This window comes from Equus quagga, chromosome 11, assembly GCF_021613505.1.
Source record: "Equus quagga isolate Etosha38 chromosome 11, UCLA_HA_Equagga_1.0, whole genome shotgun sequence".
NCBI classification, from domain to species: Eukaryota; Metazoa; Chordata; class Mammalia; order Perissodactyla; family Equidae; genus Equus; species Equus quagga.
The window spans coordinates 95,965,505-96,091,796 of NC_060277.1; the positions used below are offsets into that span (position 1 = coordinate 95,965,505).

The 126,292-nt window shown below is 45.8% G+C and overlaps 3 protein-coding genes across 7 annotated transcripts; 1 reads left to right on the plus strand and 2 right to left on the minus strand.

Annotated features, from left to right (window-relative positions):
* The first annotated feature begins 1,367 nt into the window (after positions 1 to 1,367).
* Positions 1,368 to 21,801, plus strand: LOC124247320 (signal transducer and activator of transcription 5A). Of its 2 annotated transcripts, XM_046676444.1 has the most exons (20): positions 1,368 to 1,502; positions 2,299 to 2,436; positions 2,778 to 2,934; positions 4,061 to 4,150; positions 7,311 to 7,485; positions 11,879 to 12,009; positions 12,284 to 12,435; positions 12,923 to 13,078; positions 13,477 to 13,656; positions 14,820 to 14,907; positions 15,006 to 15,128; positions 15,512 to 15,604; positions 15,848 to 15,967; positions 16,442 to 16,648; positions 17,274 to 17,368; positions 17,463 to 17,593; positions 18,048 to 18,203; positions 18,876 to 18,927; positions 19,249 to 19,356; positions 20,410 to 21,801. In XM_046676444.1, the coding sequence occupies exons 2-20, from the start codon at positions 2,309 to 2,311 to the stop codon at positions 20,570 to 20,572; spliced, it is 2,505 nt and encodes an 834-aa protein (XP_046532400.1). In that variant the 5' UTR covers positions 1,368 to 1,502; positions 2,299 to 2,308; the 3' UTR covers positions 20,573 to 21,801. The 2 variants fall into 2 exon arrangements, with proteins under 2 accessions (XP_046532400.1, XP_046532401.1); XM_046676445.1 differs by lacking the exon at positions 15,848 to 15,967.
* Positions 21,802 to 23,160: 1,359 nt separating this feature from the next.
* On the minus strand, positions 23,161 to 84,290 carry STAT3 (signal transducer and activator of transcription 3). 4 transcript variants are annotated; one of them, XM_046674535.1, is made up of 24 exons: positions 84,078 to 84,290; positions 51,224 to 51,374; positions 49,925 to 50,069; positions 49,216 to 49,314; positions 42,124 to 42,219; positions 41,875 to 41,956; positions 41,567 to 41,661; positions 41,245 to 41,396; positions 39,239 to 39,397; positions 38,995 to 39,087; positions 38,111 to 38,170; positions 34,757 to 34,786; positions 34,564 to 34,657; positions 34,416 to 34,463; positions 32,452 to 32,535; positions 31,606 to 31,704; positions 31,336 to 31,471; positions 30,552 to 30,604; positions 30,220 to 30,314; positions 29,957 to 30,096; positions 29,246 to 29,455; positions 26,252 to 26,294; positions 25,863 to 25,925; positions 23,161 to 25,227 (listed from the first exon to the last, which is right to left on the minus strand). In XM_046674535.1, the coding sequence occupies exons 2-23, from the start codon at positions 51,349 to 51,351 to the stop codon at positions 25,901 to 25,903; spliced, it is 2,166 nt and encodes a 721-aa protein (XP_046530491.1). In that variant the 5' UTR covers positions 51,352 to 51,374; positions 84,078 to 84,290; the 3' UTR covers positions 23,161 to 25,227; positions 25,863 to 25,900. The 4 variants fall into 4 exon arrangements, with proteins under 4 accessions (XP_046530491.1, XP_046530489.1, XP_046530490.1 ...); XM_046674533.1 differs by having other exon boundaries at positions 25,863 to 25,975; positions 84,078 to 84,289; XM_046674534.1 differs by having other exon boundaries at positions 29,243 to 29,455; positions 84,078 to 84,289.
* A 9,908-nt stretch (positions 84,291 to 94,198) lies between these two features.
* CAVIN1 (caveolae associated protein 1) lies at positions 94,199 to 107,398 on the minus strand. The gene is made up of 2 exons (XM_046676130.1): positions 106,766 to 107,398; positions 94,199 to 96,666 (listed from the first exon to the last, which is right to left on the minus strand). The coding sequence occupies exons 1-2, from the start codon at positions 107,234 to 107,236 to the stop codon at positions 95,965 to 95,967; spliced, it is 1,173 nt and encodes a 390-aa protein (XP_046532086.1). The 5' UTR covers positions 107,237 to 107,398; the 3' UTR covers positions 94,199 to 95,964.
* Positions 107,399 to 126,292: the final 18,894 nt, after the last annotated feature.

Below are 126,292 nucleotides of genomic sequence, written 5' to 3' on the forward strand. Positions count from 1 at the left end.
GTGCTTTCTCCTCCCTAGGGCTCCCCTGCAGAACATCTAACCTTGCTAAGGAGCAAGGTTTCTCCAGTCCTTCAAGAACCCCATTGTGGTTTTCAATTCCTTTCCTCATGATCCTGCCAACTAAGGGACTGAGACCACACGTGGCAGTGTGTGTGGGACCCAGACACTCTAGCTTCTGCAGCTTTAAACTTCAGTTTTTCTCTGAAGTAAAAAGAATGAAAGTAGGGGAGGTAGTGGAGGGGCAAGAAAGTGGGGCAGTGGATTGGGGGAGGGAATGGAGAGAAAAGGGCAGATCCAAGAAGGCATTAGGGAGGGAGGGAAGAAGAAAATGATTCCCCCCCAGGACACATGGTCTTGGCCCAGCTGGGCCTTGACTGAGCAACCAGGCTGGCTCCTCTCTTGGTGCTGCCAATACCAGCTGCCAGGCAGAGGGGAGGCCCAGAGGAGAGGGAAGCTGGGCAAAGGGGATGGAAGGCTTCCAGTCTGGCCTTGCCCAACACCGCAGGCCCTGTAGGCACTCAGTGAGGGTGCTGTGACCCAGGCAAGTTTCGGGGAGGATGTTCCCTGCTCGGGCAAGGCCTGTAGGCAGTGGTGAGCTTGTGAGGATTCCAGACAGCCCTCCCTGGACCTTTGTGAGGGTAGGACCAGCCCCAAATGTGACTGGGCTAGGTGAACAGAGGGGCAGGATCATTTATGGATCATAGTCTGCCGACGAGGCCATGTGCCCACGGTGTGATTCTGGGCAAGCCCCTTCCCCTCTCTGCACTTCTGATTCTTATTTGCAAAAATTCAGGAGGTTGGGTGAGTGCGCGGTGGTGGGAGTACTGGAAGGAGCGGAGGGGAGGCCCTGGTGGTGAGCTGGCTTCTCTGGAATCCCCAGTCTTTCCCCTCCCAATGGCTTTGCCTCTGAGGTCACAAAAGCTGTGTCCCCAGCCCACATAAACACACACACGCGCGCACACACACACATTTACTTTTTCAATCTAGAGCCTCAAAAGATGACAAGCGCCAGAAGTGGAAGGCTCTCCAGCTAGTCCAGCCCTTCCCTCCTCCCTTTTTACAGATGAGAAAACTGAGGCCCTGGTTTGGGATTTCCAGAGCCTGGGATTTCCCGGCCCTTCCACCCCCGTCCTCCGGCCACTCCTGCGTCTCTGGCCCGCCACAGTCCCGCTGGGACTCCCGGGGGACCCCGCCGTCGGGGCAGCCCCACGCCCGGCGCCGCCCAGCCCGGCCGCCCCGGGGCCGGCCGCCGCGCACTCGCCGGGGAGCCAGCGACCGAGGGCGGAGGCGGGGAGGGAGCGACAGAGGCTGGGAGGGGTGTTGGCGAAAGCTCGCGCGCTGTGTATGGTCTATCGGAGGCAGCTGACCTTTGAGGAGGAAATCGCTGCTCTCTGCTCCTTCCTGTAGTAACAGCCGCCGCCGCCACCGCCAGAAGCCCGGGCCGGAGCGACAGCCGCGGGGCAGAGAGCCGGCCCCGCCGCCGGACGGCTCGGCGCCACCAGGTGGGGGGCCCGGCAGCGCGTCCCGGCGGCGCGTGCGGCTAGGGGCCCTCGATCCCGCCCCGGCTCCGCGCCCCGGGACCCGGAGCCCGACGGCCGGGCGGGGTGCAGGGAACCGTCCCGGGACCGAGAGGGAGTCTCGACGCAGCGTGCAGCGCGGACGAGGGACGAGGGACGAGGGACGCGGAGGGCGGGAGGGTGGGGGCCGAGGGTGGGCGCCGTCCTCGCCGGCGGTGGGCAGGGGGCGCTGTCGGGCTGGGCAGTGGGAGACCGTGGGGCACAGCTTGGGGGCGCAGACGAGGAGAGGGAGCGTCCGTCTTCCCAACCCTTTCTCCTTACAACCACGTGCCCTGGGGGACCGAGCCGTCCAGTGGAAGCCGTCGGTGGCGTTGCCCTAACTTTGGGCTGGGTTATCCGGCCTTCCCAGAAATTGGGGCTCGGAGTAGGGGGGATTCTTGCAGCCCTCCCCAGAGGGCCCGTGGGCCTCTGCCAGGTTTCTCTTTCAGTTTCTAGCTGTCCCCCCTCTGGGGAAGCCCCGGTGGGGCGAGGGGAGAGGAAGAGGAGGAGGGCACCTGACTTTCGAGAGCCCCTCCCCAAGCCTCAGCAGGTTCCTTGTTGGAGGGAAGGGCGGCCTTCCCCTCCTCACCGTCTTTCTTCCCGCACAGGAAAGCGTGTCTGTGGGAGGGGAGGGGCATGGCCTGACCGCGGTCCAGGGATGGATGGGCATGGCAGGGCCACGGGCAGGCCCAGGCCTCGCCTCTGCCGAGGAGGCGCCCGTTCAGCCCTCTCTTCGTCCTAGGTGAACGGACATGGCGGGCTGGATCCAGGCCCAGCAGCTGCAGGGAGATGCGCTGCGCCAGATGCAGGTGCTGTATGGGCAGCACTTCCCCATCGAGGTCCGGCATTACCTAGCGCAGTGGATCGAGAGCCAGCCATGGTAGGTGCTCCTGCCCTGTGCCTTCCTCTGCCCGTCCCTACCATCCAGGCCCCTTGGCCTTTAGGTCTCCTCTTTGTAGTTTGGTATGATTCTGGTTCTGTCTATCCTTCTCTGTCTGGAAGGGGCCGTGTCCTTGGGAAAGGGGAAGAGGAAAATGGGACCCTGGGAGGGGAGAGGGGATGTTTCTAGATTGTGATGCCTGTGGAGATGCCAAGAACAAGTCTTGTGGGCTCTGGAGCACCCTTAGTCAGGAGCCTGGGATTTCCATGTCCCTCGTGGTGCCTGACCTCCTTGCCCAAGGAGGCGCCACAGGAGGCTTCTCTCCCATGTCTTGCCCCAAGGGATGCCATCGACCTGGACAATCCCCAGGACCAAGCCCAGGCCACCCAGCTCCTGGAGGGCCTAGTGCAGGAGCTGCAGAAGAAGGCGGAGCACCAAGTGGGGGAAGATGGGTTTTTGCTGAAGATCAAGCTGGGGCACTATGCCACGCAGCTGCAGGTGGGTGTGCTCTGGGCCATCTCCAGGGAACTTGTGTCCGCCTTCTCTTTCCAGCATCAGAACCCCTGGGTTTTTTCCTGACCTGGCCACTGACTCATCGTGTGACCCTGAGCTTATCGGCAACTTTTCTGTGCTTCAGTTTCCCCCACCCCCTCTTTTTAAATCAGACCTGTCAGATTCCTTTAGTATATTACAAAGCAAGGCGTGGGGCATGTTTGTCCCCAAGAGAAGGAGGGTGGGTGAAATGGCATTCTAGACAGATCAAGCAGAAGGGCTGGAGGTAGACTGAGTCAAGATTCCTTTGTTGGCGAAAGGAAGACTGACAGATTCTAGAAATGAGGGGATGAGGCAAACAGTCATCCCTCTTGGGGCTCTTTTAAAGGTAGGAGAGCTGCTGAAGTAGGGTGGGAGAAGGAGAAGAGGTGCCGTGGAGGCAGGAGCTGGATAAAAGAGCCTTGAATTCAGGGTTTGATGTAAGATTTAGCTTCTCCTTCACATGGAGGGCGAGGGGAAGGAGTACAGGGAGAGAGGAAGTTTTTGCGAAGCAGGAAAGGGGTGTGGGTGGTACTCATAGTCAAGCGCTTATTGGAACTCACTTGTATTTCTTAGAGAGCCCTTCTTCAATACAAGCAGCACAGTGCCAGGGAAATAAAGTCCATCCCAGAAGAAGGAGGAAGCAGGAGAAACCTGGGGGGAAGAGGGAAGCAAAATAAGAACCCAGGGCAGGAGTAGATGGGAAGTACCTTGACTTTGGCATTAGATGCCCTGAATCTTGAGTCGTCTGCTCACTCACTTGTTTGCCTCTGAACAAGTAAACCTCTCTGAGCATCAGTTTTCTCATCTGTGAATTGTGGATAATAGTTTCTGCTTATGTCGCAGGGTTTCGACGCTGTGAAACTCAAAGGAGATGGTAGATTGGCAGTGTTTTGTAAACTGTGGGTTTCTAATGCACTGAAAACCAAATAAGAAGATCTGGGAGGGGAATTGAGTCAAGGAGGGATAGAGGCAGCTGGTGGTAGTTGCTGAGGCCTCCCGGGGAAAGCTGAGGCAGGGGCTGGAGGAGAGGACGGGGTGCGCATGGTGCTGCAGAGGGTGGCCACTGGTAGCTGCTGTTGGATTCTTTCAGAACACGTATGATCGCTGCCCCATGGACCTGGTCCGCTGCATCCGGCATATTCTGTACAATGAACAGAGGCTGGTCCAAGAAGCCAACAATGTGAGTGTCCCATAGGGATGGGGAGAGGCGTTGGGAAGTCCTTCCATATGCCTTTCTCTTCAGATGGAGCTGTGTTTCATTTATTTTTTTAATTTTTTTATCGTCTTTTTTTTTTTTTTTTTGAGGAAGATTAGCCTTGAGCTAACTACTGCCAATCCTTTTTTGCTGAGGAAGACTGGCCCTGAGCTAACATCCATGCCCATCTTCCTCTACCTTATACGTGGGACGCCTACCACAGCATGGCTTGCCAAGTGGTGCCATGTCTGCACCTGGGATTGGAACCAGCAAACCCCGGGGCCGCCAAGAAGCGGAACGTGCGCACTTAACCGCTGCGCCACTGGGCCGACCGCAGAGCTGTGTTTTATAAACACAGGCATGAGAGAGCACCAAAGAGATGAGAGATATGGGCAAGTGTAAGAGGCAATATTACATGCAGGTGTAGCGTGACCCCCTGGCTTCAGTCCCTGGCTCTACCACTTACTAACAGTGTGACTTGAGCAAGTTACTTAACCTCTCTGAGCCTCTGTTTTTTCTATTGTAAATGGGGATAGTAATAGTGTCTACCTTATGGGGTTATTGTAAGGATTAAATGAGATACTGTGTGGGCCGAGGATAGACAGACAAATGAAATGGAAGAGGAAGCCCTAAAAACACATATACACATCTAGAAATTCAATCTATGTCAGAGATGGCATTACAATCATTAGGGAAAAGTTTGTCATTCATTAAATGGGGCTGGGGCCAAAATAAGAAGTGTTCTGTGGGGGCTGGCCCGGTAGCATAGTGGTTAGGTTTGCATGCTCTGCTTTGGTGGCCCAGGGTTCACAGGTTCAGATCCTGGGCATGGACCTGTATACCCTTCATCAAGCCATGTGGTGGCAGGTGTTCCACATACAAAATAGAGGAAGGTTGGCACAGATGTTAGCTCAGTGGCAATCTCCCTCAAGCAAAAAGAGCAAGATTGGCAAGGGATGTTAGCTCAGGACCAATCTTCCTCCCGCCCCCCCAAAAACAAGGAAAAAGGAATATTCTGTGGACGGGTCTGTGAGGAAAATGGAGCCAAGGTCTGTGTCAGAAGAGCTAACAGTGGCACACTCAGAGAGGTGTAGCAGGGACCCATCTCCCAAGTTCTGATCGTAAAGGCATTGAACATCTGCTTAGACAATGATACCAATGTTCTGTTATCTGCAATAAAGCAAAATGAATTTCATAAATTGATGTAACATAGGTAAAGACCACTGAATAGAGCCTGGAAAACACAGGTCGTATTTATTATTTATTTATTTATGTTGTGGACACTGATTAGGGCGATCGTATAGTTCATTCAGGAAACATTTCTTGAGGCCCTGCGGTACGTCTGATGCTGGGCTGGGGCTGGAGACACAGCTAAAGGCCTGGCACCCCACTAAAAGGGATTCAGGTGATGACAGATTCTCTAGGGGTGAGCCGAGTGCAGAAGAGGCATGTATGGACAAATAGCCAGCTCAGATTGCGGAGGCGGGCAGGGGGGTGTCCTGAGGAGAGGGATGTCTGAACTACGGGGGGGGTGGGGGGGGAGGGTGGAGTTTTCCATTCAAAAGTACCAACAGTGCAGGGCTGGCTCCGTGGCCGAGTGGTTAAGTTCATGCGCTCCGCTGCAGGCGGCCCAGTGTTTCGTTGGTTCGAATCCTGGGCGCGGACATGGCACTGCTCATCAAACCACGCTGAGGCAGCGTCCCACATGCCACAACTAGAAGGACCCACAACGAAGAATATACAACTATGTTCTGGGGGGCTTTGGAGAGAAAAAGGAAAAAAATAAAATCTTTAAAAAAAGTACCAACAGTGCATGTGAGGGCAGGAAAGCATGAGACATCTTATCACATTTGAAGACTTGCACGTAGTCAGTGCTACTGGTAAAGCCAGAGAGGAGGCAGAAGCTGGGTCCCAGAGGGTCTTCCAGGACAACCCTTGTGTCCCTTGACCTGTTGCAATCACAGAGCTATCTGTAAAAATACCAATAAACTTGGCCCCAATGAAGAAGTACATGTCTCATGCACAGGTGTTGTCATGGTTGGGGGAAATCCTGCCTCCCCCAGCCAACAAGCTGTTCTGGAATGCCTCTGATGTCCTAGGGCTTGGGGCTTTTGTGATCCACAAGACAGTCCTGGGACTTAGGGAGCTCACATCCTAGTGCAGGGAGGCAGACAAGAAAGCAGTAAACAAATACAAGAACAAGACACTTTCAGATAAGAGTGGTGCTATTTTAAATTGGCCCATCAGAGAAGGCCACTCTGAAAAGGTGCCAGTTGAAGTGCCAGCCTCAGGAAGATTTGGTGCCAGAATGTTCCAGAGTGATGGAACAACAAGTGGAAAGGCAACAAGTGCCCCGAGGTAGGAAGATGCTTGTGTTTTCAAGGAACGAAACGTCGCTGGTGTGCTCGGCAGCAGCGGAGCTGGGGGCGGAGGAAGCAGAGGCTGTGTCCGCTAGGGCGGTGGAGCTGGGCGAAGGAGTTTGGATTGTATTCCGAGAACCATTCACTGGAAAGGCCCTGAAGACTTGGTCCCCTCTCAGCCAGGTGTTGAAGAATAAATCAGACCAGGTCACTTAAATGGCTGGATCCAAGGAGACCTGTGGATGCCTGTCCTCTGAGTTTGTTTTGGGGTCTCCAGCACACCGCCTGTGAGAGGTTAACCCTCTTCCCTCTTGTCTTAGTCACAAGAATGTCTTGAGTGAAGATGCAGACAAAGTGTGTTCACATAGCCTTGTTCCCCACTGTGTGCCCAGCACCGGGCACAGTCCATGGCGTCAGGTCATGTGGAACGTAGAATGAGGGGTCATCATATTTAGGAGGAAAACCCAGGTAACTCCTGAAATGTGTTGAGTTCCAGTTTCTCCAAAGAGAATTTAGATGGATCCTGTCTGGGAAACTCTGGTAGAGGGCAGATCTGCAATAAAGTTTCCACTATGCTTCTGTCAGGTCACTTGTTTTTCCTCTTTTTCCGCCTCCCCACCCCCCCAATTCTGGCAAATGACTGTCCGTCTGACTCAAATTGCCCTTCTGACTCTAGATCTGGAGTTTGGGGTCCATAGTGTTAGCATTCACCGACGCCTGAGGCTTTCTCCCATCCTCACTGCCCAGCCCACCGCTGCCTGCACTCTCCCCCCATCTGTCTCCAGGGTACTTCCCCTGCTGGGATCCTGGTTGACGCCATGTCCCAGAAACACCTGCAGATCAACCAGACATTTGAGGAGCTGCGACTGGTCACACAGGACACGGAGAACGAACTGAAGAAGCTGCAGCAGACCCAGGAGTACTTCATCATCCAATATCAAGAGAGCCTGCGGATCCAGGGTGAGGCCCTGCGGCGTGGGCAGGGTGTGTCTTGAGGACGGGAGTGAGGACCACTTTGTGAGCTCCTGCTGGGTCGGGGCTAGGTCGGAATCTGTCTCCCCAGAGGCTTACCCAAAGCCTGGGAGGAGTAGTGACTCTCAGTGATTGAGCCCCTGCAGTGGGCCAGGCTCCAGGCGAAGGCTTTTGCATGCATTACTCAATTCAACCTTTACAACAGCCCTACAAAGTAGGTAGCTGTATTATGCCTGTTAAAACTGAGATTCAAAGAGAACAAGTAACTTGGCCTGGGCTCCTTGTATTAGTTGCAGAACTGGATCTCAACTAGAGATGCGTCATAAAACCCTTGTGCTTTACTAACCAACAGTCTCTCCCTAATGGTAGGTATTCAGTGAATATCTCAGTGAATGAATGAATGAATGAATGAATATGGACGAAGTATTCCCCAATCAGAGGGAGGACTCAGATTGGGAGTCCCCTGATTGAACCAGGCTAGGGAGAGGTGGAACTCCAGGAATGCCCCTTCTTAAGCCTCACTGATAGGAAGTGGAGCTGGAAGGAGGAGGTGACAGTGGAAAACTCCTGTTTCCTGGGACTGTAGTTGGCCAATGGCTGCCATGATAGAAGTGTGGGGGAAGAAAAATTAATTCAGAAGGAATTAACCCCAGGTACAATTTGAGGAGTCTTGAGACATTGCCCATCTTCCTCCCACTCACGACTGGCCCCAGAGCTGTGCCACCCCAGCCTAGTGAGAACAGGAGGTGTCAAGCTGCCTTTTCCTTTGCTCTTTTTTTTCCAGCTTCTTAAGGTAGACCCTTAGGTCATTGCTTTTAGACCTTTCTTCTTTTCAAACATAGATATACTCAGACCTATAAATTTCCCTCTAAGCAATGATTTAGCTGCATCTTATGATTTTGGATATGCTCTATATTCATTTTCATTCAGTTTGAAATATTTTCTAATTTCTCTTCTGGTTAATTCTTTTACCCATACATTAGTTAGAAGTATATTGTTTAATTTCCAAATATTTATTTTTTTCTACATGTCGTATGACTAGTGACTTCATTTTCATTTCGTTATAGAATGCTATTGTTGTCAGAGAACATACTCTGTATGATCTCAGTTCTTTTCCATTTATTGAGACTTGTTTTATGGACCAGCATATGCTCTGTCTTGGTGAATGTATCTTGTGGACTTGAAAAGAATATATGTTCTCCAGTTGTTTCATTCAAAAATAGCAACAATAAATTCAATAATGTTAACCTATATAGCATAATATATAATGTTTACATAATAAAGTGTTACCCAAAAAAACCCCAAATCAAAAAACCAATAACATCCATATTTTCCAAAACAAAATGTGGTGAGTAGAGTGGCATTGCTTTATATTTTTACAAATCTCTTTAATGTTAAACCTAATAGGAGACAGCTGGATCTTGCTTTCAATCTGTCATAATATCTGATATCTTGTAGCCTCCAGAAAACTCTACTGTATACTTATAAGAGACTAAAAGAGAAAAGGGCAAATAAGGTCTTATAGCCTTAAGAAAATAGTTTTGACTTTGTGGACCCCCTGTTGGGGTCTTGGGAACCCTCGAGGGATCCCTGGTCCACACTTCGAGAACCACTGATCTGTGTCTTTATTGATTTTTTGCTTAATTGTTCTATCAGATGTTGAAAGAGAGGTATCAAAATTTCCTTATTATATTGTACAATTGTCTACTTCTCCAGTTATTTCTGTAAATATTTCCTCTATGTATTTGAAGCTTTATTAGATGCATATACATTTACGATTATGTCTTTCTGACTGACACCTTAATAATTATGAAATATCCTTCTTGATCCCTAGTAATACTCTTTGTCTTGAAGTATACTTTATCAGATATTAATATAACTATTTCAGCCTTCATATTCTATATTGACACAGCATATCTTTATCTATGCTTTTTTTTTAACTTAGCTGTACCTTGCATATAGTTGAGTCTTGCTTTTGTATTTATTCTGAAATGTCATTGGGGTTTTTTGTTTCTTTTTTTTGCTGAGGAAGATTTGTCCTGAGCTAACATCTGTGCCAATGTTCCTTTATTTTGTATGTGGGTCACGGCCACAGCATGGCCACTGAAGAGTAGTACAAGTCCACGCCTGGGAACTGAACCTGGGCCACTAAAGCAGGGTGCACTGAACTTAACCACTAGGCCACAAGACCAGCCCCAGAAATCTCTGCTTTTAATTGGAGTGTTTAGTCCATTAATATTTAATGTAATATTTAATACAGTTACATGAGGTCTACATGTAATATTTATTTTCTGTTTTATCCCTTTTCAGTTTTTGTTCCTCTGTTTCTCCGTTTTTGTTTTTTTATTATTTAAATTTTGTTAGAATTCTGTTTTTAACTAAGCTCTCCTACTAAGCCAGCCCTGTCAGCAGTTTCTGTATCTATCACTAGCACATTGCCTGGATCATAGTAGGTGTTGAGTGAATGTTGGTGGGATGATTCTAGCATGTCTTCCGTCTGAATCCACCCCAGACTGACCCCAGAGAAAGGATGACCCTCTTCCTAGATTCAGGAACAGAAGATTTCAGCCTGTTAGTTCTACCCAAGGCTTTTGACTGGTTGCTAGTACTTCTGATCCTATATTTGGTTTTCTGTTTCCTATTTATGAGTTTGGGTTTGGATTCCGGTTTGGGTTTGTACTCATTATGCAATGTCAGTTCAGTCCCATTTATCCAAGTTCACCCATCAGAAACCCAGACTATTGACCTGTTTGTGCACGAAAAGGCTCAGCTCCCTCCAGTGGAGCAGACAGTTGCCTCGCGTCTGCTGGCATCCTTCCCAGAAGCTTCTGCAAATTGCCAGGAGAGACTAATTGGGTCACTTGCCTGGGGAAGCTGGGCCCAGGTGTTGGGCTCACCACCACCTCCCTGTGGGTGGCAGGATTCCCGAGGCGGCCGTCCAGTTTCCTCTGCCGTGTTCCATGCCTGGACACTTCTCTTCCTGCTCAGTCCCCTGCGGTGCGATTGGAACCCTGTTTCTCAGTTCTCTTCTGGTTCTGGGCTTTTCCTGGGTGTGCAGAGTTGCTTTAGTCTGTCCCAGCTTGTGCATCCGTGGGGCAGGGCCTACGTCAGTGTGACATGGCCCTCAGAGGCCTGCCAGGAACTTGATTGACCAAGACATGCTGACGCTCACATCTTCTCACGCAGCTGAGTGAGGACACTGGGAGGTTGGAAAGGCTCCTGGCAGAGGTGGTGAGCCCACGTTTAAGACAGTGTTACCGTTGGAGGGAGGGATGGGTTTGCAAGCAGGAGACGGTGCACAGGTGGCTTTAGCTGTGGAGATGTTTGATTCCTCCAGCTGGGTTATTGGTACCCAGGTGTCCTGCATCATGCTTTCCACCTCCCTGTGTCTGAAGTTTGTCATAACGGACTTTTTGAAAATGGTGGTGAGGCCGCACTTAACGGACTTTTTGAAAATGGTGGTGAGGCCGCACTGACCCCCATTCCTGCCGTTGATGAGATTCCTGTCAGCCCCTGTGGAAGGAATCCGCTCCCTTTCCTGAGAGAATCTTGCTGCTTTTGTGTCCCCAGCGGGCCCTGCACACTCTGTCCCCCTCTCTCAGAGTCTCCCCTCTCTCCTGGCTGGCCGTCTGGCCTCGAGGGGGCCCAGCCTGGACAGACATGTGAGGCCCCTGCCGGCACCTGGAGAGACACCTTCTTCCCCGAGGAGGGGCTGGTGTGCTCCGGGAAATGGGATGGAGCAGCGGAGCGGGGCCTTCCCGCTGAGGCTTTGCCGTGTGAGGTGGGGCGGGGCAGCTGCCGTCTCCGTCACCCTTTAATGCCGTCCTGTAACCCATTAACCGCGAAGGACTGACTCTCACCCAGAGCTGCACATGCCGGGCATTCTCTTGAGCATTTTCTGGCTCATCGCTTGTTTACTCCTCACAGCACTCACTGAGCAGGTGCTGTGGTTCTCCTGTTTTTCACATGGGGAAACTGAGGCACAGGAGAGCGATGTGCCTGAGATCACCCATCTAGTAAACGGCGAGGGCACACTTCAAACCAGGCAGCGTGGCTCCCATCCAGACCCCCGTGTGGCGTGAGGAGGGCTGGGCAGCCAGCTGGGTGGGCTCGGGTGGGACGGAAGGCCGCAGGGCAGGATTGTCCTCGGCTGTACCCCAAGCTTCTGTCTCCCCACTCCCTGGAGGGGAGCTCAGAGCCGGGAGGCCAGGGAGCGGAGCCCACTCAGCTCTGGGCACCCTTGGCGGCTAGAACCCCAACTTGCCCCTGGTCAGATGTGTCCCCTTGAAGGCCTTGTCTCCAGAACAGGTGTGTGTGGTTCCTCTGGGCTTCTTGCTGGAGGCTGGAGGCCGTGGTCATGGGTATCCTGTCCCTCCTCCAGCTCAGTTTGCCCAGCTGGCCCAGCTGAATCCGCAGGAGCGTCTGAGCCGGGAGACGGCCCTCCAGCAGAAGCAGGTGTCCCTGGAGGCCTGGCTGCAGCGCGAGGCCCAGACGCTGCAGCAGTACCGCGTGGTGAGTGGGGTCTGCGTCCCTCTCCTCCCAGGCCCGGAGGTCCACATCCCGGGCTGTCCAGGGGGCCGGAATGGGGCTAGAGCCAGGAAGAGAGCAGGACCTGGGAGAACAGGAGGCCAGATCTCTCTTTCCTGTGGGGGCATGTGCAGCAGAGCAGGTCTGGGCCGGAGCAAAGCGTGTGCCTGGGGCCTGGTCCCGGGCCCGCCTCCTTAGTGAGGGCCTGCAGGTTGTTGTCTGGGAGCCCAGAAGGGCCTGCTGTCCCCACCTCCCTCAGGAGCTGGCCGAGAAGCACCAGAAGACCCTGCAGCTGCTGCGGAAGCAGCAGACCATCATTCTGGATGACGAACTGATCCAGTGGAAGCGGCGGCAGCAGCTGGCCGGGAATGGAGGGCCCCCCGAGGGCAGCCTGGACGTGCTCCAGTCCTGGTAATGGGTGTGGGGGAGGCAGGCAGGGAGGGCAGGCGGGGCCGGGCAGGGGCTCAATGTGGTGCCACCAGCTGCTTGTTCTGCCTCCTGCATTTTCGTGTGCAGTGGGCTCGCTCTGTCGTGGGACAGGTCTTATTTCACCCGTGGTTCCAGTTCCTCATACAGACTTTGATGCCCCCAGATCACACCGTCTTCCCTGGGAAGGAATCACTGTGTTGGGGAGCAGGGCAGGGCTGGGTGTGTAGAGTGATGGGCATGCTGGTGGGGCCCAAATCAGGGCGACTCCTGCTGTGTTTCTCTGTGTCTCCAGAAGGCAGGGCAGGTCTGCTCGCTCAGTGGGTAGAGTGGTGGCTAAGGCATGAGTCTTCCTGGGGAAGGGTGGAGCTGGGTGTTGGGGGTTCTCCCCAGCCTGGGAGCCTCCCACCTCTGGCGTGGGACATGGGGGTGAAGCCATTGTCCTCCCGTTGGCCCTGGGGCTGCTGTGCAGGTGTGAGAAGTTGGCCGAGATCATCTGGCAGAACCGGCAGCAGATCCGCAGAGCTGAGCACCTCTGCCAGCAGCTGCCCATCCCCGGCCCCGTGGAGGAGATGCTGGCCGAGGTCAACGCCACCATCACAGACATCATCTCGGCCCTGGTGACCAGGTGATGGCTGCGTCTTGGCCACACCCAGCCCCCCATGTGGTTGGCCTGGGGGAGGGAGGGGTGCTTTGCAGATGGGAACTCTCGCTTGAGTCCTTGTCTCTCTCTGCCTCACACCCTCAACCCCCTCTGTCCCCAGCTGCTGTGGCCTCTTGGTGTTGACCTTGCCCATTTTCTCTTGTGGACACTACAAGGGCTGCCCTCGTCCCCTGCAGCCCGTGCCAGCTGCTGAGGTCATTTCACTGCCTCCCCTCTCGCCATCTCCCCCGACTCTCAGCAGCCTCCCTGGGAACAGGGGCTGCGACATGGGCTCCTAAGTCACCCTCTGAGGCAGCCTCCCCATGCAGAGGGACCAGAGCGCAGTCCCCTGAGGCAGCATCTGGTCACTTGTGTTCCCACAGCACATTCATCATCGAGAAGCAGCCCCCTCAGGTCCTGAAGACCCAGACCAAGTTCGCAGCCACTGTGCGCCTGCTGGTGGGCGGGAAGCTGAACGTGCACATGAACCCCCCCCAGGTGAAGGCCACCATCATCAGTGAGCAGCAGGCCAAGTCACTGCTCAAGAACGAGAACACCCGCAAGTACGTGCCCCTCCCTCCACCCTCTGCTTCTCCCTAACCCTGTCTGGGGCCCACTTCTATTCTACAGCTGGGGCCCTGCGTGATGGGGACAGCGTGGCCAGCCTCCCTGCAGCCTTTTGTTCTGGCATTGCAGATGTGGTCCAGTGTCTCTCCAGTTCACTGTGTCTGTCCTGGTGTACTCTTTGCTCCTTATGCTCAGAGGCCTTCCCCAGTCCCTGCCGTGCCTGGCACATAGTAGGTCCACAAGGACTGGGCTGCTGGGGTGTTCTAGGACATCTGCTAAGCGCTGGGACACAACTGTGATTCAAATAGAGCTTGGTTCTGTCCTGGCCTAACCTCTTGATTTGCAGAGGCAAGCAGCAGACATGAGACACAATTGCTGGGATGTGACAAGGGAAATGTATAGGACACAGTGGAAGTGGGTCATGGTGGGGTGGAGCAGAATGACAAGTAGTCTCAGGTGGCAGGATGAATAGGAGGTGGCTACTGAAAGAGCGTGGAAAGGGAAGACTTTCAGGCAGAGAGAACATAGGCCTTGTCCTGAAGGAGGAGCATAGAAGTGTTTGTATAGAGGACCTGGGAGGGGAGGCAAGGTTCCAGGGGTCAGGGCAGGCCACCCGTGAAGAGTGTAGTGAATGAATGAATGAGGGAATGAAGAGTGAAGTGAGAGACTTGGTGTGTGTACTGAGTGCCTAGATCCATGAGTGTTTGGGGCTATAGGAAGGGCAAGTGCAAAAGTCCTGAGGTAGCACCAAGCTTGCATGCTCAGCAAACAGACAAGGCAGTGTGGCTCACTTGTCCTGAGTGAGGGGAGAGGAACCCAATGAGGCTAGGGAGGTGGGCAGGGGTTGATCATGGGGATCCTTATAGGATCAAGATTTTAATTTTAAGTGTACTAGAAGCTGCTGCAGGCCCCCAAAGGCCCCCACGTCAATCTTGATGCCCAAGGAATTTTTAACCTAATGATAGAGACCCAGACCCCTTGAAGACTTTGCTTGGGTACTCTCAGGGTGTTGAGAAAGTAAGCCGAGAGACACACTGAGGGACAGTCTTAGGGGACAGGGCAGGGCCTTTCTGGAGTGAAGACCCCAGCCCAAGGTGCAGACAGGACCATGCTCCTGGCCTGGGGCCCGTGTGCAGATGGGGCTCCCTCTCCTTGGCAGCGAGTGCAGTGGAGAGATCCTGAACAACTGCTGCGTGATGGAGTATCACCAGGCCACCGGCACCCTCAGCGCCCACTTCAGGAACATGGTGAGGAAAGGGCCGGCCCTTCGAGGGAAGGTCTGCCCAGAGCTGAGTCCTTGTAACCAGACTCTGTCTCCCTGTCGCCCTTGGACCTCGCCCTATAGTCGCTAAAGAGGATCAAGCGCGCTGACCGGCGGGGTGCGGAGTCTGTGACGGAGGAGAAGTTCACGGTCCTGTTTGAGTCTCAGTTCAGTGTGGGCAGCAATGAGCTTGTGTTCCAGGTGAAGGTGAGGCCCCCTCTCCCATGCCCCGCGGATCACCCAGGACGGTGACAGCACCTGCCTGAGGCCCCCTGGCGGGTTGGGGAGCGCCAGAGCGCTGTGAATCCTCGCACAGTCTCGGGCCAGTTACTCCTTGATGCTGTCAGAAAACCTACTTTGGCTCCGCTGGTGCCCGTTTGCTAGGTTCTAATCTGGCACCAGCCCACAGAACTTAGGCAATGGGCCAAGAAGAAATGCGTTGTGTTTTTTTGTTTGTTTTTGCTTTCGTTTTGTTGGGAGGGGCTTGTGGTTGGGATTGTGGGTGAGGAATGAGGGTTGGGAGTCTTGCCTGAGTGGAGGGCAAGATGGCGGTCGTACGCCCTCAACTTTGCTTCCTCTGACTCCCACAGACCCTGTCCCTTCCTGTGGTTGTCATCGTTCACGGCAGCCAGGACCATAATGCAACTGCCACTGTGCTGTGGGACAATGCCTTCGCTGAGCCGGTGAGTCCCTATAGGACCCCCACCTTGGCACCCCCGGGCCCTCAGAGTCTCCCAGGGTCAGCCCCAATCCCTCGGGCCCTTGATGAGCTGTCCTCCCCGACCCCAGGACCAGACCAGAGCTGAGGTGAGGTGAGAGGGCAGCTGGGGTGAGCGCCCTGCCCTTGGCATGTCCTTGGGCTCTGTCTGGGCTCTGGGTCCCAGGACTGGGGTCTGCTAGGTTCGCGAGTTGGTCTTTGGGCTCAGGTCCCTGATCTTCCCGCGCCTGTGGCTCAGGTCCCTGATCTTCCCGCGCCTGTGGCTCAGGTCCCTGATCTTCCCGCGCCTGTGGCTCAGGTCCCTGATCTTCCCGCGCCTGTGGCTCAGGTCCCTGGTCTCTGTCCTCAGTCCCCTGGGCTGGGTCCTTACCCCAGCATGCCCACCCCGCTGCCTCTGCCCCCCGTCTTTCTTTCCTTTGTGTTTGTATCTCCTTTTCTGGAGCTTTCTCAGTCCTCTCTGTCTCTTAGTACCTGTATGTCTATATGTGTGTGTGTGTGTGTGTGTGTAAATATTTCCTACCCCTTCAATCTGCTTTTTTTTTTTTAAAGATTTTATTTTTTTTCCTTTTTCTCCCCAAAGCCCCCCGGTACATAGTTGTATATTCTTCGTTGTGGGTCCTTCTAGTTGTGGCATGTGGGACGCTGCCTCAGCGTGGTCTGATGAGCAGTGCCATGTCCGCGCCCAGGATTCGAACCAACGAAACACTGGGCCGCCTGCAGCGGAGCGCGCGAACTTAACCACTCGGCCACGGGGCCAGCCCCACAATCTGCCTTTTTTTCCCCTTTCATCCCTCGCTCTCAGGGCAGGGTGCCATTTGCCGTGCCCGACAAAGTGCTGTGGCCGCAGCTGTGTGAAGCCCTCAACATGAAATTCAAGGCCGAAGTGCAGAGCAACCGAGGCCTGACCAAGGAGAACCTCGTGTTCCTGGCGCAGAAGCTGTTCAACAGCAGCAGCAGCCACCTGGAGGACTACAACAGCATGGCCGTGTCCTGGGCCCAGTTCAACAGGGTGAGGGACCCGCTGCCAGCTGCCCGCCCGGGACCACCTGCGTCCTGCCACCCCTCCCCCACCTCACAGACAGGTTACTGCCCAAGGTCAGCACTCCGCCCTGTACCCCCAACCACCCTCTCCTACAATCAGGAGAAACAGGGGCTAGTGCCCCCAGGAATGCAGGCAGGGGCTGCAAGAAACTGCTCAACTACGAGAGCCAAAGCGGGACGATGGAAGGACCTGGAGCTGGCAGTCAGGATCCCTGGCTTCTTGTCCTAGATCTGTTAACTAGTTCTCCAGGCCCCTACCCTTCTCTGTGCCACGGTTTCCCCATCTGTGAAATGAAGGGGCTGGGCAGCAATGATTTGAGCGTCTCGTCCCGCTCGGACAAGGCTTTACCTCTCCTACCCTAGCCTGTGGGATGTCTTGGACTCGTGTCTGGGAGGGCAGGGCTGAGTTTACTCTGTGGTTCCCTAGGATACAGGTTGGGGGCTGGGTCAGTTTGTGGACTTCTGGAGTGTGGGGCCCTCAGGGGGAGAATGGGAGGGGGTCTCGGTGAAGATGAGAGGGCACTGACTGTTCCCTGGGCCACCTGTGATGACTGGGACACAAGCCCTGACTTGGGTTTCTGGGGGGCTCGCAGGAAAACCTGCCTGGCTGGAACTACACCTTCTGGCAGTGGTTCGATGGGGTCATGGAGGTGCTGAAGAAGCATCACAAGCCCCATTGGAATGATGGGTGAGGAATGGGGGCCATGGGGGTTGGGAGGGCATGGGCTCAGGGGACAGTGGCTGCTGGCCCAGCAGTGACACCGTCTGCTCCGTGCACCCAGGGCCATCCTAGGTTTTGTGAATAAGCAACAGGCCCATGACCTGCTCATCAACAAGCCAGATGGGACCTTCTTGTTGCGCTTCAGCGACTCAGAAATTGGGGGCATCACCATCGCCTGGAAGTTTGACTCTCGTGAGCGCTCTGTTTTGCCCCCACTCCTGCCTCAGAAACCCTGTCTCGATCTCCTTGCTCCTGTTCTCCATCAGGCCTGCATCCTTAGAGGGTACCTGGTGGGAAAGGGAGGAACTGAGTATGGAGTCTGGGAGGAGTGTTGCTCAGAAATGCATTCCCTTTCTATCATTTTCCATTTGGGAGAACCTAAAATCATGGCCCCATAGCCTCCAGAACTGCTGGGCGAGACCTTCCTACTCTGCTCTGACCCAGCCCAGTTGGTATCTACTCACCTAGTTTGCTGGGTAGAATGTTCTCGTGGTCACTTCCTTCCCCTATGCTGAGGAGCACACAGGGGGGTTGCAATGCAGGCTAGTAAAAGCCTGGGTGTTCCGCGAGCCTGCCCTAAAACCCCACACCCCCATCCTCCTCTTGGTGGCCATGGGTTGTGGAAATGAGATTGTCCTTTTCACAGCTGACCGCAACCTGTGGAACCTGAAGCCATTCACCACGCGGGATTTCTCCATCCGGTCCCTGGCCGACCGGTTGGGGGACCTGAACTATCTCATCTACGTGTTTCCTGACCGGCCTAAGGATGAGGTCTTCTCCAAGTACTACACTCCTGTGCTCGGTGCGTCCCGCCCTCATGCTCTGGGCAGACCCCATGGACAGAGCTCTCGGGGCTAGGCAGCAGGACTCCCCAGGAATAGCCCAGGGACCATTTCCCCTGTGGATTTTGGTTACTGGGATGATGCAAAGCACGTGCAGAGGATTTCAGGGCTCACAATTGAGGAGAGGGAAAATGAAGCCTCTGACCCGGCTTTCTTCTCTGCAAAGTGCAAAGCTGAGTGGGCTCTCACTTCTGTGCCCTTGGAGGAAGAGGCTGCAGTTCCGGGGGAGCAGCCAGGATAGTTTAAGCCCACAGATACTGCACGGCTCCCGTCTGAATCAGCTGCTCTCACCACTCCCCACCCTCAAACCTGCCCCCAAGTTGAGTGTAGGAAGCAAAATGGACAGATTTTTCCTCCTCAACATGTCACCAGTCCATTGATTGGGTTTGCTCCTTGGCGTTTGGCAAGGGTGGGGGTGGGGAGAGAGACAGGAAATGGCCAGAAAAGGAAGCAGGAGGAGGAACGACACCGAAGCCAGGGTCTGAGTGGCCTCAGGCTGGACCTGTCAGCCAGTGTTTATTGGGAGTCTGTGGGACATCTCATCCCTGCTGAGGCCCCACGGCCATGGGGGGGAGGTGGACTGCTTGGGAGCTCCGGGAGACTGGTTCTCATCACCGTTCCCCCCTCGGCAGCTAAAGCAGTGGACGGATACGTGAAGCCACAGATCAAGCAAGTGGTCCCTGAGTAAGTGTCCAGGGTCCAGCTCTGGTCTCCTGCTGCCTCTTTTCTCCTCCCCCCGCTCTCCTCACCCCTCCCTGCCAACCCCTCCTGTTCATGGGCCCAGTGTTCCCTCCCCGCCCCAAACCTGGCTCAGCCCTGGGGAGGGAACTGGGCTTGGTCCTGATGGGGCCAGTACCCGGGGCCCACTCCTGCAGCCGGAGTCCCGGGCCCAGTGGGCGCTTTGTCCTTTTACACCCAAAAAAGACATGAAGATGCCCTCTGAGCCCCTCCCCAGTCAGCTGCTGCCCTGAGGCCACTGAGGCTCTGCTCTGCTTCCTCCCGCAGGTTTGTGAGCGCATCTGCAGACTCTGCCGGGGGCAGCGCCACCTACATGGACCAGGCCCCCTCCCCAGCCGTGTGTCCCCAGGCTCATTATAACATGTACCCACAGAAGTAGGTTGTGTTCTCCTGGGGCTCCGCGGGGAGGAACGGGCACTTGGCCTCAGGCTGGACCCCTGGAGGGCTGGTGGGCAAAGGAACCCAGAGCTTCTTTAGGGCTGAGACCACCCAGCCCAGCCCGGGCTCTGGCAGGGGTGCGGGAGGAAGGGAGAAATCAACCAGTAAAAGCATAGAGCATTTTGAAGCTACACATAGCAGGGTCCTTGCTCTGGTGCCAACTAGCTGTGTGACCTTGGGAAAATTATTGAGCCTCTCTGATGCTCAGTTTCCTCATCTGTAAAATGGAGGCAAGACTACCTACCACATGGGGTTGGGATTAGGATTAAGTGAGAGAGTGCAGCTAAAGCATTTAGCACGGCGAGGCTGTTGTAAGGGCTTGATACAGGGTGACCATGGAGGGGTGGTCCTTCTTAGGGAGGTGGGAACAGGGTATTAATTGCTCCTCTCTGGAGTTCCCAGGATAGAGAATTAATTCCCTCTGAGCTGAGGGTGCCCTGGGCTGGAAGTCTGGATGCCTGGGAGGCATAAACTGCAGTGGGTGACCACAGGCTTAGGAGTCACAAAGACTGGAATTCCAGTCCTGACTCTGCCTGCCAGCCAGATGGTCCTGAGCCTGTTCCTAACATGGTCGAGCCCCAGTTTCCTCCTCTATAAAGTGGAATAAATGTCTACGTTACAGGTGGCTGTGAGGATTGCTGTGCTGTGGTTGAAAGGCCAGGCCCACTGTGGTGCCCAGTGAATGGTGCCTCTGGTTTAATGGAATGGTGTCGTAGGTGGACAGAGCTCACTGACCCAACCAGCTTGTTTTATGGATGAGGACAGGGACAGAGAAAATGAATTCCCTCAGATCACTCAGTGAAGTAGCAAGAGATGAGACGAGAACTTGGGTGTCCCCCATGGAGCCAGTGACTGGCTTATTCAACTTGGGGTTGGGGGTGGGTCTGGCCACAGCTGGTCCAGTTCCCATGAGACTCGGGTCTGAGTGGGGAGCAGGCCAGGGGCTGTGAGTCATGCCACCTCCCTCTGACATCCCTCTCTCTCTACCAGCCCTGATCCCGTTCTCGACCAGGATGGAGAATTCGATCTGGATGAGACCATGGATGTAGCCCGGCACGTGGAGGAACTCTTACGGCGCCCGATGGACAGTCTGGACCCCCGCCTCTCCCCGCCTGCTGGCCTTTTCACCTCTGCCAGAGGCTCGCTCTCGTGAATGTTTGAATCCCACACTTTTCTTTGCAAACAGTACTCAATGCGAAGGGTTCATATGAATTGTGATTTTAGTATTGCTGTGCATCTTGATGCCTATGCAGGCAGCACATGTACGCGTGCATATGTGTGTGTGTTTGTGCACAAGGTGTGCCTGCCTCGCCTTTGCCGTCCTGGGTATGTGGTTGCAGCAGCAGCAGCCGCCTTTTTCTTCAGATCAAGGTGTTCCAAGGGCCCACAGGGTCTGCCTCTGTTGTAGAAGAGACTGAGCTTCTTCTGTTGTCGCAGGTACTCAACGAGGGAAACCTATTCCTGCCTTTATCTGCTCAGCAGCTATTTGAATGAAATTATTCAGGAAGGGGAATGGAGACAGCTAACGTCTCTAAGCTGAAGTTTTACTCCTGAGCTAGAAGCTTCGCCTCCTGGACACACGTGTGCATTTATGCCTGTGAATCTGTTCTCAGGCACGTGTGTTGGTCTATCGAGTCTTTCCCTCAGGAGGGAGGCTGGGGTTCAGTTGAGTAGTATTTTATACTTTATCTGATGAATATGGACTTCAGACTTCTTGTGAAGTGAGAGCTTATCTAGACCCTGGCCATGTCCCTAACACAGCAGAAATGGGTCAGTTGGGCCTGTCAGAGCTGCTGTGTGTGGCCTCTTGGCCTGCAGCCAGGGGTCTTGGGCTTTGAGTCTATGATGCCGTTGCCCATGACCCTACTCCCTCTTTCCGCTCTATATCACCTTCCCTCCATCAGGCCCCAGGCTTCTTCCTTGCCTGTCTGTCTGCGAGCTTGCTTATGGGGGAGGCGGGAGCGGGGAAGGGACCGGTCTAGGACATAGTAGGTGAACAGGGGGCCTGGGACTTGCATAATTGATCCCCTCCCCTCCTGGAAAAAACTGCAGCCAGTGAGCGGCTTGCTGCATGCCTGTGGAATCTGGAGTGAGGGTAAGAGCTGATCTCGGTCCCCTCTGCTGGGAGGCGGAACCTGGAACAGGCCTCCACAGTTGCATAACTGCCTCTGGTCTCAGAAGGCCTCGCTCCCAAGCTCACATGCCCCTCCCTCTGAGGCCTATGACACACAGCCGGGGCCACTGGTGGCAGAAGATCGCGAGTCTCAGGTTTAAACATCTCTGAAGGAAGGTGGGGATGAGAAGAGGGATTCTTTTGTACTTTGTACATACGCCACCCATTTGTGTAAACAGTGTTTTTGAATAAAATATTTTTTTCATAAATTTGCTGGTATGGCTCCTGGTTTGGGGAGCCCTGGGCAATGGGGACCCCTGGAGTGGGAGTCACTTTGTTCCTTCCTCCTGTGTGGCTGACACTATAACGTGTAGTCTGAAGCTACAACTCTGCTCCTTTTCTGTGTTTTAAGGTGCCGACCACCCCTGGAATACTTTCAGTGATTCTCAGGCTAAAGCACGAGGACTCGAGGTCTGGGGAAAAGATGGGGCAGGAATTACTGGCGGTGGGGGCACAAGGAACGGGGAAGGATTGTGGTCCGGGTCTCTCCTTCTCAGCTGCTGCTCTAAGCAGTCTTGAAGCTGGCTGCTGAGGGTCAGAGCCACCAAGACTCTCAGCCCTTCTGGGCCAGGGGCAGCGCAAGCCTCAGTAGTCCCACCCACCCTGGCCTCTTCCCAGAGACCAGCAGGTGGCACCATCCCACTGCCACTGTGCTTTCTAATTGTTGGCCTGAGACTGGGAGGGCGGCTGAGGCCAAGAGGGGGACAGTCTCCCCATTTGGCCTCCCCTGGCACCAAGGTGCAGGTGCTGTCACTGGGGTCCTTGAGGGGTAGGGGGACATTCGGGAGCAAGGACCTGTTGTCGAGGTTTCTTCAGAGCTCAAAGCAAGGTTAGGGGGGCTTGCAGCATGCCCCAAGGAGCCGCAGGGGCCCAGAGCGGGGCTGGCGGGGGTGGGTGGGGAGGGAAAGCAAAGCAGCCGCCAGCCGCCACCGCCTGAGTGGCAGTAATCTGCCGTTCCATCTCTGCAGGGGAAGGCAGCTCATATCTCACACCCAGCCTCCGTCTCCATGGTACTCGGCACAAGGGGAGGGGTGGGGGGGAAGCCAGTGAGTGGGCGCACTGATGTCAGTGGATTATCACCACTGACTGCCCAGGGCACAGCAGCAGCCAGTTAATAACGTGTTTAAGTTCATCCCACTGGGGGAACTGAAGAGAAAGTGATAATGGAGCAACTGTGGAAGGGGAGGCCTCGGGGGTGGAGTGGGAGTATCTTCGCCCCAACCTCCCTTAGGTAGCTTATCTGACCCCAGACAGGACACAGCTTGCAAAGGCCCGGGCAGGGAGGAGGGAGGAAGGAGGAGGGAGAAGGGAGGCCTCCACGCAGACACCTTTGTACCGGACCCCTGGCTCCTCCAGTTACCCCCACTTGGAGGCTGCTGGCTAACGTAAGATGGGGGTGCTAGGAGGGCCTGCGTCAACTTGGGATGAGAGGCTAAGGCGACCAGCCGGGAGCAAGGGCAACCATCTCCTCTGAAGACTCAGACTCAGCCTGTGTGTCAGGCTGCCCTGAACTGAAGCAGGGGAAAAGGGAATCTCCACCAACCAGACACAGAGCTGCCACGCTATCAGACGGTTCCTATATAACTTTTATTTCTGGAAGTTAAAGTAGATACAGCAATATACAAAAAAAAAAAAAAAAAAAAAAACCCCACAATAATATAAATTTTTACACTATGAAGTATACATTGGAATTTGATGCAGTGGCCAGGACAGCATCTTACAAACCGCCATACAGGCAGGTTAAGCCATCCATGGGAATCCCTGGGCTGGGCTGAGCTGGGGTTGGGCAGGTCCCGGAGGATTCGGTTCTTTAAGGGAGAGGCCAGGACAAGTCTCAGGTCCTCTCAGAACTTTTGTTACAATCAGAATTAAAAGCAGATACACACGCTACCTCAAAGCCGCAAACATTACAATACCTGCTCCAGAGAGCCTGGATCCTAGCGCCAGGTCCCTCTGATCTAAATCTTCTTTCAGTTTATGAGTTAAGCTTATTATGAACCAAAGAGTGTTGCTGGAGAAGGGAGAGCTCTGTAGCATCTATCAACCTTTCTAGGAAGGAGGACAGGCATGGCCAAGGGCAATCCCTGTTTGAATTGGAGAGAAGGGCCTCATCCCCTTACTTTAGAAACCGGAAAATTTGGGTATAACATACAGCATTCTGTAGCAATTGTGATCAGCTGAGACACGGTTTTGGCCCACCCAATCTAGCCATGCCTCTGGGTCAGAGGAGGCCCAAATATCAGAGACCACCTTGCAAGCTACTAAGTATTCAAAATGCACAGTAAATGTGAGTTGTTCTGCCTCATCTGCGGGGCCCCAGTGGGAGGAGATAGACACCAGCACTGGAGGGAGGCCGAGGTGTACACTCCCTCACGGGAAGGACAGGCCTCGAGTTTATCAGTGAGCCTTCGCCCCTGGGTCAACCAATGAAGAAGCGATTACAGGTGCCCCGGGAATCACCAAGAAACTGGGACAAGAACCATATTCCCTGAGCTCAACCAAACCCTTGGCTGGGGCCCCACTGTCTAAGTCACGTCCAACTTGTAACTTTCTCCCTCTTATTCCAAGAGGTCCTGAGACCAGGATTCCTAAAGCAAACAGGACAGGGAGCTTTAGACACTGGAAGGAGCCTCGCCACAAGGTGGGTCAGGGGGACGGGGAAGGACCCAAGGATCATCCCATCCCTTATAAGGCACCCACAGAAACAACCCAGGCTCTGAAACAGGCGCGGAAGTCCAGGGAGAAACGGAGGACAGGCTGTCAGCGTCCCTCTGCCCAGCCCGACCTACTAATGGGCCAACACATTAAAGGCAAAAATAAAAACTTTGTTTATAAAAAAAAGTCTAGAATGTTTAAGTTCTCCTTAAACTTTTCTATTTCAAAGCCAAAGGCCAAGCCACAGCTTCAGATGTCTTTGAAGAGTTGGATCTGAAGCCCATCTCAGGGTTTATATAAATTATCAGCCTGAAGAAAGCTGAATGCCTAAAGCACCAAGAAGGCTCTTAACTGAGTTTCCTACATACTGGAAAGGCTATGCCTGCACAGGGGTTTTGCCTTTTGAAATTTTTTTTTTTTAAGTTTAAAAAGAAACTTATGGGCTTTGAAAATCCTGTCTGCTATTTGGACATTAGCAAGGTTAAAAGTGCAACGCCAGGAGCATGCAGCCAGAGGTGGCCTGTGGCATCAGTGTACAGAAGAGGCAGAGGGATGCCACCGGCACCAGGAGGCACTTAGCCAACAACAACAACAACACAAAGCTGCTGAGAAAGGGGGCAGGGGAGCAAAAGAGACAAGATACTGCCTCTTTCTCCCTCTTGCCGCCCCTTCCACATCCCCTGATCACAGTCTCAGAGAATGTATTCTTACTTGCATTTAGATAAAAGCATATCACCCATATTCACTCATTTCTCTATTTTAAAAAGTGCCCAGATTGCTCAAAGATAGCAGAAGTAGGAGATTAAAAAAAATCTGGAACCACAAAGTTAGGAGTTCAGCTGCTCTGGGGTTTGGCTGTCTGAGGGGTGGTGAACACAGGTAGGCGCCTCCGGCATCTCGTGCTCGGCTTCCGTCCTTGGCTCCTCACATGGGGGAGGTAGCGCACTCCGAGGTCAACTCCATGTCGAATGTGAGGGACTCTGAGGAACAGGCAAGGACAGCGATTTCAGTTGCCTGAGCCCTACAGCTGGCAGGGCACACACCCTTAGCCCTTCAGGGGACAGAGGCTCAGACCACTGCTGCCATCCAGTCTCCTGCCCCTGTTAGCCAAAACAGGGTCGGATAATCCAGATTTACTCTCCTCCCTACAGGGTTTCGCCCTCTGGAAAGGCTCGGTCTCCTTCCTACCTTAACTCATTCCCAACTCTCCATGCTTAAAGGAGATCTAAGGCTGCCCTGTTGAATGCGGCAGCCTGGAGCCACAGGTGGCTACTGAGCACTTGAAGTGTGGCTCGTCCAGACTGAGATGTGCCGTAGCTGTAAGATACCCAGCAGATTTCAAAGACTTAGTATGAAAAAATCTCATGAAGTTTTTCTTACATGTTGAAATGCTAAATTTTGGATTTATTGGATTAAATAAAACATATTATTAAAATTAACCACACCTGTTTCTTTTTACTTTTTTTTTTAACGTGGCTACTAGAAAATGTATACTTCCACCTGTGGCACACGTTCCGTTCCTACTGGAGGGCGCTGCTCTAGAACCTCTTTCTACCAATTCGTGTGACCAGCTCTTGGACACAAAGGGGACAAGGCCTGTCAACCAAATACTCACCAAACTGCCCTCCTGCTGAGGGCTCAGCACCTTCACCATTATTTCCAAACTGCATCAATGAATCTAAAGTGCGGGGGGACATCGGCAGGTCAATGGTATTACTGCAGGTCGTTCTGTAGGAAATGGGGAGCAGCGGGAGGGGAGAGGGCCGGGTTGACAAGACACAATGGAGAAAAAAAAAAAAGAACAAAACACACACACACAAGCCATCAAACTCTGGTCTCCAACAGAAAAGTAAAAGCTCAAGGTTTTAAACACACAGGTCACTCTGAATTCTAAACATCACCCAGGGACTTCCACCCTCACAGGGTGACTCTCACCCGTGTCCTCCTCCCGGGACGACTGAGGACACTCGAAATGAAGGCAAATTGGGAAAGGAAGCCACTTACGGTGTCACACAGATAAACTTGGTCTTCAGGTATGGGGCAGCACCTGGAAGAAGAAAACTGGGGCTCACTGATTGTGACCCTGAGCTGGGTCCAGGGCAGGAGGAAGCCGGCCACCTCCCCAGGGCTGGCTTGAAGCTCACTCCATCCTGAGCAGAGACTGCCTGGACCCCCAGGGCTGCCCTCCCGCACTGGGCACCAGGTGGCGTCCCAGGGCTGCCCTTGCACTCGGCACCAGCTGGTGTCCCAGGGGCCCGCAGTGTGGAAGTCCAGTGCTTCCCATGAAGCTTTCCTGACCCACAGAGACGTCAGCACACCCTTGTCCCACCTGAGCCTGGACAAACGCCAGCCCTGTGCTCATTCTCTCCCTAGATCATGTAAACATTCAACTCCCTGAATGTGGTCTGAGGATTCTATTCTGGCTTGGTTGTATCTCTTCAATAACTTCTCTGCATGCAGGAATGGGGCATATGCAGTCTGGGCTATCCTGCTTAGACACCAAAGTCACGGCAGCTTTAAGAGACTGCGGAAATGCTAATACAGTTCCAAGCAAGGGGTTATACCTTCTATTCTTATCAGCACTCATCTGCGTCGCTTACATTTTTAGGTGAGGGTATCAGTAACTCCCTGGCTGGATAACCACATCACACCCAAAGCAGCCTCGGTGTATAGGGAGGATGTCTTGTGGGGTGGTACAATTGACTCTGGACTGGAAGACAGGAGGCCTGGGCTTCCTTATGTCTTCAACAGTGAAGCGGCATGGGGCCAGGCACTTTGGCTCATGTGTAAAATAAGAGGGAGCAGGAGACAGAGGTGCCCATCTCTGTCATTTGTAATCCTTGTTCTACAGCTAGAAATGGTATGATTGGAATAAATGAATTTTAGGTGGTCAATGCTTATACCAAGAGGCCAAGGAACCTTGGAGACACTGGCGTGAACAAACCTCTTAGGAGGCATGGGGCAGGTGGGGTGGGCTGAGAGAAGTACAGTTAAAGCTTGGGGCTTACAGAGAAACTGAGGGATCAGAAAGTATGGAAATCAGAGAAAAGGCATCATCAAGGGGCCTAGACTGCCATCGGAGTTTATTTTCGGCCAAGAAATAGATTAATTCAGTACAGAATTCAAAGCAGCTACCAAGGCAGACTTCTGGTGTCTTATAAATCCTTTTTGGCCTAGACCTGAGAGGAGCTGACACCCCAGGCAGAAAAGGATTTAATTCCCCAGTGATCAAAGAAGCTGAGAAAAATAGCTTCAGCCTGAGATGCAACAGCAGAAGCAAAGGAGAACTAAGACTAAAAGCCAATTTACGGCTCTGTACAAGAAAGTAAATGTACTTTATCCAATTTGTAAGGGAAGGGATTTGTCGTTTCTAAGAGGGGCCTCTCTCCCTCAAGCCATCAGGAAATACTGTGTGGGCTTCTGGTGGAGGAGTAAGGAGGAAGAGTCCTGGGAAGACGGTGTATCTCTGGGACACAATTAGACCTTCATGACGGAAAGAGAGGAAAGGGGCACAGACCTGTCTCCCCCAGGACTCCCACTCTAATACGGGGACTCCACACACCTCGCCAGGCCCTACACCCCTGACCCCAGCACCATGCTGACACCTCACCGAGCCCCTCAGAGCACACGGCTTACATGCGCCTCCCCAGGAGGCAGGCAGAGCACTCAAGTAATGAGGTCCTTTCTGGTGACCAGTGTCTTGCCCCTGAGGAAACACTGATGACTCCAGGCAGGAGAAGACCAGGCTCCCAGTCACACAGGAGGGTAATGGTAATGGAGGGCGCAGCCCAGACTGGGAACTTGGATCTCAAAAGCAAAATTAGTCTAAAGACCAGCACTTGAACCTAAAAGTCCTTTGCAGAAGGAACAAAGAGGAGTGTGACAGGGGCTGATAAACAGATCCCCCAACCGAAGCAGAACGTGGAAAGACAGATAAGGAGCAGACAGGAAGTGAGAGTTCACCTCTTCTAGAGGATGAGCAAAACTCAGTACCAGAACAAAGGAAAAGGGAAGGCCAATTGTCATTTAGCTCAAATTCCCTCTTCCACGTCCCATTCTTCCCATCCCAAGAAGCTCCTCAGAGGGGATTCCTAGGAAAAAGCGCGAGGGAAGCTGCTGGGTTTGTGTGTGTGAGTTATTTGCAGAAAAACAGGTTTTTTTCAAAAGCAACTGGGGCAGGGAAGCTAACCTCAAAGAATCGCTTTAAACCCCTTCTGCTCTTTGATTAAGTTAAATAAAAATGAAGACGGGCACATCACAGTCTCCTCACCAGGATCTGGACGAGGACCCAGAGAGTCCAAGCAACAAACGCTGATGGGAACAGACCAGCGGGCTCTGCGCCTCTGCGCTGATAACAGCGCTCGAGAGTACAGGCTGGACGTAAGAGAGTTTACACAGAACTTACATAAACACATATGCTCCTGCACATTAAAAACATCTTATTTTCAACAGCTGCCCATTCTAAATTCTAATTCTGCACCCTCCCACCAGTTACCGTCTTCCCCTTCAACCACCACTCTCCCCGACTCTGGTCCAATGCTGCCAACCCTCGTTTCCCCCAGAAAGCCCTTCTTCATCCCACTTGACACTGCTTACATTGTTCAGTGACCGGGAGAGGAAACACGCTAGACTGAAGACTGAGTCGCAAACCTTCCAGCATCTAATGTAAGAAGCACTGTGCTAGCTGGGTGTCCTGCTACTAAAGGATTCTGCTCTCGCTTTCTCTTCACAGCGTTGTAGGTATGTCTGGGGTGTGTGCGTGCTATTTCCCCCTTTAGACTGGTGTGTTCCCGGGGACAGAGACTGGCGACTCTGATTCCTCTCCTCTCTCCAACGCCATCAGCCACCTCGGAAGACATTCACTACCAAGTTCTTTCCCATAAAGAGGAATAAAGATCACCAGGTTCTTCAGGCAGTTACCTATCTGCGCTCCAAGGATCCTCCAGTTTCCCGCTTCTCCCTAGAATTAAGTGCCTGACGAGGAAAATCAACAACTACCTGGGTCGGCTTCAGGATGCTCCTGGCTCTCTGGCCGACAGTACTTTCCGAAGGCCTCCTCCTTTGGAATGTCAGGGTAGAGATAGACCAGCGGAGACACCAGGATATTGGTGGCATCCATGATCTTGTAGCCCATGATGATCTCAGCAAACGACATGTTGTTCAGCTGCTGCTTGGTATATGGTTCTACTGACTGGATCTGAGTCTTACCTGTCATGGGATATGGGAAGGGAAGATAATGGAACCGATGGCTAGGTAATCTCAGAGAAAACTACCTGATTTATTTTTCCTCAAAGGGGAAAGACTTATGCCAACCTAGTGCCTGAGAGCCTGAATATCCTGCCCTGTCTCCTGGCACTGTGGAAACGTTCAGCTGGCTTCTGGAGAGGCTATCCAGTCAGGTCACAGGTAATACACTTGAATAACTACTTGCAGGAGATTTATTAAGAGGGTAGGTAAGAAGGGAGATGAAGAATAAAATTTAAATTGCAAATTTCTAGGCAAATATTAGCCCCTGGAACAAGCAAAGCAAAATTGGCAGACCAATTCTCCAGCTGGTAGAATTTAGAGAAAAGAAGTCACTCAAATGTTTTACAAGTCTGAGCCACGGGAGTGTGGAGCCATCTTTGACCACTAGGGGTCAGTAGGTGCTTGCAGCCAAGGCTGCAGCAGCAAGTGCCAGCACATGGGGTGGGAGAAAGCCAAGCCTACCGCTGATGTCCTTCTCCACCCAAGTGAAGGTGACGCCTCCTTCTTTGCTGCTTTCACTGAATCTCAGCAGGAAGGTGCCTGGGGGCTTGGTGCTCAAGATGGCCCGCTCCCGCTCCTTACTGATAAAGCCCATTATGTACCTGGAGCCAAAGAAAAGCAACGATAACGTTTGGCCTGATAGAGTACCCCACCAACAGCCTGCTGAGAGAGCAGGTGACTTCTTATACCTGTGCACTCGGCCAGACCCAAGAATTTCCACCTACCCTTCATTCCAGAGGGCCAGGATGTACTTTTTCACAAGATCAATGATATTGTCCAGCCAGACCCAGAAGGAGAAGCCCTTGCCAGCCATGTTTTCCTGGAAAAAAGAATAATGGGAAAGTCAAGCCTACCACCATCCCAGCTACTTCCTTCCTAGGGGCATGGTGCCACCAAAATCCTCAGGCCCATCTACACTCAGGCAGGCCCTACTGGCCACTGGACTAAGAGTCTAGGGCCTTCAGGCCCAGTGCCATCCACGACAACCTCACAGGTGAGCATTGCCTCCCACTCTCACTCCCAAGAGGTGGCCACAGGATTTAACAAGATCACTTACTTTGCAAAATTTAGCCCACGTGATCTGACACCCTGAATAGTTCACACCAGGTCCTGAAGGGAAAAAAAAAAGTAGTATAATTTTCAGCTTTGAATCAAGATCTTATTTCTTAAAACAGAACATACACTCAAACACATTTGTCCCACAATGGGCCATGAAACCACTGGTTTTCATGTATTTGAAGGGTGCCACTGCTGGATGTGTCCGTGTGCACATGTGCACAGACACACATACACCCAACCCCATCATTTGATCACCTGAGCTGTTGGTGGGCCCAGCAGAGGTGGTGGATGAGGTATCAAGTCCCCACTGCTCTTCCTAGCCTCGCGTGGTGGCTCAGGGACCAGCAGCACACACTAATAAGCTGACAGCTAGTGTTAGAGGGCCACATTTGGTGGCAGCACAGGACAAAACTACTTACAGTCCAGGCAGCACATAAAATATTCTACTAACATTTTTTTCCAGGGGAAAAATTTAAAAACAAGCCTACAGTTTATTGAAGAACGGACAGGGATGTCAAACCTCTAGCTCCGTCTCTGACGTGCACTTAAACCACCATCCTAAGGTTAGATAAAGCAGCGCCCTGGCGGGCGAGGGGACGGCCACCAGGAACAAGGAAATCTGCCTCCCACCTCCTACAATGGTCAACAGGAAGCTGACGTCTTCTGCGCCCTGCTTCTCCCCTACTGCAGCATATGTGTTCTGGCTCCGTGCTCAGTGAATTTTCCTGAATGAACGGCCCCTTTTCTGAGGACGGCAGGAGGGAGAAGAGGAAAGCACTGACCTAAGAGTTTCTCTGCCAGCGTGGTCAACTGCTCGATGCTCAGTCCCCGCTTGGTGGTGGAGGAGAACTGCCAGCTCAGCACCTCGGCCACTTGATCCCAGGTTCCAATTGGGGGCTTGGTGAAAAAGTTCACGTTCTATTGAAAAACGACACATTTGCTCACTTACACAGGAGGCGGTGCTCGATGACCTGCACTAGGTACCGCAATGACCTCCAGGAACGGAGAAGTCGGGGGCGGGGGAAAGGTGGTTTCAGAGGATGGGCACTCACCTTGGGGTTGTTGGTCAGCATGTTATACCACAAGATTGAGGCCCAGGCATTTGGCATCTGACAGATGTTGGAGATCACCACAACAGGCAGGGAGTGGGTCTGTGGAGTAAGTGGGAATGAGCCGGGAAGGCAGAGCGCCCTGAGGGCTTCAGAAATGTCTTCGCCTATATCTCCCAGGGTTCAGAATAAACAGACATGCCAAAAACCATAACCACGGCCGGCCTTCAGGGAGGAGTGTGACTGAGTCAGCTCAAGACCCAGAGTGGAATGAACACTCAACACGGGCCACGGGACCCAGGGTTGCTCTCTGAACACAACCAGGACCCTGTAAAACCTGACTTGCTCAAATCTGGACTCACAGTCCCCGGATTTTCCATTTATAAAACCTGGCAGGCATTCTTCAAGAATTGAAGCTCTCTCTGCCCATTACACAGAGAGGTCCCAGAAATCAGACACTAGGATTCCTGTTTTTTCAGGTATATCTTTTACTTAAAGATCAAGAAAGCTGGGAAAAGAGAATGTCAATCCCACGGTTTACTAAAAACACTGGCTATTTAAAGACTATTTTGCTCAAACTTTATAAAGTCAACTATAATCAATTTCTGAATACAGATTTTCACATCAAGTCAGCTGAAAGTTGAGTATACATATACCTTCTAAGCACTCAGGCAAGACTTTATTCTCGGATGGAATACTAAAGATTTTTTGGAGAAAAATAAGCCAAAATAAACACAGTGCTTAGCAAAGAGTCCTCGCTCCACCTCTTGTAGTAAAAATCCCAACTAGAAGCTCCTATCCTGAATCACCCTGCACGGAGCTCTACCCCAATTCTGCGGCAGCACCCACCTCAAGGTCAATCTTGAGGCCTTGGTGATACACTTCAGTCTCAAAGGTGATCAGGTGCAGCTCCTCGGTCACAATCAGGGAGGCCTACAATAACGAGAAGGACACTTCCTCAGGAAGAATGGCATTTGGCACTGACAGCCAGAGCTGAGGAGAGTGACAGCCACAGCCACACTGCAGGAAGAAAGCTAATGCACCAGGTGGCCACGGACAAACCGCCAGGGACACAGCCCAAGCACATGCTCGCTTCAACACTAAGACTCCAATGCTTTGATTCTCAACCTGATCTTTTACTGGCTTTATTCTAACATTACAGAGATCCAGTGGGTTATTTGTAAAATAGGTGAGGCATAAAGCATAACGAAACAATGAACACGTGTGAACCCACCATCCAGTTTAAGGAAAAGATCATTTCCACTGAGATTCTCAGGGTGCCCTACCCCAGTCCCATCCCTGTCCTTCCTCCTTCAGACGTAACTGCTATTTTTGTCTTTTGGGTTTATCATTTCCTAGCTTTTCATTATGGTTTTACCATATTTATATCTCTAAACAATGTATGTATTGTTTAGTTCTGGATGCTCGTGAACTTTATACATATGGAATCACACCCTATATATTCTTTAGTGACTCACTTTCTGCACCCATGTGGCTGTGTGCATCTGCAATTTATTCATTTTCATAGCTGTAGAGTATTCCATCATATGACTATACCACAAATCATTTATCCATTCTAGTGTTGATGGGTATCTGGGTTGTATTTAGGACTTAGAATCAGGCTGTGACATTTGTACACGTGTCCTGGTACACACGTGCAAAGATTTCTCTCTTGTTAATCCTGGGAGTGGCACTGCTGGTTTACAGGGTATGTTCATTTTTACAATGCCAAATTGTTTTCCAAAGCAACAATTTATACTTCTTCCAGCAATGTTACAACCGCATTTTGCATAAGAACGACCAGTTCTCAGAACTGAATTCTCAGAAACAGAATTCCAATTCATTTTCAAAACACTCTTTGTACTTACAAAAGTAATACATGTTCAGTTTAAAACACAAGTCCTACAGAGACAGTACAGAGTAGCCCTGGATACTGACAGCAGCATGAATACATAAGCACTGTTTGGTATATATTTCTCTGGAATTTTCTGATGTATATATGAATACACAAAAAAAAGTATAGTAAATTTTTTAAACAAATAAACTAATACCCTACTCAAACTGTTTTGCATCTTGCTTTTTCTAAACAAATATGCCGCATGTTTTTCTATATGATTGTATATCGACCACCTCACTGTTTAACTACTGTCAAATATTATAAATTCACTTTGTTTCTTCTTTTTAAAACATTTTAGAGAAGAGGGAAGGATGGCTCAGGGGACACTTACCAGAAAAAGAAAAGTGTCACAATTTTTTTAGAAGATTAAAAAACTAGTTTTTGGTCCCATTTACCATTTTTAATGTTTATTCTTGACACTAAAAGTGAATACTCTGAATCAATGGGAGGCAGAAAAGAAATAAGGGGGATAAACAACAAGATAGTTTTGTTCTTTCTCTTAAGTGTTTAACTCATATTTGTTACAACCTTCCATCCCACCTCAGAGAGAGACAGGTCACCAAAAATGGAGTCAAGCAGTGTCGGCTGGTAAAAGTTGGATGGGGAATTCGGAAAGCCCCGAGCAAGGTGGAAAGCTTCTCTTCTACTAAATGGGTGTGGTAACTTGGTGAGGGACTTTCCACTCCTCCCGAAAGATGAGCTCACTCCAGGGACAATCAAGGAAATACTCCAAGCCAGAGAACTTCATGGTGTCTGTGACCTGTGATCATGCCATTTTGGCCCACAGTGACTTTCCTGCATGACTCCAGCGGAACCAGCAGTTTGGTGTCTCTAATTCTGGGCAGTAAGAAGGCTCTTTCTCTCTCCCCCTCAAAGAAAACACTCCCACTTGGCATTCATCCCCACCAAAACTTACGTCACAATTGGCTCGGCCCCCGTTACCACATCTTTGCTCTCTCAGGGTCTGTAAGAAAAGCAAAGAGCACCTCTGTCACATGAGGCTGGCCTAACCTCTCCCTGTGCCAGAGGCTCTCGGAGAAGGGGTTCCGGGCTTCTCCACGTACCAAGTGTTTGAACTCTGCAGAGAGGCTGCCGTTGTTGGACTCTTCCATGTTCATCACTTTTGTGTTTGTGCCCAGAATGTTAAATTTCCGGGATCTGAATTACAGGAGAAAAACCAACCACACAGGTGACTGAGTGGCCAGAGGACAAATGTAGATTAAATAGAACAAATGGAAGCCTCTAGGCTGAACTCACCCTCTGAGAGCTGCAACGTCCCCGGAGTCTCTGTTAAGAACACAAACTGGTGTTAGACCCTGTGTTTCTTCAAAGTACTCTGATGGAAAAACTGCTGTGTTCCCGGGAATTTCTTTAGACTATTCAAATACATTTTATATGTGAAATTTAACAACCTTGTACATGCTTAAGCAGTAAACACAGCTGGTTGCTTACTTAACATCTGCTCCCCCCTTCCTCACAGATCCTCAATTCTGCTCAGGTAGGCTTCCCATCCCCACCTCCAGGGGATCCTGATCATTAAGTCCATCTGAACATAGCATGCCCATGGTGCAGTGGTCCAGGGGTGAGGACCTCACCTATACTATCTCAATCAGACTGGGAAGAAATTATATCCCAGGTTCCCAGGTTGGAGATTTATATTCCACAGCTTCATCTGAACAGGAGCAAGGAAGCCTGTCGCCTTAACTACCACAAGCAACCATGCTGCAACCCAGAAGGGAATCAGGTGCATGCAATACTTATGATGGCAGAGAAGATTCTGGATCCTTGATGACATTCGTGAGTGACTGATCTCACTGTCCGGAACTTGCCCTAACTCTGCATTTCCAGTTATATTGGGTTGCAAATTTCTCACTATTTAAGCAACACTGGGTTTTCTGTAAAGGTTTACTGCTACCTGTAACTCAGAGCAACCCATCTGGTACAGCTGGAAATAGTCTTCCCATGTGTTCACTGTCTTTTAACTCTACGTGTTTGAATATATAGTTTTTCACATAGTCACATTTATCAGTCTTTTCTTTTCCTCTTTTATCATTTTAGTACTGTTTAGAAAGTCCTTCTCTATTGCTATATGTTCATTTATGATTTTAGAATAATAGCCACTATTTATTACATAGTGCATTCCATAGAAGTTTACAGATTAAAATGGATCAATTTTTAAACCATTCAGAACATATCTTTCCATATATCACATTTTAGAATTTAACAGTCTTCATCATCAGGAAGTTCTCTCTCATGTTTAACCTATCGTTCCTTTTTTTAGATTCCTTTTTTAATATTACAGCCTTGATATTTAATTGACAAACAATAAACTGCACTATTTAAAATGTACAATTTGATAAGGTTTGATATATGTACTATGCTATACACACCTGTGACTTCAGCCCAATCAAGACAGTGAACACATCCATCACGCCCAAAGTTTCGCTTGTCCATTTGTAACCTATTCCCCAATCCCACACTCCTCCCCACTCCTGTCCCCAGGAAAGCTTTGATCTGCTTTCAGTCACTATAGATTCATTTGCATTTCTAGAATTTTATATAAATGGAAACATAAAGTATGTACTCTTTTTTCTTGGTCTGGCTTCTTTCACTCAGCATAATTATTTTGAGATTTATTCATGTGTTGCAGGTATCAATAACTCACTCCTTTTTGTTGGTGTGTAATATTCCATTGTATGGATATACCATACAAATTGTTTATTCATTTACCTGTTAATGGACATCCATCTATTAATGGACATTCTTGTACAACCCTTTGTGTGGCATATGCTTTCATTTCTCTTGGATTAATACTTAGGAGTGGAACAGCTGGGTCATAGGGTAGTGATACGTTTTCAGGAAACTGCCAAACTGTTGTCCAAAGTGGTTGTACCATTTTGCCATTTTACCACCGTTACTACATTCACCTATGCTTTTAAGATACTTTTGTTTTAAATATGTAAATACATCTGGAATTTATTCTGATGGACAGTAAAAAGTAAAACTCTAACTTCTCACTCAAATCTTCCTAATACTAAGTTGTCCCAAAACCACTTCCTGAATAATCCATCCTTTCCTCATGGATTTGAGATATCATTTTAAACATACATTAATTCTTTATATAAACTTGAAGTCTATTTCTAGACTTAAGATTTTGTTTCAAAGATAAATCAGTTTATTCCTGCCCTAGTATAGTAACATATCATCTAATAACTGAAACTTTGTGATATATTTTCATGTTTGGCAGGGCAGCTTCCCATACCTCCCTCCATTATTTTTATTTACTAAAAAAATTTTTTTGCAAGTAGAATGGTGGTTGGCAAGGGCTAGGAGGAAAGGTAAACGGAGATTTGTTGTTCAATGGATACAGAGTTTTGGTTTTGCAAGATGAAAAAGTTCTGGAGATCTGCTGCACAACAGTGTGAACATAACCAACACTACCAAACTATACGCTTAAAAATGGTCAAGGTGGCAAATTTTACGTTAAATTTTTTTTAACCATAATTAAAAATAAATAAATCAATCCTTTTTTTAAAAAAGCTACCTTCGATTTTTTTTTTCATCTAAGATACAACTTGAAAAGCCAAGTCAAGAGTTTAAAAAATCCTATTCACATTTTGGTTGATGCTGTATTAACCAGGAAGAATCAACATCTTTATAACAAAATAAAAAATCTACAGTTCAGGAACATGATTTCTCTCATCACTTTTTACAATATCCCTTCCTCACTAAAACTTCCTAGTTTTCTCCAAATAGAGCTTAAACATTTCTGTTATGTTTATCACGATGTATTTTTTACTTTTGTTGCTTATTGTGAGATCATTTTTCTATTATAATTTCTAACTGGTTAATGCTAATATATGGTTGAAGTTATTAATTTTTGTTTATTTAATTATTAAACCTACCACTTTCCTCAAGTGCCTTATTCCATTAGTAATTATTTTCCAGCTCATTCTCATGAAGTTTCCAGATAAATATCACCTAAAAATAAGGATACATTTCTCTTTTCTAATCTCTTCAAAGGGTATGTGCATTTTATTTTATTTTATTTTGCTGAGGAAGGCTCGGGCTGAGCTAACATCTGTGCCTATCTTCCTCTATGTCGTATGTGGCTTGCCATCACAGTATGGCCTCCAACAAGTGGTGTAGGTCCACGCCTGAGAACCAAACCCTGGCCACCGAAGCAGAGTGCACCAAACTTAACCACTAGGCCATGGGGCCGGCCCCCATGTGCATTTTAATTTTTGAAAGGTAGTGTCAAATTTTGAAAAGTATTCCATTATATGGTGAAGTGTGGAAAACCAAAAAAAAATCTCTTTTCCCCATATATTCTAAGTTTTATATGCATAAATTACATTTACAAGTAAAAAATTAAAGAAAAAGAGGGACTCAAGGTCACAATAGCAATTGCAACTCAAATCTGTACCACTAGCTTTGTGGTTTTGTTCAGGCACGTAAACGGCAACCCACTGCAAGGCTTTTGAAAACTTTTTGTTCAAAAAACGAAGATCTCTGAATGGAGATAAAGTCTCTAAGTTCACATGATGTCTGTCAAAGTTCTCATTTCTCTGTCTCCCATTTGAAAAAAAAACTAAGATAAGAAGTACTTACTTGTCAATGCACACTTTAATTTTAAGCTGATAATTTAATTCGGGAAATTTGACCAGCAATCTATGTCCAAAAAAGAAAAAAATAACAGTTTCTGAGCAGAGAAAAAGAAATCTAGTTTAAAAAAGAAGTCAGTAAGTTCCTCCAGCAACTTCTAGTTGAAGAAATATAAAACCACTAACTCTTCATTTCTAAGAAATGAATAAATCACAATCCCAAAATCTCTTCCTGCCAGTGCCATCTTTGATCCTAAATTGAGCATCACCCCTTCAGGCCAAAAAGCACTGAAAAAAGGCCTAAGAACTTGGATAAAGTTGTGAGAGACTCACAAAAGGATAATAAAAGCCATTTCATGAAAAATAGTACAGGAATACACTCTCTGCACCTGGTATTCTTTCTGTTAAACCTGAAACCCAACACCATTCTGTTTCTGAAGAGGGAAATTTCACTGCAGAAGGGCAAACCCCAGCATACCTGTTCTGACTTGAGTGTGAAAGCAACACTCCACCCGCAGACCCACCACCCACCTGCCCGGTGGCCTCTTAGCTTCTAGACCACTAAGCCCTACTTCTTTCCCTTAGAATCCTCAGGGAAAAGTAGGCTCAAAGAAGAGAAAATAACTGGCATCATTTTGCCCCTTTTTCAGAGCAGAAGGAGACACGATGGCCTACAAATATGCCCAGGTAACCTCAAAAAGATTTCTGGTAGTTCTTTAGCTTTTGACAGAAGAATCAAAGAGCAAGTTGATATCATGCCAAGAAGTTCTATACCCACCAGAGTACTGCCTGTGATGCCTGTAAGGAACAACCCTGGCCACCAACTCTGCTCTTGTCCTAAGAGCATCCCTCAATAAAATATCCACCGGGAGTGGAAGTGCCATGGCCCACCTGACTTTAGTAGTAAACTGGACACCGGTCTTGATGACTAATGGCCGGTCGGGATGCATGGGCATGCAGGGCTGCCGCTCAACCACAAAGGCACTGAAAGGAGAGAGAAGGACAGCAGTTCATACACTACACAGCACACTAGTCTGTCCCCGTGTCTCTGAAGTGGACTGATCTCTCATTTAAGGACATGATTTTTGGGTGGAGGTGGGGGGTAATGAGGGGAAGAGACAGGATTCTAAGCTACCTTTTCATTAAGTTTCTAAACAGCTCCACAATTCTCTCCTCGAGCATGGGCCGGTGCTGTACGATGGGGTCTCCTTTATAGGAAACTTTCTGCTGCAACTCCTCCAGTTTCTTAATTTGTTGGCGGGTCTGAAGTTGAGATTCTGCTAATGAGGTTATCCTGTCAATAAAATAAGACAGTTACCAGTTACCTACATGAGTGTACACGAGCAACTTGGAAGAGGGGAAGGAAATACCATAGATATAAACACGACTACACAGTCCCCTAAAATAAGAAAGGGGAATTTTTTTATTGTGGCAAAATATACATAACATAAAATTTACCATTTATAAGTATACAATTCAGTGGAATTAAATAAGAAAAGGGGAATTTATTTTGCCTTTTTTAAATAGTTCCTTCGCAAAATTTTACATTTCAAAGAGGGAACTAGCCATGAGGAAGAAGTGTCAAAACTTATACCATTAGGAGGCATTAACAGAGTGATGGTTGGAAAGTGACAAGCATTAGAACCCAGATGTGGAGAACATGAACTATGGAATTTGGTACTCACTCTCTTCATCCTAACGTGTCCTTGTACCAAAATGTGGGGACTAGGGAAACGCAGGAGATTAGACGGCCCAAGAAGACGGGTTTGAGTTAGCTCTGCCGCTGGCTATCTGTGCAACCTTGGCTGGGACCCTTCACCATCTGAGCCTTAATGTCTCCTTGCATGAGAGCAGGGATGAACTGCATGAACCCCATGAGCCCTGTCAACTTCAACCTTCAATGGATCAAAGGACATAACATCATGTTTCAAAATATTGATAACATGCATATAGAAAAAGTAGACATGGAGACAAAGGCCAATTAACTGTGTCCCCAGGAACAGAGAATATTAGTGTCTCTCCTTGATGGTCTGCCGCTAGTTTACTGAAGACTAAAGGCCTCAAAGAGAGAAGGGAGAAGACGCAGGCCCAGGGGAGGGGCAGGACAGCTGCCGGGACGTCGGAGCTCCCTGACCCCCTTTTCTGACACTTCGATTCTCCCCTTCCCAGAACTTAGGCTTTTTCGTTCCCTGATCAGAAAGCGTTTAAAACTGCTTTCAGTAAATCAGCAAAACTCAGAGTTAGTGAGGATATGAACAAGCATTCTCATGTAGAGTTGTCCCAAATTTCCAATTTCATGCTCTATGCTTCTGGGTTCCTCTTCATGTGAAGCTTCTCCTAGTTTAAGCTGGAGAAATATTTATTATTGAGCCTTGCGTGTCAAGGCTGCTCTATAAAGATTTGCTGGATGAATGAAAGTAAAAGAGCAGATTATAGAAAAGCATATAAAGAATGACCCCACCAAAGGGAAAATGTAGAGATTTCTATCTTTCTGTGTACACATACAATAACAGATGTCTACATTGAGGGAGTCACCAAAACTTTAACTGTAAGCACCTCTGAAGGATTAGATTTTAAAAGACTTTTCTTCTCTTTATTTTCTGTTTTTGAACTTTTTTCCCTTACAAAGACAATGTGTCATTTTAAATTATTAAAATAACTAAAATGTAAAATTTAGTCTAGATGCTAAATACAGTTAAACCAAAAGCTTTATTTAAATTATTAAATAAAAAATATTCAAACTATAGTTAATATAAATACATTTTTACAGTCATGCACTGTATAATGACATTTTGCTCAACAACAGACCACATTTGCGACAGTGCTCCCATAAGATCAGTACCATGTAGCCTAGGTGTGTAGCAGGCCATACCACCTAGGTTTGTGTAAGTGCACTCTATGATGTTCACATAACAATGAAATCACCTAACAATGCATTTCTCAGAATGTATCCCCATCGTTAAGCAACAAAACTATACCAAAAAAATTGTCCAAATAAAGTAAAAGCCTTAACTCAGACTTAATTTGAGAATGCAGAAGTCCCCACCTTTGAGATCTAGTACAAACTCGTGCCTGCAATTATGACCATAATTTAGCACAGCTTTCTAGAAAGAAACGAAAAACTTCTCTTTCATCTTTTACCAGTTTTCTAGACGATCTAGGCAGATGTTGGGAGGGCCTCCGATGCAAGCAATCTGTTGCCGCCTCTTCCAGTCAGCCAGCTCTTCATCCGTGAGAGTCTTCTGCACATACTCCATAGCTGACAGAAGCCCCGCCAGCTCACTCACGATGCTCTGGTTGGAAACCAAAACAAAGTCAGAAAACATTTCCTCAGACTGTCTCTAACCACATTCTTTAGTCAATTCCAGAGAAGGAACTTATTAGAAACCAGGCAAGGTCTGCCACGAGATGCCGAAATCCCACAAGTGAGTGAGATGCAGGGGAAGGTGTCCCATGCTCTTACTCGCCGCATCTGGTCCAGCGCAGTAAGCATCTGTTCCAGCTGCTGCATCTTCTGCCTGGTCACTGACTGGTTGTTTCCATTCAGATCCTGCATGTCTGAGGAGGAAGGAAAAATTCCTTGACCTGAGGGAAGACTCCTATCCTTAATAACTAGGATCCCTAAAGCACCAGTAGTCCTGTGCCCCACTCCACACACACACACACACACACACACGCAGTTTGAACAAAGAGTCAAAACAACCAACTCCTGAAACTCGAGTAACACAAACTCACTTTCTACAGATTTTAACATTTCTCATATGCACTTGCCTCCTTGACTCTTGAGGGTTTTATAGTTGAAATCAAAGTCATCCTGGAGATTCTCTACCACTTTCATTTTCTGTTCTAGATCCTATTTAAAACAAACAAACAAACAAACAGAAGTAAAAAAGATTTCCTTGGGGAGAGGGAACAGAAAGTTTCTGAGAGAATTAAAATGAAGCCAAAACCTTAAGAAAGATCCACGTAGGACCCACAGGCAAGAGCCCCAAGAAAAGGCGTCCTGCCCAAGACGCTCACCTGTACTCGCTTCCGAACATCCTGCAGGTGCTGCTCCAGCATCTGCTGCTTCTCCGTCACCACGGCCGCGGTGGGGTGATTGGCCTGGCCCCCTTGCTGCCACAAAAGGGAGTCAACACACATGTGAATGCAGGAAATAGGTGAGAAAAATGCCTCCGTCCTGTCTCCATCCCACCACACTCCCCTTCCTTTTGGCCTGAGATGCTGCTGCCATGTGAGGGGAAGGGAAACAGAGGCAGTGTGCTGGGCACTGTAAAGGACAGCTACGCATCGGCCGGTGCTCTCCAGGTGCTGTCAGTGCGGTGCCAAGGGAGCTCCGGCGGAGTTTTACCTGTGCCCTTGGCTTTTTACCCCTAGGTCACACTATAAACCCACTCTGTGTATTGCATGAGGGGACCACATGTTGAGCTAAGACATGGTCCCTACCGTCAAAAAGCTCACTCTAGGTAAAGCATGTAAAAAAATCAGAACAATTTATGATAGTGGATTTTGGATGCCTATTTAAATGCACGTGGTGTTCAGCACATTTCTGCGGATAATAAAAAACCATTCTGTCCCCAAGGTGAAATATCACATGAGGAGATATTATCTCGGGCGGGGGGGGGGGGGGAGGCTGCTGGTACCTTGAAAAGGTCAAATAGCACACAAAACTTAAAAGCACTAAGTTTTGTCAAAGTAATAGGACATCTTCTAACAGATAAAGACCATGTAAAAGCTGCAGTGATCCAGACAGAGGGCTACTGGTATAGGACAGAGATATCAATCAATGCAACAGAAGTGAGAGTCCAGGAAAGACATTATATACTCAGTTTTCCAAACTAGAAATGCTCAATTGTCTTTGATTTCACATTGAGTCACCAAGTCCTCCTAGCTCTATATTCGTCATGTTTCATCTCAATCTCTAGTGCCACTGGCTCAGTTCAAGCCCCAACTGTTGATCTCTTTGCCTCTAATCCCTCTCACTTCCAACCTGTTCTCCATACTGCTACCAGAAGTCTAAAAATAGATCTAAACATGCCAGTTTTAGAGGGAACCATTCTCTCCCTTTCCCATGGTCCCTATCCAAGCCCACAGAAAACAAACTTCCCTTGGAAGTTTCAGGAAGGCAACCTCCACCCCTGCTTATTCTTTTCATAGGAGGAGTGATTCATCAGATCAGTGAGATGAGAAAGACTGTGCACCTAGAGAGCTTCAAAGAACCCAGAACTTAAGCTGGTGTCTCTCTCCTCCTCTCTTGCCTTCCTGGGGCACACCAGGGGCAGAGCGAGGGCCTGGTTTCCAGAAGCAGTTCTAGAGGTCTAGTTTTCTGTCCCGTGGGTCTAGTCTATGATCTCGCAAGCTCCATAGGGATGGGTGGGGAAGTGCTGCTCTGCAGACCTGGTCTCTCCACTCCAAGATCCAACTCAGGGGTCAAGCAGCAGAAAGCCACCATGGTTACCCGCCCAAGCCATGCTTTCCAGTCTTGTTTTACCAGCAATACAGCTGACATTGTACCTGTATTTGACTCCCATGTCTATTTCTCAATTGGTACGCACTTAAAGGGGGAAAAGAGATGTGATTAATTATGACCCGCAGAAACCTGCCTCTACTACCTTTGTAAAAATGACTGGCTCTCCACCGCTTCCAGGTATAAACATCTCAGCCCAGCACAGACAGATGTTTCACACAGTCTGATGACAACTCAAACCTTCCCACCCCGTACTTCAGTCACCCCAAACTACCCACTCTTCCCCGCATAGAGCATGTTTTCACACTCGACCTCCCCACACGCTGTGCACTCAGCCTGGCACACGCTTCTGCCCAAGCACACCTGAACTCGTTCACCTTCAAACTCAGCACAACTGTTTGCTCTCCTGTGAAACCTTACTCAGCTGCCCTAGGCAAAATTACTCACATCCTCCTCCATGTTTTTCTCACTTTGAGTGTTTGTGGACCTACTATACTCCCAGTTAGACTGAGAGCCCTGGTAGCAGGGATCACCTCCGCTCAGCTTCCTATCTCCTGGTACTTCACCCATAAAAGACACTTATGAATATTGTCAGATGATGTAAACAGAGAAAATAACAGTGAGGCCTGGGCTGAGGCGTCAAATATCCAACTTGCAGCTCTGTATCAGGGGTTGCAAACTTTTTCTCTAAGGGCCAGGTGGTAAATACTTTTGGCTTTGTGGATCAGACAGTCTCTGTCATAAATACTCAGCCCCACAATTGTGGCAGGAAAGCAGCCACAGAGAATGCATACACGAATGTGTGTGGCTGCGTTCCAAAACAGCATCATTTACAAAAACAGGCAGCAGACTGGATTTGGGCCATGGGCACAATTTGCCAACCCCTGATCTACATGACGGGGAATATCCTTGGAACACCGACTGCTTTCCTACCTCTCATGGTAAAGTCAGAGCTTCTATCTAATTGATTTAAATTGAATATTGTTATCTTATGAAACAGGATGAAAACATAAGAGTCGTCCGCAACAGAAAACCCTAGTGACGCACAGACAAGTGCCTCTTTGCCAACCTCTCTGTCTCCAGGGTCTTGAGCAGTGAGTGTTATGTTACCCCTCACCCACATCTGAGCATATCAGTTATCCACTTAAAATTCTTCAGTGGGTCCCCATTTCTTACAGCAGTGGTGGTGATGATGATGATGATGATGATGACAGCAGCAGTGGAAAGCAGTTAACATTTATTTCACATTTATATGCCAGGTACTGACTGTTCTAAGCATTTTATACATAGGAATTAATCTAATTCTATGAAATAGGTACCATAATCATGCCATTGGAGGAAGAGAGTAAATGGTTTGCCTGAGGTTACACGGCAAGTGGCAGAGCTAAGGTGTTCAAACCCAGGCAGTCCAGCCCCTAGGCCCTTGTAGGTAGTAACTGCTCTTCCAAGGCCCAGATGGTAGGCACGACTAAAGAGATTTTCTTGATGTGGGCCTTGACTAGCTTATCTTCCCCTCCTCAGCCAGATGCTGGACTTTCCACACATCTCCCAAGAATATACGCATTTCTGTTTCCCTGCCTGAACACGATCTTTCTGCCTGGAGAGCTCTCTCATCACCTGCCTGATGCAGACGTAATCAGCCTTACATCTCAGCTCAGACACAACCTCTCCTTTCTCTGTGACTGACGCCTTCCCCAACTCCCTCACTTAGACTCAGACAGTCCTTCTTCTATATTCCTGCTACATTCTTGTCTTTTAAAAGAAAAAATTGTACACTCATGTTCATAGCAGCATTCTTCACAGTAGCAAAAAGGTGGAAGCCACCCGGGTCCATCTCAGACAAATGGAGGAAACAAAATGTGGTATAGGGGCCAGTCCCATGGCCGAGTTGTTAAGTTCAATCGCTCTGCTTCGGCGGCCCAGGGTTTCACTGGTTCAAATCCTGGGTGTGGACATGGCACCACTCATCAAGCCAGGCTGAGGCGGCATCCTACATGCCACAACTAGAAGGACTCACAACTAAAAATACACAACCATGTACTGGGGGGCTTTGGGAAAAAAGGGAAAAATTTTAAAAATCTTAGAAAAGAATGTGGTATACATACACAATGGAATATCTGAAAGAGAAGAAATTCTGACACATGCTAAAACACGGATAAACCTAAAGGACATTATGCTAAGTGAAATAAGCCAGTCACAAAAAGACAAACACTGTAGATTCCACTCATATGAGGCTCCTAGAGTAGTTAAGTTTAAAGAGGCAGACAGAAGAATTGTGGCTGCCAGCGGCCATGGGGAATGGTGATTTGTAGTTTAATGGGTACAGAATTTTAATTTTGCAAGATGATAAGAGTTCTGGAGATTGGTTACACAACAATGAAAATGAACTTAACACTACTGAGCTATACACTTAAACATGACTAACATGGTAAATTTTGTGTTGTGTGTATTTTATCACAATTTTTTAAAAAGAGGGGAAAAAAGAAGAAAAACATTTCCCTGATTAGAGGATATTAAAAAAATAAAACCCCTCAGATAAAGTCAAAAAGTCTCCTTTAGCCAACCACTTTAATGATTTGGCATATATCCTTCTAGACATTTTATCATACATATCAATAATATATGCATATCATATACATTTGTTTTTACTATTATGAATCAGATCTTTTCTTCCATTATATCATCTAACAGGTTATTGCTGCTATTGTATAAAAGAACTGCTGATTCCGTTTTTTTTGCTGAGGAAGATTTGCCCTGAGCTAATATCTGCTGCCAATCTTCCTCTACTTTAGATGTGGGTTGCCACCTCAGCATGGCCACCGACAACTGGTGTAGGTCCATGCCCAGGAACCAAACCTGGGCCGCTGAAGCAGAGCACACCAAACTTAACCACTAGGCCACTGGGGGCTGGCCCCAAGAACTACTGATTCTTAAAAGATTTATTTTGAATACAATCGCCTTTCTGAACTCTTGTTAGCTCCAACAGTTTTTTATAAATTGCTTCTCTTGGATCTGGTAGGAAAACCTATCTATGTATAAATAATGACAATTTTGTCTCTTGCTTTCCAACATTTATACTCCTATTCCTTTTTGTCTTATTTCATTGGCTGGATCCTTTGGAAAAATATCAATGGCAGTAGGCATTTTCAATCTTGTAACTGTTTTCTTTGAAGAAGATTAGCCCTGAGCCAACATCCAATGCCAATCCTCCTCTTTTTGCTGAGGAAGATTAGCCTTGAGCTAACATCTGTGCCCCCCTTTCTCTACTTTATGTGTGGGACGCCTGCCACAGCATGGCTTGATAAGCGGTACATAGGTCCGTGCCCAGGATCTGAACCTGTGAACCCCAGCCCGCCACAGCAGAGCGTGCGACCTTAACTGCACTGCCACCAGCCCGCCCTTGCAACTGTTTTTTAATGAGAATACTTTAGTGTTTCATCATTGTGCATCATCTTTCCTTTGGTTTCTGACAAATATTCTTTATCGCATTAAGAAAATTCCTTATTTTTTATCTAGAATGGACACCAAATTTTGTCATTTAACAAAAATATGGTTTTTCTTCTTCAACTTACTAATTTAATGAACTACACAAATAGCATTCCTAATGTTGAGCCATCCTGGCATTCCTGGAATATAAACCATGCTTTGAACACTAAGCAGGATGCAAAAATCCTAACCATTTTCTTTACTTACACTGTGTTTTTCAGATTTTGTTCTTAGGATTATTCCAGTCTCATAAAATAAGCTGGAAACATCTCTTTTTTTCCATACACTTTGGAAGAGCTTAAATGATAAGGAAACAATCTGTACCACAAAAGTTTGTTAAAACAAAATTTATAAACCTTCGGGCCCATTGACTTTTTTGGTGAAACAGGGAGTGTAAATTTTTTAAAAGTCTGCCTCAATATATCTTTATTGTTATTGATCTACTTAATTTTCTTCTTTTTAATATATTTTAATAATTTGCATTTTATTGCATTATAAATTTATTTGATTTTCCATTTCTTCTAGGCTACAACTTCCTCTAAAGTAGAGGGTCATAATAACTAGCACATAGTAGGATACACACATACATACACACATAATAGATTATATGCTCTAGATATAGATAGATATGTCTATCATACATCAACATAAGTGATGAGACCAGGAGCACAGAACTGCTCCCGCAATGGGCTAGTTAGTGTCACATTATCTCTATTCCCTACATTGACTGTATCTCTAGCTCTAGTGAGGATATTCTCAAACTTAGCCACAAAAGAGAAATACACATGAACCTGAATGATTCAATCCCGAACCAGCTCCCAGGTGGCTCCCAGGAGTAGTACGTTACCATATCCTTCTGGTGCAAATACAAACTGTTACAGCCTTTGCAGAAAGAAATCCAAAACTATCTATAATATAAAATATATACACCCTTTGACCTAGCAATTCCATGCCTGGAAACCTATCATAAAGAAATCAAAGCACAAATACATAAAGATAAATAGGGAGGTAATGCAGTAGTATTTATAATGGAGGGGAAAAAACCCAGAATGAAGTGAATGTCTATCAAAGGCGGGATAATTGAATAAATTACAGCAGATCTACACCACAGAATATTATGCAGTAAATAAAGAAAATGAGTTAGCTTTACACTACTTGACTTAGAAGGATTTACATGATATAATATTAAACGAAAAAAAGCAAGATACAGAGAAGTAACCCCATTTAAATAATGTGTGTGTGTGTGTGGCCAGCCTGGTGGCATAGTGGTTAAGTCCACGTGCTCCACTCTGGCAGCCCAGAGTTTGCAGGTTCAGATCCTGGGCGCGGACCTAGCACTGCTTGTGAAGCCATGCTGTGGCAGCATCCCACATAAAATAGAGGAAGATTGGCACAGATGTTACCTCAGCAATAATCTTCCTCAAACAAAAAGAGGAAGATTGGCAACAGATGTTAGCTCAGGGTGAACCCTCGCGCACACACACACAACAATAATAATAATAATATGTGTGTGTGTCTATTTTCCACAGTTTATATGAGCCTGGACTGGAGAAATGTATGAAAGGATATATACCAGACTATTAATTTGGTTTCTTGGGAAGAGACAATAAAGAGAGGGATTGAGCAACATTTCAGATTTTTTTTAAAACTTTATTCCTTCTACTTTTCTGTAATGTTTTTGTTTTGTTTTGTTTTGTTTAAAGATTGGCACCTGAGCTAACATCTGTTGCCAATCTTTTTTTTTCTTCTTCTTCTCCCCAAAGCTCCCCCAGTACATAGTTGCTTTCTGGTTGTAGGCCTCCTGGTTGTGCTATGTGGGACGCCACCTCAGCATGGCTTGAACAGTGGTGCCATGTCTGCACCCAGGATCCAAACTGGCGAAAGCCTGGGCTGCTGAAGCGGAGCACACGAACTTATAACCACTTGGCCACAGGGCTGGCCCCAATAATGTGTTAATTAAAGTAAAAAAAAAGTGAAGGCATTACATACTCAGGAAAAAAATTAAGTTATTTTTATTGTATAAAATAAAAAACCCCAAAACACCCACTTCTGTCCTGGCGGTCAGTGTACGTCCTAGCGACTGTAAAGAGCAAGCGCATCTTTGCACACAAGAAGGAAAGCTCATCCCCAACAGCACTGTGCTTCTTCCCAGGTCTCACCTGGGCTGCAGTGGCTGCAGTCTGGAGGAGGCGGGACTCTTCCCACAGGCATCGGGCCACAATTCGGGCAATCTCCATTGGCTTCTCGAGATACCTGCTCTGTAAGTAGGAGAGAAAGAGAATGAAAAGCTGCAGTACACTACGGAAACGTGGACCAAACTCTGCTAACTTCCTCATAAACTGAGGAAAGCATTACATTTACTACACAAAACAACAGAAGGAAGGCCTCAGAGTCTGGCTGCAATCGGTGGGAGACAAAGGGAAGAAGAGAAGAAAGGCAGTCATGATGAGCTGTACTTCTGGGAGAGAAGGCACGGCAGTCTGAGTCTCTGGATGATACGTTATCCTGGTCTTATAGGGAAGTCACCAGCTTTGTCAAGGGGCATCCAATTATGGTCAAACCTTTAACATTTAAGAATAAGAGTCTTCTTCCTATGAGGGGACCTAGTTATAATCATGTTATTAACATGCTAACATAATGATTAACATAACAATCATGTTCTTACTTCAACTCACCAAAGAAGTGAATCTCAGGTAATGATGCTCACGGTGAGTACACAGAGATTTGAGAAAAGGCTAATTATTTCTCCTTTGAGAATTACCAAATAAATTCTCATCACCCAAATGAGAAAAGAAATACTTCCAGGAAAGAAAGCTAAAACTCTAGTCTGCAGGTTCAGTTTCTCCTCCACTCAGTTTCTCATCCCACCTGAAGGAACTGCTTGATTCTTCGCAGATTGTGCTGATAGAGGACATTTGACTCTTGGAGGAAGCGGCTGTACTGCTGGTCAATCTCACCCAAGAGATTATGAAACACCAAAGTGGCATGTGATTCTTTGCTGGCCGCATACGCCCTAGGAAAAGGAAGACAGACAAAGAATGATTCTGAAACCCATACACACACACGCAGAGAAATCACCACCAAGAAGGAGGCAAGGCAAACCCAATGCTTTAACCTAGTCATCCTTCTAGAGTCATCGTGCTCAGCAACAATAAATATCATCAGTTTAATAGTTATTATCAATTATTCCAGATATTATTAGCCACTGTCATAGTCTATACTTATAAAATAATTTGAGTGAAATGGACAAATATGCTGTTTTGCTTTAAATTCTCAGTCAACTCTATGGTCAGATTATTAGTAGCCAATAAGCAATCCCAGGCTAGGATGGCCTATCTCCAATATCTCTGAATCATTTCCCTGGCTCACCAAATTCTGGCAAAACTAGGTCACAGGCCTGAATTAAACCAAAATTAATAGGTGGATCTGAATACATTAAAGTGAAGCAAGTATTTGTTGGAATTCTGTGTCATTATCTCCTCTATGAACGAGCCTATTTCTCTTATTCTGTGTCTCTTTCCTTTAATTAAAGGGGAATCAGAAGTATGGACCCAAACTTCTACCCATGACAGAATTCTCATTCAGACAAAAAATATTTGTAGCACATCCCTGAAGTGTCAAAACACACAGAGGATCTCACCAAGGAAATGAAATCCAAATCAGCATTGAAAACATCTACCACCAAGAAGGCATTTCCTTTTTTTTTTTTTTTGAGGAAGATCAGCCCTGAGCTAGCTACTGCCAGTCCTCCTCTTTTTGCTGAGGAAGCCTGGCCCTGAGCTAACATCCGTGCTCGTCTTCCTCTGCTTTATATGTGGGGACGCCTACCACAGCATGGCGTGCCAAGCCGTGCCATGTCCTCACCCAGGATCCAAACCGGCGAACCCTAGGCTGCCAAAGCAGAACATGCACACTTAACTACTAGCGCCACTGGGCTGGCCCTCAAGCAGGCATTTCAATGTGACAAAAGACAGCTGCACTCCTAATATAGAAAATGTTTATACAAGACTAAGAGTAGCTCTTTATCTCCTGATCTCTTTTACCCCATCACCGGTACCCATAAGTTTTTTGATGAAATAGTTAGCAAAGAGTTAAGCTAAGGCAGATCATGTCTCTTGACTTAAACCAAAACCTAACAATTTGTCGAGTTTCTCAGAAAGGACTTACCAATCTTGACTCTCAATCCAAGGGGCCAGAAATTGCCGCAGCTCCATCGGGAAGCTGTCACTGTACAGCTGATGGAGCTGCTCCAGGTACCGGGTGTCGAGCTGCTGCAGCTGATTCCATTGGGCCATCCTGCCGGAATCAGGGGTCCCAACTGTAAAGCAAAGTGTTTACAGGGTCACTACAAGCCCTGGTATGGGTAAACAATCTAGAAATACCCCATCTACCCAACACAGGCATCAGATGTGTGATCAGGGATAAAGATGCTTTGGAAAGGATCCAGTATGTTTTTTTCCAGTTTAGAACAATACATACACATTCACAAAATCTACCTCTGGAATCACATCACAGCTTCTTCTAAACTGGGATGACAACGCAGGCAAGATGACAAGTTCTAGAATCCATTATCAACCAGAGGTATGTGAAGAGGAAAAATGACTTAACTTCCAGATTTCCATGTCCTCATCTATAAAGCAGAGATCATAAGTGCCACCCCTCAAGGCTGCTGAGATGGTATTTCTAAAGCACCCAACTCACTGCCTAGCACACAACAGATGATCAACGGATGTCAGCTTCTTTCTTTCTACCCTACACCCCTTGTAGGTGAACTTGGATGTACATACAGTAAACCTGAACTAAAAGCAAAACATGAGATGTGGATGTTCAGGGAGAACAGACAGCGAATTCCAAGACTACAGATTTAAAAGTACAAGCAAGGATCTGCCTGGGATTCTCCTACTCAGTGAAAAGTAATTTTGTCTTTTAAATTTCTCAGTCTGGGATGAGAAAGAAGAGAAGGTAAACACCAAGCACAGAAGTTGTCCCCAAGTTCATGAACACCCCAGAGAAGTGCTCAGGTCTGAGAAACCAACCTGGCTAATCATCTTTAGTCCTCTTTCTGAATAGCTTGGGTCATGAAAATATCAATACAGACCAAGGAGTCTTAAGAAGTTGTAAAAATAACTACGAGTAATAGCCAAAGACTAAGATATGTACAGATCAAAGTATACTGAGATGGTTCTTTTTTTTTTAAATATTTATTTTTCCTTTTTCTCCCCAAAGCTCCCCAAAACTGAGGAAGACTGGCTCTGAGCTAACACCCGTGCTTATCTGCCTCTACTTTATATTGTGGGTCCTTCTAGTTGTGGTATGTGGGACGCCGCCTCAGCATGGCTTGATGAGCAATGCCATGTGCGCACCCAGGATCCGAACCGGTGAAACCCTGGGCCGCCGAAGCAGAGCGTGCGAACTTAACCACTCGGCCACGGGGCTGGCCCACTGAGATGGTTCTTTGGGATAGTGAGAACATTTCATGAAAGTTTGAATACACACAAACATATAGACTTAACTAGAGTTCTTGATTTATTTCTCAAAGAAGGCATGAAGAAGCACTTAATTACTGGCCCTTTGACAAAAATGGCTCAGCAAACTGGTGACAAAACCAACAGGTGTTCTACTCTCAAAGCAGCAAGTTTAATGGTGGCTAAGTGGTTCAGGATCAGGTTTTGTTACAGAACCTGAGAGGGCTGTGCTACAGCTGTCCCTCCCTCTTTTGGGGGAACAGACACAGAATACCCCCCTTGCTACTACAAAGATGGCATCAATTGGTCGGGCTCACAAGCACATATTCAGGAAAGCACAGGTAGTACCTTCCCAGCAGTCTGTTACATTGAATAATTAACAATCCAAGGCAGCATTATCCATTAGAAATGTAATGCAAGCCACACACGTAATCCTAAATTTTCCAGTAGCCATATTAAAAAAGAAAAAAATACAGGTAAAATTAATTTTAATTATAAATTTCACGTAACCCAATATATCCAAAATGTTACCATCTCAACATGAAATCATACAAAAATTGTTAATGTGGGGCCAGCCCGGTGGCGCAGTGGTTAAGTTCACACGCTCTGCTTCTCAGCGGCCCAGGGTTCACCAGTTCGGATCCTGGGTGTGGATATGGCACTGCTTGGCACACCATGCTGTGGTAGGCATCCCACATATAAAGTAGAGGAAGATGGGCACGGATGTTAGCTCAGGGCCAGGCTTCCTCAGCAAAAAGAGGAGGACTGGCAGTAGCTAGCTCAGGGCTGATCTTCCTCAAAAAAAAAAAAAAAAAAAAAAAAATTGTTAATGAGATGCTTTCCATTCTTCTTTTAGTACTAAGTTTTCTAAATCTGGTGTGTACTTTACACTTATAGCACAGATCTAAGGTATTTTCCCTCCTCAGGTAGCAAAGGCTTAAATTCCACTGGTAGAAAAGTTCAGTAAAGCAAAGAAATGAGATTGCCAGAATGAGGTATTTGCCCCATTATATGGAAGATCATGTTAATTTCCAATAACATTAGAGGAGGATAAGTAAGTTTCCTGGGTGCTTGGGATTTTTCTTTTTTTTTTTTTAACACTGCCTTCCTTCCTCTTAGGTACCTCCCAAACATTTCCAGCTACGATTTCTTTGTAGTTACCTGCCTCCTCCCCATCTCCCACCCCAAGACCAACCTGCCACACAACCAAGGCTGCTTGGGCAATGGTACAGGTACATTTTATTTTTTTTATTATTATTAATTTTTTTGAGGATTAGCCCTGAGCTAACATCCATGCCCATCTTCCTCTACTTTATATGTGGGACGCCTGCCGCAGCATGGCTCTTTGCCAAGCAGCGCCATGTCTGCACCCGGGATCCGAACCAGTGAACCCCGGGCCGCCGAAGAGGAATTTGAAAACTTAACCGCTGCACCACTGGGCCCCAAACAGGTACATTTTAAACACTGGCTGGAATGAAAGCAATAGCTGAAGCGTGTGCTACAAGCTGGAGCATTGTAACCATGGCATGTATTATCCTCAATAAGAAATTAAAGGCCATTAGAACTCTGACAACATTCGCATTAAGGCCAAGTTAAAATCTCCCTCATAGGCTAAAAGCATCAGTCAGGATCTCAGGACCTGATGCATATAGAAATCTCTACAGTATGTCAATTTATATAGCTTCTACTGCTTGTGAATGTACTGAAACTCTAGACCTACCATACCATATTGAAACATGGCAGCCACTAGCCACACGGGGCTATTGCGCTGGAAATGTGGCTGGTTCAAACTGAGATATGCTGTAAGTGTAAAATATACACTGGATTTTGAAGACTTAGTACTAAAAAGAAGTAAAATATCTCATTAATATTGAAATAATAACATTTTAGATATATTGGGTTAAATAAAATACATTTTCAAAATTAGTTTCACTCATTTCTTTTTACTTTTAATGTGGCTACCAGAAACTTTAACGTTACATATGGACTTGCATTCTATTTTCATTGGACACTACCGCTATAGACTATGTAACCAAAAAGCTATGGTTCTTCTAATCAAGGATTCAAAGAAAAAGACACCCACTTTTCATAATAAACTCCAGTGCTATAAATTAATAAAAAATAGACTAATTATTTAATTGCTCATCTTACTGTAAGATACAAATGTAGAGCCATCACAGTCTTCTCCCTGAAGTTCCAAGTTAAAGCCATAAAGCAGCAACACACTAGACTCGGTGCTCAATTATAGGTTAACGCTGGGGTCATACATGAATATTTGTATTTTCAAATTAATGTACCATTAAAAATTACAAGTTGTTGGAAATTTTCCAATTCACTTCTAGTCTATAACTCACAAGGTGTTTTGTTGTTGTTGTTGTTTTGGTTTTAAATTGGGGTTTTAGTTAGTTTTAATAAGTAGTACAATAATTGTGCTATTTCTTAAACCAGAAACCAAATAGTGATCTCCTTACCCGCTGCTTAGCGTCAAACCATATCCAACTAACAGGAGTCACAGGGCAATCAGGCCGGCTCTTCATAAGAACTGCATATCCTTAAGAGAGCCCCAGCCAAACTGTTTAGGGAAACCATTGTCAACTAGCTCTGTGGTAAGTGTTTCACTGGAAAAACATTTTAGAAGAGCCCACTTTATTTCACAATCTCAATTCTGGTTTTTCAAATTACAAATTAATGTGAAGAATTCCACTATGTTCCAAGTAAAGTATTTCTTATCTACAGAATAATTCTAAGGCTGCGACTCAACAGCCACTTTCACTGACCTCCAGAACACAGAAAGTGATTTGCGCAACAGTTTGAGTGCTGCGTACCATTCTGGCCCTCAACTCTGCACAGGAGAGAAGTCAGTTCATCCCACACAGCGGTGGGCTTAGGGCAGAACTCAGACCTTAATTCTCTCAAGGTGTTTACTACGTTTATGTTAGCAGATAGTGAATGAAAGGTAAGTATGATCCTGGTTTCTACAACTGAAGAGAAAAGAAAAATAAAAATGAAACAGCAACTCACCAAAGATTTTCTGGACTTTTCAAAACAGGAATTTCTCAACCCCTTGGGGATAATTTACCAACAACAAGTCATAAAGCAAACAACTATTGTCTGATGGGGAACTTATTACTGTAAAGATCACTAAAAAAGGTTGTTCAAAGTCACAGTTCTCATTTGTATACTTCAATCTAAAGAAACCAAGGGATGCTGAGAAACCCAAGTGAGGACCACTTATAGTGACCACTTACTCATTCCATCATTTCATAGAACTTCTTTTTAAATTAAGACGTATTTCACATCCTTGTACCAGTGGAGTTACGATAGGGGTGAGGGAGTGAAGGGCGAAAGTGAGGAGCGGGAAGAAAACCAGGTGCAAACAATAATCCAGAACAGAAAGTGATCTAAAGATACTTTCTGTTCCACTTTGCAAGGTGTCATAAGACTTTTCTTTGGGTGGCAGCCATAATCTATATTAGAAATACCTATGTTTTAAACAGAGCATACTTGTATTTTATCTGTTGCCCACATTAAAAGCTCCTCTTTGCTGTCAGGAAAGGTCCAGCAACTAAGGCCAATCAAACTAGAAAGTAACATAGAAATACATTTGCGCTAACTTCTATAGAAACCAGTTCTTTTAAGAAGACACTTTAAAAAGATTATAAAAGTAACAATGTTCACTGTGGAAAACTTGGGGGGGAACCTCAAAAGATAAAATCACCCATATCCTACCATCCCACTCTCTAGCAAACACTTGACATATTGGTGTAATTCCTTTTAATCTATCTCAAGTGTATATATATATGTTTTATTACTTTGTAAAAGTTGGCATCATAGTATTTTTACAGCTTTGTATTCTCTTTTAAAAATTTATTATATAGTAAACATTTTTCTATACAAAGAGATTTTTGTTTAAAGCCCGAAAAGCAACTATTTGGTTTCTAGTAGCACTTTCAATATAATCCTGCTAATCCCATTGAGGGCCATAGAATTTATTTTTTTATATTTACAAGCTCCAATTTATTTGTGCCCACCATACCACATTTCAGAAATAATATGAGGTAGCTGCAAACTCCTTAAAGTAAATTAGGGAAGTGAGAAAATGAGAAAAAGTAAAAGTCAATAAATGGTAGACAAAGACTCTCAACCTTCATGAAATTTTCACTGTAGGATAAATGTGTATGAAGAGCAGGGAAGTCACATTTGACTATTACAGCTTTAACTATTTAACCAGTGATAATTTAACCATTCATAATTACTCTAGACATTAAGACTTTGGAATTTCAAATTTAAAAAAGGTAATTCAAAATAAGTACACTTGTATCATAAACATATAACTGCATTGCTTACAAACCCAAATAGTACCCTTATAAGGTTCAAGACCAGATGTTTGCCTTCTCAATAAGTCTATATATAAATCTAGTTTTGATTTCGTAAAAAGACAAAAAATTAACACTTGAGTGCCCAAACTATACTTATTGTAATATTCAAATATACTCAATTACAAATAATAGGATTTTCTTTAAAGTCAGAAACCAACTCTTCCTCGCAAAAATGGACATTGAGATATAAGAGAATTTGAATTACAGTTCCCTACTAAGGTGGCAAAATTGAATATATGAAAGAAGTACTAAATTACTGGGGCCTAGAGCTCAGAGAAATGAGGGAAAGAACAGATTTTAATGACACTCTGGAGTACTCTCAACCCAAAAAACTCTACTATCCCTCATTCTTCTGATCTCACTTTAATTCTTCTTGGAAGAGTTCAAGACTCTTGAGCCAAGCACATTATTTTTTCCATTCCAAATCCTAACATGCATATAAGGTCTTATCACGAGCACTACCTTTGTATAGTTATCTAATTTATATCCAGAAATATAGAGAACAAAATGTGTCAGATTTACAGTAAACTTTAAGAGGTGGAGACTACCAGGAATATGAACAGCAAAAATGAAAGAAAACCTAGTGCTCTGATCCATGAAGGGCAATCAGGATTTTTAGAAAAGAACTACCCCAAATCTAGTGCTCAACCAGCTATCTTTGAGAAAAAGATTCTGAAAACTATAAATTACCAAGACCTCTTACTATTTCAAATCTAATAATGTTAAGGAATTAAACAAACACACTGATGCTTTCTCTATACCTGATTTGGGACAGGCACCATATTTGAAGTATTTCAGATTAAAGGAGCAAGAACCAACAAACATAATTCCCTCTAAATTGAAAGTAACACAACCAGACATGTTTTGTCAATTACTGATTGCGCAGTTTATGGTTAAAGCCGCCTGAGAACAGGTCTGACTCTAGATAAAAACCACAAAACTGACCAAATTTGTGCGTCACACAGCCTCCCACTTTGTGATACTTCCACTCTCTCAACCAGACACACTCCTCTGAAGCAGGGTGGTGTGAGGCCAAGGACACAAGAGAGTTTACACTGGATGGGCCTGGGTGCAAACCCTGCCTGTCATTTATCAGCTATTTGTTTGGAGGACACTACTTGACTACTGAACAGGGTTCTTCTTCAGTAATATGGGGAAGTATTCCTCTTTTGAAGCATTGTTGTAAAAGTTAAAAAAATAATGGGTGTACAGCATCCGTCCCATACGGCACAGGGTATGCCTTACTGCTGTAATGCTCCTCCCCCTCCCCAACACCAGGCAACTCTTTCATCAACATTTCTTATCTAAATCCACTTCCTCAATGCCCTGGGAAACATAGATTAATTCATCAGATTAGTCATGTTAAATGATAATGCCAGCTTTCCCTGCTATGTAAAATGCATGCATTTTAATGGGCCTTTGTATCATATCCCAAGGGAGGGAGTTAGTAATGCTGGGATTTGGTGTATGTGTGTACAGGGAGAAGAGGAGGACAGGAGGGTTGGGTGGTGCCCTGATCAAGTATCTCCATACATAGTTCACCTAAGGATAGCTCCAGGTCCTAGAAGGACTAAAAGTGAAAACACTAACTGATATCCAAAACAAAGAAAAGATGAAAAATAAGAACCTTGGTTTAAGAGCAGTCCAAATGATTATCACTAATGTTTATATAGCATTTACTGTGTGTCTGTTTTAAGCACTTGACATATATTTACTTACTCATTTCATCCTCACAACAACTCTACGAGATAGATACTATTTTTGTCCCTATTTAACAGAAGAAACTGAGGCATGGAATTTTAAGTGATTCACCCAAGATCATACAGGTAATAAAGGCATGGTGCTGGAATCAATCCCAATAGCCTGTTTTCAGAATTCCTGCTCTTAACCACTATGCTAGAATGGGAGATTTTACTGATTTTTAAGTAACCCATGAGTCAACCATGATCCCAAGCCAATGTGATCTTACGGTACTTTAACAGACATATATAGTGTTGGAATTAAAGGATCTATTAGTCCTGCTGTAACTGGCCTACATCTAGAATGGTATTCTTATTGTACCACAATTTCAATGGTGCAATAAAACCCAAACACATTCAGGGTGGGGCAGTCAGGGTATGAGGAGTCCAAGAAGTTGAACGTTTTGCCCAGTAAGAAGACTTGAAGAACAGGAAGTGGGGTTAGGAGAGAAGAAGATAAATTACAGAAGAGTGGCTCTTCAGATAGCTGGAGATCTGGACATGAAAGGGGAAATCACTCCAGAACCAGAATCTGTTTCCCCACAACATCTATTCCCGAATTCTGCCCTCTGGAGTAATTCCCTCTGTATGCAGAGGTTCCCCACCCTGGCCGCGGATTAGAACCACAAGGGCAGATATTTAAAAATAAATAAACAAACAGAGATAAACAGAGATACTTGGCTCAGGGTGGGAACCAGGTTGTGATATTGAAAAGCTCCTAGGATGATGCTAATGTGCGGCCAGACTGAGAACCTCAGAATAAGAGCAGAGATCAGGGCTCAACTCTGAATGCACATCAGAATCACCTGAGGGGCTCTTAGATGCCAGATGCTGATTCTTACTCCAGATGTACTGAATATTAATCTCCAGAGATGGGGTCCAGGCAGCTGGAATGAAGCAGAACACTGTAGAGATGCATAAGGAGACTACAGCAGGAGATGAGGCTGGAGAAGGCTCTCATGTAAGCCATACTAAGAAATAGGAACTCTCATCCAAGGGCAATAAGGAGGTCTGAAAAGTTATGAGCAGACAAGTGACAAGTGACAATTTGATCTACATTTCAGAAAGATCCCTCAGGCTGCAATAATCAAGGTGAGAGACGGCAGTGGCCTGAACTTGGATAGCAGCGTCAGAAATGTTTTGAAGCTGACATCTTCCAGAGATATTAAAGAGGGAGATGTGACAGGGTTTGGTGACTTGCTGAAGGGCAAAAGAGGGGTAAGGGACAACCTCCCAGGTTCCTATTGCACTTGGTGCTCAAACAGAGGTTAAATGTTCACCCTGAGAAATGTCACAGGAGTAATTCCAGTATCGGTAGAACAACTGGGCCAGATGGCCTCTAAAGACTGTTCAGTCTATAAATTACAATCAGGCTCGATTCCCTCAAGACATTAAGGTTACTGCAATCCAAGAACAAATGCTGCAGTAATAGTAAATTGATATTTAACAAAAAAAGTCCAGGGTTACTAAAAAAGTCCAGGCTATTCCCCTACTTAAAACCCCAGTGATGACTTTGCATTGTTCTTAGGCTGAAAAACAAAATATGTAACATTAAGACAGAATAATGTGCTCAGAGCATGGGTCCTGGAGCCACAATCCCAGACTTGAATCTTGGCTCCACCACATAGATGGATGTGAGCTAGTGCCAGGTTACTAGCCCCTTTGTGCTTCTGTTTCCTCATCTGGAGATGAGGAAGAAGGGGGGAAATAGGACTTACCTCACAGGGTTGCTGTAAGAACTAAACGAGTTAACATACACAATCTTAGTGTTGTCAATGTAAGTAGTGTCAATGTGACTGACAGCGCGGCTAGCCCTGTCTTTCTTGCCTCAGTTGGCCTCAGCCTGCTGGCTGAAGTCCCGACACTCAGTCTGCTCTTCTTTCAGTTGCTCAAAAATACCAAGGCCTCCCACCACAGGTGGTCCACATGCCTTCCTTCTATCACCATCACCATCGCTTGGACCCGAGCACCATGACTCCATAGCTTGCACTCCGCTGGATTGCCAGCTCCATGAGGGCAGGAAAAGCCTTGGCTTTTGCTCACTAGTGTGTCCTCCCTCTCCCCTGCCAGGATCCAGTAGAGAGCTCAGCTCATAATGGGTGCTCAAAAAATATGTATGGAATGAATAAACCGCAGGTATGAACTACAACTACACTGAGTGAGCCAGATTCTCCCAGGCGAGGACACTGCATCCACGAAGACGAGTCTGAGGAGCAGACTACCTCTTTTCGGTTTTGCTGTTAGAAAAATTCAAGGATGATTCAGTGACCTTCCAACAAGAGTAAAGCAGCACTCCCCCAGCTCAAAAACATACGCTAACTTCTCACTGTCCAATTCAAAAACTTTACCCCTGGCTGAGGCTCCCCAACTCAGTCAATTTTGGCCACCTCCAGCTCCTCTCTCCAGCCTCAAGATAACTTTAAAAAATATCCTGTCTTTCATCAAGTCAACTTATCTCCCGTCACCCCTGCCCCCCAAAGACTTTGCTTCTTTCTCACAGATGTCCTTGCCTAAAACATTTTTCCCCTTGGTGGCATTATATGTCCCTTTCCTTCTCTGTTGGAGAGGCTTTCCCTAACCACCGCTCTGGTCCAATCACTGCTTTAACTCTGAATGCCCACAGCCCTTACATATGAGGCTGAGGTTTTTTCTTGTTTTGATTCCATCTCCTCCATTTCAGGAGGAGCTCTCTGCTGGCAACCCTCTTTGCATCCTTCTGATCTAGAGCTTCCAACCAGATCTTAGATTTAGGACATCAAACCAACATTTCCTTTACTCACATTTGCACACACACATAAATACCACCTCCACGGCAAAAGTTGCTACTCAATAGTTACTTATGGTCATAGTACTTAAAAGCATTAAAAGCACGGCACTAATATGGCAACTGCATCTAGGAAAACAAGATTAGCTCTACCCTGCGTGATTGGTTACCTAGAATTTGGAGGTTTTTCTGGAGAGAAGCAAAGCATTCTCCCAATGAGCTGTGAATGCTAAGGGACTCGCCCTCATAGGAATCAGAGGTGGGCTGCCAATTTTTTAAAACAGAAGGAGTACAGCCCTTGAGAAACAATTGTAGGTTGGGCAAGCAAATCATCACATCAAAATTTCCAGGCTTGAAGGCAACTGAAGGGAGGAGAAATTCCTGGAAAAAGCCTGTGGGTACGGTTATCCTTGGCCAAAGCCCAAATAAAAGAGTCATAAAAGTATCCCCCAATCTAGAATGCTATGTAAGTTACTAATATTCTTTTAAGTCAGGCAACTGAAACAAAGCAGAGAAAGGGAACTTAAATTTCAGAATCTCGATGTCACAGACCCACGATATACTCCACACTTATCGAAGAGAAAGAAGAACCTTTTCTCAAACTTATTCAGGTCACTTTCCTTATAAGAGATATTAAGGTAATCCTGGTCACATGCCATGCAGCTATGTATAATTGGGGCTAAGAATCCATATCCGTGGATCCTGTGTTGAACTCCTTCCTTCAAAGTAAATATGGTTTGGGCAGAACCTCAAATTCAAAGGGTACTTGTGGTGGTTGTAAAATGTGGCCCCAAATTCTTTGATACTCTTCCCATTGACAGAAGGGATCTTTGTTCCCTCCTCTTGAATCTGGCTAAGCCCGTGACTGCTCTCACCAACAGAGTATGAGGGAAGTGTTCATACGCAACTTCCAAGGCTATGTGCTTCCATATGATTCTCTTGGAAGGCTCATTCTCCAGAACCCAGCCAACATCCTGTGAGAAGCCCAAGAAAGAAGATGCCACGTGGAGGTATTTGGTCTACAGTCCCAGCTGAGATCAGCCTTTGACTCATCTCAGCCCAGGCTCAGCTATGTGAATGAAGCAGACTCCAGATGATGACTGCCCCCAGATGGTCAAGTCTTCCCAGATGAGGCCCCAGACACTGTGGAGCAAAGACCAGCCATCCCTGCTGTGCCTATCTGAATTCCAGCCCACAGAATCTGTGAGCACAATAAGATGGGTGCTGCTTTATGCCACCAAATTTGAGATGGTTCATTGCATTTGGTGACTGGAACATTTCTAACACAGTGATGAAATACTGTCTTTATAGAAAGTCCAACTTGTTTGAGAAAAGAATTCGTAGTTTTAAAGGAAAAGGCTTTGCTGTTAAAACTTTTAATAATAGTAAACATCTTCTTTCTCTCTATGCACTCACATTCTGATTCATCCAGTCCCATTCTTTCAAAATAATATCTATACACTGACAGTCTCCACATTTCCATCTCCAGCCCCATCCTCTCACAAACTCCAGAGTGTATATCCAACAGCCTACTTGATATCCCTCCTTGGATATCTAACAAGCATCTCAAACTTCACATGCCCAAAATAACTCCTTCGTTAAAAACTTCTCCCAGACAGCTTCCTCTCCAATCTTCCCTATTTTAGCAAACGGTAACTCCATTCTAGCACCTACTCAAGCTAAAAACCTTGAAAATAAGTCTTGACTCCAGTCTCTCTCTCTCCTCCTTCTCCTTCCTCCCTCTCTCCTCCCACATCCAATCCATCAACAAATCCTGTTGGCTCCACTTTCAAAATGTCTCTAGAATGTGAGCACTTCTCCTCCCTTCTGCTGCTACAATCTTAATCCAAGCCACCATCATCTCTGACCCAGACCTACTGCACTGAACTCCGAACCAGTCTTGCTCTCCCCTTTGTCCCTCCACCGTCAACTCTCCACGTTACAGATTGTTTCAAAACACAAGTCAGATCATTTCATTTCTCTGCTCAAAATCCACACAGAAAAAAAATCCAACTCCTGCCACAGCCCACAAGTAATCCATTTTGCCCCCGATGGCTCTCTGACCTCCTTTCCTGTGCACTCCCCTTTGCTCACACCTGTCTCCTTTCTGCTCCTGGAACCCACCATGCTCATTTCTGCTCCATGCCTCTTGCACTTTCTTCTCTGCCTAGAAAGCACTTCCCCTAGATAGCTACCTCTCTCACTTCATTCAGGTCTCTGCACAAATGTCCCTTGATACCACTCTATCTAAAACCACATATCTACCACTGCTGTATTTTTCTTCACCATACTCATCACCCTCCAGTATACCATATATTTCTTTCAAATCTCCTTCCTCCACCACCTGCTAGGGACGTAAGCACCATAAAAACAAAGACTTGTTTCTGCTCAGTGCTGCTTTCCCAGGACCTATAGATGCCCAAATATGCAGTGAATAAATGAATGAAAAGTAAAAAAGTTTAAAAAAAAAAATCTGTAACATGCTTTTAACATGGAGAAGACTGAATTACCTCGAGCTAACTGACTTCATACAATGGCAGAAACCGGTCTTTCTCAAACATGCAAATTTACTGTAAGTGACAAAGCAAATATACAAAGTTTCCCAATAGAATAATTTATATTAAAATGTAAACCTCATAATAAAAAATTTTAAAAATATACGGCTTTTCCTATAAAGCTAAATTGTTATATAGTAAACTTGTTTCTCCTTAAATTGCAACAATGAGACTTCAGCACCATCTCGTCATCTAAAAGAAGACATTTCATGACATGTGCCTGTTGGGAGTATTTGAGAATCTAAGATATTATACCATAACTAAATATTGACATGTAGATGCTAAAATGAGGCATCTCATGAAATATAAAACCACTTGGATGAGTAAATTTATTCTGAGATATTCCCAAAGTGAAAGGTCTAAGACCCAACCTAGTTCAACAGCAAATCTTTTCACACAGTACTTCTATTGCCTACTTTGCAAGACACTTGGGCTCCAACTCAATAACAAAAAGCATTTTTGTTGTTGTCGTTTTTTTAAGAGCTCTTAAAACATATAAAATCCAACCTCCTCGTTTTACAGACATGGAAACAGACCACTGACATGAGCATCAGGAATGTCCAACAGGCAGCCTCTTGACTGAGTCTAGTGTTCTTTCCACCACAACATGACTCAAGAGGCAAAGAGTAGATCAAGTATCAACTTCACAATAGAAAAACATGGTTAGAGGGGGAAAAAGTCTGACTACAAACAGAAAATCATCTATCCAGGCAGAAAAACAGGGTCATAGTTGTTATTCTCCTGAAGAGAAGTATTTTGTTGTTGGGATTAAAAAAAAAAGATGTTGGGCTGGCCTGGTGGCATAGTGGTTAAGTTTGTATGCTCCGCTTCACTAGCCCAGGGTTTGCAGGTCCAGATCTCGAGCGTAGACCTGCACACCACTCATCAAGCCAGGCTGTGGCGGCATCCCACAAACAAAGTAGAGGAAGACTGGCACAGATGTTAGCTCAGGGACAATCTTCCTCAAGCAAAAAGAGGAGGATTGGCAAAAGATGTTGGCTCAGGGCCAATCGTCCTCACCACCCCCCCAAAAATGTTTCTCACATAACTGTGACCTCAGTAGATAAAAATGCACAGAAGTAAAATATATCATTTCTCAGAGGTTTCCTCTTGTTTTCTTTGCCCAGTTGTTTTTTTTTTTTTAAAGATTTTATTTTTTCCTTTTTTCTCCCCAAAGCCCCCCGGTACATAGTTGTGTATTCTTCGTTGTGGGTTCTTCTAGTTGTGGCATGTGGGACGCTGCCTCAGCGTGGTCTGATGAGCAGTGCCATGTCCGCGCCCAGGATTCGAACTAACGAAACACTGGGCTGCCTGCAGCGGAGCGCGCGAACTTAACCACTCGGCCACGGGGCCAGCCCCTCTTTGCCCAGTTTTTTTAAGATACAATTGACATATAACATTGTACTAGTTTTAGGTATATAACATAATGATTGATATATGTACTGTGAAATGATCATCATATTAAGTTTACTTAATATCCATCACTTCACATAGTTACAAACATTTTTTCTTGTGATGAGAACTTTCAAGATCTACTCTCTTAGAAACTTTCAAATATACAGTACCATATTGGTAACTACAGTTACCATGCTGTACATTACATCCCCAACTCAGAGGTTTTTAACCAACCTGTGCCATTTAGGAGGCCGCGTGTAGAGGTGTCAATGGCTCATTGAACATTTGAGTGCCTCTTTACCAGCTGTTTTGCTACGCCCTGAGGAACACGGGGTCAGAGAACTCAGTCCCTACCAGGGCAAGAGGAATGCATGACTCCAGGAGGTACACAACTCCAAAATAAGGTGAATGGTGCTCCTGGGAGTTGTGCTATCTGGTCCCCACTGTCAAGGAAGATACAGTTTTGAAAGAAAGGGAGATATGTAACAAGATAATTACATGAAAACAGAACGGTGCTACACCAGAAGGCGTACACTTTACAAGGTATAGTGGCTCTACAGGAGAGGTGGTAACTCTAGAGAGGGAGGGGCAACCAGTCTGCGTAGAGGGAACAGCATGAGCCAACACAGGGAAGCTCAAGAGAACATGACATAGATCTTCTGCTTAAAGATGACCCAAAAGCCTACTAAAGTGACAGTAAAGCAGGGGCAATGGGGACAAACTCACAGGGAATGGGAAATGAGACGACAGGGGACACAAGATGTCACTAAAATTCCGGAATCCAGAAAGTGGAGAGATGGTAACTGACCCAGCACAGCTGAGAACCCCAAACAGTTAATGCGTGCAGAAGGGGTCCCAGCCAGAAGCACACCGTGCACCCTCCAAGAGCTCCAGCTGGAGGCAGTAGGCATGGCTGAAGGCAGGAACAAAAGGTTTAGTTGAAAAGTCTGTATGTATAAAGAGCATTTAGATTCTCCAGATAACTACCTCCCTTTGGACCCAGCAGGAGACAGAATGCTTATTCTCTGGAGAAAGCCAAGTCCGGACCTGAGGACACCAGCTGAGGTGAACTAAAGCACAGAGAGCAGGTGAGAAGCGACATCTATCAGCTCCCACAACCCTGGCAGCCAGGGCCTCCCTCAGTCACCCCACCGTGAAGCCCAACAAGCACAGAAGAACAACCAGCTTTTTACTGAACAGAACTAAGAACTATCACGCTTTTGAAGAAAACCTCCAATATGAGAGAGAGAAATGAATACAAGAAAAAAGGAACCCAGGAGTCAGAGAATACTAGGAGCAGACAAAAATTTGACAAAACTATACGGAATATCCTCAGAGAGACAAATTATACCCATTAAACAGGAATCAAATAAAAAATGAAGATGAATATGAAGATGGCAATGAAAAAGGGCTGTTGAAACTGAAAGTGAGAGCCAGAATTAAAAATTAATGGGGGGGGGGGGGGGGGGGCCCTGTGGACACGGGGTTAAGTTCACACACTCTGCTTCGGGGGCCTGGGTTCACTGGTTCACATCCTGGGTGCAGACCTACACACCACTCACCAAGTCATGCTGTGGTGGCGTCCCACATAGAAGAACTAGAAGGACTTACAACTAAGATATACGACTGCGTACTGGGGCTTTGACAAGGGGAAAAAAAAAAAGGAAGATTGGCAACAGATGTTAGCTCAGGGCCAATCTTCCTCACCAAAAAGCATACTTTAAAAAAAATTTTTTTTAAATAAATAGATAAAATAAAATTAATAGATGGGTTGAAAGATAGAGCCAAGGAAACCCCCTAGAATGTAATCCACAACAAAAAAGATGGAAAATAGAAGTGGAGAAGCAAAACAAAACACAACTTAGATGATCTGTCCAGAAGATTCAGTATGTGACAAAGAGGATTCACAAAGAGAAGGGAAAATGGTAAAGTGGGAATTATCAAAGAAATAATAAGAATTTTCCTTTCTAGATTTCCATCTAGTACCCAACCCAATGAATGCAAATAGACCCACATGAAGGCACATCCTATGAAATTTCAGAACAGTGGGAATAAAAAAAGTTATACAGGCTTCCGGAGAAAAGAAACAGAAACAGAAAAGGATCAGAAACCAGAACAGCATCAGATTTTCAACACAAATGCTGAAGGATTCAAAGACAATTGAGTCAACAGTGCTTTCAAAATGATGAGCAAACAATTCAATGCCCACCCAAATGATCATTCAAGGGTGAACAGAGAATAAAGACATTTCAGATAAGCGGCAACTCAAAAAAGTTACTTCCCATGCGTCTTTTCTTGACAGCATGTTACTAGAACATATACTTCAGCAAATGAAGCGGTAAAGCCAGAAAGAGGAAGACACAGAATCTAAGGAAAAGGGAATCCTGTGTAGGAGAGTGGTAAAAGGAGGCCCAGGTTGCAGCAGAACCAGGGGACGTTGGCAAGAAAATAATGAGTCGATTGTCAATGCATTCAAGTATCTGAAGTAAACTGCCAGGCATTTGAGAAACCTGCTGGGACATTTGGGGAAAGTCAGCATAGGTATAAGAAAACTAAACAAGTTTTTAAAAATACAAATAGTAACTCCAGGAAAAAAATAAATATTTGTATGTGAAAGGAAACATAATCATAGTACACCACTTGGCTTATCAGTGAATATTTATTCAGTCAAAATAAAATGCACTAATTAGTGGTTTGACTAAGGTGGTTTAAAAATTATGATAATTGGGGCCGGCCCGGCGGCGCAGCGGTTAAGTGTGCACGTTCCGCTTCAGCAGCCCAGGGTTCGCTGGTTTGGACCCCGGGTGCAGACATGGCACTGCTTGATAAGCCATGATGTGGCAGGCGTCCCACATATAAAGTAGAGGAAGATGGGCACAGATGTCAGCTCAGGGCCAGTCTTCCTCAGCAAAAAGAGGATCGGCGGTAGTTAGCTCAGGGTTAATCTTCCAAAAAAAAAAAAAGATTTAGGTAACATTCTATCTTCTCTCAGAAGAAACCTCCTTATTTATTCATTCAAAAAAGAAAACAGTCTAGGACCAAGGGCAGGGTACAGAGTGGTGAACAGGAAACAGGCCTCTGCCTCCTTGAGATGGAGGAAGACAGACAAATAGGAAGGTAATTACCACTTGTGATAAGAACAGTGCAGATGACAGGCTAGCAGTGACCGGGGTCAAGTTGGTGTACTTTAGATAGGGAAGGCATCCTGGAGGAAGTAACTATTTGCTCTGACTCCTAAAGGAAAACAGACCTTTTTATGTTCAAATCTCACTTTGGGATTTCCAGGACCAAAAAGATAGTGTAAATTCAAACATTAGAATGGGCAGGCCTAGGCTTAGGAATTCTTTTAGGAGACTTGCAGTTCCAACTTCTCACCAAAACAAGGCCTTGTCTCCTGCCTAGAGCAGCTGCGAAACTAAAAATCCTTAGCAACAGAGATAGGCATATGCTCCCACCTCCCTTCTTACAGGCTGGCTGCTTCGCCCTTTTTGGTGAGGTTCCATTTGATTTTTGCCTGGTGAGATTTCCCTAATTTTCTCGAGAGCCCAGAATACCCAGCATCTCTTGGTGTTTTGTACAGGAGGCTTTTCAGGGTATCTAGTCAGCCATAGATCAGATGTAGAAGTCAGGATGAGACAAGTAAAGGAATTTAAGAAACTTTAGAGGCAGAACCAACAGGACTTGCTGATGATTTGAAGAGAAGCAGAGAATTAAGGATAGTCCTAGGTTTTTGGCTTGCACAATGGGGTGGGTGGTGATGACATTTACTTAGATGGGGAAAGCCGGGTGGGGAGAACAGCACAAGCTTGTGGTAAGAAACTTTCAGAGCTATGGCTTGGACAAGATAAACAGGAGACAACTACAAGCTGTCCAAGAGAAAAGTCAAGTAGGCAACAGAATACAGGAATTGTGAGCCCAGAGACCCTGGGCTGGAGATACACCCTTGGTAGTCACCAAGATGGAGATGACAGTTAAAGCCAAAGTAATGGATAAGCTAACCTAGGGAGAGAACATAGAAAAAGAGAAGAAAGGGAGCCGGCCCAGTGGCGCAGCGGTTAAGTTCACCTGTTCCGCTTCTCGGCAGCCCAGGGTTCACCGGTTCGGATCCCGGGTGCAGACATGCCACCACATGGCAAAAGCCATGCTGTGGTAGGCGTCCCACATATAAAATAGAGGAAGATGGGCACAGATGTTAGCTCAGGGCCAGTCTTCCTCAGCAAAAAGAGGAGGATTGGCAGTAGTTAGCTCAGGGTTAATCTTCCTCAAAAAAGAAAGAAAGAAAGAAAAAGAAACAGAGAAGAAAGAGAGCCCCAGACACAGGTCTGAGGCACTTCACTATTAGTGTTCACATAGAGGATGAACCAGGAAAGACCAGTAGGACTGAAGAAAAAACAGGGGAATATGTTGTCATAGAAGCCAAGAGAAGAGAGCCTTTTAAGAAAAAAGAGGTGTTCAACTATGTCTAATACCACTAAAAGGGTGAGCAAAATGGTGACAGAGTGGCATCTATTCAATTTGGTAATGCAGAGATCACTGGGGACACTCCAGCCCACCATTCCCATTCCTTCCTTCAGTCAGGTTAATGCTTCGGAATCCCAAGACAAATCAACCAAGTCCACAAAGGCACTGAGCCACTCTTGTTACTTTTCTACCTAGGTAGGATTCATCACCTTAGAGGCTCTCAAGCCCCCCTGGAAAACTATCTTCTCACTTTTTTCCCTTAATCTGACAAAAAAAAAAGTTATTAAAAAGGGTCCAAGAAGAACGACCCCTAGAAAGAATGATTCTCCACCTTCAAAAGATTTAGAAATCTTCAGTATTTCTCCACTATTCCAATCCCCCTAGGTTCAGAAATGTTCAGAACCTAAGGAAGAGCCAATACTCTACCCAGCATATCATATGTAAGAGCAGAGAAACTACACATGAAGATCAACATCTAAGGCTGTACTCTGGACTGTGGCCCGCTGGCCAGCCTTATCTAGACCCAGAAGAGTTTGAAGATTAAACTTATGGGGGGAAAAGGTACGCATTTCATTTCCTTGTCCCCAGTATACTAACCACAAGCATCCCAAAGTTTGTTCCTACATGAGCTTGAATTCTAGAAGAGAATTTTACGTCAGAGTAAAAAAGTTTTAATGAGAAAAAATTAAATATATCCAAAATATACAAACAACTCTTAAAACTCTCTAAAAATAAGAAAACAAACAACCCAATTAAAAAATGGGCAGAAGATCTGAACAGGCACCTCACCAAAGATATACAGATGACAAATAAGCGTATGAAAAGATACTCAACATCATATGCCATTAGGAAATTGCAAATTAAAACAATAATGAGATACCACTACACACTTATTAGAATGGCCAAAATCCAAAATACTGACAACACCAAATACTGGTGAGGACGTGGAGCAAGAAGAACTCTCATTCATTGCTGGTGAGAATGCAAAATGGTGCAGCCGCTTTGGAAGATAGTTTGGCAGTTTCTTAAAACTAAGCATACTCTTAACATAAGATCTAGTGATCACACTCCTTGATATTTACCCAAATGAGTTGAAAACTTATGTCTACACAAAAACCTGCACACAAATATTTATAGCAGCTTTATTCATAATTGCCAAAACTTGGAAGCAATCAAGATGTCCTTCAGTGGGTGAATGGATAAACAAACTGTGGTACATACAGGCAGGCAACAAAAAGAAATACAGTATCAAGTCACAAAAAGACATGGAGGAATTTGAACAAATGTTGCTCAGTGAAAGAAGGCAATCGGAAATGGCTACACACTGTATGATTCCAACTAAATGATATTCTGGAAAAGATAAAACCATGGAGATAGTAAAAAAGATCAGTGGTTGCCAGAATTCAGGGAAGGGTGAACAGGTGGAGCCCAGAGAATTTTTAGGGCAGTGCATCTATTTTGTATGCTACTGTAATGGTGGATACATGGCATTATACATTTGTCAAAATCCACAGAATGCACAAGAGTGAACTCCAATGTAAACTACGGACTTTAGTTAATAATCAGGTATCAACATTGGCTCATCAATCGTAACAAATATACCACACCTAATGCAAGATGTTAATAACTGGAAAAACTGTGGGGGAGAGAGAGGAGGGGTACATGGGAATTCTCTGTACTTACTTTTTTTTTTTTAAGGATTGGCACCTGAGCTAACATCTGTTGCCAATCTTTTTATTTACTTATTTTATTTTATTTTTTTAATCTTCTTCTCCCCAAAGCCCCCCAGTACATGGTTGTGATTCTAGTTGTAGGTCTTTCTAGTTCAACTATGTGGGATGCCACCTCAGCATGGCCTGATGAGCGATGCCATGTCCACGCCCCGGATCCCAACCAGTGAAACCCTGGGCCACCGAAGCAGAGCTCTCGAACTTAACCACTCGGCCACAGGACTGGCCCCTCTCTGTACTTTCTGATTAATTTTTCTGTATACCTAAAACTGCTCTTAAAATATATCTAGGGGCCGGCCCCGTGGCCGAGTGGTTAAGTTTGCTCGCTCTGCTTTGGTGGCCCAGGGTTTCGCTGGTTCGGATACCAGGCGTGGACATGGCATCGCTAATCAGGCCATGGTGAGGCGGCGTCCCACATGCCACACTAGGACACACAACTAAAAATACACAACTACGTACCAGGGGGCTTTGGGGAGAAAAAGGAAAAAAATAAAATCTTTAAAAAGAAAAAGAAAGGAAAATGAGAGAGCTTTACCTATTTTACATGTAATAAGTGAGAGTTTACATTATCATAAAGACATGTCTGAAATAGAACAATATTTCTTATAGAATTTAAAGACATTTCTTTGCCAGAACTGTCTTTAGAAAGCAATCCAAGCAGTCAGAAACTGTCTTAATATATTCATGGATAGTCTGTCAATAAAACCAGACTGAACATTAATTCAATAAAGTCACGACTCTCTTGATAGTCATAATCCATCTGTGACTAATATTTGGGTCCATAAATACCAAGAAGAATAAGAGAAATCTCCAAACCATTTTCCCTCAGTGGACTACATGTCTACTGGACCATTTACCTCCGTCTCCAAAACAGCAAGGATTTCTAAACTCTGTGGATGTGACTTCACTAATCCGAAGATGACTTTATAGCTTATGGTCCTTTAGAGCAGCATTTTTTTTTCTTTTATTGAGGTAACATTGGTTACAATATTATATAAATTTCAGGTGTACATCAATATATTTTGATTTCTGTGTAGATTACATCACGTTCACCAGCCAAAGATCATTATACACATGCCTAAACACCCCTCTCACCCTCCTCCCTCTCCTCTTGCCCTCTGGTAAGTACCAATTCCACCTCTGTCTCTATGTGTTTGTCTATTATTGTTTTTATCTTCTATTTATGGTGACACCAAACAGTATTTGACTTTCTCCCTCTCACTTATGTCACTTAGCATAATACCCTCAAGCTACATCCATGTTGTTGAAAATGGCAAGCTTTCATCTTTTTGTGGCTGCATAGTATTCCATTGTCTATATATACCACATCTTCGGTACCCATTCGTCCCTTGATGGGCACCTAGGTTGCTTCCAAGTCTTGGCAATTGTGAATAATGCTGCAGTGAACATAGGGGTGCATACATCTTTACTCATTTGTGTTTTCATGTTCTTTGCATAAATACCCAGCAGTGGAATAGCTGGATCATATGGTAGTTACGTTCTTAATTTTTTGAGGAATCTCCATACTGTTTTCCATAGCGGCTACACTAGTTTGCACTCCCACAAGAATGCCTTTTTCTCCACATCCTCTCCAACACTTGTTATTTCTTGTCTTGTTAATTATAGCCATTCTGATGGGCATGAGTTCATATCTCACTGTAGTTTTGATTTGCATTAGGAGACTCAGAGTCTCCTAATAATTGGTGACACTGAACATCTTTTCATATGCCTGTTGGCCATCTGTCTATCTTCTTTGGAAAAATGTCTGTTCAGATCTTTTGCCCATTTTTTAATTGGGCTGTTAGTTTTTTTGTTGTTGAGATGTATGAGTTCCTTATATATTTTGGACATTAACCCCTTAACAGATACAGAGTTTGCAAATATCTTCTCCCAACTGTTAGGTTGTCTTTTCATTTTATTGATGGTTTCCTCTGCTGCGCAGAAGCTTGTTAGTTTAATGTAGTCCCATATGTTTATTTTTTCTATTGTTTCCCTTAGAGTAGCATTTTTCAAACCAAGGTCCACCTGCTACAGAATACCTGCCTGCCTATCAAAATGACCCTAGATCTACTAACTCAGACTCTCTGGGGGCAGAACCATAGAATCTTTTCTTTTCTTTCTTAAACAGATACCCCAGTGTTTTCTTATGCTAAAGGCTTTAGACTAGCAGTTCTCAAACTTTTTACTTGCAGGACTCCTTTATATCCTTAAAAATTGAGGACCTCAAAGAGCTTTTGTTTATGGAGGTTATATCTATCAATATTTACTGTTTTAGAAATTAAAACTGAGAAATTTTTAAAATATTTATTAATTCATTTAAAAATAATAAACCTATTACATGTTAACATAAGTAACATTTCTATGAAAAATAATTATATTTTCCAAAACAAAAAAAAATTAGTGAAAAGAGTGGCATTGTTAAGTGTTGGAAATTTCTCTCATGTCTGGCTTAATAGAAGACAGCTGGATTTCCTCATGTACTTTTGCACTCAATATGTTGCAGTACATTGTTTGGGTTGAAGTATATGAAGAAAATTTGGTCTCATATCGATATACTAGTTGGAAAGGGCAGAGAGCATCATAATAGCCTCTTCAGATAATTTTGGATATTCTTCTTTAATACTACACCAAAACTTGACAAGTGGTAGTTTCTTAAAGGTGAGGCACAAAGTGGAATCTGAAACCATAACAATGAACTTTTCATACTCAGTTACAATAAGATCCATTAGTCTATCCCGTACTTTGAATACAATGTTTTCCCATACATGATTTTGTAATATCATGCACTGATCACTTAGAAGACAAACACTATTTCAGAGACATGCAGACCTTCCAAATGTCGACACACATCATTATACACTATCAAAAACATCACATTTGTTACCATTAAAAAATTACATTCATTTATATTGGAAAGCTGTCAAACTCATCATGGTGGATACAAATTTTCTCACATTCTAATTTTCACTTGAAAGCTTAAATTTTATCATTGGCGACAAACATTGTCAGTTGTTTTCCTTGAAGAGACAGTTTCCCTTCTTTTAAGAAGTAATGTCTATCAGTATCCCAGCTGGCGTGTCATTCTTTCAAGTAAAAATGGTGTTCCATGAAAAAAGCAGCTAGCGTGAGACTGCACTTCAAATGTTCCACAATAGCTTTTCCTTGAGACAACCATCACACTTCTATACAAGTCCTTTATGCATGTCTCCCATTTCATTATAAAATATCAAAAGCCATATCCTTTGGGGCAGGCCTGGTGGTGTAGCAGTTAAGTTCACACGCTCCACTTCAGTGCCCTGGGGTTCACTGGTTTGGATCCTGGGCATAGGCCTACACACCGCTTATCAAGCCATGCTGTGGCAGGAGTCCCACATATAAAATAGAGGAAGATGGGCACAGATGTTAGCTCAGGGCCAATCTTCATCAAAAAAAAAAAAAATCAAAAGACACATCCTCAAGAGTTAAGAGATAATGAAATTAATATCATTTACGATTTCATTATGGATATTCTTTTTTTTTTTTCCCTCCCCAAAGCCCCAGGACATAGCCGTATATCCTAGTTGTAGGTCCTTCTAGTTCTTCTTGTGTGGGATGCCACCTTAGCATGGTTTCATGAGCAGTGCTAGGTCCGTGCACAAGATCCAAACCAGCGAACCCTGGGCTGCCAAAGGGGAGCATGCAAACTCAACCACTACGCCACTGGGCCGGACCCTCAATGGACATTCTTTTTTTTTTTATTTTTACTTTTTCTCCCCAAAGCCCCGCAGTACACAGTTGTGTATCTTTAGTTGTGGGCCCTTCCAGTTGCGACATGTGGGACACCACCTCAGCATGGCCTGATGAGCGGTGCCATGTCCGCGCCCAGGATCCGAACCAGCGAAACCCCAGGCCCACGAAGCGGAGCACGAGAACTTAAGCACTCGGCCACGGGGCCGGCCCCTCAATGGATATTCTTAAGTGAAATCAGTTTTTTTTTCCTGTGAGTGCACTGAATACAATGAGTACCAGTGTAAGTGCAAATGCCAACTCACAAAAAGCACAAATAACGTCATGGAAATAGTTTTGATCTCAAAAACGCCCCCCCCACAAAGGATCTCAGGGACCCCTAGGGGTCTGTGGACCACACTCTGAGAAGTGCTGCTACAGACAACTCAAAGAGAAGGATCAATGAGCAACCCACGCACGGGAACAATCCAGAAAACCAACAACAACCCCTGCCCACAAGTGCCAAAGGAGGAACAGAGCTTAACACCAAACAGTCTGTTGTGTTTTAGGGATGGAGTGGTTGAAATCAATGGAAGCTGGGCTTTTAGAAGTTGCACTAATTCCTACCTGCCCAAATGACAGACTCACACTGGGGTTTCACTTAATGAAGTAGCTAAACTTCTCCCCAGAATTAAAGTTTGAGGGGCAAAATGTGCACTATGTTAACCGCAAAGCTACATTTCTAAATACTATGCATATTATGACTAAAATATTAAAAGCTGGGGGCCCGGTGGCACAGTGGTTAAGTTCACAGGTTCTGCTTTGACGGCCTGGGGTTCGCCAGTTCGGATCCTGGGTGTGAACATGGTACCACTTGGCACGCCATGCTGTGGCAGGCATCCCACATATAAAGTAGAGGAAGATGGGCACAGATGTTAGCTCATGGCCAGTCTTCCTCAGCAAAAGGAGGAAGATTGGCGGCAGATGTTAGCTCAGGGCTGATCTTCCTCAAAAAAAAAAATTAAAAGCCTATACGTACAGATTTATTCATATGTGCCCAAAGACAAATATGAGCATACTTACCATAACGTTGTTTTCTGTCTTTAGATCTACAAACAATTTATGCCTATCATTAGCAGATTAATTAAATAAATTATGCCATCCACAGCCTGGACTACTACTATGAAGATCTTAAAAACATGAGACTGATATAAACATATTCCCATGGAGTGTTTTCTAAAGTAAACATAAAATGACAAAAAGCAAGATACAAAGTTATGTGTATAATTTGTTACTATCTGTGGAGGGAAAGAAAAGGAGAACAATATATTTGCATGTCTACATGTATTCACTCTGGAAAGATAAGTAAGAAATAGGTAACTAGCTGTCCTGGGAAAGCGAGTGCAGAGGATAAGGTAAAGAGAAGACGTTCCACTTACTACATAACTCTTTGTACCGATTAATTGAAATTTTTTTTCCTAAAATATTGCTTTTATAATAAAGAAAACGAGTCTGGAACTGAAAAACAAAACTGATACAGTCTCGCTGTAAATCTGTGGTTGAGACCAGCATTGATCTTGCCCAGGGAAAGGGGAAGCAGAGACTGCTCCAGTCTTTATCCTCCACCTCCAATCTCACTCTCCATTACTTGGAAAATATTCTCACTGGGTATAAAGGAATGGTACTCTCATTGCAAAGCTTCTACTGAGGCAGAAGTCTGGGGAACCACACAGCAGTATACACGGATGGCACTTCTGACCCAGGACACTGTGAATATTTCTGCAGCAAGGATTTTTTTTTTAAATAAACTTTACTTTTTAGAGCAGTTTTAGGTTCAAGCCAAAATTGAAGGGAAAGCACACAGAGTTTCCATAAGCCCCCTGTTCCCCAACAGGCACAAGCTCCCCTACTATCAACATCTGGCACCACAGTGGTACACTTGAGAAACAGAACTCTTCAATGGCTCCACGAACCTAGGATTCTTCAACAGAGTAATTAGGACCCTAAGTGCCTCACACGCTTCTACCCACTTACAGTCACTCTTATTTATGCACTCAAATGGAAAGGGACAATTACACATGGAATTAAGAATAAATATTGAGGGGCCAGCCCCCTGGCTGAGGGGTTAAGTTTGCACGCTCTGCCTCGGCGGCCCAGGGCTTCGCCGATTCGGATCCTGGGCATGGACATGGCACCCCTCATTAGGCCATGCTGAGGCGGTGTCCCACATGCCAGAGCTAGAAGGACCCACAACTAAAATATACAACTATGTACTGCGGGGCTTTGGGGAGAAAAAGGAAAAAGTGAAATCTTTAAAAAAATAATAATAATAAATAAATATTGATATTTGGCTTCAGAATGCTTCAATTATTCCACCCGCCCCTATGCATAACACAGTTACCATCCTAATTATGTCTTATTCTGGTTAATGTTTCAATAAATGTGCTTTCCCTAAACATACTGATAAAGAGAAGCCCATATACCAAACTGATTTGTCAGGCAAAGTCAGTCTGAGATTAAATATTTATTGTGTCTAAACCACAAGTATAAAAAAATTCAAAGGCCGACTATTTTAATGCTAACTCGATGCAACAGTGCACTTTGGTTGGTTTCTAGGAGAGGTAATTACACAGCTAGCATCTGGGCTCTGAGGTTTTGAGGATTACATTTAGGTGGATGAGGGGGAAAGGAGAAACAAGGAAAAGTCTAAGGCCCTTAGATTCTGTCAGAAAAAGTGTCTGCTAAACAGCAAAACAAAATTAACATTAGAAAAGATGTGAAAAGCATGCATTTTAGGAAGCTTTCACCTAAGCAGGTGTTCAAAATCAGACTCAAATCCTCCAGTTCTCATAATAAGAATGAGAGGTCAGGAGACCACAAACTAATAAAATCAATCAACAAAGCGGGAAAACAGGTGGTTAACACCAAACAAGGCAGGGTTTTCCTAAATTGGGCTCACCTTCGCTAATCTAAACCAGTTTTCAGAAATGGCTTCTACAAAAACTACCCAAACATCCCCCTAATAATTTGCACTCCTCCTCCACTATATGGAAGCCATTTATTTACCAGAAGGTTTACTTTCTCTTTCAAGCTCTGCTGGCTCCCTCCTGCCCCACATACGGCCAAGAAACAACTGGAAGGCCTTTTCTTTCCTGCCTTCTCCAAACTGGAAAGCTGGTGTGCTGGGGTGAGAGAATCTGTTTCATGGAGAAGCTGAGTGGTTCTTAACCACAAGGCAATTTTCAATACAGATTAGCTTGCAAAGGAAAGTTACAGGACAGGAAGTAAAGCTCTACTCTTCCAATGAAAACACACACACTCATACACATACACACATGTGCACACACACAGATGTGAAGGGACAAATCACCTCCCAGCCTCATACAGATCATTCACTCCACTTGGGATGCGGCCTCATCCCCAAAGTGTATGCTGTCCCACGTTCCTTGTCTGACTCCTCCACCCCTCAAACCTTCAATATTATCTGTACTTTTTGAGTGTGAAGAACTCCAAGGGACTGTGCAAATTCCTAAGTGGTAATAAATTTTTAATATGTTGAATATTACTTAAAATAAATGGGCCGCAATCACAGGTTTTGGAATATGCAAACAGGCTTATCACAGGGCATTGGTGTAAACAGGAATTTATGGTTCGCCTTGCCTATTCCTTTCATGTGAGAGCCTCCATCTCCTCCACCACAGTGTAAATCCCCCTGGTCCCTATTCACTTAGTTTTTTCCTGTTAGGTTAGAATCTCCCAATCACTCCTTCTTTCCTTTGGGTCATTAATAGCTACCGTGAATCATAACGTGCCTGACTTTATAATTAGATACTGCAGTTTTGAATAATATTAATTAGCACTCAAATTTTAGCTATCTGCCAAGCACTGTGCAAAGTAATTCATATACATTATGTTGCTTAATCCTCACAACTCCCCTACAATCAGACTTGGTATCCACATTTTATGGGTAAAGAAACTGAAACCCAGAAAAGTTAAAGCAACTGACCCAAGGTCTAAGCAGTGGTGGATGTGGGATTAAAACCCAAGGAGCCTGACCTCATAGCCCATTCTTTTTAACTCCTACAGCAACTTAGGACCATGAAACCCTCAAAAACATCGCCCAAGCATTCTGACACCACAATAATAGCTACTTAGAAAAGCTCAAAATAGAAGCTCCTTGTCTGATGTAGATAAAAAGTCAAAGGTCAGGGAAAAGTTCAGTGATTAGTAAAGTCATTTATTCTTATGGATGGGGGTAGCAGAATGGAAAGCCAGATAATCCAAACCTTATTTTATTTTAGGGGTATATTTGCCTTCCTCATAATTCTTTTATTACGCTGTTAAAAGGAATTTGCAAGAAATATGTCCAAGACGAACTGCTAAGTAGAAAAAGCTGCAAAAAAAAAATCTGGAGACATATGCACTAGACTATTAACAGGATATATATACTTAGTTTATATTTCTACAAATTTAAATCTTTTTTTACAATCGCATGTATTACTTTTGTAAACAGGACACAACAACTTCTTTTAATAACATTTGAACCCAATTATTAACAGAAGAGAAGGGATAAGTGATGTGGCAGCTTCCTTTCCTCTCAGTTTAGTTCTCCTACACTAAGAACCTCCACTTAGAGCTCCCCGAACACACCATGCTGTACTAAGCCTCTGCACACTCATGTTCCCTCCACCTTGAATGCAACTGTTCACTCCTCAACTTTGTCGGGAGAATTCCTACTCGTTCTACAAAACCCTCTTCAGGTGTACCCTCTATGATAAAGCTTTTCCCTCACCCCTGAAGAGTTCATCTCTTTTCCTGGACATTTAATAGAACTTAGATTTATGGAGTTCTTACTGTATGCCAGACATTCTGCTAAGCATTTTACCTGCATTACCTCACCGAATCTTCAACAGCCCTAGGAGATAGGTACTATAACCCCTACAGATAAGAAACCTGAGGCTCAGATTCTGACTAGGAAGTGGTACAGCCAGGATCCACTTCCAAACCTGCTTGACTCCAGAGCCTGAGCCTTGAACCACTACCCTGTCATCTGCCTCGTCCTATGTCCACAGTGGCACGGCACACCCCATGGTCCCCACAACAACACCTCCAGTTCCCTGAAAACAAGGACCATACTTCATTATCCTTGTATCCCACCTAGCACAGTAATTGGCTCTCAATATGTAATGTTTGCTGATCTGAGCTGAGAGTTAGGATAATTCTAACATGATAAATGAGAACTGGCCATATAGAAATTCATTCTTCCATATGCTATTCCTTAAAAAAACTGGAAACATTTCAAACCATTTACCACCAAAGTACCATCTGCCCATCCCGACTAAAGGGCACCATAGTAAGCCAAGGTTTCTAGCAACAAATGTGTAACCACAGTATTAATTCTTTTCACCATAACCAACAACAGCACAGCAATGTCATCTTGCTGGATCTCACCAAGGCTGCTCCAGGACACCAGGAGCTCTTCAGGATTTGAGGATGTCCCTCAAGTGCTTTTGTGGTGGTTTTTATGAATGATCCAAAAGTTACAGTAAAATTTTTTAAGTATGAGAAACATAAAATGTGACTGGCCATTTGTAGCCAATTAAAAGTCCTCAAAAAACACTTCCGCACTTAAGCATGTCTGCTTTTTTCACCCAAAGCACCAAATCCGGTAAGTCAAGACACCCCTCTCTGGGTGCTGGCCCATGTTATAGGGTCAGCCTCAATGACAGCTCCCCTAGGGCAGGGACCATGTGCACTGATTTACTGTGTACAAACTAAGCAACACCAGGCACGTGCCTGACACAGAGTAGGCACTCCCTAATTAACACGAGTACTCAGCCTGAAAAACTTTTTTTTTTTTAAGATTTTTTTTTCCTTTTTCTCCCCAAAGTCCCCCAGTACATAGTTGTGTATTTTCAGTTGTGAGTCCTTCTAGTTGCAGCATATGGGATGCCCCCTCAGCATGGCTTGAGGAGTGGTGCCATGTCCGTGCCCAGGATTTGAACTGGTGAAACCCTGGGCTGCCGAAGCAGAGCGTGTGAATATAACCACTTGGCCACGGGGCCGGCCCCTGAAAAATCTTTAAAAGCTTCCCCTACTAAAGGACAGAACTAAAATTCCTTGGTCTTGCATTCAAAGCCTCTTATAAGGAGGCCCTCCTTCTCCTCCACTTACCTCCCTAATCTACCAGGAATCTGTTAATCTTATATCACCATACCTCCTCACCCAAATTCTTTATACCTATCAAATTCCAACCATTATTTGGGACCCAGATCAAATCTCTCCTTTGGCAAGAAGACTTCCTAGACAACTCCAGGTCTCATAATCTCTCCTTCCTCTGAAGACCTGTACCTCTTAATGCAGCACTGTCCCAAGAGAACTTTCTATGATAACAGAAATGTTCTATATCTATGCTATATGTTTTTAATACATAATAGCTACTTTGTTGGACAGCACAGGCTTAACGTCTCCCCATCTCTTCGAGGACAACATGTTGCATTGTATGGATAAAGCAGTTATTAAGTCGTCTCAGCAGACTGCAAGTTCTGTGAACAAGGCGTCTTATTCTTCATAGCAACTTTCACAAAGTTGCAAAAAGTAAATATATGTTGATTTGTACACCACCTCTGAAAAAGCCCTAAGGTAAAAAGGTACTGGACTCAGTGGCTGGAATGATCGTCACTACCTCTGCCCCATTTCACATCTCAATGTCAAGACACGCAGAGGCAGGGAGAAGAAAGCAACTTTCAGGGGACACAAATGACCACTTATCAAGCCACAAGACACTTTGGTTTAAGTGACATTTAGTTCACGACTGTCCTTCACCTACAATCTTGCTTAAATAAATATCTCTTTCCATTAGCAAATAGCTAAATTCTGATGGTAAATTATGCTGCCTAAAAAGTTACTTACCAGTTAAGACAGACAGCAGTTAGATAAGAAAATAACCTTAAGCAAACCTGATTTGTACTCCTTTTTTCACCTGTTTATTAAATATCTCCCTTGGAGTCTCACAGCCTATTGGTAGTATTTCACTGTCTAGGTATATGTCAGAATTTCACTAACACTTTTCCCAGCAGGGCCTCACTCACCCTAAATCAACACCTAATACTTAAGCACAGACAGTTAAAGAACTCAAAATATATAGAAGGTATGATTTCCACCACTATGGGTTTCCGCTACCTTGGGCAAGGGTCTTGTTCCTTTGTCTTCAATTCCCTTATCGACAAAATGGGGTTAACGTTACATTAATTCTACCTTTTGTGGGTCAAGTCATAACTGGATATTTCTAAATGGTTATTCTTCCCAAAAGAACTAGATATAAAAATACTCATGAATTTGCTCGTGGTTCTTTGTGGTAGATGTGCTAACAAATATAGAGACTCAGATCAGCCCTCCAACATCTACAACAATGTTTTTTTATATTGCAGACTTCTTTCCCCCATCCCACTATACAAATATCTGTGCAAAAATTCTGCTAGTACTCCAGTCTGGCACGTGTAATAAGAAAATTTTACTTCCCTTTGACTCAGGGAATACACACGTTTAAGATAAAATAAAATAGAAAATTGGGTGAATCAGGTCATAACAGTCTAAATCCACATATAAAAGACTGAGATGATTTACTGTTCTGATTTCTTCAAATCAATGCTTTATCAACACAGCCAGCCAAAAGTTACAACCCATACACAGAATAAATACCCCCTTTGGATGCACACACAATAAAAACCAGCAGGTGCACGTTACATACATTTTTAATAAGAAAAAGTGTGTCAACACTATACCCCCATTTGATACAACACAGAGGGATGTGTACTAAACAAGGAAAAAGCAACTTGGATGACAGTGGGAATTTTGTTAACTTAAGCCCAACCACACCCCCCAAACACAGGTAAAGTTTGCACGAATGGCTTTGCCAAGGCCAGCCTGTCTTTGTTTCCCTTTCCTCTGCATTTGCCCAAGATCTTGGCTCTGAGACAGAAAACTCCCACTCTCGATTGGTTCATTCTGTCCCATGCAATTAAGCAACACCACAATCCAGTAAACGCAAGGGCTCAATTATTTATCTTCTGGCCGAATGTACCAGGTGTTTATAAAAGAACAATGTCAAGGAGGAGAGAGGTTTATTTCTCTCTAGAGCTGGCTTGATTGGGGTTTTGTTTTTTTAGAAGGGGGAGGAGGGCATCACGGTTTAACCTAGAAAAAGACGGGAGGGAATTTAGAAAGAGTTCGAGACTGTCAATTTCCCTACAGGAAACTCGATTCTTATGCAATAATCCTACGCACAACCAGCCAGCCCGCGAGGCTGTCGGGGAAGACACCTATTCCCACCTCCAGAGGGGCACAGCTGGCTCCCGAGGAGCGGGAACTGGGCAAGGCGGAGGAAGTGGCTCAGCCGGGAGCCGCCGGGGGACGGGAGGAGGCTCTTTCCAACTCCCCCCCCCCCCCCCCCCCCGCGGTGATCTCCGCGGCGTGACAGTCGCTCCTGGGGCCGGAACGTCCCCAGAGCCCCAGGGAGCAGGAAGTCGGGGGCTGTCCCTCACTCCTGCCACCCTCACCCTAGATGCCCCTCGAGTCCATTCTCTCTCTTCCTCGGCGTCCCCCCTTTCTCCGAAGAACGAAACTTCCTTCCAGAGGCCCGCTCCTGTCATCCTGGGGAGTTGTCCCTTCAGAGCGACCCTCCGTGTCCCCTCGTAACCTCCGCTCCCCTGAAGTTTCCATCCACAACTCCCCCAAACACCCCAAAGGCTCCCGGCCCCTGCGGCGCCCCCCGGGATCCCCAGGCCTGGGGGCCGTCGGGGGGCGGCCCCACCCTTCACCCCCTTCACCTGTTTCTCGGGCTGAGGCCCGACAGGCCGGGGCTGCGCTTGCGCCGGGGTTCGGGCCGCGGGGCTCCCTGAGGCCGGGGGCCTCTCCTAGCAGACGTGGAGAGAGACGGCCGTGCTGGGGCGCTCGGCAAGGATCCGGTTCGGGCTCGCTCCCTCCGCGGCAACGTCGGAACCCCAGGCTCCCCCTCCCCGTCTACGCCGCCGCAGCTCCGGAAACCGCTGAATTACAGCCCCTCCAGCCAATCCCCGCCCAGCCCCCGCCTGGCCACGACACGCCGGTCCTGCATAATTCATGAGACGGCCAGTTTTCTCGGCCACCCAGAGGCCCTAGTGCGTGCGGCGGACACCCAAAGCCCCACCCACCGACCAATGAGGAGAGCCTCTGGGAGAAAGGGCGGAGCCAAGGCAAGGCTGGGAACGCCCCCGTGCAGGCTGTTCCGAGGCTTCAGTGCTCCTCCCTCCGCAACAACAGGGAAGAGCAGAAGCCTTGGGCACAGAAGCCCGGGGGGAGGGAGGGAAGATGACCGGAATGTCCTGCTGAAAACTCAGCTGAGTTCCTGGCAGTGCGTGACGTCAAGGCACTTTAAATGCCCCTGGTGCGGCGCTCCTCTGCCTGCTCTCCCTTCTCCCGGCCCTTGGCACCACGTGGGGGCGAGGTTGGGAGCCACTTACCACGTGGGAATCAGCCAGTTAGACAGTCCCCAGGTATCGCCAGATACTCATGGGGCCCAACGCGTGAACTGGGTTTCTGGGGACAGCAAAAAGAACATGGGTGACTCCCGCCTGCTTTGAACTTCAGTTTCTGCGTGAGTCGGGACACACACACCCGGAAACATGACGTGGAAATAGAGTAATTACTAGAGTGCGTGGGGAGAGGGTAGTGGATTTAACCCTGTCCTCCGTTCCGTCGCTTCAAGCATCAAACGCCAACGGCTGGCACCTTGGCCAGTTCAGGAGAATGCCAAAAACAGTACATATGAAGACTGACACGTATACACATTATTTTTATGCGTCTGAGTTGAAATACTTGAAATTGCCTGGGTTTTTCTCTTTCGTCTCATCTACTTCAAATGCAAGTTTTACTGCATTGAAGCCAGTATCGGAAATGTAGACATTTTACCTTACATAATAGAGGATGTACTTTGCATAATGGAGTGATTTGTGTGTGTATGCTGATACTATCAGAGTTTAAAAAATAATAATAGCTATTACTATTTGTTGTGTTTGTTTAATACAAAGAGGTATAAAGATGAAATCTAGAATGAGCCTGCTATCTCACCACCCAGATAACCCCTGATGGCAGTCTTTTCAATGAAACTAACACATGTTGGTTGTTAGAAAAGTCAAACAGTGCAGAACAGTCGAAAATTACAAATGAAAATCTCCCTCCTTCCCCCACCAGTCTTTCTCCCCTAGGATAGCTATTCTTATTAACTTCTGATGAGAAAATCAATGACTCAATCTTCGGGGAGGCCACAGATCCTTCTGAGAGTCTGCTGGAGCCTGTGGATTCTAGCCTCAGAAATATACAGCATGAGCTTTTAATCACAAATTCTGATGGTTCCCCAGATACCTGAAGCCCCGCCAAAGACTCCAGAATTGGACCTTTGGACCACTTCATATGCAAGTGAAAGGTGAGAGTGTCTATAGGACAACTAGTAGGGTTGCTGTTGGTGGGATTAGGAGTTTCTAATTGCCCTCCTGTAGACCCAGCCGAGTGTAGAAAAGCCATATTTATCTGTAGTGTGTCTGTGTGTGTTTGGGTGTATTGATCGCTGTTTATCTTTATCTTCACTCCAGGACAGATATGCCCCACCTTCCACTTCACCTAAACTCTGCTTTAGCTATGCTATTCCATGTAGTTGACTGCGTCCCGAATAGCATAGGGCCTAATACTTGTTTGGTTATTTACTGCTTACAAAGCACTTACACACTCACTACCTCTCTTTCTCACAACAATTATGTGTAGCAGATAGGAAAGGCCGTATTATTTCGCGATAGGAAACTGAGGCCAAAATAGTATGACAATCTCAAGATCATGGAGATACTCAGCAGTATCTCAGGTGAGTTCAGAGCCAGGTTTTTAGACTTTGAATCCCATAACTTTGTTCCATCCACTTAAACCCTGTCCTCCTCCCCTGACTCCTCAGCAGCTGGCCTTTGTTTCCCTCACTGCCCTCACCCACATTCACACATACAGTCTACCCCTGAACCCATCTGTTCCACCTACAAAACCTCTCTCCAGTCCAGCCACTGGCCTTTCTCTACACTCTACCGAGTGTGGCTTAAAGACAGCAGTTTCTTGAGCTAGTGTTTTGACCAGAACTCCCTTTTCCAGCCTTATCCCCTCCATCCCGCACACTTTATACTCCCACACTGAATTTATCACCTTCCTCCGAACATGTCAACACCTTCTGTAACTTCATGCCTTTGCAGATCTTCTTCCCTCCACCCAGAATATCTTCTCTTTTCTCATTCCCTACCCCAAAACTCTTACTCATTCTTCAAAGCCCAGTTCCAACATCATCTCCTCTGGGCTTTCCAAGATTCTTCCTGGCAAAGTTAATCTCTTCTGCTGGACTCATTTAGCAGGTTGCTTCTGCATCTAGTATAGCATTCTCCACCTTGTAATATATCCATTTATTAGGCTACTTCCTGATTAAATGAAATTAATAATTAACATTTGTTAAGTAATTACCATGTTCCAGGAACAGTGCTAAGCTTTTTACATGGATTATCTCTTTTGATCCTCACCAGAACTCAATGAGGTAGGCACTATTATAATTCTCATTTTCAACTGAGGAAATTATGGCTGAGAAAGTAAAAGACTGGTCCAAGGTCCAACAGCTAGAAACTATGGGCAAACTCGTAATGAGAATCTGCTCTGGCTGACTCCAAAGCCTGAGCTCTCTGCCCACAGGCTTGAAAACATCTCCCCCTAAGCTTTAGGTTCCTGGAAGCTTGAATCCCTTCGAGGTCATTTTCATAATCCCAGCATCTAGCCCAGAACTCACCAATGATCCAGTTAATTAAATATTAATAAACGTGTTGAGTAATCATATCAGCAATAAGTAACACTCGTTGAGTACTTACTATGTACTAGCCACTGTTCTAAGCATGTATTATGTAACTTGTCTATTAATTCATTTAGTCCTTACAATAACCCCATGAGGAGGATACTGTGATTTTACAGATGGAGAAGAGACTTGCCCAAGATTAAATGACTTAGCCAAGAACACAGAGCTGATAAATAAATAGCAGAACAAGGATTCAAATTCAAGTGTGTCTAGTTCGAGAGCCTGAATAGCTGCTCTTCCTTGGCTATATCTCTAGACGTAACCTTCTTCTTGGATCTCCAAGGAAAGGTCTAAAGGAGGGGAAAAAGTGAGGTCCCCGCTCTCCACCCATCAAGTGAATAAAGGCAGAGAGCGGAAGCCCCGTGAGTTTATGGTGGTTTATAAACATGTCTACAAATTCTTTGACCAGCTAGAGGTAGTCTAATTCCACTCCCTGAGTGGCTCACTTCTAATAAATAGAATACAATGGAAATGACGCTATATGACTTCTGAAGTCAGGTCATAAAAGGCCATATGGCTTCCTACTGACTCTTTCTCTTGCAACACTCACCCTTGGAACTCAGCCACCATGTTGTGAGGAAGTCCAAGCTATATGTAGAGGTCATATGAAGGTGTTCTGGCCAACAGTCAAGCTAAGGTCCAGCTGACAGCAAGCATCAACTGTGAGTGAGCCAGCCTCCAGATGATTCCAGCCCCCAGCTTTCAAGCCACCCTAATGGAGGCCAAATGGAGCGAAGACAGCTATTTTTCTTGAGCCTTACCCAGATTACCAATTCATGAGCAAAATAAATGTCGTCATTGTTTTAAGCCACTAAGTTTTGAGGTGGTTTGTTACACAGCAATGTATAACTGGAATAGCTTTCCATTTATCACCTCAGAGAGACTCAGGAACAATGGGTTAGATCAGGAACTAAGTCTCATCAGATTTTGTAAAGTTCTAGAAACTTTTTATTTACTCCCTCTACCCTGGAGGAATTAGCAGTAAAACTCTAAATCAAGAAGAAGGCATGACAAGGAAGAGAAGATTTGGAGAAGAACCTTGGTGGTGGTAAATGGGTAGCAAGTCCCTGCAGTGACCAGAAGAGGCAAAGGGCAACTTGTGTGGGTGATGGGACCCCCATGAGGGCAGAGCAACAGAAAGGCTCACACAGGGCTGCCCAGCTGCCCCTCACTAAAATCGCAGAGAAGAGCAGGTCTGTGCAACATGAACTCCTTGGACCTCTACTTTCTTTCTGCAAAAACTCACTTCTCAGGCTTCATCATGCATCTCTCTTTCCTCCTGTCTGAAGAACAGTCCTCCCTATTCAATATTTTCAAGGCTAAGCTCTTTTCCTATGCTGCTGAAAACATCATTCATACCATGACATTCTGTTCCTTCAGTGACTTCCCATGGGGCTTGGGATAAAGGAATTCTCCTTTTTCTTATCCCTTTCAAGGCCCTGCCTATCCCATGAACCTCCCTCCTGCCCACTAAATTCCACTATTTCCCACCTAAGGGCCTTTGCATATACCATTCGTCTTCCTTCTCCAGCTTTGGCATGGCTAGTTCCTTCTCACCCTTTTGGTCTCACCTGCTCCGAAAGGCCTTGTCTAACTACCCCACCTAAAGTTGCTCCCAGCCTGTTAATTTCTATCTCTATATGCTGTTTCCTGTGGAACTCTTGTCACGATTCTCATTTTATTTATCTGTTGACAGTTTCTTATCTGTCTGTCTTATTATACTGTCAGTTCCAGGAAAACAGAAACTGCCTGTCAGCTGCTGCCTTGTCTCCCCAGTGTGGGCACATGGCAGGTACTTAATAAATACTTATTCAGGGACCGGCCCCATAGCAAAGTGGTTAATTTTGCACTCTCCACTTTGGCAGCCAGGGGTTTCACCAGTTTGGATCCTGGGCATGGACCTAGCACTGCTCATCAAGCCATGCTGAGGCAGCATCCCACATAGCACAACCAGAAGGACCTACAGCTAGAATACACAACTAGGTACTGGGGGGAGGAAGAAGAAAAGAAAAAATCGGCAACAGATGTTAGCTCAGAGCCAATCTGTAAAATAAATAAATAAGTAAATACTTATTGGAGGGAGGGAAGTGCTCTTGGTCCCATCCTTGCCCTCTCTGACCTTCGTCAATTCTCCTCTCCCTCCTGACCTTCTCTACTTATTCCCTCTCTTCTGTCTCTGAAGATACTCCTTCCTTCCTATACGTTAGCTATTATTATCTTATGCAAAAAAAAACAACAAGGGCGGGGTGGGGAAGACTTATTGGAAGGAAAGTGAGGTCTCTCCCAAATTCCAATAAAGAGTTGAACAACCACACCTTGGGAAGGGCAGTTCCAGGAACCTCCCCGGAGGGAGTTTGTAGACAGTCCCACTAAGGCTCTGCCCTTCCCTTGTCATGACTTGACTTGGGGCTGCTACTGAAAATGTTCAGGCTCTGTGGTTGTCAGCTCAAATCTCTAAACTGCTGGCAAAGAGGATTTCATTGGCCCAGGTGGGACCAGATATCCATTCTTGACAAAGCAGCGGTGGACAAGGGTGGAGGGTCCTGGTCACCCATCAGAGACAAAGCCCTGGAGGGAGTGGGCAGGGGCTTTTCCGAGCAGAAGGACATCCAGTGCTTCAGAATTACCTGAGATAATGTTATTCAAAGTGCCCTGCCCCCAGCAAGATGTCCTTCTCCCTCTCTGACCATCCCACAGTCTGCTTTGCTGCTCTCCCCAACCCCCATCACCCCTGAAAGGTGAGCACTCCTGCCTTTAATTCTAAACTCCATCCTCTTCTCTCCCTAACTCCCTCCCTTGGCAGATTCACCTATTCCTGGCGCTTCAAGGGCCACCTCTCTTCTGATAACTCTTTTATGCTGAGTCTTATTAGGTGCAGATAAATTGTTTTCTCTCCCGAGTCCGCAGCAACTTCCTCTGTAAAATGACTCCTTTTGTTTCCTCATCTATAAAGCAAGACTCCTTTTAGTTCTAACATTCCATAATTCCATTAACTGTTCCTCAGCCATGCCTTCAGCGTTCCTGCTGCTTTGTTTTTTCGCACACTGTTCCCTTTGCCTGGAGAACTTTCCCTGTCCCACACCACTGCTTCCGATTAATTCATGTGCATAGAGGACCTACTATTTTAATAGATAGCTCTTGGGTCTCACCTGGCTGAAGTCCTCCTTTCCTGGGAATTGCTCCTCCCTTTTCCAATCATACACCAAAATAGATCCCTTCAGCCATGTCTCTATTACATGATCCCGGTCTCCTGGCCACAGATTATTAAATCCAGGGTGAACACTGATGTTAACTGGCTTAATCAGATTCTCTCTGCCAGGAATTTGGAAACTGAAACTGAGAGGCACAGAGCCTGGGAGCCCTTACAGCTGAGTACCACTAATGTCAGCACTTTAGAAAGGGCCGTCCATTAACTCCCTCTCAGAAGTCTCTGGAGATCCCCTGATTCCTACTCTTCCTAGCCTGGCTGCTCAGCAATTCCTTGGAGTCCATGGGATATCTTGGCAGCCTTCCAATATAAGTTTCTTTTTTCCTTTTGGCCAATGTCCTTTTCTTATACTTTCAACCAAAGAACGTTAACCAACACAATCATATTTGAGACACTGTTATGCTCTGGTGACACAAAAATCAAGTAAAATACTCTCTCTGCCCTGCAGTGACATCTATTTGAAATCCTACCCTGGCTTAGAATCACAACTTAAAAGCCCCCTTGTTCCATGAAATTTCCCATATTCCCCAAGGATTAATCCCTCACCAGTGCCTTGCCATTGCGTTTTGCTTCCCCTCTCTTACAGTCATCTCTTTGAGCTATTTTGAGCATCTGCCTCTCCCACTAATTGCAAACTCTTTAAAATCAAGAGCAGGATATGTTGTCTTTTTAGTCTCTTGGCTCCTAGCACAGTATCACAAACAGATCATTTGGAAAGAACATCTGTTGTTGTGTCTGCCCATCATCCTCTCCCCTTTCTATTGAGAACAGCAACCCAATTTTCCTTTGGGAAATCAGCCTTCCTTCACTCTCAGTTCCATTCTTCAGCTGGGTTCTAGAAGTGGTACACGACCTAGATTTGGTCAGAGGCACAGTGATTTGAGTATGTTGACCACTCAGGGCCAGTAGGCATCATATCTGAGATTCTGACTGGAAGAATTTGGAAAGAAACCCTCTTAACTGGGGTTCTTCAGTCATAAGCCTGCAGCTATGGATGGTCATCTTTGCCAACACATGGGGAAAACCTGATTAACAATGAAACAAACAGACTGGAAAAGAGAAAATAGAATAAGAGATAAATTCCTAATGATATTACATCAGAATTTGCTTCCAGACACCCCTGGACCTATTATTGGGAACTTTTTCAATTGCATTAATTCCCGCTGTGTTTCTTTTCAGCTTTGGTTGGTTTTGTTTTTTCTGCAAAAGCCAGTTTGAGATGAGTTTATACCACTTGCAATGGAAAGAATCTTGTAATTTATTCATTCTTTCAGTCGACAAATGTTTATTGACATCAAGTTCTATGGGAGCCCTTAGAAGGGAATGATGAGTGTGACTGGGGTAGAACTGGGGAAGAGGTTGGTTTAAGAGGGGCAGTGGAAAGGAAGAAGCCATTTCAGACAGAGGAAATACCCTGAGCGAAGGCCCACAGGGCTGAAAGTGTGTGCTCCATTTCTGGCCAGCAGATTCCCTACAGAGCATGTTGTAAGAACTGGGGCAAGGACCAGACTCTTAAGGGAGCTTGTGAGCCATGCCAAGGTTAACTCTTTGGTCAAAGAAAGGCAGTTAAACTGTAAAGTATATTTTCTTTAATATCTGTAACTATCTGCCAATAATGTGGGGAATGGCTTGGAAACAGATTATAAAGTCAGTTCAAATGCTCCAGGTGAGAGCAGATGAGGGTCTGGACCAGTATAAGACTAGCTGCAGGGGCTGGCCCCGTGGCCGAGTGGTTAAGTTCGCACGCTCCGCTGCAGGCGGCCCAGTGTTTCGTTGGTTCGAATCCTGGGCGCGGACATGGCACTGCTCATCAGACCACGCTGAGACAGCGTCCCACATACCACAACTAGAAGAACCCACAACGAAGAATATACAACTATGTACCAGGGGGCTTTGGGGAGAAAAAGGAAATAATAAAATCTTTAAAAAAAAAAGAAAAAAAAAAGACTAGCTGCAGCTGTCTCCTCCTGACCCCAATGGAAAGTTACCTCTTAGGGATCAGGACTTTGGGGGTACCATTTAGAGACCTGAAAATTCAATCTGAGGCCATAGAAGAACTTCCTTCTATCCCAGGTAACATTTGATGGGATCCTTTGAGAGACAATACCCCTAGTTTATTGTCTGATTCTAACCCACGGAAATAATGCTAACGATGGGTGGGCAAGTTCATGACTGGTTGGTGGAAAAGATGCTTTGTGACTGTGGGACCGTGGAATGCCCATCAAATCCTATTGGTAAGCAGTTGACTATTTCATCCATCCTGAGACCAGCCCTCCTTCTCCCCTCAGCTTCGAGAGAAGAGGAAAAGGAGTAATTTCTGATTCTGGGAGAGCTTCTAGAGCTGCGGCCCACACTGCAAGGTAAAGGAGCGATGCCATGGTGCAAAGGCCAGCAGAAAAGTGCCTATTCAGAGAATTAGGACCACTCTTAAGGTGGTACCAGAATAGAATTGAGTAGGAAAGATACAGCAAAGTAATTTGCCTGGTATTGAAAGTGTGGTGGACCAGTGTGGGGGGCACTTGTGCGAGGAAAGGGGGAGGGGCCAGGAGCCTTATTGCTGTGAGTAAGGGAAGTAAATGATGGCCTGGAATCCCAGGGCCTTTCCTGGTTTCCCTCGGGCTTATTTCTCTGCAGCTGGGGTCCTGATGTTGTTCCCTGCTTCTCACAGCTGTACGTCTGGATCCCAGAGGAAGAAAGATCTTTGGTATGTCTACCCTGGTGGGAGGCAAGTTTCCTGACTCCCAGGCTCTGAATTTTCAGCTTCAGTTTTCATTCCTTTGGGTGGGAAGCTGACGCTTTCTGGAAGATTTAGAACTCTAGAATCTGCTGTGCTTGCTGCTGGGGGCAGGGGCAAGGAAGTCAAGAGAAATGCATGACTCATGAGGAAGGACTCAAGCTTGTTTGAGGTAGTGGCAGGACGCTGGGATAGAGCCTCAGAAATGACATTATTTTCATTAGGGACACCCCTTTCCCAGGTGATTCCTTTTTTTTTCTTTTTGCTGAGGAAGAGTCACCCTGAGATAACATCTGTTGCCAATCTTCTTCCACGTGAGCCGCCGCCACAGCATGGCCACTGATAGACGAGTGGTGTAGGTCTGCACCCAGGAATGGAAGCCGGGCCACCAAAGTGGAGTGCGCTGACCTTAACTACTAGGCCACCAGGGCTGACCCCCCAGGTGATTCTGATGCAGGCAGAACCCACATGATGGTTTGAGTCCGTTGCTGTAGGAAACCCATAACTTGTGGCAGTTGGGGCAGGTTGCTCATGGGGAAGAGAGGCTGCACAATGAAACAGGTGCCCATCCCAGGGTCGTGGGGAGAATTAAATATGCTGTGTGGCTACAACTCGCATATATAACATGCACTGGAATCCTTTCTCTATGACATTCAGCCCTCTGAGTTGGGGCTTCTGACTTTTCCCCTCCCCTAGACTGACTGCCTCCTCTAGGCCCATGATTCCAAACTGTGTATCTGGGGAAGCTCAGGCTGAGAAGAGTAACTGGGCATGTCTGAAGGGCTAATGCCCTGACAGCAGGGAAGAGGTTCTAGACAGTACAGGGTTACAGACTAACAGTTAAACAGACTGTGGAGCCAGGCTGCCTGGCTTAGAATCCCAGCTGTGTCACCATCAGCTACCAGCTGTGTGACCTTATACAAGTCACTCTGTATTTCTTCATCTTTAAAATGGGGATAATAATCCCCCACCCCTATTCCCCACCCAGGCAAGTGAGGCAAGTTTAAACCAACAGTCCTCTCTCTCTTTCTCCCCCTGGCTCCCTTCTGTCCTCTCTAACTCATCCTACACACTGCCTTCGGAGAATACAATCCAACACAGATCCTTTTAGAAAAGCAGGTTTATTGGTCGGGCTGCTCACCAGGACACAGCAACGTGAGAGGCTCCCCAGAGCCCACAGGAAACTGTATCTGCCCACAACTCAGGCCCCTTCAGCCCATCAGCACCAAGGGACCTCGTCCCACAATCCCCATCCTCCCTCAGCTGATGTGTCTCCAACCATTCAGAAGAGAGAAGGGAACCAAGAAAAGGGGAGGGGGGAGTGCAAAGCTTTGTATTGTAAAAAAGGTTTGTGTCCCCAGGCTCCCTCCCTCCACCCCTTAAAATAATTAGCTGCAATTCTAAAAAGCAGAGCAGGGAAGATGAGGCAGAGGTGGGGGGAGAAAAAAGAAGGCCGCAGCCTTCCTCTTTCGGCTGCGAATGGGGTGGGGGTGGGGGAGTTGGCCTTGCTTCTGACAAGCCGCCTTTACTAGCGAGGAACAGAGGGACTGAAGTGTCCTTAGGAGAACCTGGTCAGTGGACTACAGATCAGGCCTTCAGACTGTGCGCAGCCCCCAAAGATTCAGGAGAGGAACCCACAAGGGCAGGAGGTCTCGGCAAGTTCTTCTGCTTCCTGACACTAGCTCTAGGGAAAGAGCTTGAGAAAAAAACTGCCAAGAGTGAGCCAAGGCTGCGTTGCTCTCTACACAGGCATACTATACTCTCCTCCCCTCCCCTCCAGCTCTCAGCTTGGTGGCCTGGCCATTAACACCTTGCTCTCTTTCCAGTCAGTCTTCCTCCTAATTCTCAGCTCTCCGCAGCCTGGTGCTGCCCCCTTCTGGGCCCCTAAGTATCTGGGCTTTGAGAAATGGGGTGTCCCTAGGGGCAGCCACCGTCCAGATCTCAGTTGAAGGAGGGGAGCTTTACCTCTCTCTTCTCTTTGGATCATCGCTTTCTCACACTGTCCTCCCTCCTTATCCTGAAAATGGTCCTGCTGTCCTCTGAGAACCCCAGTAAGACAGGATTCTTGTCCTGTTTCTCTTGCTGCTAATGAGGAGAATTCTCCTCTCTTCACCCATTTCCACCTTCTACTATTTCCCGTTCTCCTTCCCAAAGCCATGGCCATGAGCTCCTGTGTGCAGTTACATGAACATTGAAGTGTACCCTTCCTCCCACACGTATGTATTCATCATCGTGCTGCGCCCCCTCCCCTTTCCCCAGGGCTCTGCTTGGCTCCAGCCGTCCTTGTTGAGACCTTTTGCAAATACAGCCTGTGCTACACCCTCATCCAGGGTCACGGCTCACTCTGCCCTCTCTCCGCCATTGCCTCAGGTTCTCCCAAAAACCGCTTCCGAGTGCTTCCAGTATGCGGCCTCCCATGTGGGCAAGGGTAATTTTGGCCTTGAAGCTTCCGGGGATCAGGATGAGAAAAAAGAGCTCAGTGAGTAGGAATGACAGCAGCTGGGTGAGTGTAACGGGGAGACTGGGGGGAAGGCAGCCTGCCCCAAGGGGGGCCCAACCATGGAAATGACAGCAATTTCTTCTAGGATCCCCAACTTGGACAACCAGGACACAGATCACTCCCCTCTCCATTTCCACCCAGACTGTGCCCAAATTGGGTCTGTCCATTGTGGAAGCTGCCTCCCCATCCCGTCTTAACAGCTGTAAGACTTGGAGGGGTGCTGGGGGTGGGGGGCGACGGTGTGTGTTCTCAGTTTAGAAACATCTCAGCCCTTCTGGGGCCGAGAGAGAAGGCAAAAGAGAAAGTCTGGAGAGGCAAAGGAATCTGGGGCGGGGGCAGGGAGAGGCGGGGCGGGCCCTGCGTCCCGCTCAGTCGCTGTCGCTCTTGTCCACCAGCACGGCGTCCGACTCCTCGGTGATCTCCAGCAGCGTGTGCACGTCGGGGCTGCTCCCGCGCAGCAGGTCGGCGGCCTCGCCGCGCTCCGCGCCGCCCTCCTCGTCGTCGGGGGCCACCTCCACCATCTCGGTGGCCTTGAGCACCTCCACCTCGCCCTCGCGGATCTTCTTGACGTGGAAGGTGAAGGGTGGCACCTTGTAGACTGCCGTCTTGGAGCGCGCGTAGACCACGTGGTCGGGCGTGAAGGACTTGCGCAGCTTGTCTCGCGAGCTCTTGAGCTTCTCGCGCCGCTCTGCGGGGACTAGGCGCGTGCCCAGCTTGTTCATGCGCTTCTCCAGCGTGTGCCGCGTCTTCTCCAGGTTCTCCTTGGTCTTGAGGCGGGTCTTCTCCAGGTTCTCGCGGGTGCGCACCTTGGTCTTCTCCATCTTCTCCTTGGAGAAGGCCTTCTTGAAGTCGTCCACTCGCCGCAGGCCGCTGCGCTTGATGCGCTCGGCGCGCGACTCCTCGATGACCTCCTCCACCTCCACCGCCTCGTCCGATGACAGCTCGAGCGCCCCCGCGTCCTCCTCGGGCCGCTCGCCCTCGCCCAGCTCGTCGCCCTCCTTCTCGGGCAGTGCCTCAGACTCTTTCAGCGACTTGCTGATGCTCACTTTGGACGGCAGTTTCACTTCATCCTAAAAGGAAAGCAGAGCGAAGAGATAAGGGGGACAGAACCGGAGGGCTGAGCAGGGACGCTGGGAGAACCCAGCAGGGCGGTGGTGATCCTGGAGAGTGCGTGGTACCCGTGAAATTGGCCTTGATTTGTTCGCCGTTGTATCCCTAGCATCTGGCACAGAGGTGAACACCTCGTGGGCGCCCAAAAAATATGTGTTGAATGTATGGTAACTATATAGACAACGCAAGGAGGGAACCGAGCATCGGGTCGGAGATTGGGCGTGGTGTAATTGCACTTCGGTTAAATATCTCTGCTGCCCTCCAACCCTGTCCTTGGACCCTGCATCCACCCATCTTATATTAAAGCAGTTCTTACCCTTTGCGTCCCAGGGAACACAAGGTAACTTTGGAAATGAGCAGAGCGCCCTCTGGTGCACTAAGTCGCACACTGCCCGAACCAGGCCAAAAAGCGCTTAGGAGTTTGTTTAAGTTGAGGGGTTGGGGGTCGGGGAATTAGCTCACAGCCAATATCAGGCGACCCCCAAGTAGGGTAGCTTGAAGGCAAGGTAGAGGGAGTTCGTTTCCCAGACTTCAGACCGTTTCAGAACCAGTCTTAGGGAAGGAGAGCTGTGTCCCACGCCCCCACTACTTGACCTCCTCGTACTGTTTGGCTCCACCAGTGGTCATTCCCTCCTCTCTCCCCATGCAGAAATTGAGGGAGAAAAGAGGAAGAAGCTTGCTGGCAGCCAAGGGCATGTTTTCTTCCCAACATGAACGTTTCTTCTGGTTCTGACTTCCTTGCCTTGGAACAGAAGGGAGGGAATACTTTCCATTCTTGCTTTTTTCTCTAGGGAGTTCAAGGGACCAGGAGTAGGATGGTGGTCCCAGATTCCCCATGATCCTGGAGCTCAGAGCCAGTTCTTCCCTCTTCCCCTGGGAGGACCTAGCACCAGCACTGTTTTGCATTCTGGGAAGGTTTTCCAAGATCCTGACTGTGGGCCAACATTTCAGAAACTCAGGATCAGCCCCCACCAGAAGGTAGGGGAGGCTGAGCACAGAAAGGGAAAAGGGGCATAACCCAGAACATAAAACAGGATCTTCTCTTTGGCCCAGACTCTCTTCAGGGATTTCAGACAAATGAATGAGAGACAATAGTTTTTCTAAAGGGTTTTCTGAAGATTGTTACCCAGAACTGTAAGAAAATCCCATCTGAGAAATATAAGGCAGGGCCGGCCCCATGGCCGAATGGTTAAGTTCCCGCGTTTCGCTGCGGCGGCCCAGGGTTTCACCGGTTCGAATCCTGGGTGCGGACATGGCACTGCTCATCAGGCCACGCTGAGCGGCGTCCCACGTACCACAACTAGCAGGACCCACAACTAAAAATACACAACTATCTACCCGGGGGCTTTGGGAGAAAAAGGAAAAATAAGATCTTTAAAAATAAATAAATAAAAATAAAAAAGAAATATAAGGCAACATGAGCCAACCTCTCTCATAAACACACACGCGTACTATATATATTGGCCCCTTGGTATCTCTGCACCATCTGCTGCAGAAATTCCTTCCCCAGCCCCCAATCTCTTTCCTCTTCCCTCCCATCCACATCCCTGCAGTTTCCTGGTTTACATTGAAAACTAGGAACACCCCCTCCCAACTTCCTTCCCTCCCTGTCAATAGCATTAGCAGGGACAAAGAGGGAATGCTGGTTCCACCTCTTCTCCTGAACTGGGCACCAGCTCTACTGGGCACCAAGCCACCTCGAGCTCTCATTACTCAACTACACCTCCCAGCAGGCAAGGTGACCTGGGCACAGGGCATGCTGGGACTTGTAGTCTCCACCTGCCATAGCTGGCTTATACTATCATGGGCATCCTATGGTATTCTGTCCATCTTTATGCCTCTTATCATTCACAGAGGCATTGAAGGGATGTTTTTCTTGTTAGGAGTGTAAGAGGTCCCAGCCCCTCTTAGCATTCCCTTTGACTTCCAGTTGTATCCTTCGGGTATCCTTTTGTAATCACTTCTATCCGCCTCCTACTGGAGTCCTTTCTCTTACACACCATTTTAGGATTCGCTAGGGTCTAAACACTCCACTACCTCTTCATCCATCTCCACCCAGAATTAATCTGCAGGCCCAGTATCAAAAAAATTTCAGCTCTGATCTCTCCTTCACAGCCTCCCAAACTAAAAAAGCCACCCACCCTCCACCAAAGGGTAGAGGAGTAGCCCTCTTTTCACTAAACTGAGACAATGTGGATGAGCTAGGGAGGGATTAAGAGTCATGGGCGGGGAATAGTCAGGAAGCAGTCCCAGCTGCTGTAAAACAAATCCACATTGTCTCCCTGCCCCACCCCCAGCATCCCTGATTCTCCCCCCTGTTCCACTCCACCCCCTAAAGGCTGAGCTGGTTGGTTTTCCTGGCCTCTGTCTTCCTAGATAAAGGTCTTTGCCTGCTGAGCTCGGAAGTGAACAGGGCTGGGGTAAGAGCTGCAGATTTCTTGTAGCCAATCCCATCTTCCTAGTGCCTGGTGAAAGGTCTCACATACATCAGGAAGCACTCCCAGTGAAGGGAGGTTTATTCTGGGATTTGGGGTCATCTTCACCAGTCCAGAAAATAACCCCATTGAGAATATAACCCTATTCATTGTAGGCTTCCCCAAGGGTGATGGCTTATTCCAGAGGAGCTGGCCTCTTGGTGGAAGGTCAGGAGACAGAGGAAAAACAATTTGACTTAAGACCCTGGACAATGTCCAGTAGACTGGCTCTGGAGAGGGCATACCACTGTGACTTTAGCTTTTCCCCTCCATTAATGGATTTTCTATTTCCTCCCCCTTTTCAAGCCAGGTTTCCCCTATGACTCACAGCCTTGGAGTGCTGTCTTGGACCCACCCAGTTGGCCTGTTGCTACAACCACCACCAATACAATCCCAAAGTACCTCCCCCTACCCTGGGCACATGGGCCAGGCACCCTTGTCCCACCCCTACTTCCCTGGCAGAGTTCCTAAACCAAAGGAGGGGCCTCACTTGTTTTCATGTTTTTATTAAACAAAACCACCACTCCCAAAAGGCTTGGTTTCCAGAGTTACCTTTAATGACCAGGTCTGAACAAAAGCATGCACAGCTTCCCCTGCCCCCCACCAAGCACACACAGCTCCCCAACCCAGGCAGGCACTAGTCCAGGATGAATTTAGAGGAGCCCCAGGGCAACTCCCAGCCCCTTCCGCTCCACTCCCCAACCCTTCTATATAAACTTACGATCCTCTGGCTTAGGAAGAAGATTTTTATATTATATTTTAATTGAGCACCAACTATGTGCCTGGTCCTTGGTCAGGCATTTCACATTTCTCAGGGAGAAGGGACAAGTATCATATGGCTCTGGGTAGGAGCCTCTCTTGACTTAGAGCTAACCAGCTCTGTCCCCAGCCACTGCCTGGGAATGGCCAGAGAAGACACCGGAGAGGAAATTCAGAGACCCAGGAGCTGCTCAGAGAGACGGTAGAAGAGGGTACAGCCTGAGGGAGAGGTGAAGAAGGAAGTCTTGAACACTCGGGGCCTCTACTTTAGGTCGCCAAGACAAGTGGGGAGAGACACCCAAGGCAGAAGGGTCCTTCTTTTCTGCTATAACACCATCCTCAACAGGGGTGACATTGCCTCCAAGAGGGCAGAAATCGATTCTCGCGGGAGGGAGAGGTCTTAGGTACTGCAATAGTTTGTGGTGCTCCAAAGAGTCCCAGTAGATAAACAGATATATAGTAAATCTGTAGTAGTAAAATTTCATGGGAGAGGGGACAATTAGGGGGAAAATGTCTAAAAGGACTCCTTAGGGGGATGATCAGCAAAAAAAAAAAAGTTGAGAAATGTGCTATAGGGAGGCCAGACAATCCAAACCAGAGCCAGCTAAAACGTCCCTCCTTCTGGCCTCTCTGAGTTGGCAGCTTTTGGGTGCCCCGCCCAAGGCAGGATCTGGCAAACACAGGGGATCTCTTTGCAAAACATTTTCTAAAAAAACTGGAAAAAATAAGTGTAAATGTTTCCCCCAGCTACAGGGAGGGAGTGGAGAGGGCACAGAACCGACCCCAGGCCTTGGCCTCATGAGGGCCCTCTCCAAAGAGGCTTTCAGCCAAACTGGCCTGTCCCTGAGGAGGAGGCAGAAGGGAGAAGGGGCAGGAGAGTCAGAAGCCATGGCGCAGTTTCATGCAGGGCAGCACTGAGTGCAGCTCAAGTATGTGTCGGGAGCGTCTACCATTAAGAGAGAAACCAAGAAGTAGAGGAGGGCCCCTTTCCTTCACCTCCCACCCCACTGCACACACCACATTCCCCTGAACTCTGCATGATGCGAGTGTTTTCACAATACCCACACCCACTCACAAGCGGCAGTGGCTTGGAAGAGGCTGGTCATCTCAGTACTGACCACCACTAAGCAGTGAGCTGATGGTGGACAGAGCGACACCCCATGCCCACAGCCTCATGGGACCCAGAAGACCTTAAGCGCCCCCACCGGCTGTCGGCTTCACAGGGGTGGGCAGAGGCACAGGTTCTGGGTAATAGGGCAGTGCCCTAGGCGTCTGGTCAAAGGGTGGGAGCTCAGGTACTGTCTCAGGCTTCAGGTCAAAGGGCTCAGTCTCAGGCAGAAGGTCAAAAGGCACGATCTTGGGTGTGGCCAGGTCAGAGGGTGCATTCAGCTTCTTCTTGGGCTAAGATGAGGAAAAGGGGTTTAAATGGGACTTGGGATGGGTGCGGATGGGGTTGAGAGAAAGAGGCCTTGATGGGCCCGCAGATTTGGGGCTGGTGAGTAGGGACGGGAAGGGAGTACACAATGCATTAGGATAGAAAGAAACCACATTTTAAATGCTTCATCAAGAGGGCCCTGGGGCTGAAAGGAGTGGAACAAACCCAGGCCCATGAATTAATAAACAATTTAAACGGAAACCCTCTCCTTTCCTCCCTCTAGAATCTTCCGAGTCTCATCCTTGGCCTCCTACCTTCTATCCCCACCCAGCTGTGGTTGTGGGATGATGCTATTGGGGGTTTGGAGTGATGGGGAAAGAGGCTGCTGGGGGTAGAGGAAGAGTTTTCTAAGAGGGCAGTTGTTGGATTCCAACCAGAGAGGCTCTGATGAGTAAAAGAGAAGGCAAACAGCTTCACTGTCTTGAGCCAGATGCTGCTAATTCCAGTTCTCGTCATTCCCCCCAGGGAAGGTGGGCACTGGGTGCTTCCCAGGATAAGGAGAGGGACAGGCATGGAAGAGGGACATCCTAGCTATTTCCCTTTGGCCAAATCCCCACCTCCTGCCTCCCTTTCCACCCCTCCCTCCATCCACACTTGGGATATCAGACATCAAGATGTACAGAGAAATCAGGATCAAAAACCAAGCTGTTTTTATGATGGGTGGGCCTATGTCCTGGTGCACCAGCAACAGCTCCCAACTCTCCCTCTTGAGGAGCTGAGCTGCCACTCTTGCTTTGGACAATCAGGAGAAGTCAGGAGAGAGGGACAGTTGGGAGCACAACCAGACTTTGGCGACAACAGTGTTGAGTAAAGGCCTGCAGCCACAGAAACACAAAGCAGCAGGTGCCAACCTACCTTTGGGGTGTAGGGAGAAGACGGAAGTGGCAGGGAGGTTAAGGAGAAAGAAGCCAACGTGGTCCTCTCCTAGCCAGATGCGGAGTCCGTGCCAGGGGACACCCATGCTGGCCAGGGAGCTCCACTCCACTCCTTACACCCTGCACCTGCCTTCCCACTGTCGTTGGACCAGGTGACCACACGCTGCCTCTACTTCAGCACCTCTGAGGCTGAGCAGCTAATGGCCAGCAATCTTATGCACTCTCAGCCAACACTGCACACCCACCCACACACACACACAAAGCAGCCCCAGTGCCAGGACTGTGCAACCAGCTCCCTCAGAGAATGGAGGAGCCAGAACTAACCCTCCATTAGGGCTAGCCTCTACCCTGACTTCTGACGCAGAGCCTGGGATTGGAAGGAGGAGGCGGGGAGCAGACAGTGTAGCAGAAGAAGGGGTACACCTGGGTTCTGGCCCCAGCCACCTCCAATCACTTGAGTGACAATAGGCAAACGACTTCCCCTCTTTAGGTCTCAGCTTCCTCCAAAACAAAATGAAGGAGCTGAAGATGATTATCTCTAAAACACCTTCCAGCTCAAAAAGTCTATAATGAGCAAGTGATGAAATATTCACAATGGTATGGTTGAAAAAAACGGAACAAACCACCACTCATCTCTGAGGTTGGTTGCCTAGCAACCGTATTCCCGCTCCTCTGCCTATCAGTTGCCCACTCTGTGCCATGTCTTCCCTTTCTGATTTTGACCTTTACAATAGTCAGATTGTATTTACTAAAAAAGAGGAAAAAAAAAAAAAACAGAGGGAGGAGCATGATTTCCTTTGATCTTAGGAATACCCCTAAAAATACCCTACCTGCTTTGGATCCAATGACCAAGATAAACAACCCAAACTCAGTTTTTTGGAGGAAGGGCATGGCAAGCACTCTCTCTACTAGGCCACCAGGCTTAGGAGGTAAGAGGGACCAGAGCCCCAAGTTGGGAATATGTTGAGGCAAAGGTTTGGGGTTCTTCTGGAACAAGGTAGCCCTGACTTGCCTCAAGGAAGGAGCTATGGGTTGGGTTAGGATTTGGGGAGGAGAAGCTAGCAGGCCCTCCTTCCGGCCCTGGTGTCCTCCCCTTTAATGCCTATGAGTCACCTAATCCCTTAAGTGCTTCCTGGTCCTGTCCTCAAGCACTTGAAGCAGGTATGATGGGTCCATGTGTAGGTTACTAACTGCCTCAGCAACACCGCTCCAGAGGGGCCAGCCTGGTGGCTGAGTGGCTAAGTTCGCACACTCTGCTTCGGCTGCCCGGAGTTCACAGGTTCAGATCCTGGGCACGGACCTAGCACCACTCATCAAGCCATGCTGAGGTCGGTTCCCACATACAAAATAGAGGAAGATTGGCACAGATGTTAGCTCAGTGACAATCTTCCTCCAGCAAAAAGAGGAAGATTGGCAACAGATGTTAGTCAGGGCCAATCTTCTTCACAAAAAAAAAACACAAAAAAAACCAAAGGAATAATAAATAAATAAACAAAGTGAATATCACAATAAAGCAAGTCACAGGAATTTAAAAAACAAACTAATAAAACTGCTCCAGAAAATGTTTATTTCCATTTTAGCCCCTCTTTCTGGATTCTAAAAGAACTCTAATAATATCCAAATCATTGACCACTGACCCCCAGCTACTAGTAGAACTCACTTCTCTCACTGACTGTCTGTTACTTAGTTAGGTGCTGCCTGACAGGGTGGTATGCCAAATTGCTAGTTTTTGTTTAGGAGACGGGAGGGAATGCCAGAGAAGGACAGTAATGATTCAGAAGTGAGCTCAAGGTGAGGGCTCTGATATCCTGGGGTAGGAGGTGCTGAATTTCGTGTGTGTGTGTGTGTGTGTGTGTGTGTGTGTGTGTGTGTGTGGGGAAAGGGGGTCAAATGCAAACTTAACCTGTGAAATCATTATGTCTAGCAGCTCCCTGAATCTGGGGTGGGGCTGCACAAGGGATTCCCTCCCTTATTCCCCAGGAAGAAGATGTGGGAGGCCAGATGACCTGATCCCACAGCTGGGGCCTTCCCCTCCACCCTGCCCCCCTTGCCACATCATCACCTCCCACATCTGCAGCGAGGAATATAGCATTCCCCACCCCCGCCCCATGCTGGAGAACTCACACCATCCCAGGAGGCCTTTCTCCAGATCTCTCTCTGCCTGGACACCCAAGCATCCTACCCCCCCAGCCGGACTTGACCATAAATGTTGCCGCCCCCAATCTTCCCTATTAGGTCTGCCAAGGCACAGAGCTATTTTTACTTCATTCTCTTCCCAGGCCTGCAGACCTCAGGGAGGAGCAGCCTCTGCTTTCCTCCAGCAGCTGAGTACCCCACCCCTCTGCCCCCACCTGGAACATCTGCTCTACAGCTCAGGGAAGTTCTGCTTCCCTGAGCCCCACCCCATTGTTGTAATCTTTTCCTTCCCTCTGAGCTCCTCTCCTCGTTAAGACCACTTCAGTTCTTAGTTATTTCCTCTGTGGTTTGGGGACTCAGGGTCCCCATCTTGAGCCATTCCTTCTACCTCAACCCTCTGTCCTCTATGCACCCTGGTTTAGTACAGATGCAGTCAAAGCCACCCTGTGATTAGACACCCCCCTCCTGCAATGCACAATATACAGACACAGATCCCTGCCAACTGCCAAGAGGGAGTAACGGCGGGATGCCACTGGCCTCTGCATGGAAGTCTTTCTCCCTCCATACCCATCCTTCTCTCAGAATCTCCATCTTTGGTACAAGGAAGTTTACCTTGAGGCTGAGAACTTTCCCAGGTTCTGTGGTCTGGGACACTCATCCAAGCCCATGATAGCAACCCTCTACCTCACCAGGCTCTGGAGAACAGGCAGAGCTAGCTGGCTGTCCCAGACCCCTGTCTTGTTCTCCTTCCCTCCACGCACCCCAGGGCTAGGCAGATCTCTTTAAAAATCTCACTCACCCCCCCACCTTTGCTCCCGCCCCCATCCAGCTTCCTCCACGCAGTTAGATTAAGTGGAAACAACTCTGGGCAAATATTTTCTGCCAGATAGTGCTGTATGGGGGGAAGCAAAGCTTCTTAAAGGCCAAATGCCTCTTGGGGGGAGTCCCTGGGCATTGGGGAGAGGGGGAGGGTGCCGCTTCTGTGCCACCACCGCCTCAGCTAAGTGCCAGCTCACCACCTCCCTGTGTCTACTGTCCTCAAACACTTGTCCCATTCTGCATCTTTCTTAGCCTCCCCTGGAGAGACCAAGCCAGGGACCTCACTGCATCCCAGGTGGTCACTCAGAACCCAGCTTGACCAGGCCCCAGAGCAGTGAGTGAAACCACAGCTCGCTGTTAGGGGTCCTCTCACCTAGGGAGTGTGGGAAATCTACCTTCCTTTTCTTTCCATTCCCTTTGGTACGGAGTGGAAGGGGAAAATGGAGCATAGACTAACTCCTCCGCCCCCACAATCTCACCTTCTTGGGGTAGGAAGATCAACCAGACCTCCTGGAAGCAGAGAGGAGGCAAAGCCGGACAAAAGATCACCAAGCCCTTAGCTCAGACCTACCCTTAATGGGATTGGGAGAGGGAGTGGAGAGGAACAGAATTACTGAGATTCTCAGGTTCATTTTGGGTTATGATACAAAAACTACATTTTTATCCAGGCAGGAGGACTGGGGAGAGGTACAAAAGAAGCAACAAGCGGCCTAGGTGGAGCCTGGGGCGCAGCAGCCTCCTCCTGGCGTGCGCCTGCTCCTGGGCCACCCCCGCAGGCGTGCAGGGTGATTCACTGCGCCCAGCCCGCGGGACCAGGCAGGGGCTGTCCACTCCCCTCCACTAGCCCCTCTTGCACTTCTCTCGCGGCCCCCAGACCGCCCCGCCTGCTTCCATCAGGCAGAGGGTACAAGCGCGCCACCGGCTAGGATGTCCCCAAGGGCCTGAAAGTGACGGGAGGCCAGGGGCAGAGCGCAGTGAGAGGACAGGGTAGGCAGCCGAGGCTGATGCGGGGGCGCGGGGTCTGGAGGGGTGTGCTGGCGGTCGCGTCCCTCGCCTGGCGCAGCCCCCGCCGGTGCGTGCCTGAGCCCTGAATCACCCGCTATATCGGGCGGGCAGTGCCGGAGGCCCCAAACCCGGGCCGCGCCGCCAGTGTCCGCTTACAGCAGGCCCCAACGGCCGCCAGGGACCCCCGGCTTTCCCCAAAACTTCCCCCAAGTAAGACTTTGACAGAGCCAAGTTGGGAGATGTCTGAAAGGGCCAGTGTCCCCGACTCTAGCCCTCTAACTCGGTTCCGCCAAGAGTTTGACGCCGGAGGGAGGGGGCTTGGTGAGGAGGTGCAGGTCGCAGAGCGCACCCCTCTGCGCGCTGCAAGAATGCGCCGTTCGCCCCACTCCACCCCACCCTACCCCAGCAGCGCTCGCAGGAAGGAGGGTGGGTCCTCCCAGCTAGGCCAGGCTGGCGGGAGAGGCGTGCCGCGGGCAGGTACCCCCACCCCAAGCCCCGGGCCGGGGACAGTGGGCCGGGCGCGGAGCTCTGGGCGCTGTCCGCCCCGCCAGCTCACCTGATAGATCATGACTTTAAAGTTGCGGCGCCGCAGCAGCTCGGCCTCATTGACCTCCAGCTTCTTGATTTGGCCGGCCTGGCGCTCCAGGCTGCCGCGCACGGTCTTCACGTTGACGCTGACCTTGCGCACCTTCTCCAGCAACTTGCTCACGGTGTTGCTGGTGGTGGCGTGTGCCTTGCCCAGCTTGCTCAGCTCGCCCTGGATGCTCTGCACGGCACCCTCCATCTCTGCCTGCCGCTCCTCCAGCTGGGCTTGGGTCAGCTGGATCTGGTCGACGGCGCCGATGATTTTGTCCAGAAGGCTCAGCACCAGCACGCCATTCACCTGGTCGGACTTGATCAGCTCCTCAGAGCCGGCCCCCGACGGCTCCTCCGCCGCTGGCGCCCCCACGGGGGAGGACCCCGGGTCCCCGGCGTCGGGGTACCCGGGAAGCGGCTGCTCGATGATATGGAGCTGGGTGTCCTCCATGGCTACCCGGAGCCGTGCGGGGCCGGCCGGGTGGAGCTGGAGCTGGAGCTGGAGACTCGGAGAAGAGGAAGAGCGGGAGGGGGGAGAGCGAGAGAGAGCAGAGAACGGAGGAAACTCGAGCCACGTCCGTGCGCACCGGGACAGCGGCCAGAACTGTGGGGCGGGGGATCTGTGAGCTCCCCGGCTCCCAGGCCAAACCCCGGAGTCTCCTCGCCCATTGGCTGGCCCCACCCCAGAAAGGGAGGGACCGGGGCAGAAGGGGAGACCGATGATGGGGAAAGGGGGGGCAGCCGAGGGGGACCCAAGAGCCGAGTGCCCCACCCTTCCTAGGATGATTGGAATAGTTGGAGCGGGAGACTAGGGCCTCGGGTGGCAGCGGGGGCGGCGGGAGCGGGACTGGGGCGGAGGAATGTGAGCCGTGGAAGGGGAACAGGTCCTAGAATGTTAGAATGTTGCTCTACTTTTCCCTGTTGGGTTTTTTTTTTTTTTTTTTTTTTTTTTTTTTTTTTTTGCTCACCTGCCAACTCAGCCTTTTAAGTTCTAGAGCAGGGAATGAGGTGGAACATAACTGAAATTATATGCAAAATATTGTATTTGCCTCCGCTCAGTTTTTGAGAGGGAAAGGATTCATGACTTCCACAATCTTTTCAAAGGGCCGCTAACGCCCCCCACTCCCGTACCCCCAAGTTAACAACCACAGTTATAAAACCTTGAGAGGTTGTTTGGAGAAGGGCAGGAAGAGAGAACTTAAGTTAGGGTCACAGTGGTGATGAGGGGCTGCCAAGCTGCTCTAGGTTCCTCTTAGAATTATCCTCACAGCATAAGATTAAGCTGGGCAATAAAACAGAAAGTCATGCCTTTTACCGGCCTCTCACCTCTCTCTGACAATCACCTTCGCCTCCCTGTACTTCCCCTGCCCTGGAGGCCTCGCTGACACTAACCTCAGAGAGCAGGATGCAGGAGCACATCCATCTCTCTTGATCTCAGAGACTAGCGCGCAGCAATCAGATCATCAAATCCAGCCTCCTCATTTGATAGAGCAGAACAGGAGGGCCTGGAGAAGGCAAGCGACTTGCTGGAGGTTACCGGCAGGTTAACATTAGCTTGGCACTCAAACCAGGTCCCTGGCCTCCTCTGTTGCTCTTTCCACCTTAGCACTCTACCTTTCCTTAGGACCGGGAGGGGCAGATATGGCCACTCACATGTGCTGATTTTGAGCCTGCTGGCTTGAGGATTAGCTTCAGACATATTTTCAACCATGATGGAGCAGGCAGTTCCCAGCAGGAGTAAGGGGGATCCTTAGCTCAAAAGTCCAGGGAAAGAGAGGCTGCTGATGCTCCCCCATTTTGCTCTCTAGCACAGCACTGGAGCTGTGCTTCCCGGGAGACACACTATACCCCTTTCCCCCAGAAAAAGCTGCAAACCTTTCCCCTGGTTAGGAAACCAAGCTTGGGTTTCCCCACTTGGATAGATGTTGGCCTTGGCAAAAGGTCACTTCTAATCTGGCACACATTATCATTACAAAGAGTGAAAAACTGCTCTGTGGGAACCCTGAGCCCCGTCAATCCAGTCAAAACACCCTCCAATCCAGAAAGGAGCTGGAGAGCTCACTGTCTGGGATAGTCTGGGGTAGCCCCAACAACTATTGGATAAAATATTTCCCCTCATACTTCAGTAGCTGTTTCCTCAGAAACAAGCGGCTTTCTTGTTTGAGATTCAAATAGAGTGAACTGGTATATAAAATCATATATATATATGTATACATATATATACATATCTGCTAGAACTGACAGATTATCAATTTGTTTTAGAATTTAAGAGAAAATGTAGCAGTTTAAGTTCCTTCCATTGAGTATTGATAAAACTTCTAGAAAAAAGAAGAGTGACAAGGGGCTGGCCCCGTGGCCGAGTGGTTAAGTTTGCGCGCTCTGCTGCAGGCGGCCCAGTGTTTCGTTAGTTCGAATCCTGGGCGTGGACATGGCACTGCTCATCAGACCATGCTGAGGCAGCGTCCCACATGCCACAACTAGAAGAACCCACAACGAAGAATACACAACTATGTACCGGGGGGCTTTGGGGAGAAAAAGGGAAAAATAAAATCTTTAAAAAAAAAAAAGAAGAGTGACAATAGAGAACCTTATTGGACATTCATAAGATTATTTTTTAAAATTTGATTAGATTATTTTTACAGGTGACATACAAGATACAAATTTCAAATAGCACACAGAGAAATACAGTGAGAAGTTTTCTTTCTACCCTAGTTTGTGGCAACTAATTTCTCTCCCAGGAGAAAAGAATTGTTTCTACTTTTTGTGGAAACTTCTATAGAAAGTCTCTGCGCATATGGTCAAATATATATATATTGCTCAGAACTTCGCTTTTTTTCGGTTACTAATACTCGTGGGACTGTTTCATAACACTACCTGTAGAGCTGCCTTTTGTTCCAATGTATGGATGTACTGTATTTACTTAACCAGTTCTCTATCAGTGGACATTTAGAGATTACAACTTAAACATCACTTGGTGGGGAGGAATGCTGAAGAGGAGTTTTACTGGCTGACTTGTTTTTGCTAAAAGGAATTAAATCCATACTATTCTGGCTTTCTCATTAGGAAAGTTTTCCTATTCTTCAAAAAGGAATGTCAGTATTTGTGGATGAGTCAAATTATGTCCCAGGGATAGCTTAGTGAATACATCTCTGACTCATTTGATGCTTCCTGAACAGAATTTTGCAGAAAGCGCCCTCCCCTTGCCTACTGTGTCCAAGAAATATTTGTATCAACAAGTTTCTCTCCTGTTCCTTTTCTTACTAAATGTCAGCTAAGTCCAACAGGGGGCGTGCCGAGTCTTTGTGCCCTAGCTTTATGAAAACCGGCACCCAGAAATGGTGTCGAACAATCCTTCCCAGAGGACTTCATTCCGTTTCAGTGAAAATCAGCAGCTTCTCTTCATTTGGAATTGCATTCAGCATGCCATTGCTTGCTTTCAGGGTCGATGCTCTGCATTTTCCATTGCTCACTCTATTTGCTGAAAAGCACACTGTTCCATTGTGTGCTTTCAGCTGCTGAGGCAGTCTGTAAAAGGGCTAGGGAGGTGGAAACAAACAACACTTTGGCCCAGGGAAATAACACCAGGATACAACCATGTCAGCAGCTGGAATTTCACAGCGCTCTATCGTATTTCTCCATCCATCTATTCATTCAACCAAGTGTGTGACTCCTTACCATAAGCCTGCTACTGGGCTGTGACTTCAAGGAGGATGAACCAAAGCCCAGTGCCTCCTGTTGAGAAGCTTATAGAGCAGCAGAGACAGATGCATAGTTTCTGATACAATGTGGAAGTGGCTCCAGCAGCTCAGGAAAGGTTGTCACTACTTCCTGGGAGAGTGGGGAAGGGTTCACAGGTGGAGGGTCTCTAGGTGTAAGAGAGGAGGAGGGGTGCACCCTTTCCCCCTCCCCGCAGTAACATGAGGTGTGAAAGTGCTGAGGTGGGAGTGGAGATAGTCAGGCATTGCTCCTCTCTTATCTGGTTCTGCCATAAGTCCTCTCAGTTTACATTTAGGGACATCCAGCAAGATGTGAGGGGCACAGCATGCAATATGTTCCATTCAGTTTTGGATGTGTGCTGAGAGAGATCCTAGGGAGACAGCGTGTTTCGTTAATAATAAACAGTTAGGATGAATGATGTGTCTTCACATCAGAGAAACCATCTGGCACGGAAAACCAGTCCTCAGCAGCTGGCTCACAGCTGCCACAGACAGCAGTGAGGCTTTTCTGGCAGGATTTAGAAGCACTATTCTTGTCCCTCTGACATACATGAAAAGAGCCTATAGTATTTGTATAGTTCTCTTCTTCAAAAATTCCTTCCTTTCTTCTCCTTCAAACATTAATATGTAGGGTAACTTTCCTAAACCAGAAAAACAACCACAATCACTTATTAAGTACTAGTTTATGCACAGTGTGGTGCTAGAAACCATTCAAAGGACACAGCGAATTTGCTGTGGGGTGAGAGAGTCTCAGGGAAGCAGCAATTTGGGCTTAAAAACAGAAAACATTAAAAAATAAATTAATGAAAATGCCATAAAACGTCTCCTCCTCCTCTGCCTTCAAAATGCACTGGTCTCTTTCATCCTAAAAATAAAAACAGAAACAAGCACACAAACAAACAAGAAAAGCAGTCTTAATTGGTTGTACCTTCCTGTCTCCTCAAGGTTAAGTCCATCTGTTTTCTCCTGTTCAAATTTCACTGTTTTCTAGAGCTGCTGCCATACATCATCCCTCACCCTCCATTTAGTCCTTAAACTTCTGCAGTTTACCCAAAAAGGTGGCCTCCTCTCTACTGAAAGAGCACTTAAAAGTCACTAATAAACTCCACATTCCACCAGCGATCTCCTTTTCTAATTCTATTTGGACACTGCCAGATTTAGCACTGCTGACCGATTTGTCCCTAAGACTCTCCCCTCATGGCCTTTTGGGGCTGTATTATTTTTATTTATTTCTTGTCCCATTTGATAGCTTATTTTTTCTTCCTTTCATTTTCTTTAAAAAAAAAAATAGCCTTTAAAACTACTCAAAAAGAAAAACAAAAAAAGACCCAGCTCTATTGAGATGTAATTCACATGCCATATAATTTACCTATTTAAACTGCACAATTCAATGGTTTTAATATACTCACAGAGTTGGCAACCACAATCAATTTTAGAACATTTTCATCACCCCCAAATAAACACCTGCCAAATAAAAAATAAATCCAGACTTGGTGAAGAGACACTTGATTCGAAAGGATTGTTGTGCGGGAAGAAGGCGACTATTGCAGTCAGGGGAGTAATTGTAGCAGAGAGAATGCTGTGACCACTGTGACCATAGGTCTGGAAGGGTCTCAAGGGCCAGGCAGAAAGGAGTTTTCTTTCACAGAGAGGAGTAAACGAAGCTAGAGAGAACCAGGCGCAGAGGATGGGACGAAAGCGTGGCTTGATGGGAGAGCAGATGAGAGAATGTTTTTTCCTGCAGCCAGTCTATCCTCAGGAGGGTTTGTGTGCTGGCTCAGGCCAAGAGTAGGCCAAAGATCAGGGGCCTGGAGGAAGGAGAGAAGCTTAAACAAAATTTGGTTAACAAGCATTTTGTTCTGTGTGATCAGTGGAGACAAGCAGTTCAGTTAATCATTTATGAGGCAAAGGACGGAAACATGGAGAGTCTGGGTCTGTCTCTACCACAGGTAAACATGAGGGGCAGCCATGAGTCATAGGGAGAAGGGTGGTTCTTTGCAGTAAGCTATTTTCCAGAACACAAAAGAGTAGGGAAATTCCTTTAAATTTCAATGTTTTCCAGGCACACAGAGCTCAGGTAAAATTCAACATTGTCACCCCATACCCACTAGCTGTCACTCCCCATTCCTCTCTTCTCTCAGCCCTTAACAATCACTAAACTGCGGTCTATAGATTTGCCTATTCTGGACATTTCATATAAATGGAATCATACAATATGAGGCCTTTCGTGTCTGGCTTCTTTCACTTAGCATATTTTCCAAGTTGATCCATGTGGTAGCATATATCAGGACTTCGTTCCTCTTTTTTTTTTTAAATTTTAATTTTTCCTTCTTCTCCCCAAAGCCCCCCAGTACATAGTTGTATATTTTAGTTGTGGGTCCTTCTAGTTGTGGTGTGTGGGACGCTGCATCAGTGTGGCTTGAAGATCAGTGCTAGGTCCTCACCCAGGATCTGAACGGGCAAAACCCTGGATGCTGAAGCAGAGTGTGCGAACTTAACCACTTGGCCATGGGGCTGGCCCCCAACTTCATTCCTCTTAATGGCTGAATAAAATTCTATTGTATAGATATGCTGTATGGTATTTATCTATTCATCAGTTGATGGAAATTTGGGTTGTTTCCATTTTTTAGCTATTATGAATAATTCTTCTATGAATATTCATGCTATTTTTCTTTTTCGGGTGTTTTTTTTTTTGAGGAAGATTAGCCCTGAGCTAACATCTGTGCCCATCTTCCTCTATTTCATATGTGAGATGCCTGCCACAGCATGGCTAGATAAGTGGTACATAGGTCTGGCCCCGGATCTGGGCCGGCGAACCTGGGCTGCCAAAGCAGAGCACGAGAACTTAACTGCTATGCCACTGGTCTGGCCCGTCCTACTATCCTTTTACATTAAGCTCCTGCTACTCCAGTTTGCTTGATAGACCCTATTCTGAAGATATGTTATAAGCATCATCCCCTTTGCCATCTTCTGAGTTATTGTTTCTCTCTGTGCATGTTTGTTCTCTCCAACGAACTTCTTATAGGCCAGGATTTCTTTGAAACTGATTCGGCACCTGGGAGAGTTTGATATAGTCAAAAGGCACTCGGTTTAGAATTATGGCTTGAAATCAATGAATTATGGAATGTTAGATCAGTAAGGGACCCTAGTGTGCAATGTTCTTCCAAAATCATGTATCAGCTTAGGGACCATTAAGTGTTTTTCAGATGAGAAACTAAGGCCTAAAGAGGTGGGGCAAATAAATGGATACTTGATTCAATGCGAATCATTTTAGAAAATGAGTTAGTAGAGTTTAAATTCTGGAATAGTAAACCATTTTTAAAAGGAATTCAACTTCATTATTTCCTGTTGTGTATAGTCAGTCTGGTCACAAAAGTTTTCCTAGTAGAGATTATGCTTAATTTTCCTGTAATAAACAAATAAATGGAATTTGAAATGAGATTTATTTGCATACTAGCAATACTTAGCCCAAGTCCTCCTATTAAAGAAAGATTAAATTTTTGTAATGTTCCCAGTATAATCTATAGGCAGAACTGGTGGCAACAATGAGTTTCTCCTAAGTAACTTGGAAATATGGCTATCCTTTGAGAGTTTAACAATTTTAATTAACACATAATATGAATATTCACAACGTCTCTAGACCCAAGGAAATAATGACTTGCTTGAGTCTAATCAGAAATATTAGCAAGCTAAAGACCAAGATAGCAGCAAAACTTTATCCCAGTTCTAACTGAACTGTAATAAACAATCCATTTATCCAAAAAGATAGAGGAGGGTACCTGTTAATTTAATATTTGGTTAACTGACTGCATAATCTGATTAGAGTAGATTGTGCATAATCTATTAGAGTAGGAAAAATCCATTTTACACTAACCATCTGCTGAACAGAATGTTTATTCATGACTCTGTCTCCAAATTGCTGTATGATTTCAAGCAAACGACTTTCCTTCTCTTAGTTCTTCACTTCTCTCTTAGCTCTTAGTTTTTCCATCTATAAATGAAGAAATAGGAGTAGATGATTTCTTTTTTCTTTTCTTTTCTTTTTTTTTTTTGAGGAAGATTAGCCCTGAGTTAACATCTGCTGCCAATCCTCCTCTTTTTGCTGAGGAAGACTGGCCCTGAGCTAACATCCATGCCCATCTTCCTCTACTTTATATGTGGGACACCTACCACAGCATGGCTTGCCAAGCAGTGCCATGTCTGCACCCAGGATCCGAACCGGTGAACCCCAGGCCACCGAAGTGGAATGTACGAACTTAACCACTGTGCCACCAGGCTGGCCCCAGGAGTAGATGATTTCTGAAGTTCTTTCCTTCTGACATTCTTTGACTCTATGATTCTAATCTTTGATAATTCAGAAAGCCCTCTGGGCTCTTACAGTACTTCAGAAAAATCATTTTGAACATCATTTATTCAAGCAAACATTTAACAGATAGTTATCAGGTGCCTATAAAGTGTTAGTCCTGGTGCTAGGAGATGGGGACCAAAGGGTGGAAAGACATGGTCCTTGCCATCAGGAGCTTATAGTCTAACATGGGAGCTGGACATGTACCACAACAGCTACAATTTAATGGGATGATGGCCATGAAAGGCAGCATATAGATGGAGCAATGGGAGCACTTGGGAAAGAGTGCTTACATTTACATAAGGGAGTTGGGACATTTCAAAGGAGTTGAGCTGAGGCTCGAAGAATGAATAAGCATTTGCCAAGCAGAAAAATGTAGTGAAGGGTCGGGATTCTAAGCAGAGGAAAGATCTTGGTAAAGGCAAAAGGATGTCTGAGCCCTCATGGCTATTTCGCATGGCAAATAGCTTGTTTACTGAGGCTGGAGTATAAGATGGTTGGAGGCAGAGAGACTAAAGGTGAGGCTAGGCAGGAAAAAGTCACCCAATGACGGAGCATCCTGGAAGTCAGGTTAAGAGGTCTGGACTTTATCCTAAAGGTTAAGGATTTTAACCAAAAGAGGGAGAGGAAGTGATTTGCATTTTAGAAAGAAAACTGATTTGAGGAAATGTAAATGATAGTTTGGAAGGGGTTGAGACTAGAAGCAGGGAGCTCTATCAGGAGGCCGCTGAAATAGTCCCAGCAGCAGAAGATGACCATCTAACTAAAGCAGTACAACGTACAGAGAGGGAAGAGAATTGACGGGAGAGCTCTATAGGAGGGAAAATCAATGGGGCTTGGTGGCTGATTACATGTAGACAATGAGGGAGAGTGAGGAGTCTAAAAGATTGCAATTTTCATTATCTAGGAGTACAGATGTAGAAACCATAGCAGATTAGATTAAATATATACTAATCCTATTCTATTCTCTGGACAATGCTTTTAAAAAGAAATTCCTGATGTTAGTTTATTTATTTATAATTGATCTCTTTCTTTATATAAGTAGAAAAGCATGCATAAAAAAGTATTGTTAATTTACTTTTCCAGCTGTTCGATTTCAGGTAATACACATCAAATATGTTTAAATCCATGAGTGCATCACGATACTAAACAAACAAAACACTCCTTGGAAATCACCTTTGGAAAATACTAGCGAACCAATTTATTATTCTGAAAATTGGAAATAAAGGGAAATAAGTAAGCATTTATCCTACCTTTCCTGTTTCAATTGTACCTCAGGGAGACCAAATAGTTGGTGTGGGAAGGTTCTTAATTATAGAATAATTTCAGCTCACAAATGAAGATGGAATGATAGAGTGAGAAAGTCATCCTTTTGTAGCCTCCAGTGAAATAATGATCTAGATAATGGTCATTAATCCCTGCTAAGACTATTAGGTGGAAACTGATGGGGATTCTATGATTGTTATAGCAGATTAACAACACTTAAACTTATTCATTAATCTTTTTGGGGGGAGGAGGAGAAACAGTCTATTCCTTCTTTTGTTTATTGAATGCAGATTCAAGACAATGTTTTGTTTTGTTTTTTCCCCCACTCATTAATCTTAATGTCACAAAAAGAGAGAGGATTGACGTTATGTGTCCGGGTGTGATAGGAAGTACACACCAACACCTACGAAGTATTCTTGACAAAAAACAACAACAAAACAATCAAACCTGAACCTGATCAAGTGTCCAGCTTAACTATCAGTTTATAGGAAATATAGGGGTCAGAGAAATATGTTAAACAACACTGTAGGAAAGCAATTAGTAAAATCTGGAGGTGGGAAATTCTACAAGACAAACAACCCAGTTTCCCCAACAAACAAATTGCAGAGAGAGAGAGAAGGGAGAAAGAGGAAGAGATGATGACGATGGGGGAAGTCACAAAATTAAAAGAGAATTTAAAAGGCATTAAAAAAAAAGCAGGGCCAGCCCCAGTGGCCTTAGTGGTTAAGTTTGACTTGCTCTGCTTCAGTGGCCTGGGTCCAGTTCCTGGGCACGGACCTACAGTACTTGTCTGTCAGTGGTCACGCTGAGGTGGTAGCCCACATATAAAAAGAGGAACATTGGCAGTGGATGTTAGCTCAGGGTGAATCTTCCTCAGCAAAAAAAAAAAAAGAAGAAGAAGAAGAAAAGAAAAAGAAAAAACCAGTCAACCAATTACAACATATGGATGTTATTTAGATCCTAATTCAAAAGAACAAATTGTAAACAAAAAAGGTTTATGAGGCAATCAGGGAAATTTGAATACTGATTACATATTTGCTGATGTCAAGGAATTAGTAATTTTTTTTTTTTGGTGAGGAAGATTGGCTCTGAGCCAATCTTCTTCTTTTTGCTTGAGGAAGATTGTCCTGAGCTAACATCTGTGGCAATCTTCCTCTATTTTATGTGGGATGCCACCACAGTGTGGCTTGATGAGTGGTACTAGTTCTGCACCCGGGATCCAAACCCGCAAACCCCAGGCCACTGAAGCAGAGTGTGTGAACTTAACCACTATGCCACCAGGTCTACCCCAGGAATTATTAAATTTTAAGGTGTGACAGGGGCAATGTGGTTATGCTTTAAAAATCATCCTTATATTTAAGAAATACAGGGGCTGGCCCAGTGGTGTAGTGGTTAAGTTTGCGTGCTCTGCTTCAGTAGTCCAGAGTTCGCTGGTTCAGATCCCAGGTGCGGACATATGCATCACTCCTTAAGCTGCAGTGTGGCGGCATCCCACATAAAGTAGAGGAAGATTGGCACAGATGTTAGCTCAGCAACAATCTTCCCCACAAAAAAGAAAGAAAGAAATACTGAAATATTTACAAATGAAATGATATCACATCTAGGATATGATTTTAAATAATCCTGAGGGAAGTGGATAGGGATAGAGATGAAACGAGGTTGGCCATGCTTTAAACATTGTTGAGGCAAGGTGATAGGTACATAGGGATTTACTATTTTGTCTACTTTTGTCTACAACTCAACTTATTCATAATAAAAAATACTAAGGTTGTTTTGAGGATGAAATGTATTCGTATGTGTAAATGGACATGTCAGAATGATTGACACACCATTGGTGGCAAGAAATGTGCATGACGCTTTTCTCTTTCATGCACTTGAACAAATCAAGAACTGGTATTTAAGAAGACTTTCTGTTAAACCCATTCTGTTGCACATGAGAGGACCCCCCCCCCCCCCCCCCCATCAACTTCCTGGTTAGAACCGAGACCAGATCTTTAAAACAAGACACTCTTAACAAGCATGGTAAGCGTGTTTCGCAGCTATGCACATTTAAGCAAAACCATTTCATTTGTGGAATCTGGCCCCTTTCCCAGGAACAATGTTTCCATTTCACAATGTAACAGAACAGGAAGAGTGTGAACTCTTGTTTGGATATAGATTCCGTGTGCTCCACTGGGATTTCCTAATTTCCATTGTGCTCTGGGTGTGAGAGTCCAGCTGTGCGTTGGTGGAGTGACTCATTTTTCCACCAAGACACATATTTCTATGAATCTCAGGGCCTGCTGACGGTGTGAAAGAGCAGGCAGCACGGACTTAGTTCCTGGATCCATCACATGACTTAAGAGAGATGATTTAAAGTTTTTCCATGGGCTTAAATTGAAAGAGGCAATTCAACCATTCAGATAATTCATACTCCAATACCTTTAGTGTTTTAAAGTGGTTATTAAGATTAGCTACTCGATAGCACAAAGGAATATAAAGGAAAGAGAAGCATAATCTATGTCCTTTGGGTGTTTAATAATCTCATTGAGGAAATAAATACAAGAATAAATACAAGAAATAGAAGGATTCCTAAATAAGTAAATGATATCGAATACAAATGTATGTAAAATACATCCATCAATGTTTAGGAGCCCTAGGATAATAGAGTGATCAAAATGGGAAGAGGCTATCTGGAAAAAATGTCATTTACAACATTTTAAAATTATTTACAGACAAGTTGTTTTTTAAGGCAAAAAAGATTATTTTTTCTCTGAACCATTTGAAAGTAAGTTGACAACCTGAGGTCTCATGATCCCCAAATACTTCAGTATGTATTTTCTACAAACAAGAACATTCTGATACATAACCACAATACAACCATCAAAATCAGAAGATTAACATAAATACATACCACCATCTGGTTTTCAGCAGCCTATCAAATTTCATCATTTGTCTCAGTAACGTCCGTTATAGTTTAATGATCCAATCTGAATTAAGTTGTCGCATCTCTTTAGTCTCCTTCAATCAAGGGAATAGTTCCTCATTCTTTCCTCGACTTTCATAACTTTGACATTTTTGAAAGTTACAGGACAGTTGTTATGTAGAATGTTGCTTGATTTGGGCTTGTCTGATGTTTCCTTGTGATTGGATGTAGGATATTTATCTTTGGCAGGAATAGCAGGAAAGGGATGTTGTGTTCTTCTCAATGTATCCTATCAGGTGGTCCACGATTCTGATTTGCCCATTGCTAGTGATGGTGATGTTAACCTTGATCAGTTGGTTAAGGTGCTGTCTGTCAGAGTTTTCCAATGGGAAGTTGCCCATTGTATTTTTGTCATCCATAAGTATTTTGTAAGGTGGTATTTTGAGGCTAAGTAAATATTTCATATTCCAATTTCTAAAAAAGCACAAACTACCACAACTCACCTAATATAAAACAGTTTAGATAGCTCTATAACTGTTAAAGAAATTTAATTTGTAATTTAAAAGTCTCAGAAAAGGAGATAGCCACATCTAGATGGTTTTAGTGGAGAATTCTACCAAACATTTAAAGAAGAATTAACACCAATTCTACATAATCTTTTCCAGAAAATAGAAGACAAAGGAAGCCTCATCAACCCATTTTATGAGATTAATATTACTGATATCAAAACCAGACAGACAGTACAAAAAAAGAAAGCTATAGACCAATATCCCTTATGAATATACATGCAAAAGTTCTTAACAAAATATTAGCAAACAGAATTCAGCAATATGTAAAAATAAATTATATACATGACCAAGTGGGGTTTATTCTAGGGCAAGGCTGTATTCAAAATTCAGTCAGTGTAATCCACCATATTAACAAGGTGAAGAAAAACCACATGATCATGTCAATTGATGCAGAAAGTGCATTTGGCAGAATTCAACACCTATCCATGATAATAACTCTCAGAAAACTGGGAATAGTGGAGAATTTTCTCAACTTGATAAAGAACATCTTCAGAAAAACCCTACAGCTAGCATCATATTTAATGGTGAAAGACCACATTCTTTCTCTCTAAGATGGGAAACAAATAAAGGAGGTCTGTTCTTATCACTCTTATTCAATATAGTGCTGGAAGAACCAGCCAGCACAATAAAGAAAAGAAAACGAAAGGGAGACAGTTTGGAAAAGAAGAAATAAAACTGTGCCTTTGTGCAGATGGCATGATGATCTATGTAGAAAATCCTAAGGAATGTATTTTAAAAACTTTGAGAACTAAAACATGAGTTCAGCAAGGTTACAGGATATAAAATAAGCATGCAAAAATCAATTGTATTTCTACACCGTAACAGTGAACACGTGGATACTGAAATTAACAATATAATTCCATTTACAATTCCTCAAAAAGATGAAACACACATTAATCTAACAAAATGTAAAACAAAGTCAGTTTTGTTCATTAATAGCTTTTTAAATAAAATCACCCAGTCTGTTAAAATTTTATTAACATTTAAATTTATAATTTTTCATGATATTTTCCTGTTTTACATTTCTTCAGTATTTGTCGTTAAAACCAATTCTCATTCTTACTATATATATAGTCTTTCTCTCCCTAACTTTGCCAGAAGTTTTCCTATTTTTACTGATATTTGAACAGAACTAGCTCTTATGTTTGTTATCCTTGAAGTCATGTTGACTTTATTAATTCTTTTTTTCTGCTGTGTCCAGGTTTATTTTGTTATGTTTTTAAACCTGTTGAGTTATGTTTATTTAATTTACTTTAATTCTTTCTTGTTTGATAAACACATTTAAATCTATGATTATTTTTCTTGTTCTCTGAGTGCAACTTTCGTGATATCCCCTAAAATTTGACATGTAATGTTGTCTTTATTAAAAGATGGATCTTCAACTCAGTCTTAAAAGAAACAATTTGCAGGGGGGTTGGCAGAGTCACTCTCAGTGGACAAAGCAGGCAGAGAACGGACCAAGTTAGTCACGAGCACAAAAACACCTACTCATCCTTTAAAACTCAACTCAAATTTCATCCCACCTGTAAAGTTTCCAAAGTGTAGTTAGTAACGCCTTCATCAGTGCATTCACAGTACTATCTATATTGCCAAAAAAATCCTTATTGTACTATAGATTCTGAGTTTCTCGAAGTTGGGGCCCTTGCTTAATTTCCTACACCTAGGCCTGAGTCATATCAAGTACAAAACTTCGTACTGAATGAAAGAATAAAAGAGAAGCATGTAAAACTTGACTGGAAATCTCCTAAAATTTACTTAATTCACAGATTTTACTCAAATCTAGTCTTGTCAATAGCTATAAATATTGCTAAAAAATGTTAGGGTCTCAAAGTATATTTTTTAAGTAGAAATAATTTTTCACCTGCATTCATAATCTCTAAAACGCTAAGCGAAAAGAAACTTGTGATGATAATAGGGCTCAAGGCAGCATCCAACTGAAAGTTCCCTCTTGGATAACTTTCTGCTTCCCCTAGGAAAATGTTTCTTCTCTGAAAACCACGTATACTTTCCCTGTAAGTTTCCAGCAGGCTCCCTTCCTCACAACTCCCCCCTTAAAATACTACACCAGCCTGGTAAACTGCTTTTATAAAACAAAAACAACTCAACTGTTGTGCATAGCGATCCTCAGCCTTAAATAAGTTCGTGATTACAAATGCAAATAAGTCACATCAGTCTGTCACAAGTTAAGGAACTACATTTCCAGTTTTGTTTTCTTTCTTTTAAAAATATTTACTAAGTATTTGTTGAATGCCAGGCACTCAACTAGGTCGTGGGAATACCACAGTTCAGGTTAGATCTATTCCTTGACCATCAACTAGATCCTCTCTACTGGAATTTTCCAATGTATTTCTTTACTCCAGGTCTCACCTCCTTTCTCCAAGTCACTAGAAACCCAATACAGAAACATTTGCCGGATTCTCTACTTCAGAAATTTCTTTGAACTAGTTTCTTGTTTTCCTGGGCAAATATTTCTGGTCTCATGCCACAGAGAGGCTTCTCTGCCCTGTGTCACTAAATCCTTTCCTTTATTCTCCTCTCAAATTTTCTCAATTTTAATTCTTTAAGAAGCCTCTTTCCACGGCTTTCTTAACTCCCACAAGTTAAGAGGCTCCTCGCCTCATGTGTTGGTCACAAGAATCTTGAGGGCTGCATAAATATCACATGCCTTAGGCTCATTCATATCTCCTTGGGGATGTAATCAGTAGCAGAGGTAAAGAAAGCTGACATTCCTTAAGCTTCAAAGGAAGCCTCAAAATCTATTATGACGAGATTTTTACTTTTTACCAAAAGACTTTTAAACATTGACAGGCTTTGAAAGTAAACGCAGTGTTATTTTGAGGAACTCAGAATGAACCCACAAAAGGGACTACTTCTACAGAAACAAACCACCAACCAATCTTTCAAGAACGAGGGTCAAGGTGATTATATGTCACCTAAAGTCTGTGGCAGGAAAATTCTCCCACACAACATTCAAAGCAGATCCTTGGCAGAATAGTTTAATAATTAGAGTTCGTTTTTATGCAAAAGGGAAAAACAAAAGAAATTATTTGACTAGACAACCATTAAACTGAGCTATCATCATCTTAAAGCATGCAGACAAGTGGAGGTAAAATTTTAAGTCAAAATTTTACAGTTTGCTGCCAACTCCTTGCAGGTAAACCGTAGGAAAATTACGCAGAGCAAAATTTCCTTCTCAAAATTGGTAAGGGAAATGTACTGGGTTGAATAATTTCCTCAAAAATTCATATCCATCTGGAACCTGGGAATATGTTCTTATTGCAGAAGTGGTGTAGATGTCATCAAGTCAAGATGAGGTCATACTGGATTTAGGTGGGCCCTGCTCCAATGACCAGTGTCCTTATAAGAAGAGGGAAATTTGGACACACATACACACAGAGAAAAGAACACCGTGTGAAGATGAAGGTAGCAATTGGAGTGATGCATCCCCAAGCCAAGGAGGGCCAAAGACTGTAGACAACCACCAGAAGCTAGGTAGATGAGTGAAGGACCTTCCCTAGAGTCTTGAGAAATATCCTGTCCCTGTGGACACCTTGATTTCACACTTCTGTCCTCCAGAATTGTGAGAGAACAAACTTCTGTGTTTTAATCCACCCAGTTTGTGGTAATTTGTTTGGTAGCACCAGGAAATTAATACAGGAAGCATATGGAAAAGAGAGACACTTGAACAAATACGTATTTCAAAACACTTGGTTTAACTTTAATACCCTCCTCTAGGCCCCATCTAGGAATCTAAGTTGGATGAGCAAACATCAGCTGACCTTTCACTGGTGGAAATTTGGACAATTGCTGTGTATTCATTCAAACTAAAAAATGAGAGGAAAAGGAGGAAAAAATATTTATTTTAATCATTCTGATACAGTGACAATTCTAATAACGTTTTGAGACTCTGCTAAATCACTGCCTCTGTTCTCTGCTTTGTCTTGGTAGTGAAGCACTAGTTTGTGTAGCCGTTGTTTAGACATTTTCATGGATGCTAGGAATGGCTCAGTTTAGAGACCCAGAGCTGTAGTGGTGGCTAAGCCTCACGTGGACCTGCTCACGTCTTCTGGGGCTGTGTGGTCAACAGCACTTTATACTTGATCCTGTTGGACATAGGCTGTACTTGTTCAAGTGACAGAATGGTTTTAGCACAACCTCGAAGATCCTTTTTGTCTTCTTTCTTTCCTAGAGAAGTATACAGGTAACTATAGATAAAACCGACATAAATGCCTGGGTATTCTGGATCAAAATATTTCAATCAGTGTTGGGCTAAGTTAGTGTTTTTGCTACCAGGAAGAGAACAAAATCTGATTTTAGTCTAATATTAGTACTATTTTTCTTCTATTTGATTAGTGTTTGTCTCCTTCTCCTCTGAACAAACCTCTACTCATTTTTCAACGCCCTTCTCAAATGTCAAGTCTTCTTAAAGCCTTCCCCAAGGTCAGACAGGATTAATAACTCTCTTCTTTGGGTTTCCATAGACTTCTGTTCTACTTGCTGCCATGTTATGTATATTATAGTATAGATAGTTGTTTGTCTCCCCAATAAACTGTGAGCTCCATGCTCATCTTTGCATTTCCAGTTTCTAGCATTATGCCTGGTATAAAGCCTGTGCTTAGCAGATGTTCACTGAAGGAATGATGGAATTTTTGAGGACTGAAAGCTATTTATAAAAGTATTCTACACTGAATTTAAAGAGCATTTTCCTCATAGGTGTGTTCCAATTTAGAGTAACTTTGAGAACTGTAAATGGAATTCAAACATCAGCACTACTATTCTACTGAACTTGATGATCCTGCGAAGTTTTCACTGACTCCACACACATTTTCTGATTCTAGCTTCTGCTCTGACCCTTTCCCAGCTGTCCCCTCTTATCCCCGTTACAAGAATACAAGCATCTATCACGAGCTCTCTGCCCCACAGAGAACGAAGTCCAAAAAATGAACCAAGTAGAGAAAGGCAGGATGTGATCATATTCCCTTTTGTTTGATATCTGTGTTCTTTTCTTGATCGTAGATTTCTATTAGGAGGCCCCCATTTCTTTCAGGATCATCTATCTACTCCTTGATTCAAGAAATGGTACTTACTTCTGAATGAATAGGCCCAATGCTAGGGAGAAAAGGAGTTTATAGTTTGGTAATAGAAAAAAAAAGTCAAGAAGTACTGTGTTTTATAAAGGAGATACAGAAAAGTCCCATGAGAGTTCCAATGAGGAAAATGAAGCTCAAGGAGATAAACTAACTTCTCAAATTTACACACCTTGTAAACATTAGAGCTGAGATTTATTCTTTTTACACTTGATATCAGATGGAATAAATGGAGGAAATGAAATTCAAACCTAGTTCAGCATGGTACAAAAGCCCGTGGTCTTCTGCTACACTACACCATCCTGCCTCCCATAGGCTACTGCTTTAGCTGTCTGAGATAGGCAAACGGACCTGTACTAGGTTATCAGCAATGAAAATAAAAAGGATAAAGGGGTAGGGGCAAGAATTAAATGCAGGACACACAATTAGCACAAGATGGCAACTGACTAAATGTGGAAAAAAAGGGAAAGAATGGAATTGAAGATTGCTTAAACTTGGAGCTGGGGTAACTAGGAAAACAACCATGCCATTAGCAGTATTAAGCATTTCAAGGGAAGGAACAGCTTTTACTCAGTGGCAACTCTAATCCCTCAAAACTCCACTCGCACATCACTTCCTTAATGTAACCTTTTCTGACATCCTCAAGTCCACTATACAGTATTTTGTATCTCAAGAATAATAATGATGATGATGATACCAATTTTTCAATGCAGACTGAGTGCCATACTTGTACTAAGTTCCTTTTATTCCTCACTATAACCATATGAAATAAGTACTATTATTAACTCCATTTTACAGAGGAGGAAACTGGGGCTTACAGAGTCCTAAGGTTGCAGATATTAAATGGCAGATCAAGATCTGAATTCAGGTTGGTCAGAAACAGCACTCTTAACAGAAGCAGAACAGCGCCATACTTAAGAACACGGGAAATGGGGCCAAACTGGCTGGGTTTGAATCCTGCCCTGCCATTTACTAGCTGAGTGACCTTCGGCAAATTATTTTGCCTCAATTTCACCATATCAGCTGTTAAACGGGGACTATAATAGTATCTGCCTCCTACTATTGTTGTGAGGCTTAAACGAGTTCATTTTTATAAAGCCCTTAGAAAACTGCCTGGCACAAAGAAGTATTAGTCATTGCACTCATCTCTCTCTCTCTGTCTCTTATAATTATTGGAACTTTATTTCTCACTGAACTGTGAGCTCCGCTAGGATAGGTAGTGTGTCTGTGTCATTTTCCTACCCTCAGCACCTAGCACCATATCTGCCACACAGCAGGCCCTCAGCAAACATTTGTTGCCTGAATAGCATTATTCATGCAGCTTGAAATTCCATCTCTGAGCTTCAGAGACGGGAGGTGGATGGAAAAATAGGTATGAGTCCCACACATAGACATTTAAGCCTGGCAATAGGCAGAACTGTCAAGGAAGAGAGCGTGGAGGGAAAAGAAATAGAACACTGGAGAAAGATTGATGGCAGGAGACGAAAGGAGACAGAAAAGGAGCTCAGAGAGGATATTCTTTCAAGGAAGGCATGAAAAAAGAGACTTCAAGGGAACTGATCTGAGTCCAGAGGAAAGGCTGCCTTAATGGTGGAGTATAAAAAATTAGTGGTTAGCAA

Excerpts from the sequence above, each read along its gene's own strand:
- LOC124247320 (XM_046676444.1), top strand. The coding sequence starts at position 2,309 with ATGGCGGGCTGGATCCAGGCCCAGCAGCTGCAGGGAGATGCGCTGCGC. Across the intron at positions 4,151-7,310 it reads TGGTCCAAGAAGCCAACAAT|GGTACTTCCCCTGCTGGGAT; the intron begins GTGAGTGTCCCA and ends ATCTGTCTCCAG. Across the intron at positions 18,204-18,875 it reads GTACTACACTCCTGTGCTCG|CTAAAGCAGTGGACGGATAC; the intron begins GTGCGTCCCGCC and ends CCCCCTCGGCAG.
- STAT3 (XM_046674532.1), bottom strand. The coding sequence starts at position 51,351 with ATGGCCCAATGGAATCAGCTGCAGCAGCTCGACACCCGGTACCTGGAG. Across the intron at positions 39,398-41,244 it reads CTAGATCGTCTAGAAAACTG|GATAACCTCATTAGCAGAAT; the intron begins GTAAAAGATGAA and ends TTTTATTGACAG. Across the intron at positions 30,315-30,551 it reads CGTGGGCTAAATTTTGCAAA|GAAAACATGGCTGGCAAGGG; the intron begins GTAAGTGATCTT and ends TCTTTTTTCCAG.
- CAVIN1 (XM_046676130.1), bottom strand. The coding sequence starts at position 107,236 with ATGGAGGACACCCAGCTCCATATCATCGAGCAGCCGCTTCCCGGGTAC. Across the intron at positions 96,667-106,765 it reads TTAAAGTCATGATCTATCAG|GATGAAGTGAAACTGCCGTC; the intron begins GTGAGCTGGCGG and ends CTTTCCTTTTAG.